Source organism: Cavia porcellus, unplaced genomic scaffold, assembly GCF_034190915.1.
Source record: "Cavia porcellus strain 051 isolate PalLab524CR breed Dunkin Hartley unplaced genomic scaffold, mCavPor4.1 scaffold_1, whole genome shotgun sequence".
Lineage (NCBI taxonomy): Eukaryota > Metazoa > Chordata > Mammalia > Rodentia > Caviidae > Cavia > Cavia porcellus.
The window spans coordinates 149790191-149934369 of record NW_026947484.1 but is presented as its reverse complement, the minus strand read 5'-3'; positions in this window follow the sequence as shown (position 1 = coordinate 149934369).

The window sequence follows — 144179 nt, the reverse complement described above, 5'->3', positions numbered from 1 at the left end:
TTTGTGAAGTTCCTCAGTGAGCAACACTGTTTGCTGTTTGCGTGGTTTCTCTGGCGCCTTGTCTCTCTCGTCCTTGTCTAAGACAGAGGCAGGGGTTTGAGATGGACTTTTGCACATTTATTATCTATTGTCCTTTTATTAGATCCCTGAGCAGCAGGAAAAGAAACTCTCGTTCCTGTTGTACTGATGGAGAAATAAAGACAACCGAGGCATTAAATTACCTTCCACCGCCACGCAGGCCTGGGTGGTGGGGCTGGAATTCCCATCCAGGAATGGGAGCGGCCTTTTCCTTTGCTGACCTGTTCAACTTCCTTTCCATGAGATTAGTATTAAATCACCAAAAAAATCCAATTATTTGACAATCAAAAAAAAAAAAAAAAGAAGGCAAGACCAAAACAAGCAGAATGAAAGATGATTTCCTATCATCTTGTTTTGAAATTCTATATTATTTTTAAATTCTCTTTAAAATTAAAAAATAGCAGGACAATAATACTCGAATTTCATCTTTTACTTAACCCTCAGCTTTTGACAGCCATCAGTGATGGTAATGTCATCACTGTAAAAAGAAAAAAAAATTCCATGTCTCTTACAGCTTAAAAACAATTGAACAGTGAGTGTGTATCTGACATGAAAGGTTAATATGTCTGAAGAGATTAATGAAATAAGTAACCTAGAAATAAAAATTCGGCTTAATCTTCATTAGTCATCATAGAAAGGAAATTAAAGAAATCAGTAACTATTTTTTGAGCAATAAACAAATACAAATCTCGGATATTTGGCAAAAATGTCTAAGCAGAATCTTGGCACTGCTGTCATTTTTATGTAGATCAGTTTTTCGTATTTATTTTTTGCTTATAAATCATTCACAGTTATACAGAAAATACGCAAAGATAAGTAAAAAATAGATACACAGCCTCAAAAGCCAGAATTGACTTAAACAACTCTGAATTAATTTTCTGCCCATCTTTTCTTTCTTGCTCTCTTTTTTTTCCTTCTCTTCATTTCCTCCCTTCCCTCTTCTTCCCCCTTCTTTTGCTTTCCTATATTAAAGAAAAATCTCCAGTTTAACTGGATTTTAATACTTGACATTATTGACCCTATTAAAGCATTGAATTAGAGGAAATTTTTATTCTGAATTTCTACTACTTCAACAGTTCTACTTGGTGATGTCAGAACATAGCTAGACACAGGGTGGATCTCTGTTAGCATCACCTGGACTCAGCTATTTTTGTAGGAAGTCGTGTGATAGGACCTGCTGAGAACTTGGGTGAAATGGATCACACGGAGAGAATCACCAGCTCACTCAGGCCTACCTCATCCTCATTGCCCACGGGGTGACACTGAAGCACAGACCCTAGTCACACACCATTGAGAACCACTCCAGATTCCTGTTCTTTGAAGATTAAATGTTAATTTGTCCAACCACAATATGGATAGTCTTCATTCTAAAAGGTTGGACTTACAAATTTTCAACTTTAGAGACCATGCTCTAAAATTCTACTTTTTCCTAGGCTCACCCTCTGCAGTAGTGGTCTCTCATGAGCTGCTGGGTGGTGAACCAGAGCTGCCTAGTAGCCCCGAGGTCAGCAGGGTAAACAGCCGGCACTCTGCTGCATGCCGGTTACTAAGCTGGGATGTTAGGTAGGTAGGTGTATTAAACGCATCTTCAACATAATATTTCCAGTTCACGATTTTGTTTATTGAGACCTGACTGCATCATAAATTGAAGAGCATCTGTACTGAAAAGTTCAAGGTGTACTATTTTTAGAATTTGAGAGATTTTGAGACTGCTACTAAATTGAATATGTAAACAAACGACATTCCCAGAGAAGATCTAGTAAGGACGGTCAACTCGACAGAATAGAACCCATTTAGGAAGATATTAGACACAAATCAATGACATGTCAGACTCTAAAATTCCCTGGACCTTATCCTAATCCTCCCTATGGGAAGCCATCACTAGATCCTTTTGGTGGAAATTTTTGTTATTATTTTACCCCTACATACTTAATTACTCCTTTGCCTTTGTCTCCTCCAGACTTAAAGCTGTATGCCCACTCAAGATAAAAGGTGTTGTGTGCAGACAGGCAGCGTCAGGAAAGAGCAGCTCTTGCCCTGAAAGGTTCAGGGGTGTAATTTACGACACCTTTGAAACACACTGGGGACTGGGACATCACTGCACTTTCAGCTGCTAGCGTGCAGGAAAAGTATTAATGTGATACATCATTGCCTTTGGAAATTGGGAGAATAATTAAATTCCTCTCTGACTCCCATTAACGCAGTTTGCCATTTGCTTTAACAATCCAGCCCCTCTACGCACCTGGGAGTGGGAACTTTCTGAAAGACATAATGAGGAATCCCGAAACTTGAGGCAAAAGCACTATACAAATGTGACTTGAGAGTGCCATCAAATGTTGGGGTAGACTAACAACATTTTGGTGACCACTGACACAGACCCCCTCATGGTTGGAAGCTATCAATATGAACTGCATTTGAATTGTGTATAATTCACAGTGAAGTGTGTATAATTCACAGCCCTATTGTCTTAAAAAGTACCTTAGTTGAACAATTCTTTCAGTTCAGTCCAGTGCTAAAACTAGTTGAAAATATAATTGCAATCATGGGCATATTTGTTTTTTTTTTTTTAATTTTAAAAATGCATATTAGTTGTAAAAAGTAGTGGGTTTTATTTGGCATACTCATACATACATATATTATACTAATTTCCATCCCCTCACTATTCCTGTGGGCAGGTTTTATAAAGTTTTTGGAGCTAAGGAAGGCCAACAGAAAAGACATTTATCAAGCACCTACTGTGTCACGCACATAGTAGTACTACTGATAGAAGAAGTAGAGGGCATATTTTCTGTCCTCGAGGGATTTTCAGTTAATATTTAACAATGGTGAAAACGTTATGAAAAATGTAAAGTAAGTTCCAAATAAGAAAGAATCAGCTGGGAATTTAGCTCAGTGGTGCAAGCACTTATCTGGCAAGTGCGAGGTCATGAGTGATTCCCAGCAACAAAATAAGTAAATAAAATACAAAAGAAGCAGGGAGGAGAGATATTCTGAAGAGCTAAGAAAAGCCCCGCCCAAAGTGCAAGCCCTGGGGAGTCATCAGACGAGCCCTTACTGTATTACTGTAGTTTACAGAGAAGGAGAAATATCAAAGGAGAAAAGAGGCCAAGCAAAAAGCCAAATGAGAAAACAAGAGAGAGCAGGGAATTTATTAATTTGCTCAATTAATTTATCGAATATTTATGGAAGGATGCATATGTGTGCCACATTCTGCCAGATGCCAGAGAAGTGGGACCAATAGGACAGATGTCTGGTCTTGGGGAAGTTTCATCTAACCATGAGGATGTCACCCTGGCTGCAGAAGGGAAAGTTCAAAGTTCAAAGTATGAAGGTCGAGAGACCTTCTTGCATTTTATGTCACTGCTCCACCACAGCCAGGTGACAGGAACCTGTCATCGTCCACACTGGGCACAGACCTAGATTTCCAGGGTGCAGTGACAAGTTTCCAGGTGCGGGATGTATGTCTCGGAGTAGAAGCTGGTGCCTTGGCCTGGTGTAATTCAGTTCTCTAGGAGCAGTAGGACCTACTTCAGGCGTGCACTGCTGACGGGGGTGAAGACACAAGGGGTTTCCTGGCTCACCGAGTCCAAGGACTGGCTTGGATGTGTCCTCACTGCAGCCTAACTCAGGCTACTGCAGCAATGCCATGATTGTCATTATCTCAACGATGGAAATGAACCTCAGAGAGACCGTTGACACCAAGAGCACGCAACTCGTTAAATGGGAAAGTCACGCTTGTGACTCTGACCCAGCCAGTTTCTCCACTCATTCCCTCACCTACTGCTATACTGCTATGAAGAATAATGAGAGTGTTAAGCTCAGAGCCACTTTAAGGAGGAATATGACAAAGACGGCAGTAGAATTTAGAATCCTGTTCTCCATTATCGGATATAAATGCTGGATGTGAAAGATCTGGGTTAATAATAATAGATATGTAAGAGGAAATAAAAAGAAAAATTAAAGAACGACATCCCTAAGGGGAGTAATAATTAAATTTTAACGAGAAAGGCCTAGGTAAAGAGAAAGCAGTCACATTTAGCAATAGATACTTTTGCCTTTAGAAAGGATTTGTAAGGTAGAAAGCTGACTTTAAGCAGAAACCTAGGCAGCCTACTGGGCTGAGTCTTTTTCCTCTGGGCCATACATGCGGGACAGGAGTTCCCCAAACACATTCACGTCTGAGCCTTGATGAACATGCTGGTTTATGTGGCAAAGAAGCCTGAGACAGTGTCGGCATCAAGGGAAGGGTCTTAGGGTAGGGAGATTGCTGGGCAGGTTCAGTGCAATCACAAAACCACCATAAAATGGTAGCAGAAGAGACGGAGTGAGAGGAAGGGTGTGTGTTCATAAAAGCAGAGGGAGGAAAGAGATAAGAGGACAACCTCCAGAGTCCTGAGGCCAGGAAGGAGGGCAGTTGTCTAGGGCAAAGAATGTGTCCTTTCCCAGAGGCCCCAGAGGGAACACTTACTATCCCATTTTCAATTTCTAACCTCCAAAAGTGTGGGATAATAAATTTGGGCTGTTTCTAATTTGTGTCAGCAGCGGTAGAAAACTAACACACTCACTACACAGCTTACCTGGATTCCTTGCTGTAGCTGTGAGATTGGGAATTCAGGTGCTTCCACCAGCTGTCTACAAATGCAAGGGTTCTCTCCAACCCTGAGCTCAGTAATTCACTGGAAAAACTTCTGGAACTCAGATAAGTGTTTATATTGCTACTTTATTACAGCAAAAAAAGATACAAATCAGCACCAGCCTAGGAATGCCTAGGGCAGATCTAGAAAAGTCTTAAAAATTGAAACCTATTGCGTTCTCTCCACAAAGTCAGGATCCTTTACTCTCCTCTCTTACATGTACTGGAGTTTTCTTAATATCAGCAGTAGTAAGACATTTTCTTTTTTTAGAACTGGAGATCCAACCCAGGGACTTCACACTCAACTACACCCCTAGTCCTTTTCATTTATTTACTTATTTTTATTTTTATTGTGAGACAGTCAAGTTGGCATGTTATCCAGACTGCAATCAAATTTGTGATCCTTCTGCCTCAAACCTCCCAGAGTGCTGAGATTACAAGTGTAATATTAATTCTTAAATGTGGAGGTTCACTGGTCTGCCATCTTTGCCTTCCTTGGCTAAGTGGCCAGGAGATAAGGGAGGAATTGTGAAGTCTTGGCCACTATGGCACAGGCAGAGGGGACTTCCCTTACTTCCCTGTATTTTACTTATTAGTCCTTCAAAATGAAAGCCATCAATTTTACTAACATAGAAGAAAAGTCATTAAAGGTATTCCGTGTAAAGTTATACAGGAATGAAAAAATATAGAGCTCTCCATTTTGTGTATTTTATCCTCATAAAATGAATCTCAAATTGAACAAATAGTTTCAACCAGTAGTTCTCCCCCCACCCCATGCATTCTTATTGGAAGACGTGATAATGGTCAACATTGGAGAGCCTCCAGGAGCTGCAATGACTTCCTGATTTCTAACCAAAGCTGGGATGTATGATGAAAGAAAAAAGCAAATAAACAAAAAAGAGCCTGTCCAGCCAACCTAATAGAAACAGTTGTTTTTGAGTCAGACAGAGAAACACAGATGTGATGTTTGGTAGTGTTGCTGCAGTTTCCATAGAGAGATACTTAGTTGGTAAAAACTCCTAGCTAGAATGTGTGCCAGAAGGGGAAACTAGCAGTAATTGATGTCTGAGGACATCAGAGTTTGACATTTTGTTTCTTTCTTGAGACTGAGAGGAACAGAAGTTAAGAGCTTTTCCTTCCCGGGCACAAGGTCACTGCGACTGGGACTTTGCAATGGGATCAGAGTAGTGACTCAGAGTATTGCAGCCTTCCTGCGCAGCAGTGATACAGAATAACTACAGAGGTGGAGAGCTGGAAAGTGGGGAGATGATTGAAGGGTGTTGTTGACCCCCTCCCTACCCGCCCCCATCAAAGATACATGTGCTTTCTACTGGCAGGAACCTCTGCATGTGATCTTATTTGGAAAAATTACATCCTTGAAGATGTAATTAAATTCAAGTTCTTAAAATCCTGAGTTAGACAAGGATACCTTAAATCCAACAAGTGTCCTTATGAGACATAGTGGAGAGATGCACACAGACAAAGCCGTGTGCGGACAGAGGCAAAGTTTGGAGTGATAGGGCTGGCACAAAACGTTGGAGCTGCCAGGAGCTGGAAGAGACAAAGAAGGATTCTCCCAGAAAGGCTGGAAGGGAAGCCTGGCTTTGTCTACCTCTAGCTTTCGGACTTCTGCACTTCTATGGCAGAAAATGAATTTCTGTTATTTAAGTAACCAAGTTTGCTAATTTGTTAGCATTACCTTAGAAACGAGTGTAATGACCATATAAGTACATGAAAGCAAAGGATTTGAAAAGGATTTTTTTGCTTACATTATAAAATATATTAATTAATTCATGTTCACAGATGTCTAGTGGCAATTACCCTTTCAGTTCTGACAACTAACTGTTCATATTACAGCCTGAATGAGTAGCACACAGAACAAAATATGCTGTCAAAACTGAGAAATCATAATAGGCCAAGAAGAATGAATCTATTGTCTAGTTAGTACACACAAGATATTATCTATATAATATTTAGGAAAGCTACATGAATATCTTTAGTTGGTTTCAATTTACTTCCTAATTATGCCTTTGAAGTGCAGAATAAAGGAATGGGTACTTATTTACAAACTGGTAATGTATTTATATTTCAAAAGTGAAATAAAAAATAATACTCAAATTCTCTTAAAAATGAATCTTTAAAATTTGCAACACATGTCAAAGCATTATTATGTGAACCAAAATAAATACAAATTTGACAATTACTCAATAAACTCAAAGAGAAACCTGAAACTGAATAACTAACGTGTTGGGAATATATGGGCTCATGCTGGGCATGGTGATACTTGCTTGTGTTTCCCACAAGCAGGAGGCTGATGCAGGAGGATCATTGCAAGGTCAGTGAATCCTGGGCTGCATAGTGAGTTCAAAGCCAGCCTGAACTACAGAGCAAGACACTGTCTCAAAAAACCAGGAAGAAAAATGTAGAGGAATGTATGGGTTACTTTGGTCATCAAATTATTTAGATTTGCTATCAACTTGAATTATGCTTTGTTGACTTTTCCTAATTTCTGTATTGATTATTCTTCCATTGCTTTAATTTCCTTCCATCTGCGAAGTCTTTGTTCAATATCGTAGGTAAGAGTAGACCAGTCACTCTGCAGGGCAGTCGTGGGATATAGCTACACTCTAAGCTTTCTTGTCATTTTCTGGTCATTCCAGACTCTGACTGCCAAGTAGCAGTGAGTACTGTATGTACAGGAGGAGAAGAAGATTAAATTTAGTGGATAAAGTGAAAAAAATTCTCTTTAAAAAGACAGTTCCAAAATGTATACTTTAAAATATACATTTGGAAGTGGTTGCTATCTTTTTTGGGTGATCTCAAAATAGAGGATTATGACAGTTAACATTTAGATGTCAGCGGGACTGGATTAAGCAATACTGGAGAGTATTATTTCTGGGTGTCTGTGAGGGTGCTGTTGGAAGGAACTGGCACAGGCATCAGTGACAAGGTAGAGGATCTGCTCTCAGTTGGCCAGGACTTGTTGAGAAGAAAAAGGCTCAGAAAGCTGAGATATTCTTTTTTTCTTTTTTCTTTTTGGTCTTTTTCCTTTTTATTGGTACCAGGGATCAAACTCACAACTGTCTGCTTGCAAGGCAGGCGCTTATGCCGCTGAGCTAAATCCCCAGCCCCTAAGCTGAAATATTCTTCTCCTGACCATGGGCAGCAGAACTCCAGGGTCTGTTGTCTTTGGGCTTCAGGACTGACACCAGTAGTCTCCTAGGTTATCAGGCCTGTGGTCTCAGCCTGGAACTTATATCACCAGCTTTTTTGGTTCTTGGGGTTTTATACTTGAATTGAGCCACTTTACCAGCATCTCAGCATCTCTAGCTTGCAGATCGCCTGTCATTGACATATCAGCTTCCACAATCACATGCATCTATTTCCCCAAATTATCTATCATCTATTTATTATCTATTCATCTTCTATCATCTCTCTCTATGCATATATCCATGCATCAGTCCATGCATCCATATATCCACCCATTCATGCATCCATCTATCTATCCATCTGTCCATCCATCCATGCACCCATCTATCCATCCATCTGTGCATACATCCATTGCATTGCTTGCATTCCCCCAGAGACTCCCATACAAGTCTCAAATGTTAGATTTAGGACTATACACACTTGGGCAATTTTGCCATTGATAATCCAGACTGCTTTAGACCACCATTCTGTGTCATAAAATACTAAAACATACCTATCTTCCTAGCTCCTAGGTATTTTTAAAAGTCTCCCAGAGATGAACCAGTATTGGACATTAGAGATTACCATCACGTGACAGTTAACCTATGTGGCCAAATTTGTATTTTTACCTTCAGAACACTCTACTCAGCAGATTAATTTCATTGTCAAGTGTAATGATCTTTCATATTTAACAGGTCAATTTTAGTTCATTTTAAAACGAATCATACAAACCTAGCTAAAATTTCACTGAAACATTTTTGAAAGCACTGTATAATCATAGCTCCAATAGGGAAAATGATTAGGTTTTGGATGAAAAGTTTCTCATACAAAATCTATGGCATTGAAGATTTATTCCCAAGGTAGTGTCAATAGATTTTGTCAGAGAAATTTCCAGCTTGTAGGCAAGGGTCTGTTTCCTCCAAGTCCTAAACACCTCAGATACACGAACCACAGACCAAGCCACTGCAGGTGCCCTTTGGGCTCATTTTTAAAGAGAGAGAATGGATGTCTGGGGTTACAATGTGGTTTGTGTGTCTTCTCCAGTGAAAACGGTTTCCTTGTTCTCTTTCTTCTGAATGTCATCCAGTCTACTTGAAGCACCTTCCCTGGCCAGAATTTTGTGGTTGCCGAATTAGGCTTCAAGCCTTGAGACATTCACAACACTCCTCCTCCTCCTCCAATACACTAATGGGTATATTATTGTTGTTTTTACTGTAGAAAAATATTTGGGTACATTTTGGATTTAGATTTTGTTCAAATCCATTTAATGAGCAGTTAAATGAAAACGTTTTTAAATTAACCATAACTACAGAGGTAATTTTTCTAACAATCATTGGAGTGTATGATGCCTTGAAGTAATGATTTTGATTTTCTGATATTTTAGATTATGGTTTCAAAAATAGCTAATGCAACTCCTTAATTTCTTCTTAGCAAGAAAGTAATTTTTATGCTTGATAACTTTAAAAACAACACAATCCTGTAGCAAACCATAAGCCCCCAGATGATAAGCTCAGCTTTTGTCCCCAAGGTGACCGACTATTTGAAAGCTGAAAGTTTCTGTGCTCCTCAGGACAGGTGCAGGTTAGGACAGTTATTTTAAATCTGTTGGTCCTTTCTTACTTGCTTGAAACTAGCTGAGTCACCTCTTTCACCTTATCTCACAACCTTGCCATTCTCCGTGTTTGCCACCACCATCTGGGACCTGGAAGATTTCCTTCGTCCTCCACTTTGTCAGCCAGATCCTCAGTCCTTATTGCCACCCTTCTGTCCTTCCATCATTCATTCTCAAGCCTCGTAGGCCACTGAAGCTGGGTGCGGAGGCACTGGAGTGTAGCTGTCAGCACCTAGGACTCCGCTCCTGGATGGCGAGGATGGGTCACACATCTCCACCACCTTGGGCTACTGTTTATGGCCCACCCCTCACTGATCACGGGTGAATCTGAGGGGCTCTCGATGTGCTGTCCATTTGCAGTCTAAACACACAACCACAACCCACACAAGGCAGCAGTGCTCAGGAAACATAAGAAACTTCTCCAACAGAGAGCACAATTTCTAAAATTCTGGTGAGCTTACTGGAAATGTGCGTAAGCCTGCCTTAAACCATTTGGAACATGCCATTCCCATACCCTAATAGGTTTTTAACTCAATTTTCACATTAGAATATATACTGTTCTATAGGAAAAAGGCAGCCTTGTCAGTATAATTTCAAGGTGACTGCATCTTTTATGTAACATATGTCTAATGCCCTGGGTATAATAACTACCACTGTGTAACATCCCCTAAATTTCCATGGGTAATTAATTGATAACTGCTCTGTGGATGTTATATAAACCCTTTATTAAAACATAATTCAATAAAGAGAGATTTAAAGCTGAATCGCAGTGAAGGACAGTGTTTGAGCTTCTCCACTACAGCTACACTGGGGCCACCATGAGTTTCTCTGTTGCCCTCTGTCAATGCTGGGGAAGGAAACAAACTGTACCTCACCCGTTTTTTGTAACACGTCAAATTAAGCTGCTCTCTGAAAGGCCCGTCCACTAGCCCTGTGACCGGCACTTGAAACTTCTGTAAAGAAAGACAAATTAGCACACTGTGCATACACACAGGGGAATCAATGAAACCCGAAAAGAAGCTGCCACAGGACGATAAAGATTAAACGGGAGATAAACAACAGTGTCTTCAAATATTGGAAATGCTCTCATCCGACAAAGGCTCCTTTGTATTGTTTTTGCTAAAGTAGACCATAATTTTGATGTTTCATAAAAATTTAAGTGGAGATTTTCTTCCTGTGGTAGACATAAATTTCCTGGAGGAAAGGTTTTATATGTAATTCCAATTTTGTGGCACTAAGAAAACAAAGAACAGGTGAAGATTTTACTGCAGGTAATTTCCTAAATTATTAAAGAAGAACCCTCCCACAGCCACGCCATAAACACGTTCTCTATCAAAAGCTAAAACAGCAAATCAGTGACGCCTTTTTTTTTTAAATTTTTTTTTAGGTACTGTAGGATCCAACATTCAAATCCTAAACTGGAAATAAAACTGCCTATAAATATTTAGTGCTGAGATGGCTCTGTGATAATAAATAGCTCTTTCAAAACACTGCTGAAAATATCAAAACAGTGAAATGTACCTGTGACTGAATATGCAAAAGAATTACAATCTCATACATGCAGTGCGTACCAATGTGTATGCTAAGATTTTGCTGAGGACTGCGTCTTTGGGGTTTTAAATTATTTAAGAGGCATTACATAGTTCATTAAAAATCTGTCTTTAAGAAGGCATGGAATTAAACATACAATGGGTTCATTCATAAAGTTTAGGAGGTAAGTAAAATTTTTTTCTTATTATTTTTAAATATGGCCAGAGTATAGCATAAGAAAGTTTTCTCCCCTGAGTGGGAAGCAATATCTGCTCTTGGCAATTTCTAACTTCCACCTTTCCAAAGAAAGCAAAAGAAAATTTGGCATGAAGAAATACGGCTTGAGAGAAATGGAAAGGCTGCATGATTGATTGGTTGGTCAACATCTTTATCTTTTGACACAAAAATTCATTCTAGTAGATTGTTTATTTCCCTCGGTTTTTAGAGAGCAATAAAAGAAAATGATGTTGCAGGCTCATTTTATTGCTAGCAGTAGTTTAATTCTGAGAGAATGTCCTACTTTGGTCAAGAATCTACGGGTATCTTTTCATCAAATGAAGCCATTATGCCAATGATATAAACCCCTAGGCAGTGCGTAGCATTGGAGCAGAGTTCTGGAGAAATCACACAAACACTGATAGAAAGAGAGGCAGAAGAAGGCAGAGTGACAGCGAAGATACAAACAAAGAGCCAGGGAAGGACAAAGAGAGGGTGAGCAGAGAGGCAATAGAGGCAGAGAGATAGTGACAGCGAGGGACAGGAAATGCAAGTCTTCCTGGTGAGTTGCCAAGGGATTATTATTGTTTTTAAGGTTAATTGAACAATTCTTGCCAAGGCAGCACAAATTGAATGTGATTGGTGGCCTGATTCCCATTTTTGGTTATCAGATGATTATGAATATATTTTATGGACAATTAGTTATGTCAATCTGTTGCTCACCATTCATCTCTTGCTTCATCTGCACAACAGAAGATACTGAGAAAAAAAAAGTGGAAAATGCCAAAGAATGTATTCTGCATCCTCCCGCCACCCAGGCCCAGAATCAAGCCCAGTGCTACAAAGTGGTTCACCTAAAGTCCAGAGGCTGCAGCTTATTACTGTGAAATCTGTCTAATGCCTGGCTCACTCGGTCAGACCCCTGGGAGTCTCCCTGGGGGCTGGCAGCCGGGGTGTTTGAAGAGAGCACTGCAGCTGCTTCTGGTAGGGATCACATGAGCCTGCTGCCAGCTCGAGCCGATCTGTCGGTGGTTTGGTCCAATCTAGGGTTACATTCAGAGCATCCTAATCAGGATCCTTCAGCCTCCTTTTTATTTTTTTCTCGTCACCTGCCAATACCCAGCACAAGTCACGTGAGCACTGGGAGGTCCTGAAAGCCAAACCACACAATATGTATCGCCAGCGGCACGCTGCAAAGGCATGGCTCTTTGCCCTATTCTGGTTGTAGCTAGAGCCTAGATGGAGAAATCCTACACGATATTCCATTTTTATGGGCATGTGCTGATCCATCAGTATGTTCACCGATTCTAAGTGTCTCTCTACAGCTAACTGAGCTCCTGATAAAATCGCAGGGCACACAGGTGCTAAAACCCCAGGTCCAGACTGTGCACACACAGCGAGTAGACACACTTTCATTATGCAAAGGTCAAGCTGCTTCGTGTTTCCCTTAGTGACAGTGCTCTTTCATTCTATTCTTGACAAATTTTGCCAGAGTGTTGATTTTTATTTGCTTTTCCTCATGCAAATTTCACTGTTTTATGAAGATTTTACTTCTCTGTGGATGAAAGACACACTTGAAAACTTTCTCATGTTCGCATTGAAAAAGTGCCTGGTGGCCAGCAACTTAATCCAAGTCATAACCTCTCTCCTATTCCCTGCGGCAAGCTTCAAATCTTGCACTCTAGAAATTTTTCCTGAATGTAGAACTCCAGGCTAATTTCCCTCTGCCTCATGCCGTTCTCGCTCATTGGAAACCTGTCTTCTTGGCTTGTTTGGCTACCCTGACCTGTCTGTGAAGGTTTGTACTTTATTTGCTTCAGATCTCTGTTCTGACCAGTTCAACCTCTCTCCTTCTTGTCAGGTATCGTAGAAACTTCTCCCTCCTATAGACTTCCAGTCCAGACTGGAGCTATTGACTTTGTAAGGCACTGACTATATTGTAGAAGTATTTATGTTCCCGGTGCAGGATGAGGAACACCATGGATGGTGAATAAAATGCACTATTTATGAAAGACTGAATGAAAATCATGGACAGGGCTTACCACATATACGATCAGATTTGTGTGTGACACCCATTCAACTTTAACTTGCTATCCATGTGACTTTAGATATTTTTAAAATGGGATTAATAATAATATCTACAAGGGGCTGGGGATTTAGCTCAACGGCCTAAGTGCCTGCCTTGCAAGCAGGCAGTCGTGAGTTCGATCCCTGGTACTGATAAAAAGGAAAAAGACAAAAAAAAAAAAAAAGCGCTGCTTTTTAGGGTTCTTGTAAAGCTTATCCAAAATAAACTTATGAAGTGTCCCCGTGAACACATAAATGTAAGAATTTATATTTGTGAAACAAAGATTGGCCATGGTCAGTAGAAGTATATGTAAACCGAGTAATTCAGCATTTTCTAGAAATCTTCCTGCCATCTTCCCTCCCATCATAGAAGTTCTTCCTCATTCCTAGTGCAGCATTTGTCTGTTGAAAAAAAAGAACCCGTTGGATATTTAGTGCGTCAAACAGCTCCAATTGGTTTTCCCATTGTCTAAAATGGTTAGTTAAGGAGTAACAAAGAACTAATCATCTTTATTCATTTATTTCAAAGATACTTAAGTAGTATTTTTACTTTTACAAATGTCCTGGTCAGTGTTTTTGCCACCTTCTGTCATGTATGGGTGTTGGAAATGTTCATTATTTAACTAGCAGTCTTTGGAATGTAATAATAATGAGAAGAAATAATCAACAATATGTGAGATAAAACTAGAGGAGTGTTTTAAAAGAACTGGAATGTTTAACATATTTCATTCAACAACTGAAACATCCACACTATCTGTGAAATTTAATGGCTCATCTTATAGCTGCTGTGGAGGAAAAAATAATCTATTCATATGTGGCCCTGAATATGGAGTAGTGAAGAGGCAAAGCTCTGTAATATTTCAAACATCTTTCTTTTGTGTTTTAGGAGGCAGAGATGGCTCTTCATATTATGCATCTAAAGTAGGAAATATTGGAAATGAGAGCCTGAATAATAATAATTAGTAATAAATTCTTGCTATTACAAAGCATCTTTCATCCCAACATCCTTAGGATTTTAGTATTTTTCCCAAAGGTGCTGTTTAACGTTCCTCTAGGCGATTGACTTGCAGTATGCTGACATGGGGAATCAAAGGCAAAATACCACTTAGCACTGAAAGATTGAGCTGCTGCAGGAAGACCAAACACAAAGCCCATTCTAGTAAACTGTTGATTTTCCTTTAAAAAATACTCTGTAAGAAGTTAATGTAGCTGGTCACATCTTCTAACCCCTTCACACTTGGACTAGCCCTTTTCATTGGCATGAGAGGTCAAATGAGTTCCTCCTCTTTATGCATAATCATGGCTCTTCTTTTTGCTGGCCCGCTGGGACACATATTAATCATTTTTTAATAGCCCATTAGGTATAGTTGTACCCTGTTGCAGCCAGGTTTCTATTAATTTCAAAGTCTTTAGCTTTATGCAGCATATCCAATAACACATTTCTCCATCTGCTTATGGGAAGACTGAGTTTGGAGAAAATGGCCAAATAATACTTTGTAGTTTTTCATTAGATCCTATGCTTTTTTTGGGGGGGATGGGTTGGAGGACAATATCCTAAATTACATGAGTTAACTCTACAGAATATAATGGGATCATTATAATAAGTAAATACCAGTCGATCATTCAAAGCATAGTTGCCAGTCTACCATCTATGTAACAGATACAAACTATGAATAAATATACATGCATTACATTCCTGTTTGGACCTCAACAAACCTGTTTCTAATAAATAACAGTCTTGCTACATCCAGACAGCTCTCTTTTTCTGAAACCTGATGCCTATTATGAATAATGCCTAACGTTTAGAAATGGGGTATGGTATATATTAACTTTGGGCATGGTAGTAACAGTTTGGTACTAAAAAGAATTAGCATTTACTAAACATCACCACACATAGCATATTATCTTAGGTCATTGTCACAATAAGAGGTAGAGATTCTTTTCTAATTTTGAGATATAAAACATTTCAGAGCAGCAACAAATGCAAGTGACTGAATTATATGCCCCGATTATTCAATTAATAATATTAAGTCAAGCTGAAATTTTATTTTTTATTCAAGGAATTTCTTAAAGGTGGTGTACTCTAACAGAAAAATTAAATTGCATTTCATACACTAGCATTTGATTAGAGGCTTGCTATACAACAAGGGAGTCTGCCGTCTCTAAAGGGCAGGGATTGTGTCCATCATATTTATCATTATATCCACAGTGTCTATGCAGTACCTGGCACAGATTAGGTGAATAAATACACATAGAATAATTAAAAGAATGAAAGCCATCCTTCATGGACATGCCTGTCACCTTATAAATGACCACAACCTGTCTGTGTTTTTTTAGTTGATTTATGGCTTGATTTGATTGTCTAAGGAGAAATGAAGCTCATCTGTTACAATAGAAATATTCAAACAAATTAATCTTTGTAAATTATATGAAAGATCATTGCTCTCTTTGAGAATGCTCAACATGTTTGTGATGAATTGCACACTTACACAGTTTTGATTTTAAGAATTCAAGAGCTACTGCTCTGTTACTATGCTTGGTGATAGATACATAAAATGAATAAGATGATGACCCCATGATCAGGAAATGACACCACTTAGTGGAAAACAGTTGTGTGCTGGAATCAGACAAAAAAGCACCTTGAGACCCACAGCATTTGGCATGTTACTTACCTTATTTCTACACAGTTTTCTTGTTTCTCTGACTTTCTGTTTGTGCTTTGAATCCTTATGCTTTAGAGGTGTCTCTTGTATCATGTCTCTGAATTTTGATTTAATCTAGTAGTGCAATATTTTTCTTTTATTTGATGAGCCAGGTAATTTATATTGATACATTTTCTTTATTTTGTGTCTCTTCCTGGCCCTCTTTTTCTCTTACTTTTTTCTCTTTTTCTGCTTTATTTTGTCTTGGATAAATTTCCAACACCTATCTCCATATTCTTTCTTACCTTCATTGGAAATTGTACATCTCATACTTATTCCTTTGGTGACTACATAAATATTTTAACAGGTACACTTAACTAAGCCTAAAGTTACTAATACTTAGCTCATTACTCATGCAGTGAAAGAATTATAGGAGGCTTAACTTCTATCAACTCCTTAACTGTGCTGGTTAATTTTATGCTAAAACTTGAGTGGGTTCCTAGGTGCCCAAATTAGCATGATTTCTGGGTAGATCACTGAGAGTGTTTCTGGATGAGATTAGCATTTGAGCAGGTGGATTTAAATCAATTGTTGATTGCCTTCTCCGATAAGATTGTCCATTATGCAGTCAGTCCAGGCCTAAGTAGAATGAAAAGTGGAGGGAAAACTCATTTCTTCACTGCTTGAGTGGGTCAACTCATCTCATTTTTTCCTTTTTCAGACTTGATTTATATCATTGGCTTCTCTGGTTCTCAGGTCTTCTTTCTCAAACTGGCTCACAAACTTTCTTGAGTTTCTGGCCTGTACATGACAGATCGTAGGACTTTCAGCCTCCAGAATACATCATGTTGGGCAATTCTTCATTAACATAATACTATAATATAACCTGTTTCCTCTGTTTCTTGGAAGACTTCTGATTAATACACTAACTTATCTGCTTTGTTCTGAAATATTTCAGACCTAGTTGAATTCTTCATGCCTTCACTTTTAGCCATTAGCAGTACTTTATAATAGGATTGTATTAATCTGAGCACCCAGAGAGCTGAGTCTAAGCTCTCTTATAAGCAAATAGTTTATTGGGGAATATTATTAACTGAGGGATGGTAGAATAAATAGGGAAGAAAGGAAAGCAAAAATAATTCAGTTAAGCATCAGCAGAGGTGACCCGGTGTGTGATGTGTTTGGACCTTAGGGTGAGCCTTATTAAGTGATTTTCATCTGGAAGCATCCTCCTTGGCTTCCATTTTCCACTGATTAGAAATTCCAGCTCTCCCTGGGGACATGAGCTACTTTGCAGTTGTGAGTTGAGCAAGTATGAGAATCCTCAGGAAGGGAGCAGGGGACACAGTGTGTCAGCCTATAGCTGTGTGAAGCGGAAGTTTGTGTGCAGTTGCCTGGTGCCCCTATGGCTGCCATTGAAGGTGTGGCCAGGAGAATCTGAGCAGTCACACAAGAGGGGCTGGGCACGCTATTCATTTGCTAGAGTGCTAGAACCTGCATTTCATTCTACTGCCCCGCTACCCCGGCAAGCTCAATTCAACGGGCGATGTGTATGTATTTAGTACTTACAAGGGCTGAACAAACTCTAGGGTGAATGTGTAAGTCTAAAAATACTTATCACTGTAAAAGACACCTTGTCATTCATTCCTGTGCAAATACTCCTCCTAACTTTGAATATATCCCATTTCTTTGCCACTTTCTGAAGCAGTTCTGGAAGTCCTCTTTTGTGAGTGTCTCTCTGAGGTGTGATTAAAAAAAAAAAAATCCAGTGAATGTCACCGAGTGCCATAGATAGAAGGGCAGGTTCTTAAAGGCTGGAACCCACCCTCATCCAGTTCGTTCACTGACTCTGGATCTGGGAAACCTCCGACTCGTCCTCTGAGTCAAAATGAGAGTGAAGTGGAAATGTTTTTTAATCAGTTTACCTGATTAATTAATTCCTTAGTCATCAAGGGAATTATGACGGTGCAAGAAGAAAAAAACACAAAAGAAGACGTCTAGAACTGCTTTAAAGAGTGATAAAAATGAATAAAGTGTGTTCAAAGCAATGGGGAGTATCCTGAGGCAGATTAATGACAGTGGGTCTTTGTAGTAAAATTTCAAAATTTAAACATTTATCATACTTTTAAATATACTTTGTATATATTTATAATACATATTTACTAATAACATTTTCAACATTATTCTTAATTCTTGAATTATTTTCATTTAAAATTTCCAAAAGTGATGAAGAAGCAATGTTGATCACCAGATTAAGGAAGCCCAAATATCCCAAATAAGAAATTATAAAGGTGTCACACCCAGACAAAATACTTGCAACAGGTCTCTAGTAAGGTCTATTTTGTGGTTAAAAATCTCAGTTTTTGTTTTTCTGAGATCTCTTTCTTCCTCTATCTCCAGTTCTCAAAATGTTTCAACACAAATACAGCTCTATTGTGAAATTTATTCTTGGTCTAGAGATGATAGAACCCTTGCCCAGTGTATGAAAAATTGTTTGCTCCCTATCATTTCAGTGAATGAGTAGATGGATGGATGGATGAATATGAAAATTATTTTCTATCAAAACACTTATGCTATTACTCCACTGGAAATAGGGAGAAATCAGCTTTTCGTTAAGTTAGCCTGGTTCTTTGTAGATGATCTGTCGTTTTTGTCTATGTTCCAGTTTTTTTTTTGTTTGTTTGTTTTTTTGTTTTTTACTTCATACCTGATAATTTCATTTTGATTTGTCCAGATGTAATATCCTTGTGATTTTCTATTGGAAAATTTTGAAGCTTTCTGTATCTTTGCTTTATCAGCTCTGGAAATCTCCGTGCTGCTTTGTGTTTGAAAATTGCCTTTTTCTTACTTTCCCTTTAATTCCATCACAAATTTTGTTTAGATTGTCTCAATTTTATTTCTCTTGATCTACACCTCCTTTTTGTGCTTCTTAGTCCCTCTGACGTCTACTCTTGTAGCTTATTTTAAATTCATCTTCCAGTTCACTAATTCTCTCTTCAGTGGTTATCCAGTCTACTGATTCGTTTAACCTAAATAATTGTATTTTTAATTTATAGGAGTCTTATTTTGATTTCTTTCCCAACATGTGTGGTCAACCTTATACTCTTTCATTCAGCTATCATATTTTCAACTTTTTATTTTTTGTTTAAATGGATCAATTTCATTCATTTTACAGTCTGCATATGACTATCACTTTTCCTTTTGTGTATATTTGATTTCTGTTGTTTCTCCTGATTCTCATTTATAGTCTCTTCTTTTTAGAATATTTTGTAATTTCCCTTCACAGTGGGTGGCTTATTTTCCTTATACCTCACACACTCTGGCCTGTTCTCCCCAAATTAAGTTAAATTTTAATTCCTTTGGACAGGATTTATATTTCTTCTGGCAGTTACCTGTTGGCACTACCAACCCTGAAATGTTATATTAAATAAAATTATTCACTTTGGATTTTATGGCCATATAGGAAACACAAATTTAGTCACTACCATAGATGCAGGCCAGCTGCATTTACAAACTCTCAGGAGAAATTTTTATTTCAGCCATGCAGAATCAAGATTTCGGCATAAAAATCTTTTTACGGTCCCTTACTAGACGGCACATTTTATTTCAAGTTCACACACACACCGAAGGTAGAGATCTTCAAGATTCAATGTTGATACCTTCTGCTAGATCCTCAGCCTTGCATCCCTCTGGATTTTGTCTGTCTGCTGCAAACCAAAATATAGCACTCATAATATTGGAAACAGGTCTTGGTTCCCATTTTCCCTCTAAATTTATCTTTTAGCCATCTTAATAATTCAAACTCAACTTGGATGCCCATTTCATTTCTTTTGTCTTCCTTTTTCCTACTGGTTGTTTTTCTTTTCTTCCCGTACTGATGCTTCCTAGGTTTTACTCACTTTCCTCTCCTGCTTAAAAATAAATGGAGAGGGGGCTGGGGATTTAGCTCAGCGGCATAAGCGCCTGCCTTGCAAGCAGGCAGTTGTGAGTTCGGTCCCTGGTACTGATAAAAAGGAAAAAAGACAATATATATATAAAATAAATGGAGAGAACAAAGTATCACCAATTTATTCTTGGTCATAGATTTACTTGTTATATTTTATGTAATTTTAATCTTTCAGTCACTTAACTTTCACATAGTTTTTTTCTGTAACATAAAAAAGAAGGACTTTCTCCCCTTTTGTTTGCTGACATTTGAAATCCTTTTAATAGGTGACAAATTGCTTTTGGGCGTAAACACTACTGAATCTCATTTTCTTCCAGTCTATGCTGTTGGAAAATGCAGTTCAATATTTTAGCTATAGTAACAGCTGCCTTACCTGGTATTTGCCAGGTAGCTTGTTAAGTACTTTACTTGCATGATTTCAAATCTCCACAGCCACCAGGTATAGTCAATATTATTGCCTTTATCTTATCAGTAAGGAAAATTGAAGCTCCTCTGGCCGAGACAATTTATGCAAGTTTACTGTGAGATTTACCCTATTGGTCCCCAAATCTGCTTTTTTTTCCACTGTCCTACTGTGTCTTTTTAGTAGTTAGAACTACAAAAACTGCAATCCCTGGCACTTGGGAGGCTGAGGCTGGAAGATTTCTGTGAGTTTAAGGTCAGCCTGGGCTACACAGAGAGACCTGTCTCAAAAAGAAAAAAAAGCAGGAGTTGGGGATTTAGCTCAGCGGCATAAGCACCTGCCTTGCAAGCAGGCGGTCGTGAGTTCGATCCCTGGTACCGATAAAAACGAAAAAGACAAAAAAAAAAAAAAAAAAAAAAAAAAGCAAAGAATTACTAAAATGGGCTCATGGCTTCTCTCCTCAGCTGTGGAAGACACGGCTTTCATTATGATTCTCAGAGACTCACGTCCTGGGTCTTGAATAGAAGACACTGGTCACCTGTTTTTGTACTTGCACACATTCCTATCAACACCGAGAACCCTAACTAAGAACATCACTGTTTTCAGATATCCCCAACCAGATTTTACCTTTCTTTTCCACAAGAGTCACTGAATCATAATTTTGTTTTCTATTTAATATTTTTCTCATTTGTATTGACATGATCAAACCATAACTGGCTCCTTTACTGGCATTCTAGAATACATCCCCAAATGCATCTCTGTTTTGAGTTCTGATTGTAAAGTCTCTGGCTATAAAGTATGCAATTTGAGCATAACCTTCTCATTAATAGAGATACTACTCTCGTTCTCTAACAAAACTCTTCTTGGATAAATGCCAAGATGGGCCAGCCTATGCTGAAATTTGTATGTTCACTCCAGAGTGGTTCTGGAGTTCTGCTTTTAAAATCCAGCCATGGCTTTATGTAGACAATACCCTGCCTTGATGTCCCTAGATAAATTGATGTTAAGTAGATATATGAGAAAGCCAATTAAAAACGTTTAATTCCTAAGATAAGCTATTATTAGTCAAGCTACCATAATTATAAAGGAATTTATTGCAAAGAACAAGTTTAAATAAAGAGTAGAATTCATGTCTCTCATGCACAGTTTGTATAAATAAGGTCTTAAGCTATGTGAATATTAACATCTATGTAATATAAAGCAATGTGAGCTTCCCAGGCTTTAAATGAGCAAAATAATGTTTTGTAAGCTGTTTACCCGAGTGGCTCTTTTCTGTGTTCTACCTGAGAAAGTCTTAACAGATGGATGAAGGTGGGAAAACCAGGTGCTGGGTGACAGGAGAGGATGTTCTGGGCGGCCACACCGGGCACCATCATATTCATATCCAGCAGAAGCACAGTGCCATCTCTCTCAGGACAGGCAATGCTTACCCTAGATGGCAAACTTGGCCTGAAGAGTTTTGGTTCCCCAAAGAAGGATTAATGATACATCATATGCATGTTCAGAGCTGGGGATTTGAATAATTAAGTTGTGATTATTGCCTTCAGAGAAATACGATAGCAAATCACAATCAAGTGGGGGTAAATTCATTGCAATGCTGTGGACAAAGACTCCTGAAAGGGGAGCAGGCAGCAGGGATTGTACCTTTCCTGAGGTTTTGGGGAAGGTTAATGTAAATTACTGTCAGCAAAACACTGCTACGACACTGAAAGAAAATCTGTGGCTCTTTGGGTGTTGTACAAGCCTAGTGCTACATCTAGCAGTAAACTCGCATTTAATTTCCCCCAGCTTCAGTGTGAGGAAAACATGGCAAGCACAACCAACTACAGTGGAAAACGGTGAAAACTGAACTCAGACAAGTGCATGGAGGAGGTTGGAGAGCTCTTGCATTCTGACTCCTTTTCTTTCTCCTGGAGCCTGGGAGGCTCTCAGATCCAGCACTATCTGCATAAAGAAATTGAAACCTGACACCTCTGCGCCAGCACACACTCATCGAGGAACTGCTAGAGGAAGCCAGGCAGCTCTTGAGTCTTTGTTGGCACTCTCTCTCTGCTGCGTTTCCAGGAGGCAGCTCCTCTCATTACGGTGGCATCCACCTACATCCAGGGAACAAGGGAGCCCGGGCTGCCTGCACACCTTCCCGGGGGCTATCTCTTCCTTTTCTTTCTGTTTCACAGTTCCATTCAGCAAAAGTACTTTGAAGCCTTTCTCCACTGCCAGACTTCCCCAATTTGGTGGATCAGATGAGCTATTCTCCATTCAAGTGTCTGGCAGGAAATACATCAGGCTGGACTTTATGGGAAGTCTGTTTAAAAAAAAAAAAAATGCTTTCTTTAATGTGGAGATTGTTCCAAAAGGAATAGAAGCTGCTAATTTAGCTCCATCCCAGGAAAATGTGTTTGATTGGCCCAGGGTGCTCTCTTAAACATTGTGTCTTTGTCAGAGGAGACAATGTTGCTGCTGTGAACTGAGTATCACCATTTGTCTCCACTGGTCTTGGGACTCATGGTGGATTCCTGCCCTCCCTCAGGTGAAACTGACATAGCTTCTGGCTTTTTTGGCTAGATGAAACCTGAAACAGGAAAGGACATTCTCAGATGTAAATAAAGGTCCATTTATGTCATGTTTATTTTCAGAGGGGTTCCTTGAGACAGTGCACTGCTGGTCTCTAGAGTCCCAGTGTCTTCTCTCCACAAGGACTGGGTGTTTGGATGAAGTTGAAAGCTTCCTGAGTTTTGATGTGGTGTTGAAATGGAAGCTTTGATGCTTCAAACTGCTGGCTGCAGAGGAAACGCAGGGCTTACAGCTTATCAGCTGATGTACAGAACATACAATATCCAGGCCCTTCTCCCTTCAGAGCAGGGCTTGCATAGATTCTGGGATGTCAAGGGGCAAGCAAAATATGGTACACAGAGAACGAGCGTGCGAGAGAGCTGAGTGCTGTACCTGCACAAAATACTGGGTAGTGTAAAGCATCAGGAATTCACTGCCTTGCATTTCTGGAGCCCAGAAAGCCAAGATCAAGGCATCAGCGGGTCTTGTTCCCTCTGAATGCAGAATGAGTGGGAATCTCTCTTTCTTCTTCCAGCTTCTGTGGGTTTGCTGGCAATCTTTAGCCTTCCTTGGTTTGCGAATGCATCCTTCCAGTTCTTTACTTCCACATGGCTTCCTGTGGGTCCTGACATCATTATCCTTTGCATGTGTCTTTAAATCCAAGTCCCTCTTTTTTTTTTTCCATAAGGACATCAGTCACTGGTCACTGTATAAGGGTGTACTCTAATGACCCAATTTTAAGTTAATTGCCCCCATGAGGTCTGCATATTGAGGACTGGGACCTCATTGTGGAATTTTTGTTTGCTTGTTTGTTCGCCATGGAGGACCCAATTCATCCCACAAAAATTGGCTAATGTTACCTTAAGGCCTCAGTTTCTGAGCCATCTTTGTGTTTCCCAAACTGAGATTAAATACTCTGTCCATGAGTTTCTTTAGCACGTGGTACTTACCCCTTCGATGGGATTTTACCTACTGTGTCACCTGCTTAATTCTCTTCCATAAGTGGGAAACTTCTTGAAGGCAACAGCCCTGATTGGAGTACCGAGCTGTTATCACTGTGCTGAGCAGGCAGGGGGACAGTCAGGGAATCCTCACTCAACTCAGATGTGCAGGATATAAAGTGATTTAAATAGAAAATGTTTCAACCTCTGTAATTTCAAAATGTGCTGCATTTCCAGTGAGAGTTCATGCAAAATAAGGAAACAAACTTTAGATTTATTATATAGATTATTTGATCTAAAAACAACCAAGTGGCTCCATTTAGTTTGGTCAAGAGAATTTGCCATGAGTGAAAATCAAATCTGAGAAATAAGAGCAGTGGTGGATGGTGTGGGAAGGCATGTCACTGAGATGAGTAGGGTCCAGGGCACTCAGTCCAAGCAGGTGGCTTCTATTCCTGACCCAGCCTGGACTCTCTGAGACCTCCAGCCAATCTCTTACCTTCTAATGTGCTTTTAAGTGAGCTTTAAAATAAAGATGGTGTTTGAGATCATGTAAACACATGAGATGTGATGAGGATTAATTTTTAGGGTAAGTGTTTAAGATTTTCATGAAAGCTATTACCTATAACACATATTATAAACATAGTGAACTGGCAAACTGGTCTGCTAACAAAACAAAGGAAGAGACAAACTCATTTGAATGAGACTATTTAATTTCAGTAAGTTTAGTTGCAAATGTCTTTTTTCTCTGGTAAATAAAGCCAGATGCATAAAAGGAAAACTACTTTATAAAAAAGAAAAAGAAAGAAACTACACATCATCTTAGCCTTTCCTTTTTCTTTTTCCTGATGCAGTGCTTGTCTCTACAGAAGATTAACTGGAAAGCAGATCCTTGGAGGGGGTTGGATGGGAACCAAAATAGCAGAAGTGGAGAGTTAAGGAAGTCGAGTTGACTTCACAGTCCCTGGAGACGTGGACTGAGAAAACAGACCTGGAGCCTCCATTGTATTATCTGCATGTATTTCCGAGGAAAGCAGCCCGAAGTGGTTCCAGCCTTCCTGCTTGTGGGGCTCAGGGTTTTATTGGAGGGGGCACTAGTGGCCAGGTTGTATTTGGACAGCAGTTTGTATTAGAGTATGAATTTAAGGCTGTACATTTTGGAGAATGATGGGGCAGAACTGACAAGGATTACAGAGGTACTCATGAAACCTCAGTGACCCCTGCCTGCCTGCACCCAGACATCCTGAAGCTGCCCCAGGGTAGAGCATGTATATAAAGCCGAAATGTACGTTTATAGACATAGACACAGCTGAGAGTGATATGCTTTTCCTATGGAACATTAGTTCTAAAGGAAAGGAAATATTTGGATTTTTGAGTAAGATTTCTGAATTCTTTGGAAGTTATGAGTCTAGTCCACGGATCTGTATTTCCACATGTAGATATTGACTCATACCATTTTCTCTGCAGCGTGAGAAGTGCTGTGCGGGCAGGAAAATATGCAATGCTGCCCCTGTTGCCAAAATGTTTATGGTTTGGCTTGCAAGGCAAGTGTAATAGAAAGAAACAACTGGAGGATAACATGGAAAGGTGAAATTGTGTGATAAATTATGAGGGGGTAATAAATATTTTATCTGGCTATGAAAAGAGAAACTTTTAGGAATAGTGGTATTCAAGAAAATTATACAATATATGAGACTTCAAGAAAATATTGAGATTTAATTTGGCAGAAAGGGATGATGTGTGTCTCTGTGAAGTTCTACCTTTCTTTGTGTATGACATTGTTAATCAATTACCCTACGGCAGATTTCTCTCTCCTCCGAAGACTGTCCACATTCAGCTTTCTTTTATGCAATCCAGTATTTGTCGTAGCTCCTCAGTGGACTACAGATTCCTCTCCTGTACAGGTCAGGCTTTGCTTCTCTTTGTTCCTACTGAGCCAGACAGAGAAGAGCCGCACCATGGCAACCACAGATGTGCGCTGCTGGATGTTGCTTCAATACAGAACTTCCTATTCAACTTTAGGACTGCAGTTATCAGAGTGGCCGCGGCTGTGGGGCCAGAGGGATCTGCTGCTGTGGCATCTGTGCCCAGGCTGTGCTCCTTAGGTAGTCCCAGCCACTGACTGGGCACCGTGAGGGGACAAGCCACCGTTTCTGTGGGTGTGGCTTGTTGGCTTGGCTGAGTAGCTCTGAGCTGTGTATTGCAGTCTGAGACTCTCCTGGTCCAGGCTGCCTCCTCCTCTTTATGAAAGTCACCGGGCAGGGTTCTCTTCCCATCTATCTTCTTACACTCTTGACTTCATTTCAGTGTCTGCTTGCTGGAAGACTTGGTATGAACTCAGCCAAGTTTATGAGATTGAATCGAGTTCCTATTTAGTTTTCACTGGATCACCCATTCTGTGTGGTTTATGTCAGGGCCAGGCCTTCATTCTTTCAATATATAAATATTCTGAGCACTGATAAAGTTATGGGTTCTGAGGTGTTGGAAATTTAAAGACAAGTAAGGCTAATCCTCAGCTCCAGGACAGATATTTCGACATGGCACATGGAATCAGAGGCTAGCTCATTCAAGGCAATCTACCAAGTGACCAAGTTAAGTTGTGAGTCAAATAAGTGTTCTGATTCCAAAGTATGAAATTTTCTGCATCCCTTTTTTTGATCTGTAGCATATGTGAGAAAATGCAGTGCAGATAAATATACTAACATTCACTTTACTTTTGTGGTTCAGTATTCCTGGAGGGAGTTCTTTTGAACGCTCACTCCTAGTGTGTGCTTCATGGAATATCATGTTAAAGATATTAAAACAGGTTTATTATGAGGGTTGAGGAGAGTCTTTTAGGTGCTAAGGTACACTGTGTGTCTGCCAGAGCAGAAGCTAACATTTTCCAAATTTGTACGGCTTGGAAACCGTTTTGCAGAACACCTTGGAGGAATGCTATTCTATGCAGCTAAATCAAATGATAGCACTTCATTACATCCATTCAACACCCACTCAACACCTTCTGTGGGCTCTTTCCTGCAGAAGGAGGCTCATGAGTAACCTCCTTCTTTAGACAGCAGTCTGAGGCAGAGAGGGTTAGGTCACTTCCCTAAGCTCCAGGGATGGACAGTAGCACCTGTGACACTGCCTTGCAGTCGCCTGTCTCCCAGTGGCTTTGTTGGGTTGAGAGCCATGAGTTTGCCCTTTAATTCACTAAAGATATAGAAAAGTGCATGTAGAAGAATGAAAACTGCATTACACATCCACTGGGGCCTGGGGTTTTATGCAGTTTTGTGAGATGTATATGAAAAGACCTGAAATGAAGGTTAGTTTGGGCCATGCTTAGTGGGGGATGAACTGCCATCTGGCAACCTGGCAGAGGGGTCTCTATTTACAGGATGTATCTAGGGATGATTCTTCTTTCTCCCTGACAATCCTTTACCTCCGTTTATTGTGCTCTTTTTTCAAAGGCCTAAGCACCTCCTCTCCTACACCCCAGACACACCCAAAGTCAGAACTTGACAGACACAGTAAGAGCAAGGGCTCTGCAATCAGACACCTGGATCTAGGTCTGCCCTGTATCACTGCCAATTGCTTAATCCTCCTAAGACCAGTTTTCACTCGATTAATGTGGTGGTTTGAAAAATGTCTACATCCCAATATTATTGGGACAATTGAAGAAAATAATATACGTAACATGCTTACTACCTAGCAGGCACTTAATAAATGGTGTGAGCTTTAAAGTATTACCTCCTTATCTGCTTTTGAAATCCAATAATGACCTCTTACCCTGAGTATCCTGCCAAGTGTGAGGAGAAAAAATCGAATTGCGGATATCAGCCAATGAGTAGGAGAAACAGAAAGCATTTTACACGGAGGATAACGGCATATAGACCCTCTCCCAAAGGCCCCCTAAAGGTATGTTACTCTGTAACTGTCGCCTGCAAAAGTGGCTCTAGCTTCAGATTGTTCTGTGATGACTAACAGCTAAAAAATCCCGGGTTCCAGGTAATCTGCATGTGTTTAGTGGCTTTCAAGGAACAGTCCTGGGTTTTCTCCTGTCACCTCAATACCTGGCTGCTAATTTGAGTCTTTGAAGAAGCAGACTACGAGGGTTTTAGTTGGCTCTTCTGTCTATTCGGTGGCTTTATTCACCTCTTTCCCAGAGATTGAGCATTTGTGTCTACGGGCAGGCATAAGATCGATGACTGCATTGTGTGGTGGAAATGAAAGGGAAAGATTCTTTTTTCCTCTTCCACTCTGCCTGGCATTGGCTGCGGCCCTCGCTTAGGAAATGACCAGTGTCAGAATGGTCACATGGCTGGAGCGCATGGACACTGCAACATAATTGCGCACTTATCTCCGAGACAGAAAACAAATGAAGTTGCTATCTCATTTATTCAGATGGCCCTCAAAAAGCAGCATTTCATGCACTGATTTGATTTCCAGGAACTAGAGAGTAACTATGGATGCTTCGTTAGGAGCCTGACTTCAGTGTGGAAAGAAACCTCCTTTTCTCCAGCCACGGTAACTAATAGTTGAAGGTATAAGATAAAAATAACGTATTTTGTAATTAATATTTTAATTTACTAAGAAGGGAGTTAAATGGTGACTAGACTTCTCTTCCCCTTGATAATAATGAACCCAGGCAATTTCAAACGAAGAAGAGCAGCCAGGAGTTTAATACCTTTGATTAAGAACATGTTTCCACAGTGGCTATTATGTTCCCATTTAAAAGAGCAAAACAAAACTCAGGCTTATTTTATTTTGGAACTGCAGGGGGTCTTATGGCATCAAAAGAAGAGGAGAAAATGTTTAAGGATAATTAAAGGCAATTTGCCTCATCAGCCCTTTTTCTCCTCCTTTTTCCTCTTCCCCTCCTTCTCCCCACAATATTTGCTAATTGCCACTTCAGTGACCTGAGAATTTTTTTTTCCTGAAGTAACTTGCCTATTTGGCCGTTGCTCACACTTATAATTGACTGCATAAATCAATGGATTTCCATTAGTTCATTAAAAATATAGAAAGTGAGTTACTCCTTGTCTTATCTTGCTGGGTAGTTAGGTATTAAGAGAGCTAAAGGGAAGAAACTACAAACTGAGCACCGACCGTGTACTGGGCTCTTTATGCACATGAACTCATTCCGCCTCTGAAAGGTTGCCACAAGGGCTCGGAGGCAGACGTAAAATCAGGCACAGCCTGCCGAATGTCCCCTGCTTAGGATGAGATCAGAATTCTAAGCTTCCTTTTCCACTTTATGACTTTTCCTTATGCTTTCTCTACTCAGGTTGAAACTTTCCATTCAGAATTTCCCCGTTTTCCTTTCATTTGAATACCCCTGGCATGCATTTCGGCTCAGAACACTTAGGTTGCAAAAGCGAACTTGGCAACCCTCAGGAAACTATTGAGAGAAGTCATTCCTACGCTTCCCCCTCCTCCCCGGGGACTCAGAGAACTCAGTCACCTCTGGGAAATTTTAGCTAAAGACTTAAAAATAACAGAACCCAGGGTAGGAACTGAGCTTCTGGAATGCAAAGTGTTTTAATTCAACATCACATTTTCAACTCTGATAACTGATAATAGGTGGCCTTGTTCCCCAGAGAATGTGGCCTCCTAAGAAAGAGAGTAATCTCGAAACTGTTAACCCCAAAAGTTTGCACAGATTTTTCTTGTTTTCTTAATTCAGGTAAATAGCGCAGATCAAGCTGTTGCCCGCCTAGAAAGTGTAGGAAAAAAATGCTGCTTAGGGTGAAGGCCTGTGCTATGCTAGCAAAGCTCACAGTGGCTGTTAAGTGTAGAATGCGGTAATTTTACTGCTAGTTGGGGAGGGACGGCGTAAGAGAAAGAGTGACAATTGTATGATAATTCTTTGCCAGACAGAGCATAGTATAAAGGAGAAAAAATATGATGGAATAGTAAACTTCAAAGAAGTCAGAAGATTGATTCTCTTTTTATCAAACTCACCACCATCCCCAACATATAACACACACATGTTCCCCACCAAGCAGTGCCCAGAGCTTGGACCTTTGCATTTCCTTTTCTTTCTCTCCTTTCCCTGCCTTCCCTTCCCTTCCGCTTCTCTTCCTCCCTCTGCCCTCCCTTCTGGATGGTGCATTTCTCTGGTCCTATTGCCCGTGCTTCTCCTCCTTCCTCGGGTGGATCCAGCCAGACCGCCCACCTCCTCGCCTGCCGAACAGCGCCCTTAGCCCAGGAAGTTTTCTCTGGGTCTGCCCAACTTCTTTTACATTTAATTTTAGCTAATATGTCAAGGAACTAATTAAATGTTTCTAGTTCTGTTCTGTGACATATTACATATTTTTAAAAGAACATACAACCCTAATTGAAAGTTAGGTATGTAATTCCTGCTTTAATATCCATCTTCTTCCTACAGATCTTAAGAGTCCTGGGAATAGAGGTTATAATTATCTTGTTTAGCATTATATAGTAGTTCTAGGCTGCAGCCAGTCCTTGAAAAATAATTGTATGAATGAATGTGTGATTAGCCCTGGGATTTCAAAAATGGGATGCACACTTGCTTGGGAGGCCACTGAAGTGGAACCTACATCTCAGTGCTGAGACTGAAATAGCTGTGGGTTCCAAATGCTGCAAGGAGAGGAACTCGGGTGTTGAACATACACTGAGGGGTGAGGACAGCCAGAGACACAGAGGATAAGCAGTGATGGAGAGGATTTAGGCAGAGAGCAAAGACCGCGATTACCTGGGATCAATGCATATGGGTAATAGAAAGGGACTGGTTGGCAGAGTCAGTTTAATGTACATTATTAAAAGTCCCTAGTATCAGATCTTCTATTCGTGGCAATCCAGATCTTAGTAAAAAAAAAATTTTTTTTTTAATCTCCTGACAAAGACTGGGGACTGTCACCCAGTGTTCTGTATATGCGCACATACAGTGCTATATAAATTCCTCACCCGTTTGGGTTTTCTCTGTGACCTTCACTGGGACACTTGCTCTAAGTGACATGCCCTTCTTATAATCTCTATAATTTCATAGATTTACTTATTCCTTTCTTCAACTAGATTAAAATCTTATTTTCTTTTCCCATGCTACTAGGGATTGAACCCAGTGTCTTGTGTATATTACACAAAGTGCTTTATCATTGAGTTGCATCCTGGGATTTAAAATTTTTTAAAAAAATTCTATTGTGAAACAGAGTCTTCCTGACTTGCCCAGGTTGGCCTCTAACTTGCAGCCTTCTTGTCTCAGCCTCCCAAATAGGTGAGATTACAGGCGTGTGCCACCATGTCCAGCTACAAATGGGATTTTCTTATTTGCCCATAAAGTTCTATGACTAGCTCAATGCCTAGCATTATATACCTGAGAAGTGTTTGGCAAATTTAACTGAATCATTTGTTAAATGCTGTTTCATTTACCAAGACAACACATTGGTTAGAAAATGGGTAAATGTATCTTCATGCACCTGATGCTTGGCAGATTAGGCTGCATTGTTTGAACAATGTACTTTCATTATTGGGACAATTTCAGTCATAAGTTCTTCCACACATTGATTAGAAAAATACCTACAGTTGTTCAGATTTCTCTGTATTTGTGTTCTCTGCAATGTGATTTTATGATATCTGCCCTCCTAAGATGCAATCTCTTTACCCAATCTTTAAATCTTGGCTGGCCCTGGAATTTGGTGTGGTGGAAACCTGTGGCAGGAGCGCCACAGAGGTGTTGTTTTTTTCCTTTGTTTTTCATGTGTTTCTTTTAGCTACTGAAAGCTTTAAAATGTTTGCCATCACCGATAGCCTCCAGGAAGTGACAGAAGTGATAGCACGCCAGTTCTAAGCTCAGGCTTGAGATTCTACTCCATGGCTTTGTGAACAGGTCTGGGCAGCCATTCTACCTGAGGTGATTTTGGAACAACTAGCTCCCAGCTGATCTGGCAGGTGACAACCTACATGGATTAAGCCCACCTGAGAACGGCATTGCCCAGCTATGCCCAGTACACCTTGCTAACCTGCAGAATTATAAGCTAAATAAATGCTGTTTTAAGTCATTGCATTTTGGGATTCTTATGTAGCAAAAGTTAATTGTCACTGATATGTAATTTTTCATTTATTAAGTAGCTGATAAGATATTTTTCCAAGAAGCAGCTGGTAAGATTGATCTAAGTGTAGGACATTCCTTGGAAAGGAGATTCTTAAGTGAAACCATCATTAGATAACTTGAATGGATTGAAAAGTCACAAAGGAAAACATCTTCTTTAGGAAACAAACAGTGGTTAATAAATAGACTACACGAGGAATCTTGTGAAAGTCGTAAACATCCTCTAAATTGGAGGTAATTTCAGAGGCCAAATGAACCATAAAGGAGAGATGACTTGATACACAACAAGGAAAGCAAGCCTGGCCGTATGCAATGGGAGGAGCTTGGTGGGCCAGTGATCAACTGCAATTCCTCAGTATTTGAGAAAAATAAACATCATGAGCAAATAACTGGAAGCCATGTGGTGAAAGAATTTATTTTAAGAACAAAGAGTTAAGGAGCGATGCCTGTAAGGATGAAAAATATAAATGGACTTTCTCTTGCAGGGTGTGCAGGCCTGAATTGGCTTCTTTCTACCACACCTTTTCAATTTTAAGAGACTCTTGGGTTCTTGAAATAGAAATTGAGTTACTGTGTAACTTTCACCCAGAGAATCAAATCAGATAATGGACAGGATATCATTTAGTTAATAGGAGAAGACCGGAGAAATGAGTCTTCTTATCTAAGATTGGTATTAGAAACCATAACTAGGTAATTTTGGATCATCAGATCATGAACAGTCTTAGGGAGATTTTTTTTTTAACATTCTGGATTTCTATTATTTATGACAGTCTCCCCCATGTCCTCTTCCTCCCTTCCATTGCAACCTTGCCTACTGCAGACAGAGGCAAAGCTGTGTTTTTGCTGAGGCTGGAATGTTCGCTCACCCTGTGGATCAGGGCACGACACGCTCACCTGTAGTGAATGTTCTCCTTTTATGTGCCCGTGACAGGCTCTAGGCTATCACATAGCAGAGGTGTGCTGGAGAGCAGATGTGCCCAGTGGTGTTTCCTTCCCTCATCTTTTGGAATTAAGAAATGTTTCAAAACCGGGCCAAGAAGGCATGATAATATTTTGAATCTCTCTGCTCTGTAGTTTTAATTCCCATTAGTCCCTTTGGCACCAGAGTTCCTGCCTGTTTAGTCACAGTATCCATTGCTTCAGGGGGAGACAGAACCCAGCCAAGAACAAAGGAGACAATGTTCGGATTTGAATTCCAAAACCTACTCCTGAAGCTAATTTCAGAGACAACAGTAATAGAAAGCCAAAGTATTCACTTTGCCATATCTAGGCTTATTGACAGAGAAATCAGAAGCTTTCCTTTAAATATTAACCAGTCCCTTAAAATCATAAGGAATTAAAGGACTGAGGGAAGAAAGGTTTATTAGAAGCCACTGGACAGAGGGTATGAGGAACAGGACACAAAGGTAAGTTCTCATATGCTAGAGATAAGAAAACTGCTGGGGGGTGGTCTGGACAGAAGAAAGCAAGGTCATTGAGCCCTGACCTGGAGCATGCTCCACACCCGGGGATAGAGGACCCTATGACTTTGGAAGTCTGATAGAGGGGCCGGATTCTCATGCTTTGCCTGGAACTTTGGATGGAGATGATTACCTGAAGAGGGTCCTCCATGAAGAGCACAAAAAATGGTGGACTGTATGCGTATAAAATGATCAGGTCTTGGGGCTGGGGATTTAGCTCAGCAGCATAAGCGCCTGCCTTGTAAGCAGGCAGTCGTGAGTTCAATCCCTGGTACTGATAAAAACAAAAAAGACAAAAAAAAAAAAAAAAAAAAAAAAAAAAAAAAAAAAGATCAGGTCTGAGACAGCCTCCTCTGGGTATGTGTGAGTTAACTTTTCATCACTGGGACACGAGACTTGATACCCACAATTTAAAGGAAGAAAGATTTAATTTAGCTGACAGGTCAGGGGTTCAGTCCATAGCTAGCTCAAGGCAGGAACATCATGGGAGAAGGACACAGTGGAGCAAAGCTACTGAGTTCGTGGTTGTTGGGAAGTAGAGCATGGGAACAAGGTTAGAAGGAACCACGTATAGAACCCAGAGCCACCCCTCCATGACTCACTCTGATACACCCTGGAGTTTGCTCTATTAATCGGCTAGGCATTTCTTACCCTAATGAAGTTGACAAATTAGGATTAGGGTCACAGTGCAGATGTAGAAAAGCCTTTCCCAAGCCTTTACAGTTGTGGCATGAAATGGTATTTGAGAATTAGAAATCAGCATTTCTCTCAGGAGGCTGCCCACCACACAGCATCTACAGGATGCTAGTCTATTTGTCGACTAGATAGCCCAAATCAGGGCCCCTTTGAAGGATGTGGGTAACTTTTTAAAGTGTTAGCTTAAGAGATAGGGGGTTGATGGGGCAATGGGAAGGAGCTTGACCACCCTGGAAGCAACCACTTCTGTCCCTGTGCTGATATCCGACCACAGATTTGGATCACACACAGTGCAGTGACAGAGGCTGGTCAGTGTTCAAAAAGCAAGCACAGCTGGATATCCTCCAGGATGATGTGAATGTCCCCTATGGGTAGGCTAGTGATATGGGGAAGACCCTGAATTTGACTATCCAAATGACATTCGGCTTCAAAACAAGTACCCAAATTAACCCGAAATAGCAAGATCTAATTTTTGCTTCTGCCATCTGTGAAAATGAGGGCTCACTGGTGGCGGAGTCTAGCTCTGTATCTTAGTTTCTAAGTGCTGATCACACAGTACCAGTATTCAAAGGTTTGTACAGAGCATATACCAATTTGTACCTCTGATGTGGGGGACCCCTTCTTCCTCTGTGCCCATTCATACTGCTCTGTACCGCACTGGGTGTGTGCGTGTCTGCCTCCCGGCTATGATTGGAAACTTTATGCTGGTAAGGATCATACTTCCCTTTCTGCATTTCTGGCTGCTGATGCAGGGTTTGGCACATAGTTATCTTTTAAAATAATGTTGATTTTCTTGAGAAATGTGTTCATTCCAGTTTTAGTATATGTGCTGCCGAAGCAAGCACAGAAATGTGTTTGTGATCATAAAAAAACTGGTGAATTGTGCACACTTTAAAAAAAAGAACTATCTGTGGGATTCTAGAAAACATGATGATTATTAAACAGTTATTAAATCAATTGACCATTTTTCTGCACTGTGGCAAATTTTTCATGTATTAATGATTATGGAATCCCTACTATTTGCAACACTCCAAGTACTTTTACATACAAACCATTTAATACTCCTGAGGACCCTATGAGAATCCTTAGATTTAATACAGTTGAGAATCCTTATCTCCCAACAAGAGAACAAAACCTGAAGAGGGCAAGAAACATCTAAGATTCCAAAGATTTTCAGGGATCACCCCAGGATCTGAGACCAGCTTTAGCCTGAGCGACCAGTCACCTTGCAACGTCTGAATGTAAATATTATGAATGTTCTTAGATGGAAGTGATTAGAATATTTGTGTTAGAGAACAGTAACAGTGTATCATTGTATACTTCTGCAGTTAGCCCTTGTTATCTGGGTTATCTTGTTATCTGTGAGTTCTACCTCTGCAGATCCAGATCTAAAAGTGTTTTTTACAAATATGTGTACTTGTACTAAATATATACAGATTAATTTCTTGCCACGATTCCCTGACTGATGCATGTAACAACTATTTGCATAGAACTTACATTGTATTAGGTGTAGTAAATATCATACAGCTGATGAGAAACTACAAGAGAGTGTATGTAGGTGATGTGTGGTTACAAGGCTGCGTTGTTTAAAGCACCCACAGATTTTGGTACCTGTTGGCCAAGGGTCCTGGAGCTTTTTTCCCGTAGATACCAAAGGATGTCTATACTTACAACTTCATTAGTGTGGCCATAGACTGCTTCATCAGTGACAAGAGTCTTCCCCAGAGATGCAGAAGAATAATATTTATAACGTTTCTTCATAACCATAACAAAAATACCTGTGTGGAGAGTCCTCATGGTGGTGGCCTGGACGGCGGTCTCATGCCAGGCTTTCTGTTTGAGCAGAGTCTTTTGGGTGGAGGGAGAGGAAAGAAGGAGCCCACGAGGGCTGCGTTGCTGTGTTTGGCTGCTGTCCCTCCTGCAGTTCCTCTCAGATACGCACAAGTCCCCGGAGCCTGGTGCACTGGTGAGCAGGCCCTTCCTTTAGCAAAGGGCAGAATGGAGTGCCAGTGTCTGTTGGGCTACTTTCAAGTCCAGAGCGTCATTTTGAAGGACTGCTCATGCCCTGTGTGTGTCTCAGTGATTATTGGTGAAGGCCTGGGAATCCCCTTTGTATAAAACTATAGCAGGAACCACAGGGGCTTTTGGGCCCATGGCACATTTTTTGATGTGATCCAGGAAAACAAAACAAGCTCCTTGGATCTCCTCCAACGTGAAATAGAAAGATGGTCTTTAATATTTAGCTGTTACTTCCCCATAGCTTTTGGCCATGCTGTGGAATATATACCAGTAGGACTGTAGTTGATTGTTATGCGGTTTGATTGTTCTGTGCCTGTGTCACATTGGCTGCTTCATATGTTGAATGTCACCTCTGGCCCTAGGAGAAGAAAGAATGTTGCCAGAACAGAACTTGCTCTATGAGAATATATTGAGGTAGCCTTTGTTTCATTTCTAATTTCCTTTGGTAATTTTTGTAGCTTCACTGTAGGAAGGTAGTAAACATCAAAGCTGGCATCGTCCATGATCTCCGTCCAGAGATATGATCAGACAAGCCTCTTTTCATTGGGCTCATGGGCAAAGTGCATTCCCAGGAGGGGAGAAGAACATTAAATCACGTGCCAGTCATTCTGCAGGAATGAAAATGTTGGTTTCTCTTGTAGCAATCATTTAGAGATTGAATGTTGGTCATGCAACTGAGAGAAGGCTATGACTTGTTCCCTAATTCATGCAGTCTTGCCTCCATTTCTCACCCTGCATCCATCTCATTGGAAAAGTCATACAACTAGTCCAGCATGCCATTGGGTGGAATTGTGTCAGCGAGTTTCTGGGTCCCCACAGAAATCGTATCCTATGGAGCCTGACTTCATAAGCCAATTCCTCACCTGGCTACAATCTGCAGGAAAAAAGAACGTGCTTTGTTACATGTGATGGGCAGTTTCCAAATCGGTCTTGGCTATTTTCTATTACTTAAGTCCTTCTAACTTTCCCTTAGCTACAGTTGAAAAGTTGCCTTTGCTTGGTTCACCAGCATCCAGTGCCCTGAACCTTCATCTTAGGGAATATTCTCTAATCATTTTCAATTGTGCAAAGACTTGGGACCTGACATCTTGTCCCCTGTAATACTTGGTATATGATTGTCTTTTGTTTTCCTGCTCCTTGTCACATTCTAGCTGTTAGAACATCATGTATGTGGCGTATAGAGTCTCAAACCTAACCAAGCTGATGGATGTATAGTTGATGATTCGTCCACATCTCTATGGATCTTTGAGTTTATTGATTTATAGTTGATTTGTCTGAGGGGTAAGCAATCAGCTGAATAGCTGCTCAAGCTTGATTCTCACCTGTAACACTGTTCCTGGTTGTTTGGATGTGTATTCTCTTGGATCTGTTGATGGTCAGATGAGCTATTATTACACACAATGCAATGCAAAGCAAAATCAAATAAAAAACCCTGCATAAACTGTAATATACATTCTGATTGAACATGTCATGACTGATAGGGGCTGTGTCTCTTTTGCATGGGGATTTCAGATGCAGAGGGTTGAGTTAATCGCAATCTTTCATTCTCAGCAGACAAATAAACATTTGTCTAACACAAAGACCCTACTATCTGTGTTGTTTGTGATATTCCTTCTGGAACCTATTTCCTTTTTATCTCTACCCTATCCAATCTATTCTGAGCAGAGATAGGACGAAAAGAGCACTTGAGCCCAGTTTGGATATCTGATTCTGGTTTTAGGCCATTGAAAATGGAGTTGTTCATACAGATAGTTTGTATGGGTGCTTAACACATTCTTGGGTTCAGATTTTTACTGGAAAGTATTAGTTCTGTTATTATAGGCAAGAACTTCAGTGTGTATTGTTTAGTTTTGTGTGCATTTTGTTTTGTACATGCCTATTATAAAATATGTAAATGATATAAATCTCATTGTTTCTTGTTATTGTTAGCGTCTTGTCAGAGTTTTCAAGGAAAATAATTTAATACAGGACACATAATTTATAGATTTATTTTATAATAGTCACCCTAACTGTCAAACATAAAAAAGTGCAGGAAATCTGTCCAAATATTAAAGACTCAAAGAATCCAGGTGAGGGCCTGAATCCCATGGCAATGCTCTGCATGAGTCTAGCTGAAGACCCAGAGCCCATGACAATATCTCATGCAAGTCTCTTTCATGGATCTGCACTGGGAAGGCTCAAAGGTCAATGGTGGAAGCTAGAAAGTCTCTGCCAGCAGGGAGAAGGATCTGTACCAGTAGGCTGAGGGATCTGCACTGAATCCTTAAAGTGATGCTCAAAGTAAGAGCTTCCCTGCAAAAGGACCACAGCCATCCTCAGCTACAATGAGGTCCAAAGCTCCTCCAATGACGAGAACAAGTGAGTTCCTATCAGGAAGCCAGAATGACAAACTTCTGCAGGAGATGGAACAGCATACCACTCTCCCCTCTGGAACCAGGAAGTGATGCTCAAAGTAAGACCAGAGCATCCCCAAAGTGAACTGCAGCCATTCTCAGAGACAAGAGGTCCTGAGCTCTTCTGTCATATCCAGAAAGAGGCTCCATAAGCTCCTCCAGGTGAATCAACAGCAACAGGAGAACTGAAAATACCACTTGTTCATCTCTTAATTCTGCTTTTTATGTTGTTGACAACAATCATCAGGTGGGTCCTCTACACCCAGCACCACCCCTGATCCATTTCAGTTTGGTGTTACAATTTGACCGCCAGTTGTCAATCCACAATATCCACTGATAGCCAGCACATCCTGCTCATCTATTTAGGTGAAGGACACAGATTACCTCTGGTGTCCCCTTTCTCAAGTCTAAGTCACACTACAACAGACTGTCCTTGAAAAGTATGTTTGCCAGCCAATTAACTGTTTAATTTATCATATAGAGGATGGAACTTATGACACAAATTTTAGTTTTTTCTAATTCCCTTTAACCTTAAGCAAATTCTTTCCTCTCTTAAGTAATGTGCCATAGATTACTGATAGATTGGTCCTGCCCTTTGCTTTTTATTGATCTGTTTTTCTCTTCTCATTTAAATGTACAGTTATCATAGTTTTCTTTTGTGTTCACAGGAAGATGTATGCCTTTGAGATTGTTTCTCAGTTTCCATTCTTTGTCTTGGTAAGAGTACCACTTCTATAATAACTCAAAATGTACAGTAACAATGTCAGTACTACCACAAGCAAGAAACATCTGTTAGAGGTTTTAGGTACCATTTAAAAAAAAATAGGAGTGACAGAATAAAATAGAATTGGCTAGAAGAACTTGAAATACCCATCTGTTAGCTTTGCCTTGGTTGGCTGATCCTATGGTTTGACATGGTTCTAGCCACTAGAACGCAAAACAGTGCCGAGTTGTTTACATAAAACTATAACTCTTTATATGTTAGATATATCTTAATATCTTAATAAAATAGAGCTCTAATCATTGAAAAATTCTGGAGAAGAATCTGTAAAACTATGAGGCTTGGCACCACACAAAGCTATCTTGAGAGCTGAGATGCAAAAATGGTAATTATAGAGCAAATAGCGTTAGAGACCCTTCAACAACTTGGTGTCATATTGCATTAGGACCATGGGACTGAACATGGGAATCATAGACTGAGCAGGGATTAGTGAAGGGGCCTCATAGGAGAACTTGGCCCCAGAGAGGTGCTACAATTGGAAAATAATTAACTGAGCCAATTAGATCATGTATTTGGGGCTCTAGGGGAGATAGTAAGAGTCAGTGACAGAAAAACAAAGAATAAAGTAACCAAAATAGGGAATGACAGGTTGATGCACCTTTTTGAGATATTCTAAAGTACACCCCATTTTTCTCTAGACCTTGAGTATTTGAATATTGAAATGATTATTTGTGCAGGATTTTGTTTCTAGGATGTATATTTTTTTAAAAAAAAGTAAGCAAACACCTGAAAAACAAAAACAAAGACACTTGTATGAGAAGCCCCAAGCCAAAGCTGAAAGTGGTTGTGAGAACAAAATAGAATCTAATTGTAGCAATTTATATTGTAAGTGTAAATAAGTAGAAAAGTTATTCCACCAATGAAAATATATTGGTGCTCTAAGTGGCTATAAAGGGAATGAAATATTAAGCTCTAAATGTGTCCATGTGTTAAAAATGGAAGGAATGATTCACAACTGATTTTTCTAACACAATAGCTATTGAACTCTGCACTTGGGACTCTATAATATGCTGTTGAATGTAAGGCTATTTCCCATAGTAAAAAACCTCCAAAATGGTGGAAGTGCGCACCAGAGGCAGAAGTACTCATCACATGGTCATGTAGTTCACTGTACGTTACAACCTTCCTCGTGGTTAGGTTAGAGGGGAAGTTTCTGACTGGGGGTCTATAGATGGTCTGTCAAAGGTCTGTTATACTTGTGGTCGTTCTTGAATTCTTTTTGCACTGTATTTGCTGATCTTGAGATCTGGATTGTAGAGCCACAAAATAGAATCCATAAGTGTTCATGATTTGCTGCTGGGAAGTTAGCGGGAGAACACTTTGCCTTGCAGAGGGCTTGGTGAGCAAATCACAATTTTTCATGTATAAAACAATGGAGATTCTTGAGGTTCTTGTTACTCTCAACCTTACACAGGGTGGAATTTGAATCTTGGCCAGTCCACTACATTAGAAATGTTACTCTTCCCACCAAATCATATTATGTTGAATAAAGAGAAAGCTCTGAGACAGAAAGCGCTCAGTTTTGTGATCTAAAAAATAGGAAACATAAACCCCACCCTACAGCAATGTTAAAAACCTAAATCAGATACCGTTTTATAAAGGTAGGCTTTATTTTTATTCGAAAATGGTAAGGTCAACAGGCTGGAGGATGATTACTGTTGCTAAGTATCAAGAATAAAAAGACATAGTTAATACACTGATATCGAGGAAAAGTACACATGTGAGGGTCTGGGCTTGAGTAGCCCCGAGATTAATTTAAACATCACCTGAAATGGAGTGAATCAGAAACCCAAGAGACTCCTTAGGAGGTGTTCACAGGGTGCACTATCAACCATTCTCTATCCTGCAAAGAGATTGCTTCAAAATGTGATTTTTATTATATCAGTTCTCTCTTTGAAAATTGCAAAATGTACTTTTCTCCCCATTTGGGTCATTGCCACCTCCATACTTATTAAAAAAAAATTTCATTAATTTCACAAGATCTTGACAAGTGACATTTGCCCTGGAAAAACTTTCTCTGTCCTAACCACCAGCCATGTCCTGTGCTCCTTGTCCTTCATTAGCTTTGAGGCAGGGACCCTCTGTGTGCCAACATACCAAGTTTGTGTCACTCGTATCACACTGTTGGAGTTTCAGGCTTATTTTTGTCTGTCCACCCATGTAAGTCAGGAAGCAACAAGTAGGCAAATGTTAAAAATTAACATAGACCAGTTTCCCCAATATGGGCTTTCCCTGTGTCTACAGTTTTCTTTTGTACCACAGACAAGTTTTGGTAATAATTTATTCAATGTTTGCCTTGTCTTCAGCTGTTGGCTCTAAACCCATCTATCTTGTTTATTGCTATAATTCTAACACCCAGACATATGGTACATGCTCACTGCATGTTTGTGGAATGATTGACAGCCAGAAGTTGAATTTGTCTTGTTCTTTATAATGCTGGTGCCTTTAAAACATTTTCTGCCCATGCTAAACTCTCCACAAAATATATTTAAATAAAGACTGGTATAGATATATGTATATATACATATATATATGTGTGTGTGTGTGTGTGTGTGTGTGTGTATATATATATGTATATATATATATATATATGTATATCTCCTTGTAAAAATCCTCAAAGCTCCATACTGTTGTATATATTTAAACATTTTTATTGGTTCATGTTTGCAGTACATAATGATTATATCCGTAGTGGGGAGTTGATACACGTACATAAAATACATTAGTTCCTTTTTTTTTTTGTTGCTGTTGCTTTAGATTTTTTTTTTTTTTTTTTTTGGTACTGGGGATTGAACTCATGACTGCGTGACTGAGCTAAATCCCCAGCCAACTATAAATGTTTTTAAGGGTAAACAGAAAGACACTTGAGACGATGAAGATTTTATTGCCCATAGTACTCCATAGGATGGAGGGAGATACTTGTTTCTTATTGCAATGCTTTTTTCCCTCTGCACAATGCCCAGCCTTAATGAGCAGGCTGATTGCACAACAGTAGCAGTGGTGTAGTTCAGTGATGGTCCAATTTCACTTTGCATAAAAACATCAGGGAATCTTGCAGAAATGCAGATCACAAGTTATCAGTCTGGGTGGGCCTGAGAATCTGCATTTCTAACGCGCTCCCAGACACTGCCAGGGTCATGAGTACAATGACCATACTTGGAGTGGCAATGAAGAGCATGCCCGCAAATCAATTTTCCTACTCTATATACTTACAACATCAATAGAGAAATAAAGTAGAAATAAAGAAGAACATGAATCAGTATAAAGACATTATTATTACAGGAGAGCATATTTCACGAAAGATTAGCTGTCTAGATTGATGAAATGCAATAGATAATTGTTCAATTCTCTAATTTTGCTTCTGGGAAGAGAAGACCTATAACTTAGACACTCAAACCTTGTTTTTGTTTTTATTATCAATAACAAAGTGAAAATAATGTACTTTCCATCCTAATGAACTATGCATTTTGTAAAGGACCTTTTCTGCGATGGTACTGTCACATTAGCTTAAGATGGATTTCCTGGGAAACAGACTGAGACAGACATTTGTCAATAGGAGGTTTGCTGGGGAGCCAGGGGAGCAAAATGGGTACTGGGAGGAGACAGACACCTGCAAATCTACCGAGGGAGGATGCCATTGCAGTGGACTGCAATGGGACTCTGGAGGTGAAAGGGTCCTCAGTTGTCCTAAATCAGAGCAAGCAGGCTGGGTCTTCCTTGCATGGAAGAGTTAGAAACAGAGAGCAGGCTGCCATCTAAGGAAGAGGCGGCCTTGATTAAGGACAATCCCGGGAGGGAGACGGCACCCCCCTCCCCGAAACTGGCTGAATAGGAACCTTGGCATAGCAGGAGGATGCATGCGCTCCACACACGTGTTGTCCACTTGGTTCTAGAACGCGGAAAATTGTAATAAATATCTTCAAAACGATTTCTGAATTTTGTAAACCTGGGTCCTGTAGCTTCCTCGCGAATGCAGAGATTTTGGTGCGGAGAGCCGGGAAAGATTAGAACACAGTGAGAGCAGGGAAGGAGTGGGAAGGTCAGCAACTGTCTGTTCCTGAGACTTGCTGTGGGCCGCATTCACAGTCCTGCAAAGCAATCACGAATGCAAAACTTCCTGCACCTCACTCACGCGGCTGTGGCTCCCATCCACATATCTGCTTTTCATAATTTTTTAGCTTTATCCTTCTCAGACTCTCCATTATAAAATGCAGGGTTTCAAAAAGATGATCTATAAAATCCCAGACAGTTTTAATAAAATTCTGATTATATAACTCTTTCTCCTTCTAAATCCCTGCCTTATCAACTGGCTCAGAGAACAGAAACTTGGCCTAATCCATATATATATATATATATATATATATATATCCCACAAACATCTATTCCAAGAATCAAGAAATGCCTAAAAGAGAAAAAGAAGAATAGGAATTATTGTGGGATTTTTTTTTCCTACAAAATGTCTCTTAAATGAAAAATGTTCGCTAAACTATATTTTAATTTTATGGAAAATTTGAATATAAAGAAAATGATAAATGCTTAAGAAATGTTAGCATTTACTTGCATTTCTTTTTCTGTATATGTACATAAAGAAAATCCTATAATCATGCCATTTTGTATCTTATTCTTCCCATTTAATATTAAATATTCAAAGCACTTGTGTGTATCTAGTGTTCGTTGAACTGTTTAAATATCTTTATACTATGTCCCACAGAAGATAAATTTGAATTTACTTCTAATTTGGGAGAGCTCTTGTATTCCTATTTTTCAAAAAATATTTCTTATCAGATATAGCCTTATCTCCAAAATTTCTCTCAAATTTGGAAGATATTTTAGAACAGAGTCCTAGAAATGAAAAATGAAGCAGGTTTCAAGGTTAAGGGAAAGCAATTGAAAAGATCAGAGTAACAGAAAATACACAACCTGGAAAGATATTGTTTCAGCAATGGGACTGCCTTCTCTACATGTGTTGGAGGGTGACATTTATTAATGACAAGATGATACCTTGATCCTTTTAAAGATTGGCAGCCAAGAAAAAAAAAAATTAACAGAGAAGAAAAGACAGAAGGAAAGGTAGAAACTACAAAGCAGTGAACACATCTAAATATTCTTACACATTTATAGATCTTGTAAATTGAGCTATTTTTCCCTCTTTATGTGACACCTCACTTTTTGAGGGAAACATAATCAAACAATTGCTTTATAGTCTATATTTGCAAATCTTTGTGTGGTGAATGGGGAGGAGGATTATGGAGTCATGCTACACCCCAGGCAGGATATTATTATTCTAATATGTGGTTTGGAACTGGGTGTGAAATTTTCCTCCATTGGAACAGAGGAGAAAGGAATGTTATTTCTCACTTGGGAACATAGTTTTCAAAGAATGACCCAACTTTTCAAAACCAAACTTCTTCCATTACTAAAAGTAAGAAAACTAAAAGAAAAGGGCACACTCTTAGATTTCACTTTGCATTTTTTTCTTTTATCAAAACTCCTTCATGTTTTTAGTAATGTTGTTTTATTGGTTTATTTTTCTTTCAGGATATGTGCCTTACTTCTCAGCTCCACGGTTTCTTTCTCTCCTTTATTTCTATTTGGCAAGAATAACCAGTTAAGCTTTGAAAAATAGGCTGGGAAAATTTCCAAGATGCCTGGCCATAGATAATTTCATGGATTCTCTGTGCCTAACTGGTATAAATAACAGGTTAAATTCATGGCCAATGGATAATGTGTAATTGCTTTTTGGCATAGTTCAACGAAGGCATAGCATTCCTACCCAGATTTTAACTTGGTATTAATGAATTAACTTTTTCCCTCCATAAATATTCTCAGTGCAGGTCAATACAAGTGAGCACAGAGAAGTATAAGCCTTATTATGATATACACATGTATACAGCACATGCCTATGTAGTGACCAATTATTGCTGCTGGTAATCATCTACTCATTAACTGCCACAATGCTGAGTACGCAGGGAGGCAGCTTTAGGCGGGCTAAGGAAAGCGGCAGGAGTGAGTTCTTCGCAGCAGCTGCAGTTAAGTTTCTTTGGATGGAGCACTTAATCCCTTGTAGTTTAGGTTTACATTTTGCTCTGTAAAAATGTAAAAAATGAGCACAGCACCATTAGCTGACCTCTGAAGAGATTTAGTGGACTACCACGAAAAAATAATGGAAAACAAATAATCAAGCAGTAGAGAAATTTATGAGGATAACTTTCTCCTGTTAATGGGTTTTAATCTTGGGCTTGCCACTGCTTTCTGAACAATCTCTTTTCTCTGTCATCCTGTGTACACGGAGTGCAGTATCTCAGCAAGGCGAGCTGACCCTTCCATGTGGAGTTCTCTTCCTCAGAGTCCATAGCTTGCAGCCTGCAATGCGCATGTGCACGACCTAGTTCTCCATGGTCCAAATTCTCAGGGGTGTGTATGTCCAGTAGAGCAAGGAGTGCGGGCCCAGCTAGCTCCCAAGACTCTGCTACTGATGTGAAAAACACCTAGGAATAAATACTCAGTAGTGGGAATAGCTCACTTTAAATCATTTGGATTCTAGAAGAGGCTTGTTTGCAAAGCTTTCATTGATTTATTCATTCAACATTTATATATTAAGCTTACTCTTTGTATTCCTTGCTTTTCTGTGTTGGGAATTAAGAATATAGCCGTAAAGAAAAGTGAGGCTTATGCTCTTAGCTGGGAGACATATGAGCAAGTAAACAAATTATATAACAATGTCAAAAAGCTGTAAGTGCTATAACAAGAATAAAGTGGGCTTGCATCAGACTCTGAGGGAGGGAGAGCTACTTAGCCCGAGTGGTTCTCAAAGGAGCAGCAGCTGTCCTGAGACCTGAATGCGAAAACACAGGCGGGCAGGTGAGGCCTTTTCACCTGTGCTCTCCTCCTTCTCCTACCTTGCACACTTCGGCCTTCTCTCAGGGGGCTGCTGAAGTCTCCGGGTTGTCACCCTCCTCTGTCCCCGCCTCTCTTTCCCACTGCAGGGCATCGCTCAGGTACTCACTTGGTGTGCCGTTACACCACATTTTTTTCCTACTTCCTGATACTTCAGTTTCACGTTGCAACTTTTTTTCTATTATGAAAAATACTTCGTTCCCTCTCCATGTACTGCTTGGAGTAGCTGCTTCCTTTGGTTGGAAGTTCCCTGAAATCTTTCCTCCTTGTTTTACATTGTGTTTTGGAGCCACTCCAACCATGCTTTCCCCGTCAGCCCTCATCGGAGGAGTTGTTATCAGGGTCACAGATAACCACAGCATCCATCAGGTCCCAGATCAGTTATCTGAGCCTGGATCTCAGGGAGCTGATTACTCTCTTTGCAACACCTGCTTCTCTGAAAAGTTAGGATACGAGGCATGTCCAGGTGCCCGGTTCATTGATTGCTCCTTCTCGTGGTGTTGGACTCTTTTCATCCCCTCCAGGTTTGGGGTTCTCCATGGGTCACATCATCTACCTTTCTCCAGCCACATTCCCCACTTAGGTAATGCCATGGCTTTAAACGTCTTCTGTCTTCTGGGGGTTCCCTCACCTATTTCAGAGCCTGGAGGCCCAGGCTCTTTTGTCTAAGTGGTTATCTGATAAATACAACTGTGAATCTAATTTAACATTTTTTAAAAGTCCCTGGAGGATTAGAAAACTGTTTGTCTCACAGACCAAAAGGGAGAAGCAGGATAGAAAAAAACAAGTGTTGGGAAATGAACTGGCCACGGTCCCTAAGATCACTGGCCATTTGGGGCAAATTTCAAGAAAATATTCGAGGAATGTTTCTGGTTCTCACAGCAGTAGAGCTGTCAGAAATAAGAGTTTTGTTCTCTGCTGGCCATCTACCACTGTTATCTTGGGAATCTAGAAAGAATCCAAAGCTTCATGGAACACTTATGTGTGTAATTCGTTTCTCAAACAGTTTTTACCATTTGAGGGAAGGGATGTATGATGAATATTTTGTCGTGCCTATTTATGGTGCAGTATAAATTTATGTCAGCTAAGGAATATTAAATTACTTAAGTTTTGGTTAAACTTCAAATTATCACTAACATGGTAATATAGAACATATCAAATACTATGGTGTTGTATCTGATATAAAAAAGATTACAGTCTCAAAGAAAAGGTACAAAGCAAATAGTGTTAAAACAATAAATAGTAAATATTTCAGTAGATTTTCCTAAGTATGATTTGATCTGAGTAAGGTTTAGCCGTAGGTAACAGTAAGATCCTTGGAGACTACAGTCTTTAATATTTGTAAATGTGAAATTTAAGTAAGTTTAGCTAAAACCTCTCCTACAACAATTCAAGAGAGATGAAATCTGATACACTATATTTAGATGATTTATTGGTTCATTATGAAAATTAAATTGCTTTTTATTGGCTAGTGTTATATTGACTAGGATATTTAAATTTTCTAATGTTGAGGGGAAATTCAGAAATATCAATCTTGTAACTATTATATGGCATATAATCCTAACTAGAGAATTGGTTGTGTTCTAATTGTTTAATACAGAAGCAAAACACAAAACATTAACACTTTCCTGCACGAAAACATTTAAAGAAAGAATTGAGAAATTTCTACCTAGATGAGCTTAATTCTTAATTTTAAAAGGAAAGGGTCAATTAGAGTGCATCGAAGTTAGAAACCCAAAACACTTGGTATCACACTCCCATGTGTGGTTTTTAAACGCTCAAGTCCTAGAAGTCTATGAACCTTGAACAAAGTCATTGGGAAGAAAAGCACTTAAGGCAAAATTTTGAGATAAACACAACTTTTAACCAGCCTAAGTTTGATATATTGAGAAAACTCAGCTTCTAGAAACATCCAGTTTGGCATGTCTCAAGAAAGGGCGTAAGGAAATCTACCCTCTGAGGAGCATCTGTGGTCCTCCATCCTCCTTGATCCACAGTTCACTCTTTGTGCTCACAGAGAAGTCGCCTTCTTCTCTCCACTTTCTGCTGCTTATAGGTTTCAGAACAACACTGAGCTCTGCTCCAAATGGTTTCTGTAGCTTCCAGCAGGCAAGGAGGGCTGACGCCTGCTTCAGCTTTCTCCGGTGATGAATGCCTGCCTGGGTACTCTCTGGAGAATTCTCTTCTCCGATGCTGTCTGGCAAATCTCCTGTCATCTGCCTGAAGGGCCGCTTCCTATCTCAAGAGGAGAGCTGGGAAGTTGGATTTGTAAAAGACCGCTTTTCACTGAAGCCGGAGTTCCCTTTGTGGCTTTCATGTATAACCTTATCTGTTTCTGGAAATGTGATCTGCATGATAGATAGGAACAAATGAGTTGGGTGACCTGCAATTTCTTCTCTTTGGATCATCAGTTTTCCCCCAGTTGACTGGGAAATCTGCAGATTTCCATCCAGCTGACACTTGCAGTGGAAAAGAAGAAGTGAGTCTCAGGTTATGGCTGGCTGGAGGCCTGGAGTAGGCCAAATGTTACAATAGATGTTGGAAATGTATAACATAAGAGCACAACATTCTCCGCGAAGGGTTGTGCTTTTATTGAATTGCCATTTGCCTCTCCTGCTGTCCCCACCCCACCTCTGTCTAGAGCTCTATTTCTGAAATAGTGTCCTTTCCCTTACTTGTCCCACAGAGCCATCATCAAATGTCATGAGAAAGCATTGAGAAATAAAAATGCCTTTCACCGAGAGGGCTAATCAGCCGGGATCCCGGATTTTAAACTTTGCCAGGATGTGGCTTCAGACACTGGGAGCCTGGAGATGGAAAATTCTAACCCTTGGTGATGATTCAGTTTCCAGCAAATAGGGGTCGCGTTCCCATAAAATAGAGCTGAGGTCACTGGCAGAGCGCAGAGGGTTAAATCCACACAACCCGCCCTGGCTAGCACGCTCTGCTGGTCCCATCTCAGAGACGAGGTAATTACCAAGTCCTGCTCCAGTCTCTCCACCATCTTTGTGAATTTCTCTCCTTAATTGTAAATTATCTTTCCTTCTTCCCATTTCCATTTTCCTTGTGTCAGTGAAGCGATTTGAAGGGAAGTGCTGGGACTGAGTTCCCACTGGCAGGAAGGAAAGGAGCCTTGAGTGCCTAACAGTGCCCGCGCACCCCGGGCACTGGAGCTGGTGACACTGTGGAGCTTGTGAACTTCAGATCTTCTTCCTTTTACAATTTTTTTTTTTTTTTTGTGATACATTTTACAGAAACCCACCCCGGGGAGAGAAGGGCCAGTTGCCTCTTTATTACACTGTAGAAGAGCCACATTAGCGTTCCAGTCTATATATTATGAAATTAAGTGGATACCCTTGGGGTTAATTCCTTGTTGTAATTGTAATGAAAAGAAACAATTTCTAACCCTCCATTTAAGATCTATAACTATTAAAATCCACTAGTCTTAGTGACTCCTGGGGCCAGTGGAGTGCTTTGGAGGGTGTGAAAAGGCGCATTCCTACAGTGTCCGATATCAGTAATTTAAAAAATAACCACCTCCAAGTGCGAAAACGAACAAAAGCGTTTTCCATTTAGCCCCTCCCTGCTGTTTACCCCTGGCGGGTTGTGCTCATCAACCGGGGAAGTATATGCATATTGCAATTATGGGCCTGGGTTCTAGGCTTTGGATGGACCAGATAATGGAAAGCATACAGCATAGGATAGGCTTCAGGATGGAGTTTAGAATGAGTCATGCTGGAGGATGAAGTTGAAAGCTTTGGAAAAAGAAGCGTGTTGCTCCCCGGAGCCTCCGGAGCCTCCTCTGCTTATTTTAGGGTTGTTTCAGCAGGCACTTACATTTGCAAATGGATACATATTTGCTTTCTAGTTATTTAGCCTGCCATAATTCAGCTTATTGTTAGCGGCAGAAAAAAATGTACATTCTGCGTATGACATCTGATTTAATTTCTTTATTATAGCTATTATAGCCATTAAGATACCATATTTACTAGTGTATTATCCTCTGACACAGTTTAAATCACTGGTTGGTACATGCACAGGGAATGATCACAATAACTTAAAATAAAAGAGAGGGACGTTTCTGTTTACAATAGTGTGAGTGTATGGAAACAGAAGGAGACCTTGTGAGGCTCTAAGATTTCTGGTGGGAGTTCTTCTTAATAAACGTATTTCTTCGGTTGTGGATGACACGAGCCTAGCTCTTTGCTTTCTTTCCCTTCACTCATCATGCTATGAACTGCTTTAGAAGAAAAGAAAAGCAGTTGCGTGCCTGACAGAAAAAGAGCAAACTAAGAAATAATTGTATTTTAAAAGTTTCCATTCTGTTGCCTCAGGAAATGTGATGAAAGGTTCTATTTAGAGATATTTTGGGGGGATAATGCATCATATTGCGTGTCACAACTTATTAAGAAAAAGTTCTATTTTGGGTGAGTAGTCCAGTTAATTCAGGCAGCATCGCTCCTGGTGACTTTGTGTACGCGTCTGAGGTGTCTCAGAACAGTCATGAAAAGCCATTATTTCTCTGCTGTCCTCACACAACTTGCAAATCACAGTGTCCCCACATTCGTCTCCCCATAGTCATTTCAGAATTCCAGCAGAGGGCTGGTAATGGCCCATCATGTTAGGTCACTGGCTTGTGTCCGCAGAGGCGGGTGGGCCAAGGAAATTAGCAGGCTGGTCTCAGTTCAGTTCCCAGCTTCCTCCCTCTCCCAATGAGAACGTTTTGCCAGCTCAGGTCTGAGTTTCCCACTGGTCCCTAACTGGTCACTTTCAAGACAAGGTTCAGAGTCCCTCAATCTTCAATATGACACAGCAGGGAGAAGTGATTGGTAGGACAGTCTACTTGGGGGTTTCTATTTTTGAATAGGATTGATTTTTACTTTTAACCTATTTTTTTTTTTTACAAAAGCAAAACAGAAAAAAAGAATAGAAATGATACAGAATTAAAAAAATAGGAAATTAACAGTAGTTAACATATTGCATATTGTTATCTTAGAAGTAGGTATTCAGGTTACAAGATGATCAAGCAATCAAAAAGAGAAAGCACAAACTGTTCTTTTGGATGAACTAGCAGAGATTAGAAGTATAGTTATCTATCTTGTATACCTATATACATATCATCTTTTCTCTTTTCTCCTTTCCTCTATCCTGGTTATTCTTTCATTTTGAGTACTTTCTTTCCCTTTCATTATCACAATATATTGTACATGTTTATAGCAGCACAGTTTGTAAAAGCTAAATCTTGAAAATAACCCAAATGCCCATCCACTGAAGAATGGATAAAAAGATGTGATATTTTTATATAATGGAATATTACTCAGCTATAAAGAAGGATAATCTTGAGGCTTTTATAAGTAAATGGAGGCAATTTGAGACCATAGTCATAAGTGAAATAAGTCAAACTCACATTTGTAAATATCGTATTGTCTCTCTAGCATAGAAAAAATACTTTTAACTTTTTATTTGGAAACAATTTTAGACTTCCAGAACATTTATAACAACTGTGCAGGCAGCTCGCATACAATCTTTACTCTGCTTTCCCTAAGTTTAGCCACTTCCATAACTATAATGCAATGACTGAAATAAGAAATTTTAAATTTCTATATTTTCAAAATGAATACTAGTTTATTCCAATGTCTTCAAATTCAAGATTATTCTAATTTCATTTTTTCATGTGTTCCAGGATTAAACCTTAGAATCTTCACTGCATGCCACGTCTTCTTAGTCTCTTCTAATCTGTGAAATCTGTGACAGATCCTTAGTCTTTCCTAGTCTTTTACAACCTTGACACTTTTCACCTAGGGACCGTCTCAAAAGTTAGCTGCTGTGTATCTTTTCATCACTGAATCAAGCTTGTGTGTTTTACTGCAGTGGGAAACTACATTCTCTGCTCATCACTCACCGATATTATGTAACGTCTTACTACTAATGGTCTCTTACTACTACGATCCCTTGGTTATGGCAGTCTCTGCTGGGTTTCTCCCCTGTACAGTTGCTGTGTTCTTACTAGAGTAGTTTGTACCGTCCAAATTCTAGGGTCCTTGCAAGAGGGTATGTTGTTTTAGGTGAAGGAAGAGTCACCTTCCTAAGTTTTCCGCTTAAGTAGGCTGACCTTTATTTATTTCAAACTATCTTTAATGTAGTATTCAGAGATCACTGAATCTTAGTTTGGGCTGCTATGACCAAGTCTAACATCAGGTGTTTGTAAACAGCAGAAATTCTTTTCTCACCGCTCTGGATGCTCGGAGTCTAATACCAGGCAGCCAGCGAGCTCAAATTCCCAATGCAGGGTGCTGGCTTCTTATTATATTCTCAGAAGGCAGAAAGTAGCCAGTGAGTTCTTTCAGGAGAATTACTCTCATTCATGAGACTCCATCTTCTAATTACAAGTACTTCCAAAATGCTCACTTCTTAATACAATCATTTTGACACTTAGTATTTGAAAATATGAAGTTTTGGAAGATACAAACATTCAGTCCATTGTAGTGCCCAAATAGCTGAAATAAAATAAGCCTTGGCACTGTGATCCTAGAACCAGAACTGTAAGCAGAACAATGTAAGTTCACAATCTGGGCTTGGAGATGAAAATTCCATGAAGCTAGATCAGTAGGAGATATTGGTAGAAATTTCTGGGAGGATAATTTGTCCTGTATTCCTGACATCAGTTTGGTTTCATTAATGATTTAGATTGAATGTCTGTGTATCTCTGTATTTGTCAGGGTTCTTCAGAGAAACAGAGCAGTGGGAAATATGTATATCTGAACCTATATCTGTGCCCGTATCTGATGTCTGTATCTATGTCTGTATTTGTACCTGTATCATCTGCATCTTTGTCTGTATCTCTATCTGTAGCATCTGTATCTGTATCTGTATCTGTATCTGTATCTGTATCTGTATCTGTATTTATCTAGAAAAGTATAGGAATTGACTGGTGTTTGATAACAGGCTAAGAAGTTCTACCACCAGCTTCCTGCAGGCTGCAAAGTCATAGTGTAATTCAGTCTATGTTTGAGAGGCCCTAGTACCATGGTAGTTGATAGTACAACACTCAGTCCAATTCCAAAAGCCTGGAAACACCTTCACAGATACATGCAGAAATAAGTCTTTATCTAGTAATCTAGAGATCCCCTTATACACTGAGTTTTGCAATTCCTCAGATTCATGTGTTGAAATTCTGTCCCCTAATATGAGGGTCTTAGGAGGTAGAGCTATTGGGAGATAATTACTTCACGAGGGTGGTGTTCTTTTGAATGGGGCAGTAGCTTTATAAAAGGACACCAAGGAGCTTCTTACCCTCAGTTGGTTACATGAAGATACCATGAGGAGTCACCACTCTACATCTAGAACAGAGACATCACCAAAACTTGACTGTTCCCTGGTCTTAGAAGTCCATCCTCCAGACTGTAAGAAATAGGTTTCTGTTGTTTGTAAGTCATTTATGCGATGCTGCTTTGCTGTAAGAATGAGGCAATTAATTTGTACAATTATCTATCTATCTGTCTGTCTATGTATCTATCTATTCCCCCCCCCCCCAGTCTACTGTGAACTCCTGGAGGTTGAAAATTGTGTGCCATCTTTCTTTAGCTCTCGCATAAGTGGCAAAATACCTGCCATACTGGATGATTAATATATGTTTATCAGGTAGAAGAATGTATGCTCAGAAAGGAGAAGGCAAAAATTCGAGGGCCCAGCATGTAGCCAAAGAAACTCATGGCTAATGAGAACAAGACAGAATAGGAACAGGAAATCACCACACAAGTATCACTAGAGACAGGGGGTAAATCTTGTAATTGGCTGATAGAAATTATTACATGCACCTGGTTTACTGTTTTTTTCATAACCTCTATGACAGCTACACTGAACATTTTAAGTAACATTGGAGCTGCTGCATTAACTGGTGCAAGAAAAATAACATCGAATTTAGTAGCTTAAAATGATAAAAGTATAATAATGTACAGTGATGGCCAGAAGCCTAACCCCGGTCTCACTGGGTCCACGTGAAGGAGCTAAGAGGGCTGGGTTCCTGCAGAAGGCCCAGTTTGGTTATTGTCTGAATTCAGATCTTCTGAGCCTGGGGCTGAGGGTCCCATCCAGGACTGGCTGTCACTTCTACAGCTTTCTTTATTGTTTCTTTTGTCTTAAATCCAGAGTGTTGCGTTGCATTAGAATGGCTCTTATCGCTCCTCTTGTTCTTGCTTCCCTCAAAAACTTCCCCTTTCTCTTCTATATTTAAGACTCGTATGATTACTTTTAGCCAAGTGAAATAATTCAGATCGTCTGTATACTTTAAGGTTTGTGTGTTAAGCAGAATAATTACCTCTCAAAGATATGTGTACCTAATCCCTGGAGTCTATAGATATGTTAAATTACATAGCAAAGGGGAATTAAAGAAGCAGATGAAATTAAGTTTGTGTATTTGCTTACTTCAAGATAGTAAGATTAACAAGCGTTCTTCAGTTAGTTACAATTTAATCACAAAGGTCTTTTGGTGTGGAGGGAGGTAGTGATAGATAATAAAATATGACAACTGTCCTTAGCTATTGTCAGCACTGAACAGGGAAGGTGTCTGCAAGCCAAGGAACGGTTGAGAGGCTCTAGACTCTGAAGAAAGCAAATCAATCTCCAGTAGACAGCAAGAAAGGATCTCAGACTCAGTAAGAAAGGTGAGATCCTCTTTGAGCTTCCGACTTCCAAAACTTTTGGATAACAGATTTACATTGTTTAAAACCACTAATACTGATTGCTTTTATCACCAGCAGGAGGAACCCAATGCAATCTATGACCTCTATTCCACCTGCAAGATGCTTTTATCATGTATAGTGGCATACCCATAGGTTCTAGAAAGTAGGGCATGCATGTCTTTAATGGGGGCATGGCATTATTTGGCACACCGCATTTGCTGAGGGACTGATGAAGTGAATACTATGAATAATAGAAATATGCTAGTAGGAAGACTTCATCTCTTCCACTGCTTGCTATAGTCTGTATTTTATGTTTTATCGATCGGATTGTTTTCATTTTCTCTGTCTTTCAGTGTGAACGCTAAAGATCAGAGGGTTTAAGTAATCTGTGCAGCCAATTGATAGCAGAGTTAGAATTTCATTCTTTGACTTTTGAACTTAATTCCTTCTCCCTCTTTAAAGAATTTTGATCTAATATTTGTGGCAAAGAAAGTAACTAAAATGGTGGAATTTCCTCTGACCCTAAGACCTTTCTACTTTTCTATTATTTATTTCTGTCACCTGATTTTCCATTAAATTCTAACACTGCAAGCCTTGGAATGGCAAAGCAGATCTGAAAAGTAAGACACAGCCATAGGTAAATCAAGTGAATCACAAATTAAGGAAGTAAAAATCAATTAAATAATCTTAATGATATTTTAAGATGAGAAAACTAAATACAAGAACAACAAAAACCCCAGATTTTTCTTCTAGGGCTTGTAAATTTCCCAGTCATATTTGCCGCTTTGAATTACAAGGGCTCTTTGGAACTGATTTGGATTTTCACTGAATTAGTTAAGGAAGCTGATTGTGAAATGAAGGTTACTACAGCCGATTACTGTTGTGCCAATGATAGAGAAAAATTCCGGGAAATCATAAATTCAGAGAAAGCATAACTGCTTAAAAACCTCCTCAAATTGTTCTAAGAACTCAGAAATGCTCTCGGATGAAATTACAGCCACAAGATCATGCAGATATTACAATTACAGTTACATGCATTCAGATAGGTAAAGCTCTCCCTCTGTTTGAACTAGATCCATTGAAAAATCAGAGCCTCCCCCGAGTGTTTCCTGTGTCTGTTGGGTTATGTATTCTTTGTCTGCGTGGCACTATTGACATCCCCAGGGTCAGCCATCAGTAAATCCATGCAACCATGGAACAAAGATCCTTCGGAGAGCGGCTAACAGATTATGTGTCAGATCATTCCTGTGTCTGATAGTCTGCCAGATCCACTGGATGGGGAACTTTAGATATCTAAAGGGTGCCTTTCATTCGTGATCCTTTGATTCTAGGCATGAGATTTCTGACATGTGTTTCAGCTATTGGAAAATTTCTTGGTTTCTGAATGCTAGGGGCTGCAGAACTCTGTACATTTTCTACTGCTTTATCTTCCTCAGCACTTTTTAAAAGAATCTGTATGTTTTCTAAAGTGAACCTTTTGATAAATGTGTTTTTTATTTATGTTTAATCACCAACACATACTTTATAACAATGACCTGCTCAGTTTTCAGGTATGCATGCCTGATGTGGAAGGATATTATCATTTATGGGTTTTTAAAATTAATTAATTTGGTGGCTATACTTTAGATATACAGAACGATTACATTCATCATAGGAAATTTGTTCCTGTACATAGACAGATTTTGCTTCTTTTTTCCCCTTCTCTCCCCTCCCTCCAACCCCGTTCCCCCTCCTTATATACAAAAGCTCTTTTTCCATTTTATATGCTATCCTCTTTTTTTCCCATTTTCCTTCCTTCTCCTTCCCCTGTGCTAGTTCCTCTCCCCTTTTGAACATTTTCTTCCTATTTCACACTATCATACATTTTGACCTGTATTTGCACTTTAGGTTTCTCACAACAGAGAAACCACTCACTATATGAACATGTGTGTGTCTAGGTTATTTCACGTTAGCTTATGGTCTCATGGTGTATCCATTTATCTATAAATGTATCAATTTATCCTTTATGGCAGGTGTACTTCATTATATTAAAAAATCCACATGTTCTCTACCCATTCACAGATTGATGGGCATGGGGGCTGTATCCAATATTTAGCTATTACAAACTGTACTGCTGTAAACATGAGTGTGTATAAATTACTGTGGTGTGATGCTTTTAATTCTTTTGAGAAGACACCAAGAAGGCAAATAGCTGGGTCTATTGATATACCTTTTTGAGGAATCTCCACACCTTTTCCACGGTGGTTGTACCAGTCTACAATCCTACCAACAGTGGAGAAGTGTTTCCTTTATTAAACAAGGTTAAACATTTCTGAAATGCAAAGGCACAAGATAAACATTACCATTCCAAAAGTTACAAACAGGGGAATATAAAGCATTGGAATCAAAGCAAGTCCAACATCCAGCAGGACGAACATTAAGTCCTAGAGTTCCAAGCTCAGCATCTGAAGCAATCTGGTTGCAAGTTCCAAAAGCCTTGGGTGATCCCACCCCCAGGGCACTTCTGGTGATTTCAACTCCCGCAGCTTTTCTCTTAAATCTTCTCTGCTCGCTTTTTGCAGCTTCCCTTGGATCATCCACATTCCTGGCTTTTCCAAACTTCTGGGGTCTCCACTGCACCTTCGGCTTCACCCTTACATCTTCACAAATTGCCCTCTCAGGGGCACATTGCTTGGCCTCCCAGGCCCTTTGCAATCGAGGTGGAAGCCGTCTTACCCTCAGAATTCGTACATTTTCCTTGCACCTAAAATTAGCACCTTGTGGATGCCGCCAAGGTTTGCTGCTAGCTGAAGCAGTAGCCAGGCTTTTCTCTCTCTTGGCTGTAGGGGTCAGTTGCCTGGATCGCAGGGCTCTGTCTACCTGATTGTGATGAAAAGCTCTGTGTTGCCGCCATTCTGGAACCTCACATGGCCTCTGTCGCCATTCTGGAGCATGGCACTCTTCATCTTTGCTATGAGGCTGCACAGGGTGGGGACCTGCTTCCTGGGATGCCCCGGGGCCATCTTTCCTATCTCTCTGTTTCTCCTCAGGAATCAAAATCTCAACTCTGTCTTTCTAGAGTGAGATGGAGTCTCAGCCTTGTTTTAATTTGAAATTCTAATGACCAGTGACACTGAACATTGTTTTCATGTTTATTTGATCCTTTTTTTAATCTGAGAAGTGTCTATTCATTTCAGATGCCTGTTTTTCGATTGGGTCCTTAGAGTAGAGAGGTCTAATTTTTTGGATTTTTTTTTTTTTTTTTTTTTTTGTCTTTCTCATTTTTATCGGTACTGTGGATTCTTTTATATTCTCAGGGTAAGTACTTTTTCTGAGGAATAGTTGGCAAAATTTTTTCCCATTCCATGGGTTGTCACTTCACTATGTTGGAAAAGAAGCAAAAGCTTTTTAATAACATGAGATCCCAGTAGTTGATTCTTTGTGATATTGCCTGTGCAATGGAGTTTTGTTCATAGAGTTTTTGCCTAGTTATCTTTGAGTTCTACTTACTCTCTCTTCCAGCAGACTGAAAGTTTCTGTTATAATATTTAGGTCTTTGGCCCATTTCAGTTTTACGTTAGCACATGGTGAATGGGTGAATGGGTTAGTCTTAGTCTTCAGCATGTGGAAAGCCAGTGTTTTCAGGGCCATTTATTGAAGAAGATATTGTTCTACTCAAAATGTTTGGCTGCTTTGTCAAAGATAAGGTGGCTGAGTGTGTTTGGAGTTGGTTCTCCATCTTCTCATCTGTCCCATGATCCTTGGGCCTGTTTATTTATTTATTTGTTGCCAGTACCATGATCTTTTTTTTTTTTTTTTAAATATAGCTTTGTAGTGTAATTTCAAGTCAAGGATTGTGACGCATTCTGCCTTGCCTTTGTTTTCCAGGATTATCTTTGCTAGTTTAGGTTTCTCCTAGTTCGAAATGAATTTTAGGTTTGTTTTCTCTAATTCTGTGGTCTGCAATTGGTGTTTTAAATAGGATTTCATTAGCTCTGTGTAACAATTTTGGGAGTGTGGTCATTTTCACTATATTGATTTTTCCTATCCAAGAACAAGGGGTATCTTTCCATTTTTTGATATTCTCTTTGAACTCTTTTTTCATAGTACTGTAGTTTTCAATGTAAAGGTCATTTACTTCCTTCATTAGGTTAATCCCTAAGTATTTCTTTTGCCTTTTTCCTTTATACTGGTACCAGGGATCGAACTCACAACTGCCTTCTTGCAAGGCAGGTACTTATGCTGCTGAGCTAAATCCCCAGCCCCTAGTATTTCATTTTTTGCATGCTATTGTGAAAGGTATGATTTACCTACTTTCCCTTGCAGTGAATTTGTTATTTGTGTGCAGGAAAGCTACTGCATTTTGAGTGTTGACTTTATATTCAGCTATGCTCCTAAATTTGGTTATTCTGTCTAGGTGTCTTTTGTTGGAATTTTTTGGGGTCTTCTATGTAGACAGAGCATCATGTCTTCCACAAATAATGGTAATTTAACTTCTTCCTTTTCTATCCTTATTCTTTTTTTCTCTTGTTTAATTGCTTTAATGCTTCCAGAACTACACCAAATAAGTGACCACTTACCTTGCTTCAGATTTTAGAGTGAAAATTTTCACTTTTTGACTATTTAGTATGATGTTAGCTGTTGGTTTGTCATAGATGGATTTTATCATATTGAGATAAAGACCATCGATTCCAGTATAATTTTCCTTATGGTTTTTTATCAAGAATGGGTGTTGAGCCTTGTCAAATGCCTTGTATGTATCTATTGAGATAACCATGTGGTTTCTATCTTTGGCTCCGTTAATATGATGTATTACATCTATTGATTTGCATGTGTTGAACCATTTTGGAATTCCTGGAGTGAATTCTACTTGGTTATGCTGTATAATTTCCTTGATGATTTGCTGCATTTTGTTTGCCAGTATCTTGTTGAAGATTTTTGCATCTATGTTCACTAGAGAAATTGGCTTGCAGTTCTCTTTTTTGTTTGGGTCCTTCTCTGGTTTCAGTATCAGAGTAATGCTTGCTCCCAGCAATGAATTTGGGAGTATTGCTTGCTTTTCAACTTCACTAAAGAGTATAAGGAGTAGTGGCATTAGATCTCTAAATTTCTTGTAGAATTCAGCAGTGCATCATTCAGGATCTGGGTTTTTCTCTGTTTTAATTATATCATCAATTTCATTGACTGAAAATGGATTAATTAGACTCTTTGTATCATCTTGATTCAGCTTTGGTAATTCATATGTATCTAGGAATGTTTCCATATTTTCTGTTTTCTGCCTCATTAAGTTTTCAAAGTAGATATTAATGATCTTAATTTACACAAGATCCATTGTGATATTGCCCTTTCCATTGCTAATTTCATGAATTTGAGTCTTTTCTTTCCTTTTTGATGAGGTTGGCTAAGGGTTTTCCAATTTTATTTAATCTTTCAAAGAACCAACTCTTGACTCATTGATTCTTTGTGTTGTTTTCTTAGTTTCAATTGCATTATCTTCTACTCCAGTCTTCATAGTTTCTTCCCTCATGTGAGCTTTGTACTTGACTTGCTGTGCTTTTTCTAGAAGCTTGAATTACAATATTAGGTTATTTGCGTTCCTTCTGGTTTCTAGTGTGGAAATCTATCTCTATACATTTCCCTTGTAAGATTGCTTTCATTGTATCCCATTAGTTCCAGTAGGTTGTACTGGCATTATCCTTTAATTTTAAAAAGTCTGTTTTTTTCTTTAATTTCATCTGTGATTCACTGGTTGTTCAGAAGGGTGTTATTTAATTTCCAAGTGTTTATGAAGTTTTCATGGTTCCTTTTACCATTGATTTCTAATTTAATTACACTATGGTCTGATAATATGCATGGGATAATTTCATTTGTTTGCCATTACTTAGGCATATTCTATGAGCTAGTGTGTGGTCCATTTTGGACAGTGTAGCTGAGAAAAATGTATATTCTGATGTTTTGGGGTGGAACACTTTATAGATATCTACTAAGTCCATTTGTTAAAAAGTTTGGTTGATTTCTGGTATTTCTTTGTTAATGTTTTGTCTAGTTTATTTGACTATATGACAAGAATATAATACCCTTCTTTGTCTCACTTGATGATTATTACCTTGATACCTACTTTATCTGCAAATGAAATCGCTACTTCAGCTTGTTTCCAGATTCCAGTTGCATGGAGTATGTTTTCTATCCTTTGATTTTCAGTCTATGTATTTCTTTTTGAGTTAAATGTGTTTCTGGAATGCCACATATTGTTGAATCTTGTTTCTTGACTCATTCTTCCAGTTTGCTTCTTTTGGTTGGTGAATTGAGACCATTTACATTGATGGCTAATTACTGATATACACTGATTTATCCTTGTCATGTTATTTTCCTGTTTGTTCTGTTTTTAATTCCTCTCTCCATAATTATTTGCTGTGCCTGGTGGACTCATTCTGTTGGGATTAATGGAATTGTAGTCCTTAGTATCTCTTTCTTGAATGTCCTTCAAAACATTTTGGAATGTTGGTTTTGTGTTCACGAATTTCCTCAGGTGTTCTTTGTCATGGACATATCTTATTTCTTCATACATTTTGAAAGATAGTTTTGCAGGGTACATTAATCTGGGTTGGACACTGTTTTCTTTAGGGCTTGAAATACTTCATTCTAAGATCTCCTTGATTTAAGGGTTTGTATTGAGACATGTGCTGTAATTGTGATAGGCTTTCCTTTATAAATGATTTGTTTCTCTTCATTAACAACTTTTAATATTCTGTTCTTGGACTGAATTTCTGGAATGTTGGCTATTGTAGGCTTTAGGATAGATTTTTTTTTGGAGGGGGTTTGGTCATGGCTAATGGAGTTGTGCATGCCTCACTTATCTATATGTTAAATATTTTTTATCCTTGATAAGTTTTCTGCCATTACTTCAGTGAATAGTTTTTTAAAATTTCATTTGCATAATGTCCTACTTTTTGATTGACCCTAGTCAACTTTATGTTATTTTTTTCATCATTGAGAAACTATTAGATTAACATTTTGTGGCCCCTTGGTAGTGCGTGCTTGTTTGCGTGTGCGTGTGCGTGTGCGTGTGTGTGTGTGTGTGTGTGTGTGTGCTGGAAATTGAAATCATGACCTTGTGCTTGCCAGGTAGGCATTGTACCTCTGAGCTATGTCCCTGGCGTACCTTGATATTTTTAGGAAATATTTCTTTTCATGATTTCTAACTATAATCTTGTCTTCTAGATCTGAAATTCTGTTCTCACAATTGTTGATTCTGTTGCAAATACTATCAGTAGATTTCCTGGTTATTTGAATGAATCTGTTTCATGAACTTCATTTCTTTCCTAAGTTGGGCATTCATAATTTGCATGATTTTCTTAAACTCTTCTATTTCTTTTTTTACCTGCATCTTCTTTAGGTTTACTAATCATGCCTTTCATTATGGCCATCATCTCTGAAGTTACCTAGCAAACTGTTTTTGTTTTTATGTTTTTCTAGAGTCTCATTTATTTGCTTTTTTACGTGCACCATTATCACTTCAGAGAGTCCAGGGGGGTAGCTTTTGAATTCTTTCACCTTTCCCCCCCATAGATTTGTCTTTGATGGGCTGGAAGTCTGGGGCTGTATCTTGCTTTCATGGCTTCTAATTTTCTAGTTTTTATAACGTTAATTCTTGTGTTGATGCTTATAACAATTTTATGCTGAGTATCTTTATTGTTAGTGTTGAGAATGCTTAGGAAATGACTACTCAGAGATGTCTTTCAAGTGTAATTGGCTTTTGAGTTATGATTCTGTTGCAAATCCTTCCTCTTCAATTTATTGAGGATGAGAAGTTTCTGTCTTCTAACCTATTGTTATTGACACTGATCAGTAGTATTATGACTGCTTCTTCACCTGGGGACCAGGCTCTGGCTTCCTGTAGGATGAGTGAGTCCAGCGGAGGCAGGGAACCCCGCCCCAGCCCGGTGAACTCTTTTCTTTACCTGGGGGCCAGGCTCCCACTTCCTGATGGGTTGAGTAAGTCCAGTGGAGGCCCAGAACTGTCTTCTTCACCTGGGGACCAGACTATGGCTCCCTGTTGGGATGAGTTGGTTCCACAGAGGCACGGTACTCTTCTTCACCTGGGGACCAGGCCTGGACTTCCTGTTGAGATCAGTGAGTAAGGAGGGGGCAGGCAATTCCATCCCAGCCTGGCTGACCTCTCTCCCTCACTTGGAACAACACTTAAAGCTTGAAAATATAGGAAAATGACAAAACGAAAGACCACAATGCAGTCTCAAACATCCAGCCCCTCCCAAGAAAGCCTAGGAGAAATGGGCATAGAAGAAAACACATGCCACATAACTGAAATACCTGAAATAATAGCAACTGAAAAAAAGAAGCAACTCTGGGAAGCCTTAAAGGAATTCAAACTAGAAATAATCTCTCTGGCAAAAGAAGAAATGATAAAAGAAATGAAGGAGATGCTGAACATATCTAAAGAAGACACAGTTAAAAAATTGGAGGAGATAAACAAAAAGATAGAATCCCTGGATGAACAATATAAGAAAAAATAGAATATATAAAGTGGATGCAAAGAGATATACAGGAAATCAAAAACTCCATCGAAAGCTGTAAAAACCGCCTCAATGAATGTGAAGATAGAATTTCAGACCTCGAAGGCAAGATTTCAGCAAGTGAACAGGAAAGGAAAGATCTTTTAAAAATAACAAGAAATCAAGAAATAACAATTTAACACCTGCAAGATGATGCAAAGAGGAACAATGTAAGTTTAATAGAGATAAATGAAAAAGAAGGGAACAACATAAAGGACGTCAAGAGGATATTTAGAAAAGTAATAGCTGAAAATTTCCCAAACATGAGATTGGAAATTGATATCAAGATCAATGAAGCATATAGAACTCCAAATAGCCATAACCAAAATAAAACTAGACTGAGACACTTAATAATGGCCATCCCAGAAATCGAATAAAAGAATAGAATATTAAAAGCTGTCAGAGAGAAAAGACTGATCACCTATAAAGGAAAACCTATCAGAATCACAGCAGACTTCTCAGCACAAACAATACAGTCAAGAAGAGCATGGAGTGAAGTATTTCAGATCCTAAAGAAAATGATTTCCAACCTAAACTGATATACCCTACAAAACTGTCCTTCAAAATAGATGTAGAAATAATATACTTTCATGACAAAGAAAAGCTGAAAAACTACATGATCACCAAGCCAACCCTGCAACGAATACTGAAAGATAGCCTAGATACATTTAGGAAAAAAAACCACTAAACAAAGCAGACACTTAAACAGAACTGAAAGATAAGGATGCAACAGCAGAAAGATAACATGCCAACAATAAACCAATATATAACAGTTATAACCATTAATGTAAATGGTCTCAATGAACCAATTAAAAGAAACAGACTGGCAGAATGGATCAAGAAACAAAATCCAGCCATATGCTGTCTACAAGAAACCCACCTAACTCAAAAGGATACCCACAGACTGAAAGTCAAAGGATGGAAAACAATACTTCATGCAACAGGAATCCCCCCAAAAAAGGGGGGGGGTAGCTATACTGTTTGCAGACAATGTGAACTTTAAGTCAATAATGATCAGAAGGGATAAAGAAGGTCACTAATTACTGGTTAGGGGAAAACTCCAAGAGGAAGAGATAACTATCTTAAATATATATGCACCAAATTCCAGAGCACCCAGTTATATAAAACAAGTACTAACAGAAATGAAAAACCAAGTTAATAGTGACACAATTCTAACAGGAGATTTAACACACCATTAATACCAATGGACAGATCAACCAGACAGAAAATCAGCAAAGAAATAAAAGAACTGAATCGCACCTGTGAACAAATAGACTTAATAGACATATACAGAGTATTCCACCCAGCAACAACAGAATACTTATTCTTCTCAGCAGTGCATGGGTCATTTTCTAAAATTGACCATATATTAATTCACAAAACATATCTAAATAAATGCAAAAGGATTGAAATCATCCCTTGCATGCTTTTGGACCATAGCGCTATGAAATTAGAAATTAATGATAAAAGATACTACAAAATTCCCACAAACACATGGAAACTGAGTAACACACTCCTGAGTAATCAGTGGGTCACAGAGGAAATTAAAGAAGAAATTAAACAATACTTACAAGAAAATGAAAACACAAATACAACTTACCAGAATCTGTGGGATGCAATGAAAGCTGTCCTCAGAGGAAAATTTATTGCACTGAGTTCCCACATCAGGAAAACAGAATGAATACAAATAAATAACCTGATGCTACACCTCAAACAGCTAGAAAAAGAAGAGCAAGTCAAGCCCAAAGCCAAAAGAAGAGAGGAAATTATAAAAATCAAAGCAGAAATCAATGCAATAGAGACTAAGAAAACAATCCAAAGAATCAATGAATCAAAAATCTGGTTCTTTGAAAGAATAAATAAAATCAATAAGCCCCTAGCCAACCTTATTAAAAAAAAGAAAGAAAAAGTTCAAATTCATGCAATAAGGAATGAAAAAGGAGAAATCACTACAGACCCTATAGAAATACAGAAAAACATCAACACCTATTTCAAAAACCTCTACTCTCAAAGGTTTGATAACACAGAGGAAATGGACAGATTCCTAGCAGCATACGAAGTACCAAAGCTAGGTCATGAAGATGTAAAACTACTGAATAATGACTTGAACAATTATTTCTAAGATGACAATATGTAATCCATCAACTAGTGATTTCCTACTGTATATTTTTGTTCTGTAAATCTGTATAACTTGTACCCTTTCTCTGCTTTTTTTCTCCTTAAATAAAATTTAAAAAAAACAAAAAAACTACTGAATAACCCAATTTCTATTAATGAAATAAAAAACGTAATTAAATCCTTACCTACAAAAAAGAGCCCAAGCCCAGATGGATTCACTGCAGAATTCTACAAGAAATACAAAGAAGACCTAATGCCAACACTCCTCAAACTCTTCAATGAAATTGAAAGGGAAGCAATCCTTCCTAAATCATTCCTAGAAGCAAATATTACTCTAGTACCAAAACCTGAAAAGGACCCAATTGAAAAAGTTAGAACTACAGACAAATCTCCCTAATGAACACAGATGCACAAATCCTCAATAAAGTATTGGCAAATAGGATGCAGCAAATCATCAAGAAGATCATACACTATGACCAAGTGGGATTCATCCCAGGCATGCAGGGATGATTCAATATACATAAATCAATAAATGTAGTACACCATATCGATAGAGCCAAAAGTAAGAACCACATGATCATTTCTATAGATGCAGGAAAAGTTTTTGACAAGATCCAACATTCATTCATGATAAGAACCTTGCAGAAAATTGGAATAGATGGTCTGTACCTCAATATAATAAAGGCCGTCTATGACAAACCAACAGCCAATATCATACTAAATGGCCAAAAATTGAAGGCCTTTACTTTAAAATCAGGCACAAGACAAAGATGTCCCTTATCACCGCTCCTATTTGATATAGTGCTGGAAATACTAGCCAGAGCAATTAGACAAGAGAGAGAAATAAAAGGCATAAAGATAGGAAAAGAAGAAGTTAAGCTATCATTATTTGCAGATGACATGATACTCTATATAGAAGATCCTCAAAACTCCATTGAAAGACTGCTAGATATATAAACTAATAAATTCAGTAATGTAGCTGGATATAAAATCAGTACTCAAAAATCAATAGCATTTCTATACACTAACAACAAAGTCACAGAGAGAGAAATAATAGAAGCCACACCCTTCACACTAGCAACCAAAAAAATGAAATATCTAGGAATTACTCTCATGAAAGAAGTGAAAGACCTGTACAAGGAAAATTATAATACACTGAAAAATGAAATTGAAGATGATCTCAGAAAATGGAAAGACATCCCTTGCTCATGGATAGGAAGAATAAATATTGTGAAAATGGCCATTCTCCCAAAACTGTTATACAGATTCAATGCGATCCCGATAAAAATACCTCACAGAACTCAAGAAATCACTCCTAAAATTGATCTGGAGTGAGAAGAGACCTAGAACAGCAAGGACAGTTCTAAGCAGCAAAGGCAAGGCAGGAAGTATCACAATCCCTGACTTGAAGTTATAGTACAAAGCAACCGTAGTAAAATCAACATGGTACTGGAATCAAAACAGAGCCAAAGATCAATGGAATAGATTAGAAGATACAACCACAACTACAAACACACTCAACCACCTTATCTTCAATAAAGGGGCCAAACATGTTCAGTGGGAGAACGACAGTCTGTTTAATAAATGGTGCTGGAAAAACTGGCTCTCCATATGCTGAAAACTAAAACTAGACCCATGCCTATCACCATGTACTAAAATAAAATCTAAATGGATCAAAGATCTAAATATTAAAACAGAAACACTAAATCTATTGGAAGACAAATTGGGTAAAACCTTGAAGATATAGGAGTAGGTAGAGAATTCATGAATAGGACTCAAACCGCATGGGAAATACTTCCCAGAATCAATAACTGGGATCACCTCTTATTAAAAAGTTTCTGCATGTCAAAAGAAATCTCCAGCATAGTGAAAAGAAAACCCACATGCTGGGAAAAAAATTTAGTGAACTGCTCCTCAGACAAAGGACTTCTGTCTAAAACATATAAAGAATTAAAAAAAACATCAGACCCCCAAAATTCAAAGACCCAATCCAAAAGTGGGCATCTGAGGTGAATAAACAATTCTCTGATGAAGAAATACAAACGGCAAATAAGTATATGAAAAAATGCTCATCATCTTTATTCATTAGAGAAATGCAAATTAAAACCACACTGAGATTTCATCTCACTCCTGAAAGAATGGCCAAGATCAAGAAAACCACCAACAACAAATGCTGGAGAGGCTGTGGGAAAAAAGGAACTCCTGCTCTGTTGGTGGGAGTGTAGACTGGCACAACGTTTGTGGAGGTCAGTCTGGAGATTTCTCAGAAAACTGGGACTGGAAGCCCCATGACCCAGCTATACTACTTCTAGGCATATTTCCAGAAGAACTGAAAGCATCATACCACAGTGAAATATGTGCACCCATGTTTATAGCAGCACAATTTGTAATAGCCAAATCTTGGAAACAACCTAAGTGTCCATCAACTGAAGAATGGATAAAAAAGTTGTGGTATTTTTATACAATGGAGTACTACTCAGCTATAAAGAATGATCACATTGAGACATTTATAAATAAATGGACGCAGCTTGAGACCATACTCATAAGTGAAATAAATCAAACTCACATGTATAAATGCCAAATAGTTTCCCTAGTGTAAAAAATGATAAGAATACATAAAAGTATTTGGTAATCATGATTCCCAATCATACTGGTTTGAAGCCATATAATGTTTTCACTCATTAACCGCAATGGTTTTAACGTGAGTTGTTTGATTTTAGTATCTATGATAGTACAAATAGCTATTTTGAAGAAAACAACACAACATAAAAGCTAGTGCTGGTTTAATATCATCTTGTTTTGAAGTCCCATCAAGCTGTGGTACATCTGTTTCCACTGGTTTTAACATATTGTATCTTACTATATTCCACTATATGCTATAGTATAAAGAAAATTCTTTATAGGCAAAGAGATAATAAAGAAACCGTTGTTCGTTTTCTATTAGTTGGTTCTAAATACCCTGTAATTCTTGCATTCTCTTGAATGGCTTCACACAGTCATGATATGCTTGATGTTATAGCATACAAAGTTACACTCAAATAATTCAAAGAAAGAGGCACTATGGCGACTACTATTATGTTAGATTATCTGGTGGTGAAACACAATGATGCTTGAATGGTTCAGTTCTTCCCTGCGTTGTTCTGTTACAATGTCCTCTCTTATCTCAATCTCCCCCCCGCCCCCGCTTTTTAAATTAATCTATTTTCTCTCATATTTTTAATTAAGGGAAAACTAAATTAAAAGTAGCAGGACATATTATAGTAACTTTCTGGTTTTCCTACTGTCATGGTTTATGTTGTGTCCCCCAGGCCTCATGAGTTTGCATTGTTCATTTGTGATGGTTCATTGTATAGTGCTTGGATTATGGTGTCAGTGGTCCACCCACATAGGGGTGGAGCCAGGATGTGATGTAATGGCAGGAAGAAGGTATGTTTTTCTCTTTGCTGGTTTGAGTTTGCTCTGGCGGTCGCCATGAAATACGGCCCAGCCATGCCTGCCAGTCTTGGAGACAACTGAGTGTGGACTGAAACCTCCAAAAACTGTAAGAAATAAACCTTTCCTTTCCCAATTTTAGGCTTCAGGTATTTTGTCTCAGCGACCAGTAAAAAGTAAGACAGAAATTTGGTACCGAGGAGTGGGGTCGTTTGCTGGGACTGTACCTAGCCATGTTTTTCAAGAGGCTTTGGAAATGGCTTGTGGGCAGAGTTTGGAAAGGTTTGGACATGTCGCCTGGATGCATAGAGCTGGAGCAGCTTAAGCTGTTCTGTAGAGGAGATTCTGGTCAGAGCTCAGGAGACCAGAAGGCTGATGATAGAAAGCCTCTTGGTAAAGACCCAGCTTGGGAGGTTTCTGCTGGGAAGGACTGCATTGGTCGTTGGACTCCACATGATGTATGCTATAGCTTAGCAGAAAGTTTGTCTGCATTTTGCTCCTGCCCAGAGACTTTGCCTGAGACTGACACAAAGGGCAATGGACTGATTAATCTTGAAAAAGAAATTAAAAAGCAATCGAACATTGAGGCTGTGGCATGGCTATTGTTGGGAGCTTTTAGCCAGCTTTATGTTTCAAATCAGGAGCAAAGAGCCAAGCAGGATTATGTACAATGCTGTGAGTTTGGCCCGAAGGAAGATTCCAGGAAGGGTGTGGATTATAAAGACAGAGTTGAGATTTTGATTCCTGAGGAGAAACAGAGAGATAAGAAAGATGGCCCCGGGGCATCCCAGGAAGCAAGTCCCCACCCTGTGCAGCCTCACAGCAAAGATGAAAAATTTTGCTCAGAAGAAAAATCTACAGAGTGCCATGCTCCAGAATGGCGACAGAGGCCAAGTGAGGTTCCAGAATGGCGACAGAGGCCACGTGAGGTTCCAGAATGGCGACAGAGGCCATGTGAGGTTCCAGAATGGCGACAGAGGCCACATGAGTTTCCAGAAAGGCGGCAACATAGAGAAGCTTTTCATCACAATCAGGTAAACAGAGCCCTGCGATCCAGGCAACTGACCCCTACAGCCAAGAGAGAGAAAAGCCTGGCTACTGCGTCAGCTAGCAGCAAACCTTGGCGGCATCCACAAGGTGCTGATTTTAGGTACAAGGAAAATGCACAAATTCTGAGGGTAAGAAGGCTTCCACCTCGATTGCAAAGGGCCTGGGAGGCCAAGCAGTGTGCCCCTGAGAGGGCAATTTGTGAAGATGTAAGTGTGAAGCTGAAGGTACAGTGGAAACCCCAGAAGTTTGGAAAAGCCAGGAATGTGGATAATCCAAGGAAAGCTGCAAAAAGGGAGCAGAGAGGATTTAAGAGAAAAGCTGCGGGAGTTGAAATTGCTGGAAGTGCCCTGGGGGTGGAATCACCCAAGGCTTTTGGAGCTTGCAACCAGATTGCTTCAGATGCTGAGCTTGGAACTCTAGGACTTAATGTTTGCCCTGCTGGATGTTGGAATTGCTTTGTTTCGAATGGTTTCTATTCTCCTGTTTGTAACTTTTGGAATGGTAATGTTTATCTTGTGCCTTTGCATTTCAGAAATGTTTAACCTTGTTTCTTTTGTACAGGGGTTTACAGTTAAAGAGTTTGCCATAGATCTTGGAGGAGACTTGGGACTTGTACTTTTCAGCAATGTTGAAGCTGTTAGGACTTTGGCAAATCTTAGAGGTGGACTAAATGTCTTTTGTATAAAGGATGTACATGAGTCCTGGGGGCCAGGGGTGGAATGTCATGGTTTATGTTGTGTCCCCCAGGCCTCATGAGTTTGCATTGTTCATTTGTGATGGTTCATTGTATAGTGCTTGGATTGATGGTGTCAGTGCCCCACCCACATAGGGGTGGAGCCAGGATGTGATGTAATGGCAGGAAGAAGGTATGTTTTTCTCTTTGCTGGTTTGAGTTTGCTGTGGGCGGCCGCCATGAACTGCGGCCCAGACATGCCCGCCTATCTTGGAGCCAACTGAGTAGCCAACTGAAACCTCCAAAAACTGTAAGAAATAAACCTTTCCTTTCCCAACTTTGGGCTTCAGGTATTTTGTCTCAGCGATGAGTAAAAAGTAACTAAGACACCTATTAACCTGATTTGAACCCCAGTATTGCTCTCCCCATCTTGTTCTGTCTGATTATTCTATATTTTATTTTGTTTGATAGTATCAAGTTTGAGGATATAGGCAACCACTTTGAAGGCAATAAGATATGCTATGATGCCCATTATGGTTTGACTATTATCCTGTTTTTGAAGTCCTGCAAGGTCTTCAGTGTAGGTTTTATTGGTCTTGTTCTGCACTATTTTGATCAATTCTATTATACCTGATGATATAGACAACTCAATTTAAAAATAGCAAGAGGCACAATGGCAACCACTTTTGATCACCTGGTATTCTATTTTTGTATCATGTGCTATGCCCACCCTTCTGTTCTAACTGACTGTTTTGCTTAGTCACATTTGGTTTTATTCTCTTCAAAAAAAAGTAGTAAGAACCGTGGAAGTAATAAAACCCAAAAAGTCTAATTGTTAATGTAAAAAAGAGAGGAAAAGAAGGTGTACTAAGGGATATAACCGCAGGTTCGAGTGTGTAGGATGGAAAACCATATAACTGAGCTTTTGTTGGATCATTGAATGGAACTGTCTCCAGTTTCACTGTATGAATGCCCACTTTATATGCTTTAATTTTGTAATTTGGACAACTGTTCCTGGGAAGATAATATGTAACCTATTAACTGGTGATTTCTTACTGTATTTTTTTTCTTGAAATACTGTATTATTTGTACCCTTTTACTGCTTTGTTTTTAAATGTCCTTTCTTTTTTTCTCTTTAAATAAAAAAAAATAGTATTATGACCCTCAGACAATCTCAGTCTTGGCTTACAAGGAAGAATAACTAATTAGAACAGTTTTGTCACCTTGGCTAAAGTAGTCTAATCAGAAATAACAATAGCATCAAACACACCCTAGAAAATGACAAATTGTGTTTACCACCATTAATCATATGAACAAGATTTGTAGTTACATAATCAAATCTAAAACAAACCAGAAAATTATGTACAGTAAATATCCCCTCAATATAGTGATTTTACCTTGAAGGGGAAAAAAATTAAAAGGAGTTAGAGGAAAAAATAGAGAAATGGAAGAAGAGAAAGGGACTGCAAGTAAGGTTAGACTACAAAGGAAAATTATGCAAGCCTTGGGAAGTGGTGAAGAAGGAGGGATAGAAAAAGGAAACAGAAAGAAGAACAGAGCAAAACAAAAAAACACCAAAAACTATAGACAACATTCTTACCCATATAAGCACAAGAACAAACAAGGAAAGAGAAAAAAAACTAAAAAGCAAAGAGAGGAAGAAAAGTGGGAAAAACATGCCTGCTTCAAGGCATGCCTCTGCTTCCTGAGCTGATGGAGGGGGCAGCCAGCCCAGATCCATGTGACGAATCCCAGAATCCAGCAGTGGAATTATGGTCATGGTAGATAATCCCAGCAAACCTGGGCCTTTAGTTTCGCTGAACATCAGGCTGCTTCTGGTTTTTGGCTGTGAGACTGGGACCTACTTTCTCAGGCTGCAGTGCTCCCAGTGACCCACAATATCTTGCACTTGGTTCCTTGCCAGCTTGGACTTGGTTCCCTGAGCTCCTGCCAGCTTTGAACTTGGTTGTGCCTCACCCTGACGCTTGGAGCTGCTATGAGGAGTTTCTGGAAGCCTCATGTCCAGCTGCAAGTCCCCAGCACACGCCCTGTGGTCACTGATGTACTACACAGCTTCTTGTGGGGTCTCTGAAGCTTACAGTGCTTGTGTTATTCAGTTGGCATCTGGAGAAAGGACACCAGAGAGCCTGTACCTGCGCGCAGCAGAAATGCTGACTGGAGGGAGAAGTGCTGGGCGGTCACTGTGGAAAGTGCTTCTTCCGTAAGTCAGAAGGAAAAATGTGTTGCTGAAGGTTGTAAACCCAACTGTAGCATCAAGATTACTTCAAATATGCAAGACAGTTTTCAAAAGACATAGGTTCAGTGGGATTCCATCATCTGCAGGAGTATGGAATTTTACGTGGATTTTTCAGAAGGAAAAAAAAATCCCACATTTGCTTATTTTTAAGACGCTTAAGGTGCTAATGAAATGTATTTATAATAGTTAATCTTTTGAATATTCTGCCTACATTTTCTACACTTTACTTCTTTGTCTTTTTTGATCAATTGCCTTCTTCCTTAGAGTACCTTATTAGTAGTTATTTTGGAGTATTCAAAACCATATTCTTGTATTTCTACCACTCAAACAGTTACCTTTTCATTACAATTGTACTTGAAGTTTATTAGTCCGACACATGTTCCTATATAGCTGTAAGAAAGAAAAAAAGGCTCTCGTTTTTTAAAGGTATCTATTCTTAATATTTGGCCCATTGAAAATGTTTTTTATAATGTTTTTTCTTCTTTTGTGAACATTTTTATTCTAGCACCAATTCTTGTCTGATGTCAGGTAGAATTATATGGTAGACTCAGTCTGTGGAATAGGCAAGATGTTCCTCACTTTCTTTCAGGACTTTAAGTTAAGTGAATAAAACCTAATAAATCTGTTGTTAGAAAGGAAATCAGAATACTTTGCCAGACTTATTCTAATAAGAAAATAGTTGCATTGAGCAGACACATAGTCTTTTAGAATTACATGTCGTATATATATATATATATATATATATATATATATATGTATATTAAATTTACTTTTGTGAAAAATAAGCCAGATGCTTTAATATCTTTTGATTCAGTCTTTTGCAGAATCTATTTTTATAAAAATGAAGTTCTCTCGGGATAACTTTTTATTTACTTTGTTTCATTATAATACGTTTGCAATATATTGTAATTACATTCCTCTTGGGGAACCAGTTCATGCAAATATGACTCTTGTTCTTACCCCTTCCCACCTCACCTCCCATCCACCCTCCTTCCTTCCTCAAATTACCTTCCTATCTCCACAGTTCACCTCCCTGTTTCTTACCACATCTCTTTTATTTTTTTTTCACTCCTTCTTATTTAGGTCTCTCGTGTTAGAGAAACTGCATTATTTAATACTCTGTGTCTGATTTCACTTAGTATTGCAAAAGAACATGATAGACCCAGTGTTCTATTTTTAAGAAAGAATGGTTCATGGGACAGGAACTAACTTCCCCAGGCCAAATTTGTACACTTAGCAAACAAACAGAAGTCTGTGAATGCCTCTAAATTGGCTAATATATTTTAAATAAACCAAAATTTGATTTTAGAACTTGTTGCAGAGGACGTCACTGTAAGGGGAAAGTTAGAGCCATGACTGGTGTCTGGTCGAGGGCTTCAGAGTCTTAAAATCCTAATGCTTCCTGCATAAACTGAGCTCCAAGAGGGGAAATGAAGGAATTATCCCTCCTTGGTACACCCGAGTACTGCATCGCCAAGGGCATTATGGTGGTTTATTCTTCCTCAAGATGATCATTAGTCTAGTTCTCTACAACAATTTTTATGCTTTTTAATGTACATCAGTGTGGAAGGAATAGCTAAGTAACCTATTTATAAGGATCATAAAAGTTTGTTTTTCCTTTTAAAATTATGCTATTAAAAGTGGATTTTTCTACAACTTTATGGCTGGAAGCATTTTCAAGATTTTTATGTTTTTTTTTTTTATTTTTGTGAAACATTTATTTTCTCTTGAAAAATATTAGCCACTTTACTTGTCCTTTCTTGTTAAGGAAAAAAGAGCTAATATTAAGAGTGCGTCAGGGTCCCAAATTATCTCCAGAAATGAATTTAACCCTAAATGTGCCTGTAAAATGCAATATAGGTACAACATGAAAGAGTTTCCTATTCATGACTGGCAATACCTCTCTATACCTACAATGTAAAGAATTACTAAGGAAGTTTTAAAATCCTTCACTGACAGCAAGCCAGTCACTTAAAAATAACCTCTCTCTAATTTAGTTCTTTCTATTACTCCCATAATACAATTCCTTTGTGATGAGCACATGTTCCCCGTGGAAGTAACTTTCTGTTGTGATTTTCTTTTATTGAGAGTTGCTGTGTTACCAGGTGATGGATCTGTGACAGAGGCATCTGCCATGATGGTCACCATGTGCTGCAAGTTCTCACTGACCGGTTACCCCATCAGGGGATCTGCTCCCTGGAGTTACTTAGAGATCCTGGCTACAGAAGTTCCATTCCCACCCTGTGTCTCCTCCCACTGTGCCAGGCAGCAGGGAGTGTGGTGAACTGGGCCCTAACCAGTCAGCCTTGCATCTGAAAGTGATGCAGGGTACTTCATTGGATATTTCATTGGGCAGGGCAAGTAATATGGTTGTGCCTAATTCAAAAGGGGCAGGAGAATAAGAACTATGTTTAATAGTAATATGAACCATGATCGTGTGTGTGTGTGTGTGTGTGTGTGTGTGTGTGTGCGCGCGTGTGTGTGTATGAGAGAGAGTATGACTTCTAGTTTACAGAAAAAAATGTGAAACTGTTATAAAGAGTTCCCATATAAGTCACACCTAGCTTTTCCTAATATTGTATATTACATAGTATATCACCAATATTATATACTATACAGAGTACTATTCTGCTATATAATATGTAGTATTAAAATATTGGATTTATTTTAACTAAAACTCATACCTCATTCAGAGTTCCTTAAATTTTTCTTAGTGTTCTTGTTCTTGCCCAAGATCTCATCTTGAATACCACATTCAATTTACCAGTGATTCTTTGTTAGGCTCATAAATGTGCTGGCTTCTCACATGTCTCTTGGCTTTTGATGACCTTGGTGGTGTTGAAGAATAGTCCTCAGGCTCTTTTGTAGACTATCTCTTCAGTGGGAATTTCCCGACATTTTTCTCATGATTAGGCAGGGGTTATGGTGGGAGGAAAGTTACAGAAGGTAAATGCCAATTCATTAAAAACTATGAGGAGTACATGATATCAATGCAAACTGTCACCACTGATGTTAACCTTGATTGCCTAGCCGAGGTAGTCTCTGTCGTCGTGTTTCCATAGTTCTATAGTGAACCTTTAAATAAGTCTTTATGGGCAGCTATACTTACACAATAGGAAATTACACTCTGTTCCTTAAACACTGTATATCTACATAAAATATTTAGAATGTTTTTCAGTGACATTTTATCTTCCATGCTTTTATTTATTTGATCATTTACTTGTTAATATGGACTCATATTTGTTTTATGCTTTGAGTTATAATCAGTACTACTTAAGTTTTTTTTTTCTCAAATTGATCTACCTTAGGCCATTGTTAGCCGCCTGTGTCTACTTAAGATAATTCTATCATTATTTCTTTTCAAAAAGCATTTCCTCAGTTTCTGACAGTTGTACAGATTGATCCTCCAGAAATATAACAGCCCACATGTGGTAAAATATTGATGATTATTTCTTACTTCTCTTCCCAATTTGCTGTCTGGTCTTTAGTTTCTAAGAAAGATAGGAAGGTTTCTGTTTGACAAGATGGTCATTTGAAAGTGCTGCTGACCTGAAGCAGAATGGATAACAAAAATCCTCTTCCTATGAGCGATCATAGGTTTCCAAGAGGAAGCAATGTGCAGGGGTGAAAGATCTAAGCTTGCTTAGGACACTTGGCTCTGTCCTCTTCTGGCAACACTAGCAATAGTTGTAGGGACAACAACCCAATATTCTTTGCTCTCCAGCCAATTTCCAAGCAAAGGGAATCGAGCCTACACAGTATTAAGAAACAGTACACTGATTGCTTTTTTCCAGGGTGGCACGATGGTCTTTCAGCTCCTCTGAAAGGTGATCAGCAAGACAATTAAATACATTGTTCGTAAAAGCGATAATAATTTTTATCTCGGTTTTGGAGGGCTAAGGCTTTTTAAAAAATCATTCCACCGTTTTTGTCATATGATAGTAGTCGAGTGCAATTTATCACTCTCTTGCTCTTTCTCTTACAAAGAAACTAATTACTAAAGCTGTTCATATAAATGAAAGGCTCTTTATCAAGTATGTGCTTCAGTGTGATTTGGTTTTGTTGCCATAGCATGGACCGTCATTGTCAGCTTGGGTCATAAAGCCTTTGGATAACTGGTAGACAGTAATCACCACCAATCTGGGCTAGATGTTTTAATTGTCAGTTCAGGCCTAGAGAGCTCTGGTTTGCGCTCCATCTGCCAGCAGATATCCTTAGGCATGGGAATATCACTGCTATTGAAATACATAATTTCTTGCACACACAAAAAAATTAGAAGTATAGCAGGGGGCAAGGGATAAAGGGATTTGTATCTTAACAGAGATAAGAGACACTGAATGGAGACCAGGAGGGACGTTGGGAACAGCGGGTTTCATTGTTTGCTGGTGGAATAGTTCAGAACTGCTTCACACTGGAGAGAAGAGACAGGGCCAGCAGTAGACTCTCGGGTCTGCCAGCGAGCATTTCTGGAGAGATTTATCTTTCCATTTGTGCTGTAGGAAAGTGAAGAGATGTGGCAGGACGTGCTGTACCAGTTGGTTTCTTCCATAACTGAATCCCACATCATTAAGGGCCTTGAAAATGAAACAGAATATAAAATGGTTGCTAAGCTGTGCTTGCAGCCAGGACAAAGAACAAAGGCCACTGGAGAATGTGCTCTTGGTGGCACACGCTGTCCTCGTAAGAGGGTTGATGACTTTTTTTTTCCTACACCAGATAAAAATCCTCTGCGACCACCTGTGCCTCGTGTCATTACCAATCCCCTCAGCTCTAGGACTCTTCAGTCACTACAAAAGCCCTCTTTATTATCACTGGAATTCAAAAGACTTGAGAGACCTGCAGGAGGCACTGTGGAGAAGCCCTGGCTGGAATGAAACACCTTTGAGTGGAGAACCAGTTTGACAGTGGGCTCTGAACTTGGCAATCTTTGCGTTTTTACCCCAGGAGATGGGGTGTTGAAATCAGATTGCTGAAGCTGTGTTACATGAATGAGAGCTTAAAAAAAGATTAAAGAAGTTTAAGGCAAAGTTCAGATATATCTTTACTATCTTCCTCGGCACATGGACACAAAGGATTAAATACAGTTTAACAGAAAAGTGGAAAATTATTTTAATAGCATATGGTCGGAATTTGGAAACTCATGGATTGTTATCTATATTCCTGAAAGGAGATTATTCTCCCATCAAGTCAAGAAGTCACTGAAGTTGTAATGACATTCAGAAAAATCTATTTATTTTGACCCGAGAGAAGGGGTTAGGAAAGAAAAAATCTCTCCCAGGAACCAATACTTTACCTTTTTTTTCTCGATTCCCAATCATACCTGATTTACTGTTAACATCCACTAGAGGCAGGGACTGTCAAAGACCCTGAGCTGAGCCTGAAGTATCTTTAACACACACATTCACATGCATGCACGCACGCATGTGCACACGTACAACATTTTAAGTCAAATATTGCTAACTAATAGTGACACAATTGAACTAAAAAAGCAAAATCTACTGGAAAGTAAAACCATTAATACTTCATATATGTATGATCAGGAATTTAAATGAGTTTGCTTTCCTAGTACTTACTTTTCAAAATTAAATTAAGCCCAAGATGACACTTTAAAACATTGTACTTTACAGGGGAAAAAAAGGTCCCCCAAGAGCCTAACTTGAAGAGCCCCATGAGATTCTGAGAAATATACTTTTTGAATACTTGAACTTACTAGTGTCTTTCCAGTGCTCAATTAACATAATTTGACACAATTATAGGTATAAACATTTTCTAGGCACTTGGTAGCAGGAGTGTCAAGAAAGTGTTGATCTCCATCCGCTCCCATTGGCAACACTCACCGAGTGCGAGGGTGACACTTGAACGAGCAGTGAAATATGCTCCATACTATTAATAAAATTCAAAACATATTTCATCTTGACACCATATCACAAGTTTGACACTGCAGTTCCTCTCTGAGGAATTCTGAGTCATGCAGACATCCCCTTGCTACCGCCCTATATCAAGCAGATGATAATTTGATTCAGACTATTTTAATACATGCCAATATGTATATCTCCCCTTTAAAATGGAGGAGGGCCCGCAGAGAAGCGGAGGTGGGACTGGCAGGTCAACATCATTTTTGTGAAGTGGTACCTCAGTGGTTTAAAAAAAATCCTTTCATATGACTTACTTTTACCAATTCTTCTTTTCCCCACCACGTTTTATCAAGAGGACCTTCAAGAATACGAAATTGAATGAACAACAACAAAAAAAATCACTTTACACTGTCTTCGTAGGGCTCCATTTTTAATGAATTGCTTTTTAAAATTTCAGTGTTACTGGGGGGTTGTTTACGCAGCAGTACCCATTTTCCAATTTCACATTATGGAGACTTTATTGATACCAACAAGCTCACATGTTTTCTGAAGAGTTAGACCTTTTTTGGGGGTATGTGAAATGATCAAGGAGGAAAACAACAAATAATAAATATAAGAACCTCGGGACAAGAGAATGAAATATTAGGAAAAGAGATAAAAAGAGTATGATGTGATAGTTCTTTGGTTATACTTTCCTTCATTATTAATCATTTTTTTCAGGTTTCCCAAAACTGAGATAAAATTTGTTTTCTTTCCATTTTATCTAGGACTAAAATTTATGTCCAGTAAAAACTAATCTGATTTACCTTAATATTGAAAACAGTGCGCTGGGTCAACATAATTAGTATTTCGTGATAGTTTTTGATGTTTGTACTCATTTTTATAAATCTTTAAGAACATGTTCTCTTAAATCTCTGTACAATCATTTTGCTTGGGTTAGGGTGGTTTTTCTCCTAATTTCAAATCTTTACCACTCTCTGTGATATTTGGAATACAACTATTATGATAAGGATTGTTCTTTTTATCATTCCTAACACTAATAACTGAAATGTTGTGGGTACTATTTCCTCCTATCTATATGCAATTTTTCAAGAACTTTGAAAAATCATCTCAGTTAATATTTACAATAACCCTTATAAGCAAGGACAACAGGTCTCAGCATAAATGAAACATTTTTAGTGCTAATTAAAACCTGAAGTATCCTCTTGTAATTCTGAGCACTTTTTAGTCATAGCACATGTTTGTATATACCTATTACATTGGTGTAATTATTATCTTTATTTCATAGATAGATGCAAATGAGGCTCAGAATATTTGATAACGTGATTAAGATTCCAAGATGGTGTTGACTCTAGAGTGCAACTTTAACCTTTTAAGAGCTCTTCTTCCATCTCCAACTTTTTAGATACATTGAGTTCCAGACGAATCAAATGACACCAAATTTCCCAGACATTTGGTAGCAAAAGTATTGCTTGGACTCTGAAATTAGATATCATACAGTATTGAATTTCTGTGGCTACATTGTTCAGCTTTGTGCATGGATCATTGCATAGGTGAAAAACTTACTTTACTCAAATGTGTTTGATAATTAATTGCAACTAGAAGTAACTTCTGACCCATGCCTCATGAATGAGATGTTTCAGAGCTGACATAAGTGCTGATTTATTCTCTAACTCAAATGGGATTTGAGCTTGCAGGGATTGCTAAGTTGTATGGATCAAATCATACTTCTTTCTAAATGCTGTTTTGTCCTTGATGTGCTATCTCTTTACCTACACTGATCAATGGGCGTCTGGTTATAAAGATAGGAATGGAAGTGGTTTCTTTGATTTTCCTGGATGGTTTCAAAGGCATTAAAGGGTACCATCCCTTTTGAGGGCTCCTGGGCTAAAGGTGAGGCGCTGGTGTACATTATGATAGCCAGCCAGGCCAATCCTGACCTTTTTTTTTTTTTTCTGTTTCTTGAATGAGATTTTGAAAGAGAAAGAGACAAAGAAGAAAGGATGCACTGTAGAACAATATAGCTTTTGACATAGATGTCACATTTTAGGATGATCACAGGAGAGCAAACGCACAGAGAGGAATAGTGGAGAGAATCCTTTGAGAGGGAGAGATGACAAAAGCGGAAAGTGAAGGGAGGGAGGAATGCCAGGCAAGACGAGATGCTGGCACAATGGCATAGTGAAGTCAGGCCTTCTGAACGGTCGTCTCCATCTCTGTGCTTTAGTTTTCTCCTTTTCTCTTTTTTCCTAGAAGGTAAGTGATAGCACCCACTTGGTACAGGGCATCAGCTGCCTCCTAAGGGGTCCATTCTTAAGGGAGACGCAACCATGTTTGCAACTGAAAACTTGACATCGGTAACGTAAAACCAGATGTGGGAGAGAATTGTGCAGGGTCTTAGTGGTTCCTCACTGTTAATTGGTTGATTGCATGTGTTTGAAATTCTTACAGGAGCAAGGAATCTTCTCCTATGTAAATGAGGTGCCACATGTTTATGCTAGTAAACATATGCTTTTAGATGTATAGGAACTCCAAGGGGATCCCTAAGGTTCTGGCTAAAGAATGCTCGGGCTAGACCGTCACACTAGGCTTCTTAAAGAAAGTAGACCAAGTGTGAGGAAATGGGTACATTTTAGCTGGGTGGAAAGAGTAAATGTGAGGCACAGAAGAAAGTCCTTGATGATACCGGTGAGACTGAGCAGATGGTTGGCTGAGCTAAGAGTTTATTTTCCAGTACACAAGCCCTCTACCTCTTTATTGACCCACAACTTAAGAGTGAATCACCTTGGTAAAGATTTGTGCCCTTCACTTATCTTTTCCTCTCTTCCTTTCTCTCCTGGCCTCTTCTTCCTCCCTTCCCCGCCCTCCTCTGACATCTCTTGCCCTCTCCTCACCTTCCTTTCCTTTCTCTCCTTCCTCTTCCTTTTCCTTTCCGTTGTCTTCTGAAGATGGAGATTGTTAAGAACTGCAGTCAGGCTGGAATTGCCTTGCAGCCTAATAGCTGCCTTTGTCAGACATGGCAATAGAACAGTCACAGCAACCCTATGTTTCAGGGAAAGGTAGATTCAAGTTTAACTGAATAGCCCATCTTTTAGGCCAGTGCCTCTCAAACTTCAATGTCCAAGTGTCTCACTTGGGGATCTTGGTAAAATGAAGACTCTGATTCTGAAGCCTGGGGTCAGCTGGGGTCTGCATTTCTCATGAGTTGCTGGTGCTGCTGTTGCTGCTAGTTTATGGGCCAGAGAGAGGCCGCAGCTTTGCTGGGAGGCTTGATGGACAGTCTTTATAATTGTAAGTAAATTGTGTGTGTGTGTGTGTGTAACAATGTATGTTCAATAATCTAAGTTTACTTTCCCAGGAAATGCTAAATTTAAATATGATCTCATAAAGGAAAATTTTGGAGCAATCAAAGATGTAGGAAGTTATTTAATTTCTGAAAAATACACAATTTCAGAAGATTGAGAATCAACTCTTTAATTAAACAGGGGCTGATATATGTATAAGGACATAGTCTGTGACACAACATAGGAAATAATAACAGCCCAGTTCCTGTTCCTGCCCCCATGAATGTCAGCTAGAAATAACAAGAGGAAGCTTTCCCTCTTTACACAAAAATACATCGTTTGTAGATATGTAGTTGTACACAGAGATAGTAAATTTTGTTATAAAATGTAAGCTATTTTGTCAAACTCATTGCAGGTACTAATTAAGAAAATTACTATCTTTTTTTGGTTCCCGTGCACATATTTCTTCATAGTTTAACATAGACTGCAGCTGTACTCACAGGAATTTTACAATTGTTGATCAGGTCATAGGCATAAGGAAGGTGTTGTGCATTGCACATGTGAGCTTAATTGTTTTTCTTGGTGACACAACTTGGACAGAGATGACATTTTGACATTTTAGTGAAAATCCATCAGAATGATCTGGGAGGGAACTTGGGAGCAGAATGGGTGTCAACACATTGAAAGAAAATCCCAAGACCATTCTAAGAAATGCCCCAACCTCAGTCCTCTGTATGACACTCAGGTCAGTGCAGTGCAGTGTGCTCTTTGTAGCTTGGAGATACTTGTTGGGGATTTCACAGGCCCAAAAGTTGTTAATCAAATAAACTTTTCTGAGATTTTCCTTTTAACTTATGGATAAAAGTAATGATAAAAACCCAAGTGTAAATGAATCTAAAAGAATTTTTTTTATTAAGTAGGAAGCAAAAATAGCAAGTGCTAAGTAAATACTACGAGGAAATTAAAATAATGCAGATGCATCTTACAATCGTCAGTAACTTCATCTGATGAACTACTTCAGTTTAAAGTGCCCATGTTGAGGATATAAAGTTATCCTAAAACATAAAATATCCTAAAACATAACAGAATCAAAAGCAAACTCAAGAAATTATTTTCAATTAGTGAGCTGAATTAACCAGGATGCATGAGGTGCAAGAAAGATATGAGGCATGGTGGCTGTTACTCTGAATTAGAAAATCCACATAGTAGATTTGTGCTTGATATGGGGTGATGCTGGGGACGGGGACGTCACTTTCATTCTGAACCTCAGTTTCCTAATCCACAGCGGAAGTTTGTGTTAGATAATACCTAACATAATTTCAAGCCTCTAGATTATGCACCTTTACTTACCGGATAATAGTTTAAACTTATTTACTATCTCTTCTATTACCACCTTTATCATAATGGAAGACAAATTGATGTGCTTATGTTTTTCTTTTTTTTAAATGGAACCACGGTTCCTTCGGCCAAACCCAGTTCAGCTTCTTCCCCGATCCTGAAAAGAACCAGTTCTAAGGATACTTGAAAAACTGTCATGGATAGATTCCATGGATTTCTCTTCTCCAGAGAAAATAAACTCAAATATTTTAATGTGTCCAAAAATAATAAAATTGCAATTCTGGAACAACTCCTGTAACGTTAGCCTGCCCTTTGGCTTTTTGACTTCCAGCATCCTTTCCGGCTTCTGCACAATGCATTGATTTTGTTCTGAAAAATGATCTCTCCTGCATTCTGTTCACTTGTGTTGGGGATGTAAATAAGCTTTTTGAACTCCTTTAGCCAAATAACAGTCAGGGTTTTTGTTTTTTAAGAAAAAAAAATGACTGTTTTTGACAACTCTGATCTAGAGTCAAATGCTGTAAGAATAAAAAGAAAGTCTAGTTCATTTGATCTGGAAGAAGTGGTCAACATGGTCTTTTAGCGTCCATGTCCGAGTGACCTGCTTTGTGGCTGAGCTGGCTGTAATCCTGACTCCAGCCTCTTTTTTCCATTTTAAACTCTGTAAGACTGCTCTAATGAATTCCTTTTGTTTGTATTTGAATTAGGTTTTGATGCTTACAATTAAGAGAGCTTACTAAATGCAAGGGCAGAATGTGTGCGTGGAACTGCAGGACTCAGTGCTGTGCCTGCTTCTCCAAGCCCTCCAGTGCCTCGCAGAGTGAACTATGGGCAAAAGGATTCCAACATTTCCCTGCAGATGATGTGAAAAAGGTTCAAACTTTTCAACTGCTGTCAAATATATAATGTAAGTCTGAAAATTCTCTACATACTCTTTCCACTTTTATTGTGAATTTCCAAAAGCTTTTTAGTGGATGTGACAGGCTTTGGTTTTGACACAAAAATGCAACTCCAAATAGAATTTTGAAGTGCGATTTTTATGTCTGTCCTTCTGTCCATGATTAAAAATAATTGAGTTCTTTCCACTGGTTGTCAGAGATAGCTTACAGAAAAAACCCCAGAGGAAAGCCATTTTAGTTGGGTTTATTCTATTTAAATGTCTCTTCATAGAAAAGAAAATAAACTGATATATTTTTTTGTGTGTGGTATGATGGTTTCATTTATTAATTATAACATTTTGGTAAATTTTTTATAAGCTAAAGTTCTATTCCTTTGTAAACTCAACAGCCTTGCTGGTACTACACCAAAAGAAACTATGGACTATTTAAATGAAAAGAAACACTGAAGCAGAAAATAAACAAAACAAAAAGACACTCACAGAAAGCTGCTTGTGCATCCCTGAGTTACCTGTTTTTGGAAACATACTCTGGAGAATATTTTTTCTGTTGTCTTTACTCCTGACCTTGTTATTTTCAAATGTCTGAGTTGACTTCATTACCACTTCTGGTTTACATGAAATATCTCTGCACATGTTTAGGGTAGGAGTAAAAGTTTAGGTGCCTGAATCATATTTCTTGTATGTGAATACTAGATCCATTGATGGTGTAACCTTGGACAAATTAATCAATGTCTCAAAACTTACAGTTCTTCTTCTATAAAACAGAGATGACAGGAATACATGGGAGAGGAAATTTAGGTAGGTAACATAATGCACTTAGCACAGTTTCTAGCAACAGTTTACACCTTTGACATCTTTTATTGGTTATGGTGTGTGTGTTTTTTAATGTTAGCCAATGGAAAAATGCAAATATGCAATAGAGGCAGAGCTTGAATGAATTATATGATGCTGTATGTGATAGAATAAAGAATACGTGAACACATTGCAGCTAATAGGTAGTGGATTTCTTTTCAGTAGATATTACGTTGTATTCTCAGGGTCAGGGAGAGTGACTGGTGTATTGGTCAGCATCATTGTTCTCTAGAGGGACATAACCAGTAGAATAGATATAGATGCAGACCTAAATGTAGATATAAACATAGATGTAGATAGATGGGATTTGATAGGTTGGGATTAGGTTGAGCAATTTCTTTCTGTACACAGGGAAGCCAGAGAATACAGTAGCTGCTCAGTCCAAGAAGCTGGAAGGCTCAGAACAAGACAGATGGAGGATGCAGCCCAAGTCTCTGACTGCAGGCATGGGAGCCCCATGAAGAGTTACTGTTTGAAAGTGTCCCTGCTGATTGGGTGAAGAAGCTGGAGCCTGATGCTCAGAGGCAATGGAAGCAATGAACAACTCTCAGGTTCAGGCAGATCTGAGTTTGCAGCTGGTAGCTGGCTTCCTCCTTCACCTGCTTTTATTCTGTTTGGCACCCACTCTATTCGCTAATGCCACCCACATTTAGGGCAAGTCTCCCTCATGTGGTTGGCTCAGGCACCAATCATCTCTGGCAACACCCTCACAGCCACACCTAACCACGCCCAGAAGTGTGCTTTCCTAATCTCCTAGGCATCTCTCAGTCCAATCAAGTTGTCAGTGGAGATTAACAATCAGCAATAGAAAGTCATAATACAATAAAAGGGACAAATGAAATGCAAAAAATAATGGAAAAGGCTTGTTGATGATCACTTAACAGTGTCAGAAGGAAGTCACTCCTGAGTCAAGAAGGAGAACAGATGTAGGAAGAAAGCAGAGATATTTTGTGAGGACAGGAGAGATATTTAAATGGAAATATCCAGCCAAGAAGTAGGGGGTCAGGTTAGGCTTGCGGAGGGCAGTGATGAAAGCTGCGGTAAGTTTTTTGAATGAACAAACTGAGGATGTCCTCTTTTTCTTTTCAGAAAGACGTACCTGAAAATTGTGGGGCAGCAGCGACTTTTGAAAAACATAAAGCCTTAATGAACTTCCATTTCCTCCTCTGAAAACCTGACATTGAATGATACTTACGGGCTGTCTCCTGAAAGGAAATGGGTAGGCAAAGCGTGAATCTGAGGATTAGCTTCATTAAAGGGAGAATACCGTCGTGATCTTCAGCCCTTCTGAAATATTTCATCTGTGTTCTGCATGTTTTGAATGTTAAAGGTATTATCAGAAAACATAGAGAACATGCTCAAAGGGCAAGAAAACATCTCTTTCTTCACTCTACCGTGTAGCACCACCAGACCCAATGCAGCACACGTGGATGTAACCAGGGAAATCAGTAAAATATAAATGCATGGTCCAACAGTCTAAGAGTTTTATAAATGAAACGTAATAATGCAGAAAATAAGATTGAATTCAAAAATAGAGAAACGGATTGTTTGATTGTATTAGAAATAGAAACGATATGGTAAAAGTATATTGCATGAAACATTTACAATACCTATATGTGTGTGTAAACCATTTACAGTGAAATGGAAGTATAATGACAAGCCACACAAGTCTGAATTGCAAGTACAGGCTCTAATTGTGCTCACCTAATTGTCCATTACATACACAATTTACTGATTTGCATGCTCAACTAAAAAGATTCAGGTGTCATCTAAGTGTCACTTAAATGTCCATGGTTCATACATCTGAAAAAAATTTTTCAAAATAAAAAGCTGTACTTCTCTAGCAGGCATCCCACTTTTCCCTGCTTATATTTTAATGCATCAAAGTGCCTAAAACTCAATTCTTTCAGACCTCTTTATGCTTTTAATTTAATAGAGCTAAATACACTATTTTTTGACCTGCTAAAATTTTATGTTTTTATTTTTTCTTGCTAATAATGGGTAAACTGTTTATATTAAATCATTGCATCCATTTTAGTTTCACAGGCTGTAGAGTGTAGAGTAGCCTTTGAACTCAATTATACTTTAACAGTGTATTTTAGTATTTGATATCTTAATTTATAGAGTTGCATCTCAGTAGTGGAGGACTTACAAATTTGAGGAATGCATTTATGTTAAAAATTATATTTGAAAATTTTGTAACGATTCACAATTTTTATACTCAAATGTTCATTTTGGTGTCACATTTTCATTGATTGCGAGGTCATCCAGGACTGCCTGCATGGTTCTTGGCAGAAAATTTTGATTGAAGAGATGTGAGTCTTTGAGAGGTGAGAGGAATGGGCTTATGTTTAGTTGTATAGAAAAATGGAGAAAGTCTGGAAAGAAGTTTAGGTTACAGTGTTCTCCTCATTAATTTAAAAAGAGAGACATCTTCCTCTTTTCCTTTTGCTGCATCCACTTCAAGTATTTCTTTGGGTTATATGTACCTACCCTCATGTGGATGCTTTTAATACAATGATTAATAGCTTAGTACTAAACTCAAGACTTTGGGTTCAAGTAACAGATATGCTAATTACTAGTGGTGGAAATAGTAAGTATATTTTGAAATCCATGTAAGTTTTAGATTTTTGTGTTTTTAAGCATTTTATACAGAAATCCCTAATGTATTTTTCATATTTCTGGTGTAATACACATGACACAGTAGACACAGTAAATGGATTTTTGTTGTTGCTACCATCTGTGGAGTTACTGTTTCCATGTCAAAATGAAATTGCCTTAGAAAAGAGATCTTTTAATTAATTAATTAATTATTCATTTATATATTTTGGATCTGGGTGTCTGTTATGGATTGAAAACTGGTGGTCAACTTAATGCCAGTGCAATTGAATCACCATGCTGCTGAGCATAGATGTTTCACCTGAGGAAAGTTGCCAGCATAAATAGAGACATGGAGAAGAAGAAGTAGATACCTTGGTACGCTGAGGTGCTGAGGCATTTTGGGTTCTCCTACATGTTACTGTTTGAGCTGTTGGTTCTTCTGGAGGAGTTCTGGTCCTCACATCTGGTTCTCACATCACATCATATCACATCCACATTGCTTTCTGGCTCCAGAGGGGAAGATGTGGGCCTCTTGGTCTCCAGGATGAACTCGTCATACTGGCTTCCTGGCATGTACCTGACTGCGCATGTCGTCGGAGCAGCTCAGGGCCTGCATGTCTCTGAGGACGGCTGTGGTGCTTTTCAAGACAGCCCTGGTCTTTGTTGTGAGTGTAACTTCTTGGCTCCAGCGTAGAATCCTCATCCCACCAGCACAACTCCTTCACCCTGCTGGCATGGACTTTCTAGCTTCCACCGCTGACCTTTGAACCTTCCCAACATGGATCCATAAAAGAGACTGGCATGGGTCCTTCTTGTGAGCTCTAGACCTTGAGTTGGACTTGTGGAAGGCATGAGCTCTGGGTCTTCATCTGGACTCATGTGGGACATTGCTGTAAGATTCTGGCCCTTGGCTAAATATTTTATGAATTCAGTGTTGTGAATAGATTTCCTGTACTTTCTTGTGTTAACTCTGGGTGACCATCATAAAAATATTATAAACTCCATGCCTTGATTCTAATTGTTCTCTTCACAACCCCTGACTACAATAGTATCGAACTCATGATCTTGCACTTGCCAGGCAGGCACTGTACTGCTGAATTGTATCCCTGGCACACAAAAATATCTTTTAATTCAAAGGTAAACTTATTATTGTAAGACCTGTTTCATAGGTCTTACTGAGAAAGTCTTTAAAACACTTAAAAATTCTTAAGTATATATGTATTTAAAATACTCGTTCACAGGTTGGGAGAAAAATAACTGATACATTTAACTGGACAGTCTAAGGGCCAAAGTCCAACTCGGATGAATGTCTATCAGTACTGTACTAGTCAAGGTTCTCCAGAGAAGCAAAACTGATAGAATGGATAGAGGAGATTTTTATGGAAATTGACTCATACAACTATGGAGACCAAGAAATCTCCACCGTCTGCCATATGTAAGTGCGAGATCCAAGAAAAGTGATGGTGGGGTTCAGTTCCAGTTGGAAGGCCTGAGAACCACTAGATTGCAAAGCAAGGAGGAAAATTTGCCTTCTTTCTTTTTATTCTTTCAAGGTTCACAAAAGACTAGTTAAGGCCTTTAGTGGGTAAGGACAGATCTTTTCACTCACTTTCCTGATTCAAATGTTAATGTGCTCTGGAAATATCCTTATAGACACATTGAAAGTAATACTACATCAACTACCTAGGTATATTTAAAACCCAATCAAGTTACTACATAAAATTTATCACCCCAGCTGCTTCCCATGAAATACATATTTAAATTTTTCAATAATTTGTCAGACATTACTGTTATTCCCCTTCAGTTGATGAGAAAATTAAGACTCACTGAGGTCAAATATCAAGGTCAGAGATCTAAAAATTGCACATTCTGGAATTCATCTGCTGTTCACAGTCTCAATTTTTGTATTATAGGAAATTGTTTTGTACAATTGCATTTCATCAAAGTATCTTTTGTCTGAATGCAAAAAACATAAACAAAAATAAAAGAATTACCAAAGTGGCACCTATGGACTTCAAGTTTCTGATAAGCACTCCAAGATAAACATTTTATTGATTCAATATATTGTGAAATGCCAGACAAATGAGGTACATGCAAAAACAATCCTTCATCCATTGTGAGTATATAACCATCCTTCTGAAGAGGAAAAAGCCAATTGTTTCAAAATTTAACTACTTCTTTAAGTAACACTCAATTTTCATCTTAGTTTTCTTTATTTGCTCATTGAAATGTTATTAGATTGAATATCAGTCAAAGAAATAAATAAGCCTATTTCTTTCCATTAACTTGTCAACGTATAAAAAGGCTAGGGGATTGATTTAGTTCAGGAATCAATTTAGTGCAACTTTTGATTTTTCTAGTCTCTCTAACTGTCAAGCTGATAATCTCTGCTTTGTTTTCCTGGCCTTGAAATTCCTTCCCAATGAGCTTTGGTGACACGAACTAGATTCTATTATGTGTTTGTTTTAACAAAAATGTTATTGATAAAAATGTAGAAGACATAATGACAAGAAATTGCTCGACTGCCATTGGATTTTGTTCTATATGGCATTTAGAAAAGTGGGAAAACATGAAAAAGTCAGTGATAAAGTCTCTCAAGTAAAGTTTGATTGTCATTTGTAAATATATGTGTATATATATATATATATTTAGAGATACATACATACAAAGAAGAGAGATAGTAAAAAAAAGAAAAGGCATAGATGGAGAGGGAGAAGGAGGATGAGAGAGACAGAAAGTGACAGACAGAGAGAGTGACTAGATATGGGAAGGAGGGATAGATAGCTAGGAGCTGGACTTCATTGATAGAATTACTATTGCTGTTATTACAAATTTGTGCTGGGGTTCCACAGCATAAAACTCTGCTTGTATTTGCAAATGGACTTCTTCAGCAATATAATATCATACAACTATTTTATTTGATGTGTGAATTTAAATATCTAACTCATAGCAGGGATACCACAGATGTTACAAGATGGCTTCTTTTTTAAATTTGAAGACATCAACCCCGCCAATTTACTCATTACTATTAACAAGATCAAATCATAGCAATATCTAACTCAGCAGGCCTTTATTTATGGTTGCTATTAAAAATGTCTTGCACTGCAGAAGAAAAAAAATAAAAGACCTGTGGAGAGAGTAATGCGGATAACAACTCTCTGGGAAACCTACTATGTGCCGGAATTTTACAAACGTTGTCCTTAAACACAACTCTGTGATCAGGAACTATTTTAGGGGAAAACAAACTCAGCCAGCATAAAAATATCTAGATAGTGAGTTCCTGAGTGAAGAGTTGAAGTTATGTCTGTCTGGATAAACCTGCTGAACCCAAATGTGTGTGTGTGTGTGTGTGTGTGTGTGTGTGTGTGTGTGTGTGTGAAATTGTATCCATATGTAGTCATATAAAACCTTATCCTTAGCTATACATATACTTATCCCTACACATATGCCCATGCTCTGTGCATGTATGTTTACCTTGAATTAATAATATTTTAACATATAAAAAATCTTAAAATTTAAAACATGATAAGAACAAGTAAAGGAAGCTCTGCATTGAATAGAATGTGGAATGTTATCCAGGAGGAAAATGATTCATTTACCTAAATTAATCTTGTACACTGTCAGAGTATTTAAGAGTTTAGAAATAAGTAAAATGAATGTAGTGGGGAATTTATTGTCTAACAGGCCAGCCAGACAGAGTAAAAGTCAGCCTGACCGTGTTGGCATTTCCTTACTGGGCTGAATTACGTGCAGAGTGGAGAGCTGGAGCTCCTAGTATTTTTAGATGAGCTCACGTGTGCTGATTGGATAGAATTATACTGAGAGGTCTCGAGAGTGCTTAAAAATGAGTTTGCTGAACAATTTTCAATGATTTTATTGTTAAGGAATTCTGCAGAATAAGAATCAGCAAACTTGAAGTATGCAAGTATCATTCTGAGTTCTGAGAAAGAGAAGACATATTTCACAAAGCAGAAACTGACCAGATCTACGCATCTTGGGCAAGATAAGAATGAAAAGGAGAAGACTGGTTTCACATCCTCTACGAGGAAGAGGAAATGGTCATCATTAGGTGCTAGTGTGGAGCTGCCAAGAACAAAACTTGTAGAAAAACGCCTTTGATTTTTGCAATGCCATAGTTCTCTGGTGTAAAAGACCAATGGAGTGCCATTTCATGATTCATCTAGTGGCTTGAGTATTTTATGTCTACCTGTCTATAGGCCCATAACGTGCCACCCCATTCCTTGCTGTCTCTAGGTGACTTTCTTTTATTTACTGAGAATGAAGGACAGCAGAGGGAACTCTCAGGCCTCCCCAGCCAGCATGCTTTCCCACTTCTTTTGCTCCTCTTGCAGAGGTGAACTCTCCTGCTCCAATCTCAGTCCAGCTCCTCTGGCAGAAGAACCTGCAGTGCCTTCATTCTTATTTAATCAAGGTCAGTCCAGGAGAAAGCAATCCTTCTTCCTCCTGTAGTATAAACTTCTTTGCTACTGGATTATACCTGCCCACACGAAGATAAATTATAGGCTACCGATGAATCAAACAAAACCAAAAACCAAACAAATTAGACCTTCCTTTGTGAGTTTGCTTTTAATAATCTTTGTCTCCAATTCCCCCTTTTCCAGAAATCTTTTGAAGAGTTTCTTGTATTTGATGTCTCTATTTCTCTTACTCCTGTTTTCTCTTGAGATTTCTTGTTTTAAGCTCTGGTAGCCTCACTCTGATGCAATTGTTCTTGTTGGAAATTTTGATTTAATTCATCTGCGGTGGGTCTAGGGTCTTATTACTTTTTATAAACTCTCCAATTGACTATAAAATGTGGCTAGGCTGAGAACTGACATACATCACCCAAATAAGAAAGAGATTCCTTAGGGTACTTACCCCATCATGTTAAATACCTGAGACTCTGTCTGTGTATCTCTGACAGATCTGTGGACAAAATAGGATTATTATTTTGCATTATACTTTGTAAGATTTAGTGCTGAGTTCCCTTAAATAGAAACCTTGCAATCCATTTAAAAATAAGATTATAGTGTGCAGAAATTGATTCATTCATGAGTCTTCTGAAACACAGCTAATGTATTAGGCTGCACATATTTATTTCTCAGTGTATTGTGGATGCTTGGTTGCCTCTATAAACCAATAATCGGAATGAACATGGGGCATAAGCAAATCATTATAATAACTTTATTTTGTCTTGTGTGAGTATCTTCTTTCAAGCTGTTTAAAGTATTTTACATCTTTGTAGGACAGTACTTGACATGTTGTATTTTTGAATTGAAATATTTGCCTGGACTACTAAAAATTCATAGATCCCCTTAAACTGAGAGTTCTTTTGCTTGTATGTGCACAAAACCCTTTGTAGAGCTGAGTGTTATGTATTGAAAATGTAATAGTGGGTGAATTTTCTCTCTATCAATCTTTGGGTCTGACATCTACTTCTAGAGTGCATATCGCCTAATCATCTCTTTGCTACATATTTTCTCAAGATGTACGGTTCATACTTTTCTCCATATTTATGACACATAATAATCTTGATGTTTATTTGTTCCTATTTCTCTTTTGAGAAAGCTCAAGATAACATCAGTGCACAGTAATGGAAAGAATGAGTGGAACAGTTGACTTTTCAATATTCCATAAAAAACTTTGAAGATCAAATCAGCAGTTGAGTAATCCAGACTCTTGGGAGCTGAGCTACAGGAGTGAGGAGAGATCAGAAGTGGTATTAGGCTTCCTTTCCAGACCTAGGTTAGTTGCTAATTAACCGGGTGGCCTTGAAGGATTTTCTAACTGTTCTGGACCTCAACTCCTTTAAGTCTAAAATAGTCTGTGTTTTAAGCTACAGTAAACTGTTTGGGGTTGCTTAAAACTTTATATATAGTTATACCTGGGAAAATATACCTAGTCTATCCTTTAATAAAGATTGTATTTTTTAATAAAAGCATGTAATAAATTTATATTAGCTATGCATAAGCCCTATTTTAGTGAGTGCTAAAATAAATTAATTTGGTAATTTCTCTTTATGAAAATTGCCAAAGAAATTAGATCTGTCTTTGAACACAAACACAAGAGTCAAGAGAACAGTAAATGCAATTTCAATTTCATTCATCTCCTTTCAAAAACTGAGACAAACTTGGACCTCTTCCAAAAGACCAAAATAAACAGAGAGGAAATGTTGGAAGATTGAATCAGAGCCAGAACACACTAGAATTTCTAATGCTTAGGTCGGATATTGCAAATAGATCAAAAGTTGTTTTAAAGAGATACATTTAGATCTAGAAATGAGGTCAAGTTTCTTCAATCAATAATTTTCAGAATTAGAAAATTAATTTGTATCAATATTGATCTGTATGAGAGACTACCAAGGACACATGAAAAGGCCCTTTGACTAATGATGTATTATTTTTCCCTATAGTATCACTATCTTTGGTCAATTAAATTGAAAAATATCAAATTAACTCCATGTATTTGATTACTATGTTAATATAAAGCTTGTCTTAAAACAACTTTACAGTTAAGTGTTGTCTTTGACCATAACTGAAATAGAAACAACTATACTTCTTAATAGAATTTTAGAAAATATCATGAAAGTTATAGCAAAATGAAAGGAAATAATGATCTAGGGAATCCCATTAAACTAGGTCTTGATGTCTGGTATTTAGAGAAATAGAGGAAAAACTTGGTGATAGTGGTTGTGCCTTGGCAGGGTCTGGCTAGTTTCATTGCTTGTTTCTGGTCAGATTTACTTCAGGTCATTTCATGTTTGGAACAAGATATTTTCTTTTTTGTACAATGTGGTTAGTTGACTAATGGCCCCCGTATCATATGAGGAGTAGATGAGTTGCTCAGAGAACTGCAGCTCAGTAGAACACTGAGCTTAAGTCTGTATTGCTACACAATGCAATTTAAGGGAATTATAACATATTTTAATTCTTGATTTTCAATATATGTGCTGCCAAAGTGAGCAATTCTTGATTCTTAGAAAAATAGTGCAAATTGTCAACAAGCAAGATCCTAAACAGCAAAGAAATCATCTCTGATTTTACTACTTTTACATCCTTGGGGGACTTTGCAGGGACTATAACATCAGCAAATAGCAGACCGTGATTTGAATTCTGAGCTCCTGAAAAGAAGAAATATTTTCAAATCAGTCTATTGTTCATCTAATTAGATTCTGGTTAAATGACCAAAATGGATGAAAATCATGTTAGGATATTAGAATTGCCATTTTTGATCTTTATTTGAAACTTGGAGATTTTAATTGCATGTTTATGATGAGAATAACATATTTCCTTTACTGAAATATAGTCTGTTTAGGCATGGAGTCTGTTTTATAAGTAAATGTAAATCTCCTTCACTGACTCATAAATATTCATTGACTGCCTCCTATGGTGAGATGCTTGACTAGATGGTATTTTTCTGTTTTTTTCCATTCTTACCTGTATGAAGTATAAGACATATTTTCGTCTTCATTACTGTCTACTACGTGTGTTTCTTTTTTTATGCTAGTATAACAGAAAGATACATTTTCATTTTATTACCTTGCATTTTGGACAATGGATGGGCTCATGAGTTTTGTTTGGGTTCTCATGATTCTCTCAAACTCCCTGGCTTGACTCTCAGTGTGAGCAACAGGGGTACAGAAGTGGGGGTTCTGGGTGAGTCCCCTGGAAAGTGCTTCCTTCTTCCACAGTAATGTTAGAACCCAAGTCATGTCCTCTGTAACAATTTTCATTAGGAACAACAACCAAAAAAATGGATTTAAGGGATGAGTAAAAGTAAGTGTTTGGGTCAAAATATTTATGAATTTGGTCTCTTGTACGGATACCTGCAAGAATGGCAGTGTTGATGTTTCAGAACTATACAACTACAAACCTAGACTAATACAAACATGCAATAATCCATGCTGGACAGGGCTGTGGCAAGTAAGCATGATGTTTGGTCTGTCTCATCGCTCCCTCCCTTCCTTGTCTTTCTCTGTTCCTTCTTTCCTGTTGAGGATTGAACCGAGGGTCTCCTGCATGCCAACTGTATGCTCCATGGTTCAAAAACAATTATGTATATATTTTTCCCTGTGACAGAGTCTTGTAAAGTTGCTCAGTTGCTCAGGCTGGTTTTGCAATTTTCCTTCCTGAGTCTTCTGAGTAGCTGCTGACACTACACCACACTCACCTGTTTGATCTCTCTTAATATTAAGAATATATAGTGAAAGGTGCCTAATGGACAACATGGCAACCTAGACTTACAGTAATGCAGATGTATGCTTAAATCCCAACTGTGCAACCTGGGGGAGTTATTTAACTCCCTAAACTACAGAAAATATATGTGAAAAGGATCTGTATCTTCAACCTCTTTTCACTGAGGATTAAATGAAATACTGAAAACAAAATACTATAGGTCTTCATGTGTGATTTTTAAAACTTTGTTGGTCAAACTCCATTTTTGTTGATATGCCTTTGTAATTGTAACTGTTAAATCTTTATTTGGCACCTGTGTATACCAAGGTCTCTCCCATGTACTGCAGGCATGAAATTGAGCCACATTTAGTAGCAAGGTGAAAAGATAAATCAATACTATCTTGAAATGTGTGTGCCTGAATCATACCTGTGTTTTATAGCCTACATTTCATTGCATTTATGGGAAGGACAACATTTTTACATTTTTTTTCCTGATACATGCTTCTCTTGGTAGAGCCATGCTAAGCTTTGTTTTATTCATTATACTGTAATATGTACAAAGACAAGATAGCAAAGAGAGCAGAAATCTGGAATTGAAGTGCCTGGATTTCAGTTTTGCTATATCATACCCTACCTACATGGTTTCAATCTACTTACCTTTTTCTCTGTTTCTTTAAACAAAAGGAAAAGAGAAAAGGAAAGGAAAAAAAAGGAAAAGAATAATTTTATGATCTATTTCTTAGTATTGTTGTATGGGCTAAATAATAACATACACATAAAATTCTTATAGCAGTTTGACACTCAGGGATCACTCAGTAAATGTTGGCTATTACAAACTGTATATCACAAATGCTGCCTGTGTGTGTGCGTGCGTGCGTGTGTGTGTGTGTATGTGCATCTGTGTGTGTGTGTGCATGCATGTTAGAGCTTAGAAATACCAAGTGCTAAATCAGGAAAATATTATTAGCATTCTGTATTTCTTACATTTATCTTTACCAGTTTTAATAATATATCCAATAACTATCTATGTTCAGTAATATTGCATTTAGTCATAGGGATAATAGTGTCAGGTATAAATGGCACAATTAAAAACACTACAGGAGCTAAGTTGCTCAGAAAGTTGCAATGCAAATATTCTTTCCTGAGAGTCTTGCAAATGCGCAATGAGAAAGAATGAGAGTATCTTATTTATTCCCTGGTGGGAATCTATTCACATCAAATATACTACATAATTCTGCTCACGGGCAAACTCTGCTGAGACTCTCTGCCTTATCATACAGGCCTTTTGCAGAAGGAAATAGATGGGCATTGATTTCATTTTTTAAGGAGTCAATACATTATAAGTTAAAAGTAGAAGTATCTGTGATTCTTAAAGTTGTGCTTGAATATGTCTAGTTTAAGAATACTAATATTAATGTACGATGGAAGTTATTTACAAATCATTGACAAATGATATTTTTATATTAAAAAATTCAAAATGATATTCAATTTATTTAAGGACTGTGAAATTAAGTTGCTCATTCATTGCAAAACTGTTTATTAGGTACTTGTGCTATATTAACCAGTACAGTAGGCATTGGGATACAAAAATTCATCTTCCTTCCTTGACTTAAGGGGCTGACCATCTAATTTATGAGAAAGGGAAACAAAGTAACTTTTAAACAATAAGCATTATGCTAGATTTGTAGAGGTTTTAGATGACAAAAGAGAGGTTTTTATTGGTGAGGGTGTCACCAAAAGATTCCAAGACTTGAGCCTTTTTCTGGCTTGCGTAAGCAGGAGCGGCCCATGCTGGGTGTTGTGTTCTAGGCTGGTGGGGGAATAATAGGTTAAACTAGGCCAAGGGGACAGCTGCTGGGATGGAATGAAGGTATGAAATCAAGTGAACTGTAAATGCTCCCTCTGGATGGATCATGGGATCAGGGAGTTTCCAGGCAGAGGGAAGATTAAAGTACGAGACCAAGCTGGAGAGATTGGGCAGGCTTTTCTAGGGACGGTGTGTGCAAAGCACAAGCTATGAATAGAGGATGCTACTTTGGAGATGAGAATTGGAGAGCAGGCAGATTTGACTCTGCAGAGTCCAGTAGGAAGCACTCATATCAGAGCAAGGTGCTGAGGAGTCAGCGACTCGAGATGACGGAGGAGGCGGAGGAGGCGCAGAGCTGTGACAGAATGGCTGGGGTGTGATGTGGAGCTTGGAGGCATTTCCTGAGCAGCCGGAACATAGCAGCAGCAGGTTTTTATAGGGCACTTGCAGTCTCCTGAATGGGTGGGAAGGGAGCTGTTAAGGGCACTGATCTGGCTCAGGCAGAGGGTCTTGCACTAAACTGATGTGCTCAAACTGTATCCCCAAAGCTCTGGGGAGTCATTGTGGGATTTTAAGCAGGGCATTGGCGTGATCCAATTTACATTTTGAAAGATCTTGTTGGCTGTTGTGTATGGATGGATTGGAAATTGGGGAGTCTGAAGGCATGGTCATTGGCTAGAGGTGTTTCTGCAGATGAGTGACATTGGACCTGGCCAGAAGAACTACCAGTGGACTGCGGCAAACGTCTGGGTAACCGGAAGGTGGCGAGAGTTTTACTGATTCCAGACAGAGAAGAGGGGCTGAGCCCAAGAACCGTCTACTGCATCTGCCCCAGGGACCTGGTAGATGTGCTGGTCTTTGCAGCAAGCAGCCCCAGAGAGGGTTCGGAGGAGAGAAGCCGACTGCCAGGGCAGTGGTATTGGCTTTCTCATTGTTTGTATTCATATATGTGTGTAATATATAGGGATCGATATGCATGCATGTCACATCTTAATCATTTTACTTCCCTTTCCCCTTTTTACCCTTCCATCTCCCCATCTCCACATCCCCTTCCCAGCTCTGTGAAGCCTACCTCCCTGTTTTCTGTAACTGGTGGTGCTGAATTTGACGGTTCTGCTGAAGAGTTATGTAGAGATCATTTGGAACCTGTTACCTAGAGATCTAAGAGTTAAAAATAAAATCTGACTGAGAAATAAAGATCTAGGGTTTCTTGTTACTTCCCTGGCAGATGAAACTGAGGGAGGAGAATGATGTGTATGGAGTGCAAAGAGGTGCTTATTGGTGAGTAATGACAATCATGACGTTGAGCTGGCACAGCCAGAAAGGGAGAAGGGAGATGAAAACGGTGCCGATAGGAAAGCCATTATCATGGTGAGGAAGTAGTTTCAAGGCAGTAAAGCACTAAAGCTAAAGATCTGCGCTCATCTCACCAAACGCTTTATACATAGGTCTGAGGAGAACAACCCTGTGGATTGGATGCTGCTATTAACCTTGCCTTACGGATGAAGCCGCTGAGGTGCAGTGAGGCCACCTGGCCTGTCCCACCTTGTGAAACACGCAGTGGTCCTCTCTGATCCCCAACTCCCCTTTCCACGGTTTGGTCACCTGTAGTCAATAGCAATCTGAAAATTATAAATGGAATATTCCACACATTGACAATGTATGTTTTCAGTGAAAGTTATTTTGATGCATTGCTTTAATTATTCTATTTTATCATTAGTTAATATTGTTGATCTTCTCTTGTGCCTAATTTATAAATTAAACTTTATTATCGGTATGTTTAGGTTGGAGCGAACCTATATACGGTCTTCAGTGATACCTGTAGTTTCAGCATCCACTGGGGGTGCTGGGAGGAATCCCCCGAGGATAGAAGAGACTGTCCTGTTTGAACCTCACTGACTCCTGAATGCAGACATGTAGCAAGCAGCTCTATCAAAACTGCAAGTTTTCTTTCTTAAAATGAGCGGAAGAAGAATGGGGCAATTAGGAAGTAAAAACAGTGAGTGAATACCAGCTTAACGAGAATTTATGAAGCAAACCAGAGAAACCCTTTCCAGAGGGAAGGGAGAGGGAGAGTGGAGAGAAATCAATCATTTTATTTGGGAAGACTTGTGATGCCCTGTTGAGCTGAGGGGAGAGGAAGATGTGGAGTCTTGTGTACACGTAAGATCCATGAGGGTAAGAAACTACCTTGTTCTCTGGTGCCTTTCCAAGACAGAAACCTCAGCTGGCACCCGGTGATCTTCAGTACGATCATCAGTAAATGAGGTAATAGAAGAAATCACGTTTGGGCAGTCTTTAAGAATAGCCACTATCTATATGGAGACAAGGCAGGAAAGATTGTTTTAGGTCAACAGGGAAGCAAGGACTAGGATGGGATATTGATATAGCATTAGATAGCGCGGTATGCTTGTGCCGTACTGTGAAATCCTGAAAGGCAGTGGTAGAGAGAGATTGGAAAGAGGAGGCCTGAGAGCAGAATGTTACATTTGGGCCCTATAAGAGAAGGTCTTAGGTACAAGGTTAAAGAACCCGTTAACAGTGGACACTCCATTGCAATACTGAATCCTATGGACAGTCCTATTAAACTCTATTCCATACATAGCTATTACCACTTATGCCTAAACTTTGAATAGTCAGAAAACCTCTGGTTTGTGGAGTTTTGTCTTGACAAAATATAATGATACAGTATAACGTAGTATCCTAAATTTTTTCATTAGAATTTTGACTTCTGTAAGAAATTAAATGTTCTTGTTTGGGGTATATCATGTGTTTTGTAATGATCATTGACTAATAATTCTGTGGCCAAAGAATTAAGACCATTCTATGGGGAGGCCAATAAATATTTAATCAATCAATTCAATCAATATTCATTAAAATAGTTGGGCTGGTTTTTGTGGGTAGGAAATATGAATCTGCAAAGTTCTTTAACCTAGGATCAAACAACCTAATTAAATATTAGTAACAAAAATAACCTTACTTTTTTTATAAAAGGCGTATTGTAGCATAAAAATAAAGCAAGTAATAATCACTGAATAAACTGGTTTTTGTTTCTTATTAATTACTACATTAGGGAAATGACATTTGCTGAGGCAAAGAATAGATTATTTAATGGAATTGCCAAAGGTTATTCAAGCCTCCAGAGAACTGAAGAAATGGACTGCATGATCAAAATTAATGTTGGGACCCAGAACTGTAATACTTGCTAATATTTTGCTAATTCAATAAGTCACATGAACTTCTAAATAGCATGATGATAGCAAAAAAAAAAAAAAAAGGATGGTAATAGAGGACACTGCTGTGTTTTACACCATCATTTTATGCTTTAGTTTCCTGAGGTTATTTCCTTCACATGATAAAGTTGTCTTGATGAGGCCTTTGGTAGGACAGATGGCATCAGGTTTGTGTAAGGAAACAAGTTTAACTTAACCCTCAAATCCAGTCACTTACCTGGAGTAATATATCACTTTATGGAAATATAATGTTGCTACTTGCATAATTATGGATTGAAATAAAACCAAGACTACAAATACTATCATTTCAACTTTCTAGCACATTTAATAATACCCAGCAGAATACCTGTCATTTTGCTTGGAAACGGAGAGCCATTTAAAGTCTGTATTATCCTAGGTCATCCACTAAACTGTAGGTACTGATTAATTTTAAGCTGGATGCTTCAGATATTCTAACATTCAGGACAAAACTTTCATTTATTTGAAACTAGACCATCACAGCCTATGTTTATTTTTTTAATGTCACAATAAAGTTCAAAGAAATTTCTCATGACCATTACTCCTTGAAGAACACTTGAAGAGAAATCTTCCTGGAAAAAAAAAATGATGGTGAATTTTCAGCTTCTGTTCTTGAAAGAATTATCAGGCTTCCATTTCAAGGGTCAGCAAACAATGACCCACAGATGAAATCCGGTCTGCTGTGTTTTTGTAAATAAACTTTTGGATCCCGGCCACCATCTCTTCATGTATGGTTGTGTAGGCCACAGAGGAGGAGTTCAGTAGTAGCTATGGAGATTGTGTGAACTGTGGAACCTAAAGTGTTTCTTATTTGACCTTTACAGAAAAAATGTGGTGACCAGGCTGTAGGGCAGTGCCGTCCTAAATGCTTCCATATGACAATAGTTAAAGGGGATTTTAAGAGGTGGAATTAGTTAAAGGTCAAATAGTTAGGAAAACATTTGGTTAAACAAATTCTTTTTTTACTGAAAGATCTTTTGGGGTAGTAAATATATTCATGTACATCTTGACATTTTCGAATAAAATATATTCATATTTCCCACAATTTGATCAGCATCTCTTTTTTTGTATCTGGGATTATTGCTCTGTAAAGCACACTTCAAGAAGTGTTCAAATGTGTTTCTTCATTTTCTATTCATCAGCTCTGCTTTATTGATACAACTGTTTATTCCTCTTCTCTTTATTTTACAATATACAAGTACTTAATGTAATATAATATATCCTGTGTTTCTACTATTTCTGTATCATCTTAGTATGGGTTATTTTGGTGTTTGACTGTATTTTTAAAGGAACTTTTTTATTCTTTTGAAATCTTTTAAAATTGAATATGGCATATCCCGAGGTTGCTAAATATTTTTTCACAACATTTTTACAGTTAGACAATATTTGCAAGCCAGCTGTATACTTATTTGCTCTGAAAAAACTAAAGGTACATCTAGCATCTTCTTCACAGTGGGCAATGCTAAGCTACTGAGTTACTTTTCCTTATGTGGAGGTAATCAATGAACTAAATAAGAATTGAAGTACTCATGAATAATGTAGTCTATATCTAAATGTGATTGTCTTCTTTTAAGACAGTTAAATCAGATTTAAAAACAATACTGATCCAATAGTATATATTCCCAATAAATTAAGAAACATGTGGTACTATGTTTGTTTCAGTTTTATTCGGCTATGAAATATCTGATCTCTCAAAGAACCAGATGAATGCAAATAGGTAAAGGCTAGTAGCAAGAGGTGATTACATAGATAATTCGGTTCAATAGATTTTTCTTTCCTTATGTTACCAAAGTCTGGTTGGTGAGCATTATAGATGACCAAGTTTGGACAGTTTCTGCAGAAGGTAGAAATAAGATGTCTTAGAGAGTAGTTCAGCGACATTGATCTAGCAGACAGAAAGTATTGCATTATTATAACCGAAGCTCTCTCTAACTTGGCTTCTACCATCACCCTCTTCCTCTTCTCTGCTTTTGACTTCTCTGCCCCCCTTTAAAGAACTCTTATGATTATATTGGGCTCACTTCAGTGATGTAAGATAATATTCCCATCACAAGATTCTGGATTAACCACTTCTGCAAAGTCCCTTTTTACCAACAAAAATAAGATAGCAGGAGTTCTGATGAATAGGATATGAAACATTGATTTGCCTGCCATATTCAGTAAGTTGGAGTGCATTTTCATCCTAGAAATTACCTTTCCGTCTTCCTCATGCTTCTACCACACCAGACTAAGATGTGACATGTGCTCCACTAGGAAAACTCTATATGAACTCTTATTATAGCACAAACACTGTGGAATTCAATCTTGTTCATGTTGGGAACCACAAATTCAGAATGGCTAATTTTGCATACTTCCCTAAGGGATAAATGGAGGCTTGGGCTTATGGTATTGCCATTACCATTAACGCTTTTAGGATGAGCCATCCTCTCCCACCCACTAAGACTAAGACTACTAAAATTAAAAAGAACATTCCACAACAAAATTCTTTGTAGCATAAGATCATCTCTACCCACTCGAGTCATCCCAGGATTATCCCTTGCCTTGCTGAATCGTTGACCTCTGAATCTTCTGCAGACCTTAAAGCTTACACTAGCCTCCTATCTTGAATGCACTCAATAAATAGTGGCTGGTTTGGAGTTTCTTGTTCTCTGCCCATCCTGAGCCATTGATCTCCCAGCCCCACATCATGCATTACTAAATTTGTCTCTGTTTCTTATTTCATCCTTTCTCTGTACTGCTCAGACAAGCAGTCAGGGAAATTGGCGAGGACCCTGATATGTTTACATCTATTTTCATGCGATTTTTTCTGTACTGTCATACCTTTGTCACCTAACATAGTGATAAGAAGATTATAAATACCCTGTAACTACTTACTGCATCTTCAAGAGTTACACATATATTCTAATTAAAGAATGCACATACATTGTGACTGAGGCTGCAATCTACTTCCCAGGAGTCTTGCAGGAGTCTACCTGGTTTTTGACAACCAAATAAATCTGTTTGCCTAAATTATTACTATAAGCCATGTGCTCAACTCTCTCCTTATCATCACTTCCCAGAGTGACACAGAATCTCAAATTTCTAACAACTTACACACTTCACATGTCTGCTTTCTATCCAAATCTGTGCATCTTCTTTCATTTGCCTAATACTAATCAATAATATACTTCCTTTATTTTTTTTTTCTTTCTTTTTGGATGCCAAGAGCAAGAAGCCAACCACTTCCTGTGAGTAGGCGCCATGTGCAGGCCTTTTATTTTCTCTCTCTTTTTCTTCTTTGACATGACTACCACAGTGCTAACTAAAGCTCTTGTGGAGGGTGCAGAGGAGGTCTATCCTATCCTGATCTTCAGAGGAACTTTCTAATAGAGAAACTCATTCTTTCCAAAATATGGAGTCTACTGGTTCTCCACTAGCTATGGATGAATTCCAGCATCTTTGCCATCTTATGAAAAGCTCTTTATGATCAATACATGGTGCTCAGGTGTTGTGCAGTGAGGTGGGTGTGCTTATTGGCAGTGGCTCTGCCTTCAAAGCTGGATTGAGTGGAAATTGTGACTCTATTATATCATTTGCCATATTTTTACTTACAGTAAGCACCGCAAATTATATAGGCTGATGGTACAGAGCACATATTTAGGCATTAGAAAGATTTGGGTTCACACTTAACATTTCATGTTTGAAATAGAATAATACAGTATCTCTTTCATAGAGATGCATGAGAATGAAGCAGGAAAACATATTGTGCAATTATAATAGTATTTATGAGCACAGTAAATATTCCAAGTAGTACCTATTATTATTGTTGTTGTTATTTCTGTATTGACAGTACCTTTGGACACATACAGTATTTAAAGTTTGATAAGTAATTTTCTAGGTTCTAACTTGGGGAAGACTAGCCTAGTTTGAGAATGCTTCGAGAGGGTGTGTCTTCATATTTTGTAGTATTCTATAGGAGTGAACGGATCTAATATGAAACCACTAAAACTGAAGTGGTCAGATTTCATCAATGAAAACATGGTCAACAGTTTAAATGCAGAATAATTTATATGTTTATCTAACACTTAATTCTGCTCAGACTCCACTTCTGAGTTATTTAGTCTGAAAATTTATAGTTCAGTATTCTCGGTTTCAAACCATTAGAACACTTTCAGTGAAACTTTGAAGTTTTAAATTTGCAACTAAACTAGATAAAACTATTGGAAATGATAGTTTTATTTCATTTTGAACTAAACTAGATATTTTAATTGATGGGCATTTTCAATTTGTTTGCATAAGGTATTTATTAATGCCTTTTTCATATACTATAGAATAAGTTCCATGAGGACAGAGATTATTTTTGTACTGCCTGCTTGATACATTATAGGATCTCATTAATGTTTGTTGAGTAAATGAATTTCTATTGCCTCCTGTGACCATTTTAATTGATATAAGCAAGGTATGTATTTAAAATTCCATTTATATAGGATGAATTTAGATAAGTGTGTCTGTATTTATTGCTTTTATTCTGAAGTCATTCTAAATCATGCATAGGCAAACTATGGACTTTATGCAAAATCCAGCTCACTGCTTATTTTGGTAAGGCCTGGGAATGAGACATGGACTTGTTTTTAATGTTGCAAAGCAACCCTAAGACTAACAGTTTATGGTATGCGAAAATTGTAGAAAATTCAAATTTTAGTGTCCATAAATAGCTATTTTGAAATGTAGCCATTTTCATTTATTTCCATCCATCTATGGCTAGTTTTGTTCCAAATGGCAGATAGCATAGTTATAGCAGCTCACAAAGCCTAAAATATCGAGTATTTGTTCCTTTATAGAACATTTGCCAACACCAGCTCTAAATAAAAAAGAGACACTGTGTGTGTGTGTGTGTGTGTGTGTGTGTATATATATATATATATATATATATATATTTTTTTTTTTTTTTATCGGTACCAGGGATCGAACTCATGATTGCCTGCTTGCAAGGCAGGCGCTTATGCCGCTGAGCTAAATCCCCAGCCCCTTTCTATTATTTTCTATCAATAATAATTCTAATATAGTAAACTTTACCAATTCTCCCTATAAAAAAGGAATGTATACTGCCTAATATCAAATTCAGTAGTTCTGGGGCTGAGGATTTAGCTCAGCGCATAAGCACCTGCCTTGCAAGCAGGCAGTCATGAGTTTGATCCCTGGTACCGATAAAAAGGAAAAAGACAAAAAAAAAAAAAAAAAAAAAAAAAAATTCAGTAGTTCTTATTTCAAAGCTTTGTTTGAAATCTTTCCCACTTTTTTCCTAATTGCTCTCATTTATCTACTCTTAAAAATGACATAAATGTGTACTGCTTAGAGTTTTAAGGGCATAGCACTTAAAATCTAAATTATGAATTCAAATGTTTTGAAGGTATAATTATTCTATTAATAATCATGCTTTGTAATTCTTGTGAAAATACGAATATTTTCAGGCATATTCTTTTTTTTAATTCTCTTATATGCTTCTTCTCCCCTTCCTTTTGGTCTGTAACTGCCACAATTTGAAAAAGTAAAAAAAAAAAAAAAAAAAAAAAAAAAAAAAAAAAAAAAATTAAAAAACTGCGAATAATGACAAAAATAATGATGATAATAATGACCCATAGTTTTTACAGTATATTGCATTCTTTCAATTTTTTCCAAAATTTCACATATATCATGAAAACCTGCCAAGCTCACTCTATTTATTTATATTTATTTATTTATTTTCAAACCCAGTGCCGGACACATCCTAAGCATGCGCTCTACCATTTAGCTGCGCCCCGAGCCCTGAACACACTCTAAAACTTCATTTCACTCTTGGAAGTAGAGTGAAGGATGCTATTATACAGGTAGAGCTGTTTATAACATTACTGCTTTTCCTATCCTAGTATCAGGAAGTGTGGCTTTGAGTTGATAAACACAAAATAAAAGACTATTCCCTGGTTTTAATACTTGAAAGCAATAACACAGGTTATTGGGATTCAATTTTTATGAAGGAATTCATCAAACAACATGTGGCCATTTTTCTGTCTTGCATAAATAGACACATGAACCATGACAAAGTTTGTCATGATAGTTCTTGGTAATTTCAGCCTCATACAATTTCTCATTCACTAAGTATCTTTGACAACCACTCCCACCTCTTTATTCTCCCTAACTTGTGGTTTTCAATGATTTTCTGTTTCCCTTAAAGCATTCCAGAGTTAAGTGATGCAGAGGTGAGAAGGAGATGCAGTCATCCTTGACACCCAGCTATCTGCCCTAGGTCAACACAGTTCCAGTATTGTCATCTTCCAAGCAAGGGGTTAGGCATGCACAGATGTTGTCTTTCAGTGACAAGGTCTTAAATCAACATGTGTATCACCTCTGTGGTCATCATATTATTTAGGATCTAGGTACGCAGCCATACTAACACTAAATGCGTAGAGTGTAGGGTAAAGGGTCATTGGCTAGCTTAAGTCAGCCCTATTAGCACAAAGAGGAGAGTGTACATAGAGATAGATAAGTAATAGTCTTCATTACAGAAAGAACACTGCCGATTTTATCTAACTACCCACCTATCTTGACCAATCAAGATACATAGACATGAACATAAATCTTTCTCCCTTTTACCAAAAAGAAAGGGTATAGATGTAAATATGCTCAGATAAACTTGTTATTCTGATTTCAGAGGAGCTGGGGATTTAGCTCAGTGGCATAAGCGCCTGCATTGCAAGCAGGCAGTCGTGGGTTCGATCCCTGCTACCGATAAAAATGAAAAAGACATAAAACCACAATGATTTCAGTACTTCTCCAGTGTTGCACTCAAACCACTGAGTGTCCCTAGGTGTTCTTTTAATAATCTATTTTAAGATCATTTCTTACCTTCCAGGCATTTCTTAGGAAAATGATGTGAATAGCTTCCCAATCAAGAAAGCATCCATGACATTGGGCCATTTCTTGGGTCAATAGATCTGTAAGAGGAAATATGCAGATTCTAGTTTATTCAGTAAAAGTAAAGAAGTGTATGGGCTATTCAGTAAAAGTAAAGAAGTGTATGAAGCCAAAATATTAAAAAATATAAGTATTAAAGTATCCTTACTAATAACATTGCTACATTTTATGTAACTGTATTCAATAAAATTATTTTCATATAACAAGTAATCTAACTCAAAAATTTTTTTGATAGCAGAAGGTTTTAGCAAGAGTTAGTGACTGTTAAGTTCGATTTTCAAATGTTATTTAAAATCTAGCTTGCAATATTAAGGGAAGCTATACTATATGTCTAATTAACACACTTCTTAGGTGGTGTTTAAATAATTTTTAAGGATAAGCTCAGTTAGTAGAATTCATTAATTTCTAAATTTTAAGTGATTTGCACTGACTATGGCTCTTTTTTGGATGAGTGGCTCCTCCAGTAAATACCCTAATATTAGACTGTCTGTTGAATTTTTAAACTGACTTATTAAAAGCAGAGGCTTGAGTGAGAAAATTCATATGATTCAAAGCCATCCTTTCCACTTGCTATCAAGCTAACAATGTAAGCCTAACATTTAATGTTATTAAGCATGCCCTATGTCAAAGGTTTGTGATTAAATGAAGGATACAAAAAAACCTGCCATATTTAAAATATCATTTAATGATTTTAAAAGAATGGAAATAAAAAACCAGAATTAAAGCGCAAGAGAAAATTTTATTTAAGCATATTTGAATTTCTACTGAGTGCCATTTAACCCTGAGGGCTTTTTTTTTTTTTTTTTTTTTTTTTTTTTTTTTTTTTTTGGTCTCTTCTCCCTGATAAACTTTTGGCCTCTAGCCTGCTGTGAAAAGAACAATGAAGCGGCTACCAATGCTCCCTAAACTTTGTAAGTGACTCTTTCTGAGTTATTATCCTTCGGTTTCCATAAGTAGCATGAAAAATCTCCTTTCTACCTTGCCCACCAGGAATCCAGGGCAAAGCACTGCACGCAATGTGATGCAGAGCAGAAATCAAGAAACATGGGCGCCATCTGTGTGCATCCTGCATGTTGAATGGAAAACATTACCACCATTATAAATTAACAAGAACCTTTCATCCAGCAAGGCTCTTTTCCTGCACAATGTGAATAACGTGGCAAAGATCTGAGACTTCCATGAAATGACTGCCCTCAGCCTGGCCTCGCCTCGTGCTAAAGAAGAATGGAAACCTGGAAGAATGTCAGGGACTTACTTAGGCCATGAATCTGCTGCTGGGCCAGTGAACCTTTGTGCTTTAAGGTTTCAGCTTGTCATCAAAAGAAAAAGAAAGGCAAAAAAAGGAAAAATGAAAAAGGATCCAAAGTAGGAATTTGAATTCAGGATTGAAGATTTGATATTGGTTTTCTATCTCTCAATTTTTTTTGGTACAGAAGCCAAGTTCTCATTTTCATTTGCAGTTTCTCTGCTTCTTTTATCAGCTCATTAGCTTGTGAATCCAGAGTAGATTTTCTGCTAACAGTCAAGTTTCAAACACTAGAAACATCAGTGATTCTATATCAAGTATTAACTTTATTATACATACTGCCAATAAGCACGCTCTCCTTCAGGAAATCTTGGGCTTTCTTAAGTATATTGGTTCTAGATTCCTGGTATAATGTTTATTAGCATAAGGAGACATTTACTTGATCATAATTGGAAAGGTATGAATTCTAAACAAAAGCCCATGGAGGAATATATATTTAAAATACTAGCAATGGTATGTGCTTTAAATACTTGGATATCTTTTTTGAAAGATACTTTCTGACTTTATCTTATGTCTTCTACCCACCTGATTATCTTCTATTAAATAACCAAATATCTATGCCTGGTCTTTGGTGCCTTTGCTTTGCTTACGTGGTTAAGATTTTAATTAGTTCTTATAGGTTCTATTAGAGAATAGTAAGTCATCTCTATATAAATGTATGTTTAATAAATTATATGCAGATATTTTTTCCCTGTAAATCTCCAGGATGGTGAATTGTTTCTATTATCTGTCACTTATATGAGTAAAGTTAATTACAATTGCCAAATCACCATGGTATTGCTTTGTCTATCATAACTAATTATTCATTTTCATGCTACAAGTTTCTCTAGATAGATTCATATCTAGAGAGGAAAGCACAAATGATCTCTGGTATTTATCTTCCCTTTCCTATATTTCATATTTTCTATTTCCATATTTCTTGAACTTCTAGTTTACATGGAAGTGAACATCTAAAAAGAGCTTTTTGAACAAATCTATTAATATGTAGAAACTTTTGCTGGCATTTTCTCCTTTCAGCACTGGGTCATGCTAAACACTGATTTATAGAAAAGCAACTGTAGCTACATCTGTAACTGTTTTGCATCATAATTTTGGCTTAGAAATTACAGCTTCTGTAAAAGTCAATTATTAAATGGAAGAACTTGAAATGATGTCCCTTAATTAGCGAATGTCATACACATTGATTTAGTTTTCAGATACCAGTATTTCTACTAGATAGATACATAGAGACATCAATGAATCTAACTGTTCTTTTCGTAAGCCAGTTGTAGCATTACCATCAGCAAATATCATGTTATTGGCATTTGCCATGATAATCTGTGATCTCTAACTCTTGCTGCAGAAGTTGGAGCTTAGCCTCATTCCTTTGAAATGTCTTCAAGGATGAATAATTAAAATTAGATGACACTATTGAAAAACAGGGCCACTGAATTGAAGATTTCTATGAGGTAAACATGATGCACAAATGTATAGCAAGTATACCAGATATTTTCATTGCCTACATTAGCTCCTCGCCCAAAGACAGAGATTTGGCTGCAAATAGTAACCTTCCCTAAAAATCAAGTTAAGGGTATTAAGGCCCAAAATGAGTATCCCAGGAGATCAAGACACATTTTTTGGCTAAAAATCAAACGTGTCATTTATCCTGTCCTTCAACTACTAATGTAAAACAACACATTTTAGTTTTAAATTTGAATACAGAACCATCCATATATATTTAGCACAGGGAATGGATATTTTATGTCAGAATATATAATGTTAACATTTGAAAGATAAGTATTTAAATTTTACCCTAATGCTAAAATTGTAGTATTTTAATTAACTAAAAGATGTCAGACAAAGAAATATCATGATAACAGAACACTGGAAAAAGTACACTTGTAAATTTCTTCTTTGTGTGAAATATAAAATGTCTAAATTTACAATTCATCATCTCATGGACTCACTTTCAACTTCTGACTGAGGCAAAACTAAATATGTGGAACATATTCAAAATGAGAATGTAGAATTCTGCTGCAAAGTTAAATCTTTTTCTGATAAGCTAATAAATTTACCATATGATTAGATTAATAATGAAGGCTACATATACAATATTCTTTTATAGACTGATTTCCAGACATGAATACTAAAATAAATCATACACCATAACTGAAGCATGCATTGATTCTCCAGAGTATGCCTAACAAAAGCAAAATCTGTTAAATTTCTTAAAAATTTAAAGTCCCTTATAGCCTTGGAGAGGAAATTCCATGGTTGTAAATCTTTTAAAACAGTGATAAAAGGAAATAAAGATTGATAATAATCCCTTAATACTAGACTTAATACTAATTTTTTCCCCCCAAAAAATTATTAAACCAAGGAGAAAGAGATATCATGTACACCTCCTGACTCTAAAAGCAGTCAATAAACATATGAACTATGGATAAGTGAGGTTTAGTTTATTTTGGTATCAGAACTCGAACTCATGACCTTACACTTGCCAGGCAGATGCTCATGCCACTGAGCTAAACTGCTAGTCCTTGATTTATTTGAATTATTATTATTTTCTGATGGTAGCAGTTCAGTGTATCAAATAGGTTTTGTAGGGAAATACTGAAATGCTGTGGTAAAATTCCTGAAAAGTCCTCAATTGATAAATAATATTTTTATTAAAAAATAATGGCAGCAATATGAGTGAAATCAATTTAGTTGTCCTGGGAGTTGAAGTTAGTGAATACTAGGTATTTTCAAAGTATCAAACATCCATTTTAGGGACTGGAGAGCAGTAGGATCAGTGGCATGAGCTAAATGCCTGCAGGTGCCAGGTTGTGAGTTCAATTTCCGGTACCAAAAAGAAAAAAAAAAATCCATTTTAATAGATTTTTGTGAAAATTATACACGTCTTAATTTTAAAATGGAGATTCATAACAGTAGAAGTAGTTTTCTCTACCAAGGGTGACAGAGATTCCCATAAGTGGTACTTACTTCTCATGGTCGAGTGAATGGCATGGCTGCACTGGAGAACTCTGTCACACATAAAAATTATGTCAGTGGATCTATAACAACATTTTGCTCAGATGTACATTTAGTTTTCACTCTGCACCAAGAACATTGTCTTCCTTTTCAAGAATAAACCATATTGTTATTGACATGTGGTGGTGGCCAATATTTTATGAAACCACTGAAAGAAAATCATTCTTCACACACTGAAGTCATATCTAATTCCCCTCTCTGAAGAAAGACATTCTTCAAATCAGATAATTTGTATTGATACAACTTATGTAATAATCTCTCATTTTGAATAATTTTTCCATATTTGCTTTTGGCTTCTTAGATAGTAAATATGAAAACTGGAATTGTTCCCCTTTATGGTGTTTGCATTTTGAATCAGGTGACCTGAGTTAGTGACCCACAACTGCCTCGATGTCTTCCTCTGGTTTTGGGGGTTCTTTGTGTTTCAAATGAACACATGTAATTTACCTTACAGGGGTCGTGTGGAGAATAATGGGAACATGCACTTTGTAATGTGAAGTATTCCAAGTGCTTTGGTTGTGAGTATGTGAGAGATTCCCAGCATTCCTGTGGGAAAATGTTGCCTCTCTGTGGGAAAGACGGGTAGAGAAAGATGTTTATGGTTGTGATGGGTCAGAAACTGGGAACTTGGATCTTGAGCCAAGATTTCTGTCCCAAGTAATGACAATCAAGGAAGAGATAAAATACAATGATATTATTTTTCTCAGAATTTTCTTGGAAATTTAGATTAATTTCTCTCTAACTGTGCTGCACTCCTAGAAAAGGGACTTATAAAAATGGTCGAAATTATAAGGCTCTCACTCTGGGCTATGATAACTTGGAAGAAACCTAGGAAACTTGGGAGATTCCTAAAAAGCCATAAATATAGCTAAATTGTTTGAGTATAGAACAAGTGAGAAAAAGGTTCTGGGATTATCCAGTTTGCTGAGGACAAGGCTAAATGTAGAAATGTGGGAATGTGTAATATACTAAGGATAAAAGAACATCTGTTTCTGTGTCTAAGGAAAATCCAAAAGGAACTGGGCTCAAGCTATAGGATAACAAATTTAAATAAGCAACAAGAAAGAATTTCCTGACCTTGAGGGTTGTTGAGCATAAAAAGACTTGCTATAATCTCCACTACATGTCTGCCTTTGAAAAAGTATTTTGACTAAAATGGAATGGTGTAGGTGTTGACCTTCCTGTATGTGAGACCATGGATCAAAAACTTTTAAATAACATTTCTAATTTCCTTGACTGTTAATAAGTGAAATGCTGGTATAGTAAGACAGTTCTAATAAAAATTATCCAAAATAAAGTCTTCTTTATTGGCATGGGAGAAAGTGAAAAACACATTTTTTTTAGCAGCTCTGTCAGCTGAACTTTTTTTTTTTTTATAATTTAAAAAAAATTTTATTTAAAAGGAAAAAAAATAAAACAAAACAAAGTGGTGTAAGGGTACAAGTAATACAGAACTACAAAAAAAAAAAAAAAAAAGTAAGAAATCACCAGTTAATAGATTACACATTTTGAATCTAGTTAGCCTATACTGGATCATTGATTAATTAACTAAATTGCTGCCTGGAACATTCTAGAATATGGATGATTATTTTTCACAAGATCTAGTGAAAGACATCTTAGGCATTCTGTAACCTCTTAGAAAGTTTCTATCTTTAATTTTTTTTCAACTCTGGAGTAGAGTGGAATAAGACATACAAAGTATGGAAGTGGGAAGGTTGACTAGTGAGAGATCAAATGGTAATTATTATTTTTTCTTTTTCCAGAGATAACCTCTTTTTTTTCCAAGCTCTTTTATGCTTATGTGAAGCAGTCTTTTGAGTTCTAGCTAACAGAACGTGAATTCAGTGAGTAGTGTGATGTGTGTGATTTCCAGGCCAGCAGTTTCAAGGAGTACATGCTCTCCTCCTCACCGTCTTCTACCTATCTGTCCCACAAGTGGACCACGATGAAATAGAAGGAGATGCTGAGGCACAAGTTGGACGGGCCCTGAGTCCTTGAGGCCCTCTCCAAAGGGTCACCTGCCACTACTTCAGTGTCCTAAGTGAGTGAAAAAGAAACTTCTATTTTATTTACGTTATTTTATGTTTTGTTTTTAAAAATTGTTTCATTTACAGCTTTGGCTGATGCCTAGACTATCCATCAAATCATTTTAATGTGGTTATTTCTTACTAGGTCTTGGTACTTTTTTTCTTGTTTCGATTACTATTTCATAAGAATTGTAAGATGGAATAATTTTCTTGTGACCTTCGGTTCCTGCAGAATGGTGGGGAAAGGACAAGGTGTCACCTGTAAGCGAAGTGAACCGCTTTAAACCAAAGGAAGCCCAAGCTTAGGAAATACGAATGTCTTATAGTGGACAGTAGGTCTGGGGACATTTTGCTTTGGAGGGAGCCACTATATCTTCTAAAGTTTTTTGTCACTTGCACTTCCTTGAAAAGAAGGTTCAGAACAAAGTCAGTCAGTAGCCCTGCTTGCAAGACGTGCAGAGCCATATGAGACCCCTGGAGAATTGTCTCCCAGCATATTTTGAAAACCTTATCATCAACCGCTGCATCACATTGGCCAAGCAGTCATCCAGCTGGCAGGTGGATGTGATGTAGCAGTGGAAGCATTTCAATAATAATTTTCACCATGGAAATGCCTCTGGTAGTCAGCTTAGGGCATCCAGAATGAGGTACACAGGACCACAGATGTGTTATTGAGGCTGACTTTCTAACACATCTCCTGTCTTTAGGCATTTTTCTCCCTAACTTAGAAGCTCACTGGAAGGCAGGAGAAAAGCAGAGAAAAAAAAGACTCCGAGCACAGTGTGAAGAGAACGGAGAGTCTAGACTTTAGTCGCTGAATGCCTGCTTTACACGCTATTGCTGATGTCACGTAGGTCTGCGTGTTCACAATATAAAAAGAGGTGGTAGCTACCAAGGCAGAAAGAGCAGGCTTTAATACTTGGGCTTCTGAGTTTAAAAAAATTCTGCTTCCTTGCTGATGTCCTTGTGTGAGTTGTATCCCCATCTCTGGGAGTTTCATTAGCTCTAGGGTGGGGGCAACATCAGTTAAACTCATAGTACAGTCCCTGGCATATAAATTTAACAGTCAATCAACACCAGTTATTATTAGTTTGAAAAGTACTGGAAATCTGACATTGGTAAAAGTAATCCTGAAAGACACTTTAATACCTGGAACCCCCAGAAGATACAGCATTTTGAATTAAAAGTCACTACAAGGAGGCATTTTACATTGACAAGGTGAGTTTTTATTATTTAAAAATGTAGAAATAATATTTATGGTGGTACTGTTAACGCTGCTGCCTTCAAATCCCAGAATGAAGCCCAACTGCCTTCACTTATTCTAAAAAAGAAGGGCGGGGGGAACCCTTTTGTTAATACATAGTCCGTCCTAAAACACCTTTCAGTCAAAGAACAGCTTCTCATTAAGGGAAAAATGATTATTAACATCCTCATTTTGCTCCCTCTTGTGAATTATTTGCATTTAGAAATGTGCATGGCACTAGTTTCAGGGTAAATGCAAATATGACAGCGGGATCTCTCACCAAGCTCTTTTTTATTATTAGCTCTTTTTATGTACTCCATTTATTATTCCCTCATCATTTTTCACATTGTATTAAAATGTTCGATTTCTTAAAATAGTAATATTTCTTTCATTGGGTAATTGTCTAAGCCCTATCTACAGTGGTCTACATCACAGAGGGCTCGCGTGTAATTTGGATTGGCTTACTGACTGTTCACCTCCGTGCAGCGGAGGCCCAGGAATTAGCTCTGGTGGTAACTGAATCCCCTCTCTCCCACGGAGAAAGTGATTACTCCAGGTAAGGTTCAGGGGATTGCCAAAGAGGCCAGTGGCGGGAGGAAGGTTTCTGCGCCCAGTGCCAGCAGTGTATTTACAGTCTGGGGCCTGAAGATAAATTAAGATTTTCTTCCTGCTCAGCTTTGAGCAGTGTCCATGTTCAGTGCTTCCTTTTTAAATACAACAGCTCCACACTATCTCTTTCTCTTGATATTGTGAAGCTGCTTTATGAGAAATGTTTGTTTCTTGCGCCCAGCGTCCACCTTCTGAGGGCGGAATGAGTTGGAAGGCTAAGGATTCTTCATCAGGGTGGGGAGTGGGCACAGTGTGGGTGGAGCAGGATCAGGGAATGGGTGCACATCTACTTTCCAAGAGGGTCTGTCTTGATAAACTGATTATAATTACTTTGTTTTACCCTGGTCATAAAAAAAAGGTAATAGATCTGACTAATAAAACCCAACTAATAAAAATCATTGGATCATTTTGATTCACTGCACTTCGCCTTTGTGAGCTTCCCTGTTGACTCACAAATTGCTGCTGTCAAATCTCTCTACATTTGTTTCGTTGGGCTGTGACTTACCGTCTCTTTCTCTCTCACTGTGTTGCTGTCCATCATTTCATGTCTTCTTAACAGGGAGCAGGGAATGATCAATGATCAGGTCACAAAGTAAGCTATCTAGTAGATAATATAAATGTGTCTGTTTTAAAAATGGCATGGTACACAAAGTGCAGACAATTTGATAAGGCATTTGTCATGGGGTCTGATTCTTGGTGCCTTATGAATTGTAGGATGTAGTAATTAATTTTTATACTTTTGCTGTATGATGTATATATTTTTCTTTGGTGGATCATGAGACAGGAGAGAAAATGACCTTACCCAACACCCGGAAGATGGTAACAGGTGCAAGCGTCCAACTCAGAGTAGGGTTGGTACAGGCCTGATACAAGACTTAGACTAGTTCTTCCACCTGTTTATAATGCCTGCTGTGCACAGGCTTAATCATAAATCCCTGGCAGACCATGTCGGGCCCAGGAAAAGTGAAGCAAACCCACTGTTCCCATGAGTCAGCAGAGGCCATGCTGAGTCTGGGAAGAGCACATCAAGAAGCTACTTTGATCTTCCCAAAAGCCATGCAAACCAGATGGGACCCAGAAGGAGACAAGCCAGAGTGTCTCTCCCATGAGCCAACCAGTGCCCAGCCTGAGAAGCAAGACTCCTCCCAACCCCTTCGTAACTGGCTGGTTTGGAGGACAGGCTGAACTGACAGCAACCTGGGTACAAAAACGATTAAATGCTTGTATTATTTGATTGGCTTTGTAGGACTACGGCCGGTACTCTAAGCATCTGTTAGGAGGATGACAGTATGCAATACAACAAATACAGGAGATTTTTTTCTGTCTTGTTTTGAAATTCAATATTATTCCCACTATTTTGTTTTGTTCCAATTTATTGTTTTGTTTTATTCAGTGGTCTGTTTTGATTGATTTCTGTTCTGTTTTATTCAGTTTTACTGTATCTGAGGAAATGGCCAACCACTGTGAAGATAACAAGATATATAATGGTAGCGTTTGATGACCTATTGCCCTGTTTTCAAGTTCTGTACTTTCACTGCTTTGTTTTGATTAGCTTTATTCTGTTTTGTATAGCTGGGTTTTATTCACCTTAAACATATTGTAAGTCCTTTCATGATGGCTACCATAGGCCACCTGCGTTTGGTGGGTGGGAAAGAGAAGATAAAGTGTAGCTCAACATACCAACAGACTACTGGGCAAGGTCCATCATTTAGCCTAAGACAGGAAATGTTACTTTGAGTGATTGCTCCATGCTTAACTTTGCTAAGTGCATGACACACATTGTTTCGTTATGTTTTCACAGTAATGCCATGAGATATTTCCTGTGTTTATAGAAAAGGAGTTGAAAATCGAAAGTGTTCATCAGAACTTCCTAGGGAACAGGACCTCTCCTAAACAGTGACAGTGAACCCTTTAGAGCTTTCAGTGATAACAAACAGCTGGCTACAGCATGCGTGCCATAGGTTTGCCACCACTGACCCAGAATATTTTATTTCTGGCACAATGAGCAAAGTAGATAAGGATTCTGTGCATTAGAAGCAGGTGGCCCAAGGAGTGCTTAGGCCAGTTTGCCATCGCAGACTTGCAGGCTGTCTGTAGCTTACCAGTGTGCGTGGACTGGGAGTCGGCATGCCACCACTATTGGTGCGACTTTCTTTCTGTTTATTTTGTTTCTGTTTTCTGTATCTTTCTATTTATTAAGTGTTCTATTTATATTTCTTCTTTCTAGAATTGGCAATTCATATGGTGGCTTTTTTTTTTTTAACATGAAGAGAAGACTGTGTGCTCCCAACTGCTTTACACAACTGACCTTGAGTGTGGAAAGGGGATCAGAACCCCAAGTTCTTGACTCAAACTTCCTTGGTTCATGTTTGTGCACTGTTCCTATTCATGGTCAGTCCCTTGTGCATTGTGACTGCTGGCGAGTTACCACCTTTCTTTAATGAAATTACAACTATAATAGAAATACCCTGTGGAGTGGTAATGAAAGTGTATCCACATTCTCCTGAGGACATTGGTCTTTGCATTGGAAGGAACCATAAATGTTAACCATTCTAACACAAATATTGGTACTTTGTTTTACACAGACACACGCATATAATTTTATATATGTACAATACCTATCATATCAATCATTTTGGATAATAAACAATATCAAACATTTTTTCATTGTATTTCCTTCTTGTCACTTTGTGAAGTTTTTGAGATATATACATATATAAAACTTTGCTGATTAATCACTTTAAAACAAAAGTTGAAAGGAAGTATTAAAAATGCCTATTTAAAAGAGGCCTGCAGATCTGTTGTGGTAGCTCCATGACAGAGCACTTGCCTAGCATGTGTGAAGCCTGTGTTCAGTTCCCAGCATTGGGGAAAAAAATAAATGAAAGGCAAATTAAAAATAAAAGCAACAACAAAACAAAAAGCAAGCCAACCAAAAATCCTACAAAAGTAACAGGTATGCAATTGCTAGCAGGGATAAAATAAACATATATACAAAGACTCCTCAAAACTATATTGATGGCGTTTTATTTTATTTTTTACCTGAATATCCCAATGATTTCCTACCAGAGAGGAAAGCAAATAATCTATATCACATTTACGAGTATATTGCTCCAGTCCTTGCTCTGACATGTTCTTCTTTGACAGTCTGAAATGGGAAGTGCTTTTATCTCCAAGGGACAACAGAACCGGGGATAGTTTGACTCCCATGTCCCCTTTGTCCAGTGCACCTTCACAGTGATGTGCTGAGGGTCATCACTCAGAACCTCGACCAATTGCATGAGGACCCCTGGAGCCCAGGGGGTTACAGAAGCTATTTAACTGCCTCTCTAAATCCCCCCAGAGGGACTGGACTAGGCTGAGAGGTGGTACCGCGGTTGAAGGATGGTCTCCATATCAGTGTTATGTGTATTACTCCCATGCCTCATCCACAGAGAGTTGGTAAGGAAAATGCACTTCAAATGAAACTAGTAAGACTCATCATTCAATTGGAAGATAAACTGCCATCACTTTTTGCACTTAACATTATGGTTTCTTTCTAATTTTGAATACATAAAATTGACAGTCTTCATATTGCTTTATAAACCATACTGTATAATTTTCCTGTTGGAATTATCTGGCATATGACCAACGACATCTTTTTCAAAGAAATCTTGCAAGATTGACAGCCAAGAAATGTTTCTCTAAACCAAAACATGCCCCCCAAGAACTCAGCATTGTAAAGCATAGATCAGATCTTTCCGACGTATGATTATGTTGAGTTGGATCTTAGGGAAACAGCAGATTCTTTAGGGACAGTTGGGAACTAAAAAAGGTTTATACTACCCCGGTGTTCACCAAGGAATATGTGCCAAGGTTTTACATGCCAATAAAGAAAGTTAAGACATCGAGACAATTTTAAAACATGCTTAGAATGATTAAATATGTTCTACCAACAAATACAGTTAATCAGTTTTGGGAAGCACAAAAAGTTGTCTGTAGTTCTCAATTCCTCAGGTGATTTTGGCATCCTCTGGTTACACTCCAGACCAAAGACTCCTACAAGTCATATGGATCTGCCAGAGAAGAACTGGCAAGGATTTCTTCATTTTATTACACCTGGAAGATACCAGTGTGAAAAGTTATATACAAGAGAATGTGAATAAATCTACTGTCTTAATAAGAGGGGGCCAGCTGTTGTCGGTATAATTTTGTTCCCTAGGCAGTGCTTGCCTTAAGTGAGATGTGATTCGTGTTAGAAGGACTACTTGGCTGATGGTATGTTAAAATACAGTCACTTATCTAAAAAGAAGTTAAAGAACTATTACAAGGTAGGATACAAAAATGTAGTAAATGTTTAAATTAAAAAAGAATTATTACAGTAAAAGACACATTGCCATTAGGCCCTTGAAAATATATCCCTTTACTTCTAACACACTGATTGTATTTATCTTGCTACTTTACCACATGGTCCTTGGACTTTTTTTGTTCTTACAATTGTGAAAATTCTCTTTGATATCTCTAGTTGAGCTGTTTTTGATGTCCTGAATCAAGTCAAAACCTGTATCTTTCATGACAATTTTGGCTTTGGAGAAGAGGCGGCAGTTGCACGGTGCAGTGTCTGGAGAAGGAGGTGACTGAGGACACACAGTAAATTCTTCATGGGCCTGCCTGTCTGCTGCGTGGCGCTTGGCTGCAGCGTTCACTGCATTTTTGATCACAACTCATAAAGCCATGAATAGGAGCTTCCAGAACTGCCTGAGAAAATGCCAAGAGTAACTGGGATACGTGTGCTGGAAGCTATGGGGAGTATTTTGAGGCGGATTAATAACAATATATTTTTTAGTGGAAGTATTTAAATGTTTGGACGTTCACTGTATATTTTGATCACATCTCATATAACTGTTAAAATAACTCAAAACCGCCCATCTGCATTAGTATTAATGTGTGCTGGTTTGTGAACATCTAAGTTAAATATAAACAGATTCCTCAGCCTCTAAAAGCTTAATATGAGTGGCATATGGGTGAACAGACTGACAGATACACAGATAAACGCCAACACCAACCCAAAACGTAAACTGAACCAAATATTTACGTGATGTACAATTAGTTGCACAACTCTTGGAGAGTGGCATCTGAGACATGATATGTGCCTGTTATAATACCCGCTCTTGAGGGACACATGCTGTCATTAATTCTGCTTCCTCACAGAGAAATCTCCAAGGCACTGCCCTCCCCGTAAGTCTTTATGAATTTAAAGAGCTACTGTGTCATGTGAACGGTAGCAGGTGCTCAATAAACTTTGAAGATGGAAGGAAAGATAAGTTTGGAAAGAAAGTTTCAGGCACATGGGAGATTAAGATCATAGGAACAAAGGACAGTTAGACAGAGAGTCCTGAGAAAGTATCTCTAGTTAAACAAAGTAAACAAACAAATGAAAAACATACACATAACTATCATTTTATAGAGATGACAGTGAGAAAAGAAAGATAGATGAACCGAATTATAGTTAAATGTTTCTCAGATTTTGCCGACATTTTTCAGTTTATATTTGGCAAACATAAACATGACTAATTGTATTAAGTGAAAGATGACAATAGAAGTGTTTGTCCTCTTTTTAAAGTTAAATTTTCCCCAACTTCTAGTGTCACTGGTTTGGAAAACAGGATGTGTAAGACTGATTGGGGACATTTGTCTCTCCCTGTCTGATGTCATGCCCGTATAAACCCTATCGGAAGAGCCATGGAGAGTGTGAACCATTAATTTTCTCTCATCTGATTTGACCTTTGTTAGGATACGTAAGATCTTTGTCCCATGCCAGTGCAATTCTGCGCTGCTAGTGGGGTGCCGTGTACATTCCTGTAGAGTTGTACTCAAAAGGAAGTGTAGCCAATTGCAATGTTAGGGTTGTCGTGTCTGTGATGTGGAGACATTCAACCCGGCCAGACAATGAGAGCATGAGATAAACACACCTTCGGGGTTGGGCCCCTTGAAAATACCTGAAGGAACATAGAAAAGAAGTGGGTGAAATCTTCATAAGTATTCAGAAAGGAGAGAGAGAGAGAGAGAGAGAGAGAGAGAGAGAGAGAGAGAGAGAGACAGAGAGAGAGAGACAGAGAGACAGAGAGACAGAGAAGACAGAGAGACAGAGAGACAGACAGAGACAGAGAGAGAGACAGAGAGAGACAGAGACAGAGAGAGACAGAAAGAGAGAAAGGAATTCACAAAAACCAGGCAAGGATCACCCAATCTGATTACAAAGATGGGAACAATAAACAACTGGATTCCAGTCCTCAGAGGCGCAAACCAAAAATCATTATTTCATGGTTTGATTTGTCTTTTCTTCTTCCAGTTAGGTTAGGTTGTTCTTGGCATGCTGAAAAGAATGAAGTGGCGAGTGGAGAGCCTTTCCTCAGCCACCTGTGCATGTGTCCCACTCGGATTTAGAGAGTGTGGTCTTGGAGTCAGCCCACAGTTTAAATCTGTCTTTCTTCTTCCTACCAGTTGTGTGAGCTTGCACCACTTGCTTAACTTAAGCACGTCTCTTCTTCTTCTCTAAAACAGAGATAATGGTATCTATTCAATAGGATTGCATTGAAGAGTGTGTTGTAAGATCACCTCAAACTATTGCCTGCAAAATTCTGTTTTTCTTCTAATGAAGGAAGTACAGGCGTAAGAAGAGCCCACTTTTGAATGAATTGAAGTTTCTATGCAGTTTTATAGGTCCAGCAATGTAGTGATACTCAATAATAAACCAAATCTGGAAATTTAGCCAAAAGATATAATCATGATATTGTACAAATATTTAAAAGAATGTTACTTGCAATTTTGTTTTTACTGGGGAAAGTTAGAAATGATCCACATGTCCACCATGAGACTGCTCAAACAGATGATAGCAAGTGGATTTGATGTAATACTAAGTCATTTAAAATATTCACAGCTGGAAATTTAAGTCATGAGAAATGTTTACAGTGTTTTACTAAAAACAAAGCAAAGCAAAACAAAACAAAACATCCCAAAAACTGCCTGATTGTATTACTAAAGGAGTCTACATTTTAAATTAAAATTATGTATTGAAATAGTAGAAGCTTATACATCTACATGTTAAAACTGTTGTCTCTTTAACTTGATATTATAAATGATTTTATTGATTTTGGGAGGTCATTTTTGATGTTTCTTGGTTTGTCAACCATAGTCAGAATTTAACTCGGTAATAATAAGATATAATTTAGGATTATTTTTTGGACTATATTCAGATAATACACAGTTGATTGGAGGCATTGGTCCCTAAAATGTAAAGATAAATGGATAAGATAAGAATTATAAAGTAATTATTTAGTGTATTATTTTTCTGCATCTGTTTAAAGAAAAACAGGGGAGTTTGTATAGTTGGTAAAGCTCATTATAAAAATGTCTGGCTTAATACTATTTTATACAGAAATTTTTACATTGCATCTTTCAACAATTACAAACATTTTTTTATTTATTAGAATTAGCTCCTTTAAATGGGTCAAAATAAAATGTTTAGGTAGAACAGTTCATTATTTTTTGGTCATTTGTATAAAGATGTATTTCGGATTTGGACTGAGAATGTGAAGAAAATATATATTATTATTATATAGGAAACCAAATAGATGTAAAACCTATCACAGCGGGTATGTAGGTGAATTCACTAGAAAAAAAAAATAGTGTTATTAAAGTTGGTTTAATTCATTTACTCGTTCATTTATTTTCATTAATTATACCTTTCTTGTACCGAAGTTTAGATGAAGTTTAAAATAAATACGTATAACAGAGCATTTGTAATACAGTTCTAAATGTAATGAAATAACCTAAGAACAATAATATTCGTACTATTGTTTAGCCATTTTAGACTAATTAAATCACACAACTAAGAGAAAAAGAACAAGCTATGCATTTGTTTAAAATTGATTTCATTAATGGCTTATAAGAGGCTTTTGTTGTAAGGAAAAGAATCCATTAGTCCCATTAGGATAGTGAGTAATTTGGAGAATTTAGGAAATCAGATTCCATTATATAGTAAAACTACAAAATGTGCTTGGGAGGGGAGTTAGCTGACATGTAACATTATTTGTTGGTATCACAGGGTTACTACGATAGATACCTTGCCAAAAGTAAAATTAAAATGGAGCTCTTCACAAGCGGTGAGGTCAACTATTTTTAGTTTATTTTTCCTAAGCAGTTTCTGGGTTTTTCCCTGCAAAATCACTTTTATTAGTGACTTGTCCATATAAAAGAAGAAAAACAGATTAATACCTTGAAACTTAGTGCACTGACAGGAGCCTTAAGAAGAGGGATAATAGTGCAACATTTTTAGAATAGAATGTGGACAGAGGTGCTATTGTGTCACCCCATCCTTTGAAAGTGGGTACAAAGATAGATTTGTGAGTAGTGTGATGGTTGATTGCATTCAAGCCAACTGACTGACGTATGGAGAGCACGTAATTAGTACACTGTACATTAAGTTCCAGATTTATAAAATTTTATGTATGATATCTACATATAAACATATGCACAATAAATTATAACATTTATTATCCTTTAAAATTCATTGACTTTGAAGTTTATAGGCGGAATATTCACATTTGGGAAAAGTGAGGGCATGCAGTGTAATACAAGGAAGAGAAGAATAAGGGGGAAGAATATTCACATAAAGGTAATTTTTGTTCGCATTTTGGTGTCTTCCTCAAATCAATAAATATTTCTTTTTCTCTGTCTTTGACTCTCTTTCTTTTTACACAAACACACACGTGTAAGTAAATTCACACATATTCATCCAACTCATAACGTTTTAAATAATTCAGATTACCCGACGTAAAACAGTCACACTGCTTTATACCTCCATATTAATAGTTCATTGGATCATATGACATTGCCTTATAAGTTTATTTAAACACATCTTTGGGTTCTAAATTAATCACTTTCAATGAGGCACGACTAACACGGGCTTGTGGTCATTTTGAAAGCACCTTAAGTGAAGCAATCGTATATCTGCATCCATTTCAGCGTCCTTTGACCGCCCACTACGTGCTAGCCCTGGGCTAGGTGCTGGGAAGCTCCCCGCTTCACCATCATTCCATAGTGATGCCACTAAAATCGCTCTGCTCAAAGTCACAGTCCACTTAGATGTAAACTCCAGTGGTGAGTTTTCATTTCTTTTCTTGATGGGTTCAGCATCCTTTGCACTGTGTAGCCAGGCCTCTGAGAACGGCACTTTTCCTGTGGTCTGCCCGCCACTCTCTCCCTGCCCCTTTGGTTTTGCTGACTGCTCTTTTGAAGCCTACCTTCAGTTTCTTTACCTACACACACACTCCTCACTTTTCTCTCTGACCTCACAGCCTTCATGGTTTCCTTTACTCAGAGCTCTAAATTTCATCTTGTCTCTGGCAAAGGCTAAATGTATCTCTCCACCTTCAACTTTCACCAAACTCCAAACTGACAGCCACGGCTGCCCCGTGGTTCTTTCACCTGCACATCTAATAGACGTTTCAAGCCTGGCAGGGCCAGAGCTGAACTGCTGACTTGCGGTTTTCCTATGAGCAAAACAATGCAGCAACCCAACCTGAAGCTCAAGTTGTTCCCTTTTTCTCAATGATCGGCACTAGTCCGTTTCTGTTCCAAACCTTAGGCCACTATTCAACAAATGACTGAGTGACCTTTACACTTCAGGTCCTGTGAATGGGTTGATGATCCAACTCCAGGACACACACACACACTCACACACACACACACACACACACACACACACACACACACACACACATACACACACATACACACACACACAGGCATAAAGTTTACATTTTAGTGAACTTGATTTCTGTCTCTCAGTCTTTACCATTCCATCAGTACATTCTGCTGATCCTACTTTCATAGTTTTTCTGAATCAGGTCAGTTTCTGTAATTGCTCTCTTCCATCTAGTCAAATTGTCACTGTATTTGTTGCAAACAGCTGAGTTAGTCTCCTAACCAGTCTTCTGTGCTGCTGGCTTTGCCTCAGTAAGATTTCTTGGCAGTCGAGTCCTTTTTTAAAAGTGAGTTCAGATCTTGTCACTCTTCAATTTATTTTCCATTTCAAAATAAAATCCAGGATCCTTACTGTCAACTTCGTGATTCATACCAGAAACTAGGGAGAGTGATGGGCTGGGTTAAAAGGTAAAGGATGCACCAACAGATGAAGCAATAATGGAAATGTAACACAACGGAGTACTATTTTGCCATAAAGAAAGATAAACTTGAGTCATTCGTAGAAAAATGGATGTGTCGTTATATTAAAAGAAATAAATCAAGCACAGGAGTTTATGAGAGGCGCAAATTACAAATAGAGAGCAAAATAAAAGATGGTAGGAATTAGGTTGATAGGTCTTTCTCAGATTGTAAGGGGATGAAGAGATGGGGAAGGGAAAAAGGTTGACAAGAAATGCAAAATTTGTGTGGCACAAATGAACATTAATAAAAACATTTTAGAAGATGAAAAGGATGCTACGCACAGGCCTTCTCCTCTCCACCCGATGCTATCAAAGTCAGGCTCAACTTCTTATCACAGTTGTCTGGGTGGAGGAAATAGGCTGTCCTGACCCAGTGCTCTGAATATTTGAATCTATGTTTTGAAATTAAAGCCAATCCAGTTGGATTATCATGACTGTTCTAGAAACAGGGAAAAGAAATCCGAAACTGAATCTTTTCGGTGGGAAGGAGATTGATTTGTCATAAAGGCTTTACTCCTGGCCTCTCAGCATCCTCTTTTATGTGGCATTGAAGAGCTATGAATTCAGATGCTCAAGTTATGATTCAATCTATCCACATAAAATTCTTGATTTATTTGAATCATATGTATCTATTGCCCAATGGTTCAGCATCTCAGTCATTCCTTACCCAGCTCATCTGTTACCCTTAACTGAAATCGGTTGACCAAACTTGGCAAGCTACTCTGACTTTAATCCATACGTGAAAACAAGGAAAAAAAAATCAATCTTTTTTGGTTTATATGTGTGAAATTAAGACACTCCTCGTCTAAAAATTCTGCCTGGACTAAATGTGTTCAATTTGCTTCACTCTCTGTTTTTTAAAAACAGAACTATTTGTTAGGACTTTCCTCTTCATGGGTCGATCAGTGACAAATTTCACTTAGAGATATTCCATATTAATTTTAGTGGCCAGCTCACTGGCTTTCCTTACAGAAGGACTCTTTGCTTTCTTTCTTTTAAAAAATGGGAGGAATTATTTGTGCTTATGAGAGCGATGGGAGCAACCATACACTAAAAATAGAAATTATGAAATTAGCCACAGGCAAATGACGGCGCGGGGACAAATCTGCGAGCACTTCCTCTGCCTGGCCAGCTGCTGACCTCCTGCTGAAGTCCACAGGCTGTTTATGTGAATGGATGACATATCAGAGGACCCCCCATTCGGTCACCAGTTCCAGGGCTCTTCTAAGCTCAAAATGTCAAGTGAAGGCTAAGTCTTGTGCTGCCTTTTGGTTCTGGAAACGAACCTGTTAGAACCCTGGCTGAACTTAGAAAAGGCATTATGTCAGGGACTCTTGTTAAATCTGAGCCATAACCTTTGGACTGGGTGACAGTTTTGTGGTTTTTAATACCACTTTCATGTCTTTGATCTTTAAGCTTCCACGCGAAGTTCCTTTCAGCTTATACATTGAAGGCAAGAACGTGTTCTCAATCTGAGAAGTGCTATCCGTAATTACTACCAAAAATACACATCTTCATCCCATAAAATCATCAAGCAAAAGATAATCTGATTCATTATTGGAGAACAGAAAGACAAAAAAAAAATAATGTATTAAGGGAAAAGGCTCTAAGCAAAATAACATTTAGTGATCAGAGTCTCTTTTCTTGCTTGCTGTTGCCAAGGCATCTGTGATTATTACCCTTTTTGTATTGGGATGAATACATGGAAGCAAACAGAGCTTGCACTTAGCAAAATGAAATATAAGAATCCTTTGTGTGTAGGTGGAAAGGAAATGATAGAGTTCAGAGAAACAGATGTTCTAAGAGTTATTAAAACTTTTCAAAATGAAATCTCATACCCTGTCTCTAATTACTGCATTGCTCTTATATCCTGACGAGTCAAACCTGTTAAGATTCTTGAGGAGAGCAAAGAGATGGCACGTGGAAGCCAAAGCAACTTTCATTACACTGGTGACTTCCCAAGACATGTCGACTCTCTCTTGAGCTGATCATCTACAATGCCGCAGAGCTGCCCACAGAAATGTCAGGAAAGAGCATTTCTGGCTGCTTGTTTTGCATTCCTCAAGAACATTATTAGAATTCCTTTCCTGCAAACCTGCTGCTACATCACTGTGCTTAAAATGAGTGCTTCTTGCTTTGTGTGACTTTGTGTTGGCCGTATCCTAAAACTCAGATTCTGTTTTTTCCTCCAGTGCTAACTTATCTGAACATGCATTTTCATTCCCTGCAAAATTAGGCTTGCTGCACCCATAGATGGGGAGCTAAATGCTTCATATTTATTATCTTTAAGGTGCCGTGTTAATGAAAGAATTTTAATCATTGACATTGCTCTGTGAATTATGTATTACAAAAACCCCTGCTGGTGAGTTAGACAAAATTAACCTACTGTAAGGGGCATTAAAAAAAATCACAGCTAATTAGTAAGCCAACAGGAACAAAGAGAATGTAAAACAAAGATGTTGAGAATGAGACATTTAGGTAGAAACTGCTGTGTCCCTATCAGATGCGGGTCCTCCTTTGATTTGGGCTACATTTGTAACATTGCCTGCCATTGTCGGAATCTTCCTCCAATCCGATATGTTCCATTAGACTTGAGCATTTTTATGTTTTGTAATTAGTTTTCTGAGCTATAGTCTCTTCACTCCTTCAAACTGTGGAAATCCAAAGGCTCATAATAGAAAATGGAAGATATTTTTAAATGCTTTTAAATTATTTCCCAGGCGATCTATATTAGAGATGTAAGGCAATTCGTGGGGATTATAATGGGAAATGATTTCCATTGCTTTTTTCCCCTTGAATCACTCTGTATGCTCATCATATATCCTGCATCCATCTCTGTATTTTAAAGTGGCACAGCTTTGTCCAAGCTCCCTTCCAGATGCGATTCCATGGGGAGGGGGCAAAGAGGCTTGGGTTTAAATCATGGGCCGCTTGCCTCCTTGGTGGCTCCTTAAGCTGACATTGAGGGCCATGCATCACTCCGCTGGTGCAGGAGCTGGGAGGAGACAATTGACCCTGAGAGGCTGCCAGCCAGGGGCTCATGCTGGGCCCCATTTGTTTATAATTGCTCCTTCTAAGTTATAGGTGGAGAGAAAGCAACTGGAATGGGACAAGCAGAGGTAAGAGACAACCATAATGTCTATTTCAATTTTCCCCTGTTTGACAGAGGCCCCGAGCATTAAAAAGGATAAGACAGTTCCTTGACCTTTTGTGTACTTCTGGATTATTTCATTTTATTTTCTTCGTGTTAAATTTTCTCCCTTTACCTAACCATATCCAAGACCACTCTCTGCCTAATGAGAATCTGATTTGTTGTTCTTTAGAGAGAGTGTCATTAATCTTTCCTCTTCCATCCTCCTAGTTTACTGCTGGAATAGCCGCCAACACACGGATGATTGAAAACAGAAGCAAACTGAATATTTGTGCAGCCATCTTGCCTTTTTTAGGCAAAAGGAAATGGTCGAAGAATCCACAGCAAGAAGAGATTCCTATTTCGAAAGGAACATAAAGTGTTGAAGGATCCAAGGTGTCAGCAGTAGTGTGTGAATTCCTTGTGTGACAATTTAGGCTCTGCTATATCCAACATTCTTCTTTACTGCTTTTGCTGGGTTTAAATAACTTAAAAGGTTGTTCTACATTTCAATTCTGGTAAGTGTCTCCTTTGCAATAAATCCAGTGGAAGCAGAGAGGAATACTTTAAGGAACTTGAACGTTTTCTGAGTCTAAGGGTTAATTTTAGTTAGTCACTTTAAATTTCCATCTTCATGGTTAAAGAGGAGGCCAAGGACCCAGCTCTCTCTCCTCTGGCCACTTTCCTGCTCTCTGTTGGAATTCATGCTATTCTTAGTTTTGTTACATTAGTTGTCCTAGGAAACTCCAGTGTTCAGTTCTGTCCTTTACTACCACAATCGCCCCAAGGGTGATCTACGTGTCTTTCTTGGTTTTTGATTGTTATAACTGCATAGCATGGACCAGTAATTCATAAAGTTGAGGCTTTTTGTTTGTTTGTTTTTTGCTATATTTCTGAAGGCTGGCAAGCTCAAGATTTGAGTGGCCGTGTCAAAGTTATCCATCCTGCTGGCAGAGATTCAGCACAGTCCCAAGGCAAGGCAAGATGTCACATGGCAAGCTGGGATGTCCTAGTTCAAGTGTCTTTTTTTATTTTAATAAAGCCATGGGCCCATAGGGTTAGGGCCATTCTTATGGCTTCATTTAACTTTAAATCTTTCCTACCTTTGAAATCATAGTTTGATTACATGGTCCCCTCCCACTGATGGCTGCCCCTCTTTGCTTGTTGACTGTCAGCCTTAGCTCATCACTACTCTCTCCAGCATGGCTCCAACTCCATAGCTTCGTGCATGGTGACTTAATTGTGTTCACAGTTGGTTTTTCTGATTCTTGACTCTTCAGCTCTTTGGCCACGTTCTCTCCCAAGAATCTATGCTTTCATCTGCTTTTGCTTCTTCCAAGCTCAGACCTTTAGAAGCTAAATCTTATCATTGCCCATCACAGCATCTTCCTGTATTCCGAAGTTCATACCTCATCTTCTGAGTTGTATAAATTAGAAATAAACACAGAATCACATAGGATGTTTTCACTTCAGATTTATATCCAAGAATAAGTGAGTTTTTGCTGTTGCCAAGTAGTAACATTGCATGCTTCTAGTGCACTTTCTGGCCCACTTTCCATAGACACTTTTTCCTCTTTTGTTTAATTTTACACATTATGTCCAAACCCACAGCAGAATCTTGTTCTGTTTAGAAACATGTTGCGCTCTTTAAGGGTTTTCTGATTGCTCCACTACCTTATAAGTATGATCTTGGCAAGTTGCTATGCATTTCAATACTTCAACTTTCTTATCAATGAGATGAATGTATTATATGGTTGGTCTTTTGTGGGAAACTGATTGAAAAAAAGATCTTGAGCATAACACTGGACAGATAGGGTTCAAAAACAGTAAATCACTGTGTTAGTCAGCTTTGGTTTCCATAAAAAACACCTGAGATCAACATCTGAAAAATGGGAATTTCAGAGGTTTCCATCTGTGGTCACTTGGTCCTGCTGCTGCTTTGGACTGAAGGAAGCCCAGTGGCGTGTGATGGGAACGAGAGGTCTGGTCACCTCATTGCACTGTGAAAGCTCTTCCCCTCTCTACAAAAAAAAAAAAAAAAAAAAAAAAAAAAAAAAAAAAAAAGAGAGAGAGAGAGAGAAAGAAAAGAAGGAGAGGAAGTGTTACAGTTTGTGCCTGGATGTCCCCCAAAGCCTCATGTGGTCATGGGGTCAGGCCTTTTGGAGGCAGTGAATATTAGAGTTTGTGAGTGATTCAGGTTCCAGGGCAGGGATTAAGAGTGTACACTCAGCCTCAGGCTGGTAGCCTGTGTATAATATAAGGGACAGAAACAGGTTTTGTTTTATCTAGCTCTCTCTCCTTCTCTCTCTCTCTCTCCCTCTCTTTCTTTCTTTCTTTCCTCTCTTCTGCCACCACGAACTGTTGTCTTTCTGCCATGCCACCCTGCCTTGGAGCCAGCAGATTATGAACTGTAACCTCTATACATTTTAACTGTGAGTGTTGAGTATTTTGTCTCAGCAATGAGACAAAAGTACCTAAGACAGGGAGGTTGCATTGGGTCCTCCTTAAGAATGCATCCCATTACCTAACTTCCTTCCATGAGGTCCTAAATGTTTCACCCATGTAAGTAGTGTTCCAGGCTGGGACTAAGCCTTTTAACACTTCTGCTGAACTATAACAATCATATTATTCTTACATTTAATTTTTGCTGCCAGAATCCCTTTTTTATTTCTCTCTAAATTGCTCCTCATTTTTCCTCTCTGATGAGTTCATTGTGCCTTCTATATTACCAGAGTGCTCTGTGCCAATCTTTGTAGTAATTGTTGCTTGCCTTATAACTTTTTCTTATAGGTCTGTCTTTTCACTTACACTCTTTCCCCTTGATAATATTTCACGTCTTATTTAAATTTGTCTCTGGAGGCTCTGGCTTAGTGGTCAGTAAAATGTATACTAAATGGGCATGGTAGTGCAGGGTTGGAATGCCAGTGCTCTGGGAGGCTGAGGCAGGAAAGTTGCAAGTTTGAGTCCATCTTGGGCAACTTAGCAATTTAGTAAGACTCTGTCTCAAAATAAAAATTAAAAAAGGTCTGGAAATGTAACTCAGCATGAAGGCCTGGGTTTCAGTTTTGAGTAAAACACTGGACACACACACACACACACACACATGCTAGTTGTGTTAATAATTTAGGTAAAGTATGATATCCTCTCCTATGTCTACTGTATCCACCTATACTGTCAAAATTTTTTCCCAACAAATTACTTCCTGTGAAGAATTATTTGAAAATAAGTCTCAAAGTAGAATTTGAATCATGCTCAACATCCATAATAAACACTGTATCTAATTAATTCAGTTAATCAAATGGTATCATCACAGAATAGACAGTCTATTATCAGGGCTGAGGTTACATCTAGGACCTGGTAAACTTCAGATTATTCCTGTCATAAAGGTCCTGGCCACAGTAGCCTGCTCAAAGGCTATGAGCTCTGAGATGTTTTCTGAGTTCTATTTTTCTTATGGTTTATTCTGCCATGGGCTTGACACACAAAGGCATGGATTGCTTCCCTATACAAGCTTGACTTCAGACTTCAATAAGAAAAGCATCCACCTTTCTTCCCTTTGGGAGTTCTGTAGTGTTCTTTCCTTGAGAATCTCACTTTCAAAGTTGTCCAGGATCCTAAGATGCTAGAAAATTAAAGATCCTCTTTGAGGCTGGCTGGGCAAGGACTACCTGGCTGTTCATCTTTTGGATGCTTGTGCCCTCTTCGGGAAGGTGTTCAATAAGCTGTCAGTGTATGCATTTCACTAATGAAATGTGGACAAAGAGGAGGAGCTCCTGGCCCTCACCTAAAAGTAAGCCAGGCCTGGGCCTGGGGAGAATTGTTCTGGAGCTTTAGCATACTTTGCGTGCCTTGAATTTTCATCACTGGGGCAAGGCTCATGCAGCAGTGATCTATTATTTCAGGTTTATGTTTAGACATACCACTTTTTTAATGGGAAATGGGAGAACAATGAGCAAACTGTCTGTAGATGTTGTCACCACTTATAAACAGTTTGCTGAAGGCATTCCAAGGTGCGAAGAGCTATCAGGAGGAAGAAGATCTATGAGTTCTCTGGGTTTCTATCATCTGGAAAAGAATTGAATGGCCAGTGGAAACTAATACCATGCAAAATCGTATCAAATTTTTCATCCTCACCTCACTCCCTGCCCCCTTCAGAATGAGAGCCTGTTCAGGGCCTATCCCTCTTCCCCCTCCACACCTAGTCTGATCTCTTAGGACACTTCCTCAAGAACAGCATGAAGAAATATTATACATGTGAAAATGCTAGCAGGGAACTGGATAAATATCTATATTCATTTTGGAACTTCAGGACCTGGGGGAAACAGCTGCGGAGTTCAGTTTTTGAGACCGTTTTAAGACTTATCTTTGTGACTGATTGCTTAATGTGTTGTGTAAGATAAAAATAGGCAAGGCAGAAGTAGACCTTTAGCAAGGCTTTGTCACTTCGCAAACTACTGTGTTCTCCCATGAACCAGAAGTTTGTGACAATAAACTATAAAAGATGACAAAAAGTGTAACACTTGACAGCAAAAACCAAGAGTGCCTTAGCACACACTGGCCCAGTCACTCTCTTTCTACTTCTGATGAGAATAATGTTATTAGCTGCTTACCAGTTGAACTGTAAGAGCCACAGCCCATGCCAAACACTTAAATACCTATATTTATCTCACTTAATCCTTCTAAGAACTCTTCCAGGTTGCTCTATTTTTACCACTTGACTAAAGTGAAAACTGAAACTCACAGAGGTTAAGTCACTTGCTAAAATCACTTAGAGAGCAAGGAAGTGTGATGCTGACCCGAAGCCGCTATTTAAAGCATTTGCCTTGATTTCTGCTTCTGCATTCTACAAATGGCAAGCACTTTCTCAAATCTGCAGATGAGATGTGCAGCACAGCCGGAAAACAAAGTTGGAAAATACAAGCAACAGATAAGCTGTGATTAGGTAAATTTTAAAACCAGCAGACATTTGAGCGGAACAAGTACGGACTGCGAGCTGGTCTGGAGCCCAGCAATGTGCTGAACTCCACTGAGTGTAAGTGCTCGGGGCACTGGCGAAGTTTGGATAGTTCTCTTCCTATTCCCAGCCCTCTGCCCGAGAGCAGAGACTTCAGCTCTCCTGCCCGGTCCAGCCACCCACAACTATGTTTTCTATCTCTGAAGTCCTGAGCACTCATAAAGGTACAAGGCTCTAGTTTCCCCTGGTAGAATTTATCCCACTACTTTGGTGTTGCCTTTATTACTAGGGATTGAAATCAATGAATGCTGAGTTACATTCGCAGGCTTCCTTTACTCTCTGTTTTTAATTTTTATTTTGAGACAGAATCCTCCCATGTTGCATAATTTAGGCTCAAACTTGTCATCCTCCTGCCTCAGCCTCTGCTAGTGGGATTGTGGATGTGTGCTGGCACACCTGGCTTGGTATGGGTGTTTTGTCTTCATTTTTATTTTCATTAGTACATATTCACACAACATCAGGATTGCTTTCACCCTGGGGATTGGTACATGTACATAATACATCTGTATTCTTCAGAGTACTCACTGACCTTTTCAAAACTGTCTTGGTTTGACAATAAGCATAAGATTTCCTTAAATTTAGGCCCTTTTTATTATAGGTAACTAGGGAGGGAGTTAATGGGTGTTATAGGAAAACTGGAAACTTAAACTGGCTGAAGAATGTTTATTGGTAAAAGCTCTTCCCATACATTATGTTCCATGGAAAACTATTTGGATTATAAAGAGAAGAAAGGAGCTGGGCATGGTGGTGCCCACCTGTAATCCCTGCACTTGGGAGGCTGAGGAAGGAGGATCATTGCAAATTCAAAACCAGCTTTGGCTATGAAGTGAGCTCAAGGCGAGCCTGAACTGTATAGTGAGACCCTGTCTCAAAAAGACAGAGGAGAGAGAGAGAGAGAGAGAGAGAGAGAGAGAAAGAGAGAGAGAAAGAGAGAGAGAGAGAAAGTTGTTGGTTTTGTGGGATACAGGGAGACGTGGGGTAGTCTGTATTGCTGGGTCCTTCCCCTGACAAAGATTCTCCTGTGTTTTCTCTCTTTCCTGGTTAGTTGGGGGCCTCAGACACTTGTGTACAATTAGGCTACCAGAGCTCAGTGGGGCGGGGGAGGTTATTCTAATGTAGGTGTAATCTTTCCATTAAATGAAATTCTAAGCACTTCTTTCTGATGAACCATTCCTGCCTCAAGCTGGATATAAAAACTGTTGTCGAATTTGAAACTTGGGCAGCATCTGTGCTCTTAGAAAAGAGCCAGCATGTAGACATTCAACCCCTTCCGCACAGCAGCTGACACTGTGGCTGGGCACCTGCATCCTGCCTCGGCCTCCTGCATGGGCCTGCTGCCGACCGAAACAGTTGGGAGGCTCTGTGGACACTTTCTCCTGCCCACCCTCATTCTGCTCTGCACTTCTTTGCAGGACTCAGAAGGACCCTGAAAGCGGTGAACGACATTTCTCAGGTCCAAATGAGGATGGGGATGTTTACATGTAAAAGTGGTTGAATGAATGAAATCTTAATTCAGTTTGTGAAATTCAAAAATGAAGGCAATGCTGCCCCAAAATGCCACGTTTATTGGAGGCTTAGGTTGAAATGTCAGGAGTCTATTTGCAGTCTGAGGGAGTCTCTTGAACTGTGACTAAGTCACTGCCGTGACTGTTTTAATGTGTTTTCGTAAAGCCTGGTGAAATTATATAAATAAAACGTCTTCAGATTTTCATCTCTGCTCAGCTGTGTTGCAAAGGGGTAATCGGACCCTACTGCAAGCTCTATGGAAAAACACAGCTTAGCTGACAAATTAGTGGTATTTGGTGCTAATATTACTAATTCAACATTTGGAAGGGTTGCTCACTGGGGAAAAATAACATGTTCTATAAGTCACAGGAGAAACTAGGGAGATAGTTAATGGGTGTTGGCTCCGCAGCACATATTGTTCACAATACTCTTCAAACGGCTGCTGACTTCCTGCCAATAGACGTGGAAGTAATTGTCAACAAGATTTATTGTTACTTTCACATTTGCACAGTGAGAGAGGAAAGGTTCAAAGAGTCCTGTGAAGTTCAGTTCTGACTTCTACCGAACCATAGCAACACACCCTGATTACCCCTAATGTGTGCAGCAGAAAGAATTCTGCATCCTCAGAAGCCTCCGAGTCATCCTTCTTGTCGGGAGTAGGTTCCCCCCCAACAGCAGTAATTTCTTCTCACATCAAGGAGCTGAGCTTCAGTTTGATTATTTTTTTCCTCCCTTGGGCAATGGTTGTTTTGCACATTGTGAAGCAGAGTTCTTCAGCAACAGAATTAGGGATCGGATTTAGAGTATAACTGTGTATCCCCAGTTTGGGGAACTAACAAATAAACATAACTGGGAAAAGAGAAGGGAGATTTGAGTTTTGAAAGGGGAAGATTTTGCCTGCCAATTTAGAAGATGCCTGTGAAGGAATGCTCTTCGTTAGAGGATATTTGGGAGCTTTGGCCATGACATGTTTTTTCCATCTTGACTATTGTCGGGAAACCCAGTTTGTAAGGATTTATGAAGTAGCTTCTCTTGCTAGCTCCGCAGGAATAAAAAATTAAGATGACGTGATTGCCAAATCTTGCAACTTGGATTTGTCTTTCTAAAAGTGAGAATCAAACACTAGTGTCAAGAAACATCTGCAGTGTAAGCCTCTCCGACCGTGCCTACAATTAAACGCACACACACACACACACACACACACACACACACACCATGGACATACACAAAAGATTATCTCTTCCTTGAATTTCAGGATGGTATTTCCAGGCGCAAGAAGCACCTGTTGGTAGAATTTCCCCCTGTAATGAAGGCCATCTGGATAGGAGCCAAAAGTAGGGTGTGAGGACGCTGGTGAGTGCAGATAGAGCCCCTCGGACTGATGGAGGCAGCAACTGCTCTGAGGACTTTTGACAACTGTGGGGAACAAACACACAGGACAAGGGGCCATTTATCTAAGCAGTATTTACACAGGCAGCAGGCATCGGAAAAGGAATGGATTGGGATTATGAAACTTTTTTTGCCCTCGACGCAAAAAATAGGCACGATATAGGACATCTGAAACCCCTGGCATTTCTCCTGTCATCTGAACATTTACCACGGTGCTTGTTTCCATACCATGGAAAGCTTATCCCTTGATTACTTTTGAAAGGAGGAAGAGAAGAGATATAAAGGGACCTATCATTTTTAAATGCCACTCTTCAAAAGTTAGATAAAAGTGGGACAGAGACAGCATTGGTGAGTAATGCTAGTAATCGTAGATGTCAGAGAAGAACATAGAACTCTCTGTGCTGAACTGATGAACCGAACTATTCAGCTTTGTATTTTGTGATTTGGAGTTGCACAAAGAAGTATTTCCTGGAAGACCACGATGCCTTCACACTACATGGATGTGAAACTTTCTCGAGAATTAATCATCAGGAATTCACGAACAATTCTCTTTTTCTTTAAGAGCTCCATATGTTGACCAGAACATAGTCATTAACTTATTTAACAAAACATTTATTAGGTCCCTGAACTGCGGCAAGTGTGCTGCCCTGGGCACTACAGCCACATGTGGCAGTGAGCAAGACAGATACAAGTCCCGTCCTCCTTGGGTTTTCAAAAGGAAGGTTGACCCAAGGAGGGGGGGGGGTAAAAAAATAAAAGTAGAATTAATAGAAATAAATCAGCTATGGGAAACACAAAACAGAGAAGGAAGCATTTGGGTGTGGACAGAGACAATTACAATCTTAAATTGGATGATTCAGGGAGGCCTCAGTGAAATTGTACATTTGAATAAAATCCTGGAGAAAGTGGTGAGTGAGTGCAAGAGCATCTGAAGAATAAAATACTCCAGGTTGAGGGAAGAGGAAGTGCGAAGGCTGGGGTGAAGGAGGAAGCCTGGGGCGCTCAGGAAACAGCGAAGGGGAGGAAGTGGGAGAATAGCAGCTTGTGAGAGACGTAACTGGGCCTGATGGGTGGGGTTTTGCTGGACATTTCAGGGACGGTGGCTTTCACTCTCCAAGTGACGCGGGAAATATTTCTGGATATTTTAAACAACTTACTTGCTATGTTAAGATAGCTTTAGGTGGAGCAGGATTAGAAATAGGATTGCCAGTTAGGGTGCTGTTAGAATAACACAAGCTCAAGAAGATGGCGGCTTAGCAGAGGACACTGGAGGTAGAGTTGGAAAGAAGTAGCTGAATTCAGAGACTTTCGTAGAGGTAATGGGTCAAAACGATCTGCTGATTTAGCCAACAGGAAACGTATATGAGTGACTCGTCTTCCTTTCCCTATCTAGGACTAAACACACATACATTTATATTTGCTGGAGAAATCCAACTTCCTCTTTTCTAAAGTCTTTTTGAGTTTCAGATTTTCAAGCCTATTTTTCTCATAGGCCTTTCTAGACCAAAAAGTTTTGAACACTGTTGTCATACAGGAAGCATCTTTCCTTGCAGGGGTTTGCCTGCCCTCCTGTAGTTCATAGTACAATGTTCCAGGGAAGCTATGCAAGTCTTTTTTTTTTTTTTTTTTTTTAAGTACTGGGGATCAAACTCACAACCTTGCATTTGCCAAGCAGATGCTTACACTACTGAGCTGAATCCCTGACCTCACGCATGTCTTGATGTACAAATCAATATTGCGCTTGTGCATCAAAAGCACGCTACTCTTCTGCCCTTTTTGTTCCATGTTCCCTCTTCCCTGAACTGGCATAAGCAATGTATTTAAATGTAATGCTAATCAATAAATCAATTTCAGTACATGTTCAGTTCAATTTACTTACTGGATGTGACCATTTCCGATCAGCAGGATTTTGACAATAATTCTAATTTAAAATAATATTTAATAAACTTTAAGCATAGCAAGGAACTGTTTATAGTTAATACTCTGATTTTTCTGATCTAATTTTCACAGCCATTCTCCGAAACAGGAACTAATGAGGAACTGAAGTTGTAGAGTGATTAGGTGCCTCACTTAAGGTCACTCAGTTAATAAGTTTCAGCTCTGGAATCTGCAACTAATTCTTTATGGACTACATTCCTGTCCTCCTGTCCAGCATCCTGGGTGTAATGATTAATTTGATGTGTCAATTTAAAGAGTGATTTTCCTAAGATTAACATTTAAATTGGTGAACTTTGAGTGAGCACATCACCCTCCATAATGTGGGTGGGCTTCATCTAATCAATAGATGACTTGAATAGGAAAGCTAGGCCTGCTGGAACCAGAGCACCCACTCCTGCACGCTGCCTCTGGGCTTCATCTGCCATTGGTTCCTGGGTCTCCACTTGCCAGCCCATGCTGCAAGATTTTGATTTATCAGCCACCATAATCATGTTATTTAGCTCCTCTTATTAAATTTTGTATTTTTATATAAATTATATATATTATTAGGTATACATATATCTTGTTTGTTCTGCTTTCTGGAGTGACTTTACTAGTACTTGGAGTTATTTTTTTATTTTAATTGGATAAGACATATAGTTTTTACTTATTTATTTACCTTATTTGTGGTAGAAATTGAATGTGGGACCTTGCAGTACCATTGAACTATGCCCCCAGCCCAGATTCATCTTCTGATAGGCACTCATTACCAGAAGTTCACTCGAACACTATTTAAAGTCTAATAGCCCTTCATCAGGGATACCCTGGGATATAGGATTTCTGTCCATACAAGAATAATATCTGCCTTTTTTCCACCACTGTTGTCCTCAAGTGGTCAAATGACCACTGCCTCTAAGCTGAGTGTTAATACCATTTCCATCCCTTTGAATGATGACTACTCATCATAGAATATGCCAGTACTGCATTCAAAGCAACCTTATGCCCTCTTACGATTCCATTGGTTCTTCAGTGTCCCCCAGAAACCCCTGTCTGAAGCCCATATTGCTACAGGGAAGTGGTGGAAACCATTAAGAGATGGGAATTACCAGGAGATCCTCTGGTCATAGGGTGACCTATCTCTTCACTGGAGTGTATTCACAGTAGGTATGAGACTCTACACCTCCTTGTCTCTCTTGCATTTGGTCTTCGACTTGTCACATGAAGTACTGGCTTGTCAAGGCCCAAAAGCAATGAAGCCAATCAGCCATCAACTAAAACCTATAAAATTGTAAACCAAAATAAAAATTCCCTTTTTAAAAGTTGATTTTTCATTTATTTTGTTACATTAACCTATTATAGGTATAACACAATATCCACTTATGTTTCATTTTCCATCAGGTTGACAGAATACAATATTTTTTTGATGAGTTACAAAAGCATGATTAATTTGCTAGTCTGAAAGTATATAATACTGCAACTAGAAAACTCAAGTACTGGCTTCTAATTACTTTTGAATATAAAACACCAAACCAAACCATATCCCAATGCCTGGAAGAAATTTTACTTCTCACAGACAGGCATCTAGGTTAAATTTCCATAATATCATTGCATCACATCCTTAAAAGAAAAGTCAAAAAGTAAACGTTTATATATTCTCAGTAGGTATCAGCAAGTATAAGAATAAGGAAATTAAAAAAAAGAACAAGGAAGTTAGTTCAGACAGTAGAAGAAAATGGTAAGATTCTGTGTTGCTTTCAAAAGCTTCAGCTATAATTATTTTTATTCATATTACTGTATATGTACAAAACCAGTATTTTTCTTAATTCTACTATAGTTCATTTAAAAAATGTCAGTTACCTCTGTTGAGTTGACAAGTAAATTAAATTTAATACTATCTACCAAATATATAATGAATAAATATAATTAACTACAACAAAAGAGTGAAACAAATATCATAGTCTTGAAGTTAATGATATATAACACTGTAACTTAAGAAGTCAGAGTGCCACCAGAAAACTGTGATACAAACATACCAGTCGGAATTTAATTTCATAATGACAAGACACAGATTAAGTATACAATTGATGAAAAATGACTTGGAACCCAGTCTAGCTATTAATTATGTTGTAACTGTCTTGAAGTATCAGACTGGCAAGTGTCCTCCAGCCTTTCTTTGTGTTCTGATAACAAGATGAGTATGTGTCCAGCCATCTTGATTTTGAGCATTTTCAAAGTGTTTTGTTCCATTCATCATTAATTCTCTCAAAATTACTAATATAGTAACTAATTATTTCTAATTTCAACTAAATGAAATAATATTTTTAATTATTGTCCATTAATTTTCTCTTGTTGTTGAGACACAAAACCTGATGCTCAATGTTAGGGAAAGGTTTATTTCTTACAGGTTGGAGGTTTCAATCTATACTCAGTTGGCTCCAAGGCAAAACAACATGCCTAAAGAGCAGCAGTCATGGCTGCAGCAAACAGCAAGCACACAGCAAAAGAGAGAAAGACAGGCCTTCTTCCCTGCCTTTACACTATATGCTGGCTCCACCCCCGAGTGGGTGTAGCTCTCATAGCACCGATCTGAGCAGTAGGCAATGAACATCACAAATGCTGGATTTGGCCCTGTCCATGATTGCATGAAGCTTGGGGGAGGCATCTGAACATTAACCATAACAGTTACCACAAGAGCCCTGGTCTTGTTTACAGGGCAGAGGAAGGAGCAAGTAGTATTTAAGCAACAATTTGAGTCTGTTTCTTTGTTTTATAATGCCCCTATTACTTACTACTTATTCAATATTTGCCCATTAACCTTCCTGTGCTGTTCTTCCCCTACATGTAAGGATTGCTAAGATAGTTAAAATTATGTATGTTGGGATAAAATGCCAGGCAGATGGCAAAGATACAAGAATAGGTCTGTAAAATTGTGAGCATTGTTATAAATCAAGGGTCAGCAGACTATAGCTTAGAGACCAAAACTTGCTCACTGCTGAGGTTTGTAAATAAAGTTTTATTGGAACACACTCAACACACATAACTCATGTATTGTTTATGGCTGCTTTTACACCACAAAGGCAGACCTTAGAGCTGTGGTAAAGACTAGTTTTTAAAGTCTAAAATGTTTACAGTCGGACCTTTTATAGAAAAGTTTGCCAGCCTATGCTAAAATCTGTGAAATGATGTCATTAAGGAAACAGGTGGCACTCCCTTTTTGAACTGTTTGGAGATTACAGAACATTAGAAATAGAGATTGATACTGGAGAGACACTCTGGTCCTGTTTTTATTAATGCTGCAGGGAAATACAGATAAAACAACAACACCCAACGGCAAACAAAGAGACTCCATCTCCCAGATGCTACAACAGATTCAAAGTGTGTCGCTAGAGGCAAAGAAACCAAAAGCCCAGAAAGTTTGGAGCTCACTGTTAAATTTGGCATCACTGATTTTCAAGTAGCTCAAAATGCAGCAAAGTGATTTCTTTCATAATGATATAGGCCTGTCTTTACCTGAACTGCCTGGTGAGTAATTAAGGTACTTTTCTGTACAAACTTGTTCTTCAGGAAAGAAGTGAACACATTCACAGTGATTTTGCTACCCTGTGATTTTTAAAAATAAGCAGGTAAGGGTCAAGGATTCATTTCATCAGGCTTAGGTCTGCTCCTTTTCTGTATTTCAGATTAAAACATTTTCTACTGTTTTTTCCTTTAATCTGCTAGAGCCAAAGTACAGAAGAGTGGTTAGGTAGTTAGCAGGCTTTGTGGCCTATGCCCTTGGTTTCAGTCCATGTATATTCCATATATTGGTTGTGGAGCTGTGAGAAGTCACTAAACCTCTTTCATCTCCATTTCTCTTTCTTGATGGTCCACTCTTGGTCTGTTCTACTAAGGGATTACATGAGTTAATATAGGTACAATGTTTTAAATAACATTTGTCTCATACGAAAGCACCAAGAGGTATTATTTTTTATTAACATTATCACATCTTCCTTCTGGAACCATTTACTCCAACACTTGAGACATTTCAAGTTTTTTTGCTAGTTAAGATATTGTCTGTACTTTTAGTAAGAATAATGAAAAACATTACATTCCTATTAACTGATGTATCAATTTCTAATTTTATTATAAAGATGTCCCCTAATACTATGCTAGAGAGATGGCAATTTTAAAACATGAAGCTATTCCTATTTTCAAATAATTTACTGTCTGCGGAAGAGATAACATATATGCTTACAAAACGAATAGAGACAAATACAGTAGTAACATCCTCATTATCTCATCATCCTATCTCTATTTGTTGATCACTTACTTTGACAGATTCTGTTTGCTGTATAGTATACATTACCCTTAGTATATCTGCACACACCTGTTCTGCAATGAGATCTTCTAACTCATGTTAGCACATGAATTCGTAGCATAGCAAAGTCACATAACTTGTCCAACATCATGTATACAACAGTATTTTGCTCCCTATATAACCACTAAATAAAACCATTTTCAAAACCTTTTTCTCCCTGAACATCTCTACAATGTTTCAATAATAATGTGGATTTTGTTTTGAAGATGATTTCTATTCATTTGAATGCAGAAGAGGAATATTAGAAAATGTCAATGACTTGTAATTTGTCTCTTTACCAGGCTTATTAAACTGGATACATTCAGGTTCAAAACAGGTGATGTAAGCTAATGATGTTGTCTGCATGCTTTGGAAGTTAAAAATAAGAATAAGGGGAGTTTGAAAAAATTAATGAGCAGACTTTGTGAAAGTGTCAATGTGATTTTTTGATAGTTTATTTTAACTTAGCATTATTTCTATTTTTTGTGTTCAGAGAACTACTCTTGAAGAGTATACTCAAAGAATCAGTAAACATGACTGTTATTCCCATATGGCTATATTTTCTTTCATACAATAGAGCTTTTTAAAAAAATAAACTGAAACATGATCTCTTGACACATAGT